Below are 139,327 nucleotides of genomic sequence, written 5' to 3'. Positions count from 1 at the left end.
GACACTGAAGGAACAAGTAGGGAGTCCCGTGGGGGGGGGGAACCAGGGGGCCATGGAGGACTGTACTCAGATCCCTATAAGGCCCTGATCCCCTGCTGCCCCCCCTTTCTCAGGCAGGTATCTATACCGTGCCCCTGCTCAACACATCCATGGACGACGGGAAATCTATGCTCACGCCTTCCAACCCATCGCTGAGTCGTAACCTGGCGGCCCACCAGACATATTCTGCTGTGACAGGTAAGGGCTGCCCATTCAGGGACGTCTAGGCACCCAACATGAGCACACCTGTGGGTGCTCCAGGCCCCATAACAGCTCCGAAGGAGAAGTGGGGCAGAGTGTTCCCTGTGCATATTTGCAGCAAGTCGGTCACACAAGGGCCTGTGGGTTGTGGAGAGGTCTTTGTCAAAGCCTTAGCCCGAATGTCAGGAGGCATAGCTGTCAACCTTCCCTTTTTTTGCGGGAAATTCCCTTATTCCAGCGCCGTTTCCTGTTGCTATCCCGGATTGTTAGATATCCCGTAGACTGTCCCCGGGACAGGTGAGGCTGCTTATTTTCAAATCTGAAAGTTGACAGCTATGTCAGGAGGAGAGCAATGGGCTTTCCCCGAGTGGTCAGGGGGTCATTTGGAGAGGTGAAATGTGGGTGGCACATCAGTTAAGTACAGGTAAGGGTAAAGGGACCCCTGACCATTATGTTCAGTCGTAGCCGACTCTGGGGTTGCAGCACTCATCTTGCTTTATTGGCCGAGGGAGCCGGCGTACAGCTTCCGGGTCATGTGGCCAGCATGACTAAGCCGCTTCTGGCGAACCAGAGCAGCGCACGGAAACGCCGTTTACCTTCCCGCCGGAGCGGTACCTATTTATCCACTTGCACTTTGACATGCTTTCGAACTGCTAGGTTGGCAGGAGCAGGGACCGAGCAACGGGAGCTCACCCCGTCGCGGGGATTCGAACCGCCGACCTTCTGATCGGCAAGTCCTGGGCTCTGGGGTTTAACCCACAGCACCAGTGGGTATTGGCTGGTGCTTCGGGAGGCAGGCAAAGACACACCAAGGTTCAATGCAGTTTGTAGATTCTTGAGCACCTAGGCTGCTAAAGGTGTTTCCTGGCATGTCTGTTGATTCTGGTTTCCTCTGTCCCTGTCTCTCCCCCCTCTCTTAGGGCGCGAAGTGGTTGGCTCCACCCTTCCAGGCTACCCTCCCCACATCCCAACAGGTGGGCAGGGAAGCTATAGCTCATCTGCAATTGCTGGCATGGTGGCAGGTAAGGAGCTCCCTGGGAAAAGCTTCAGGGGAGGAGGAGGCGGAAGGGATGGGACTCAAGGCAGTGAGGATGCCATGGCTGGCTATGCCCCTCCCACGTACTGTGCCCGCAGTCTCAGGCTTTGCCACCTCCCCAGATTGCAGGGAAAGAATAATAATAATAATAAAAATTTTTATTTATATCCCGCCCTCCCCAGCTGAAGCCGGGCTCAGGGCGGCTAACAACACTAAAACAGTGCAACATTATAAAAACATTATAAAAATTAATTAAAATCAAAATTGATGGCAACCATAAACTAAAGTTTTGTAAAGATTGCCAAAGGAGGGAGTCAGGCTGCGCCCTGACCAAAGGCCTGGTGGAACAGCTCTGTCTTGCAGGCCTTGCGGAAAGATGTCAAGTCCTGCAGGGCCCTTGTCTCTTGCGACAGAGCGTTCCACCAGGTTGGAGCCGCAGCCGAAAAAGCCCTGGCTCTAGTTGAGGCCAGCCTAACCTCTCTGTGGCCTGGGACCTTCAAGATGTTTTTATTTGAAGACCGTAAGTTCCTCCGCGGGGCATACCAGGAGAGGCGGTCCCGTAGGTACGAGGGTCCTAGGCCATATAGGGCTTTAAAGGTCAAAACCAGCCCCTTAAACCTGACCTTGTACTCCACCGGGAGCCAGTGCAGCTGGTATAGCACCGGGTGAATGTGATCTCGCAGCGAAGACCCCGTAAGGAGTCTCGCCGCGGCATTCTGCACCCGCTGGAGTTTCTGGGTCAGTCTCAAGGGCAGCCCCACGTAGAGCGAGTTACAATAATGTAACATGTGGTGGGTCTCCTAGCCTTGTTCTGCCCCCCTCTTTACCCATTCAACACAACCCTGTCACTTAAAAATGGACGTGGCATTTTTAGAGAATAGAGAAAATGCCTCCTTCCGGGTGTCTTTCCATCCCCACTGAGACGCATCATACAGTCCCCAAACACCTGGAGTTGCGCAGCACAGCATCTCTCCTTCCAGAGCAGCCAGGAAGCGCCCACCCCACCCCACCCCGCAACCCACAAGCCTGAGGCCAGCCAGCCCCATCTGCCCCCTTAAAGGGCCAGCTTCTGTTGCTCCTCCTTCCCCCAGTTGGCATTAGGCCTCGTCTGCCCACTGGGACCACCCCTCGCACGGCCCCGCCTCCCTCCCTCGTTTCTTTGGGTTATTTCAAGCTCATTTTCCTACTCTGCTTTCATTATAAGAAATCATGTTGCAAAGCACAATGTTAGACTCACTCCAATAAAAGTCTTGAGAATGCACAGAAGCATTAAAAACCAGAAGACTTAAAAAGAGCAGTCGCTCATTAAAACACTTTCCAGAATGAAAACGTTTTCAAACGCTGTCTGAAAACAAGAAGCAGGGGAACTGGGCTTCCCGAAGGAGAAAATTCGGCCGCAGCTGTGGCGCCACCACCAAGATGGCCTTGTACCTGGCAGCCCCTTTGCAAAAGGCCTCTGAGGCCAACTTGATGCAGACCCTGCAAGTGTCCCTATTTTCCAGGGACGTCCCTGATTTAGAGAAGCCATCCCGGTTTCTGATTTGATCATGGAATGTCCCACTTTTCCTTATGATGTCTTTATTTTCATTTTCATTGGGGAAATGTTGGAGGGTATGGAGTTATCGACCCCATAGCCATCTGAAGGCAATCCTGTATAGTGGTACCTCGGGTTACAGATGCTCCAGGTTACAGACGCTTCAGGTTACAGACTCCGCTAATCCAGAAATAGTGCCTCAGGTTAAGAACTTTGCTTCAGGATGAGAACAGAAATCGTGTTCTGGCGGCGCAGCGGCAGCAGGAGGCCCCATTAGCTAAAGTGGTGCTTCAGGTTAAGAACAGTTTCAGGTTAAGAATGGATCTCCACAACGAATTAAGTTCTTAACCTGAGGTACCACTGTATAGGGAAGGTTTTTTTTTTTTAAATGTTTAATGTTTTATATATGTTGGAAGCTGCCCAGAGTGGCTGGGGCAACCCTGTAAGATGTGTGGGGTATAAACAGTAAAAAATTCATTATGAAATGGGACTTCCTTATTTTCATCGGAGAAATGTTGGAGGGTATGCTTGACGGCTGGAGCAAGTTCAATGGGGCAAAAGTTCCTCCACGAAACCTGATCCTAGCCATTAACGTGTTTTTAAAAAATGAGCTCTGAAACGATTTGGCTCCTCCTCCAACTGGCAAGTCGGATAGGTGTAAGAGGATCTGACTTCCTGTGGCCATTTTTCAGCCTCTAAGGCAGGGGTCAGCAAACTTTTTCAGCAGGGGGCTGGTCTACTGTCCCTCAGACCTTGGGGGGGGGCTGGACTATATTGGGGGGGGGGGTTGAACAAATTCCTATGCTCCACAAAAAAACCAGATGCATTTTTTTTTAAAAAAAGCACACGTTATACTCATGTCAAAACACCAGGCAGGCCCCACAAATAACCCAGAGATGCATTTTAAATAAAAGGACACATTCTACTAATGTAAAAACACACTGATTCCCGGACCATCTGTGGGCCGGATTGAGAAGGCAATTGGGCCGGATCCGGCCCCCGGGCCTTAGTTTGCCTACCCATGCTCTAAGGGCAAATCCTGTGCATGTGGGCTCTGAAGTAAACGCAAATCTGTGCAGGGGTGCTTGCTCCCTAGTAAGCATGTTTTGGTTGCCAGCCTAAGCTGCGCCTGAACTTTGCAAGCCTCGAATTCTGCTGTCAGGAGGAAGGCCTTGCCCGCTGAGGCGGGAGAAGCTGGCAAGCTGGTGCCGCCGTTCCCTTTGGCTTGGCGGACGTGCTGAGCTGGTGTGTCCCTGGGTTACCTTGGAGATGTGGTTAATGCAGCGTTGAGAATACAGAATCTTCTCCCTTACGCGCTCCCTCCCCTCAAGCGTGAAATGAGATTGGTCAGGAGAAGAAAGGAGAGATTGGGGGCTGTTTTTACACCACTTGTAATGAGAGCACTCAATCAAATGCCCCTTGAAATCTTCTTCCCCTCCCTCGCAGTCAGGCTCCAGCCCCACCCCCCTCACCAACACCAGCATCCAAATGGTTGGAGAACCTGCTCTAACTGACACCCCCCTGCAAACACACACACACACACACACACCTGAAGACAACCTAAAGACAAATACAAAGACACCTCTATCTGCTAAATCAGGGGTAGGCAACCTAAGGCCCGGGGGCCAGATGCGGCCCAATCGCCTTCTCAATCCGGCCCGCGGACTGTCCGGGAATCAGCGTGTTTTTACATGAGAAGAATGTGTCCTTTGATTTAAAATGCATCTCTGGGTTATTTGTGGGGTCTGCCTGGTGTTTCACATGAGTAGAACTGTGCTTTTATTTAAAATGCATCTCTGGGTTATTTGTGGGGCATAGGAATTCGTTCGTCACCCCCCCCCCAATATATATAATCCACCCCCCCCAAGGTCTGAAGGACAGTGGACCGGCCCCCTGCTGGAAATGTTTGCTGACCCCTGCCTTAGAGGCTGCAAAATGACCACTGGAAGTCAGATCCTCTTATACCTATCTAACTTTCCAGTTGGAGGAGGGGCCAAATCGTTTCTGAGCTCATTTTTTAAACACGTTAATGGCTAGGGCTAGGATCAGGTTTCGTGGAGGAAAACTTTTGCCCTATTGAACTTGCTCCAGCCGTCAAGCATACCCTCCAACATTTCTCCGATGAAAATAAGGACATCCCATTCCATAATGATAATTTTACTGTTTATACCCCACACATCTTACTGGGTTGCCCCAGCCACTCTGGGCAGCTTCCAAAATATATAAAACATTAAACATTTTTTTAAAAAAAACCCTTCCCTGTACAGTAGTACTTCACGTTAAGAACTTGATTCGTTCTGGAGATCAGTTCTTAACCTGAAACTGTTCTTAACCTGAGGTACCACTTTAGCTAATGGGGCCGCGCGATTTCTGTTCTCATCCTGAAGCAAAGTTCTTAACCTGAGGGTTAGTGGAGTCTGTAACCTGAAGCATATGTAACCCGTGGTACCACTGTATTATTTTTTTCAAAATATAGTCTGGCCCCCCACAAGGTCTGAGGGACAGTGGACTGGCCCCCTGCTGAAAAAGTTTGCTGACCCCTGGACTAAACCCTACATGGGATTGATTCGAGGTTAATCATACAAACCTACCTTGTAGGGTCATTGTTAAGGACCACCAAGATTAGTGTACGTGACATATTTGGAGTACTTGGAGGAAGTGCTAGAAAAAGAATTATGCGTGGAATTAAACATTGCACTGATACAATCAATCTGTGCAGACGTTTCCGCCTGCCAGATGGAACAATCTCCCCCCCCCCATGCCCCCCCTCCACTCTTCTGGGACTCCAGAGAAGATTTGAGGGAGGTGTGTGGGGAGAAGAAGGGGGAAGCACCATTTTGGAAAACGGGAGTCCTGTTGCTGGCTTCTGTAGTACACTGGGTTAAGGCCACATCACACTTCAGAGTGGTGAAAAAGCAGACCCTCCATGTGTCCCTATTTTCCAGGGACGGCCCCGATTTAGAGAAGCCATCCCAGTTTCTGATTTGATCCCGGAATGTCCCGCTTTTCCTTAGGACATCCCTATTTTCACCCGAGAAATGTTGGAGGGTATGGAGTTACCCAACTCTTGAGCCAGCTGAAGGCAGCCCTGTATACTGAAGTGTTTTTTTTAAAAGAACGTTTAATGCTTTATTATGTTTTTATATACGCTAGAAGCCACCCAGAGTGGCTGGGGCAGCCCAGTCAGATGGGTGGGGTATAAATAGTAAATTATTAAAGTGATATAATAGTGTTTTAAGGTTTGGATGTGGCCAAAAATAGCATCTGGACTTCCGTGGATTATTACTTACCGTATTTTTCGTCCCATAGGATGCTCCGTCCCATAGGACGCACCTAGTTTTTTGGGGGGGAAATAAAGGAAATTTCCCCCCCTTTATTTCCCCCCAAAAAGCAGGTCGGAGAAACCGAACCAGGTCGAGGAACAGCGGGATGGTGGCGCTGCGCCTCCCTGCTGTTCCCCGAGCTTGTGGGGCTGGCCGATGTCTGCCCAGCGCGAGGGGCGCTCTGCTTCAGGGCGCCCCGCCCGCCGGGCAGCAGGCTGCTATCCGCAGCGTGGGGAGCCCTGCGGGGAACTCCTGCAGGGCTCCCCACGCTGCGGATGTGTTCCCGAAGCGCCGGGTGCCCTGAAAGCAGAGCGCCCGACGCTCCGAGAAGCAGGCTGCTATCCGCAGCCTAGACATCCCTGCGGGACCTCCCACAGGGCTGCCTAGGCTGTGGATGTGTTCCCGAAGCGCCGGGCGCTCTGCTTTCAGGGCGCCCGACGCTCCGGGAAGCAGGCTGCTATCCGCAGCCTAGACATCCCTGCGGGACCTCCCACAGGGCTGCCTAGGCTGCAGATGTCTTCCTGAAGCCTGGAGAGCGAGAGGGGTCGGTGCGCACCGACCCCTCTCGCTCTCCAAGCTTCAGCGAAAGCCTTCATTCGCCCCATAGGACGCACCCAGATTTCCCCTTCATTTTTGGAGGGGAAAAAGTGCGTCCTATAGGGCGAAAAATACGGTATCTGTCAGGAGGAGCCCCCGCCCCCCTTGGTGGAAGATTGGGAGTGAGAATATAAACTGCTAATAATGCTTGACTAAATGGGGCTGTGGTTTCCTTATGAGAACACTGATGTGGGTCACCGTTTTCTTTCCATTTACAGGTGTATAGATAGACCTCTGCATATCTAGAGAGAGCCCCAGCTGTTCAGATGCTGCTGCCTTCCTGTGGGGTGGCCCCCCTGTTTCACCTCCAAACTGAGAGGGACCCATTACAAAATGTTGCAGCATAGAGCGCGTAGAAAGGGGGGGTCAATCCATTTTGGGGTTTCACCTAGGAATGCATCCTCAGGGAAGGGGGATTTCAGGAGCAGAGAAGAGATTAATGACACTCCCCGCCCTTGTCTCTCACCCCACTTTCTCCTGCTGGAGGGCTGCCCTACCCTAGCTTGCGCATTTCAGGGCAGGGTAGTTCTGAAGAATGCACCCTTTGAGCCTCTGCCTGGCTTCAGGTCTCCCTTGCTCAGCCACTGCTCAACTGTCACCAGCAGCCTGTCAGCTCAGAGGTTCTTGCCAAGGCCATTGTAAAAAACCTTTTCATGAACAGGCTTCGGTATTTCTGCACATATGAGGAGTCCCCCGAGTTTGCAGAAGCTCCTCCCTTAAATTTGGGTGCCCCCATTTCACTTCCATGTTGAGAAGCACTAGAGCCCGAGTCGCCTCTGTGGGAATGTTCAGGAAGGCAAGAGAGGATATATTGTTTATTAATATCCTTCCTAACTTGCACTAGCAAGTTCCTTTATGTAGCAGAATTACCTTCCCCCTTTTTACATGCACAGCATATAACTGGTTGCAGGCTCGTGTGAGCTTCTCTATATTAGATTCCTGGTAAGTTCCCGTACATCCCTCTTAAAAGAATAAACACACCACAACCTTGAGCAAAGTATATATAAAAGTTTACTCACATCATCAGTTCACAGCTGGATCCCTGGAGGCAGACTTAGTTACAAATATGTACATGTGGATCTACCCCAAATGGGGGTTAATCCCAGTGACTGCAGACTGGCAGTCACTGCAGTTCACACGACGAAAGGAAGGTGGAAAAGAGGAAGTGAAAAAGAGAGAGGTGTTCTGCGTACCTTGCCCTTTTGTTACCCGGGCAGGTAAGGTCACGCCCAAAAGGAAGGATGCTCCAGCCAGGAGGAAACAGGAAGTTTTCGACTGGCTGGACCAAACATTCCCCCGCATGTCCACTCTAGGAAAACAAGGAATGTTGTACTTGATTGCTATTTGTGTATCACATCCCACATACTCTTAGAAGGCAACAGGAGGGAGATGGCAATGATGATGGCGACAACCAGGTTTGGCATCTTGATTTTTGTGGTGCTCGATGAAAACAAATTTGTAGCCTTAACACCACATCAACCCTGCATTTAGCTGTTGTGGAGATGTCCCCACTTGCAGCCCCACCAGCGAGCCTCTCCCAGCTGCCTCTGACGCGTGTTCCCTTCTCTTTGTCTCCAGCAGGGAGTGATTATTCTGGCGGCGCCTACAGCCATGGCCCTTACACCAGCTATGGAGAGCCCTGGCGATTCCCCAACTCTGGACTGCTGGGTGAGTCTTCTCCTCTGGGGCTGCAAGGGGAGGTGGTTGAGTGTGGGTGGGGGGCGGAACTGTTGCTTTCTCAGCTTGACCTGGCAGTTTGTGTGTCAGGTCTCCTGGGATTGAGGGCCAAAGCTGAGGGCTTAGGCAGGTGAGGACTGTTTCTGGTGCTCTCCGACACAGAAAGGAGGCGCATCAGTCCTTGCAACTAGCCACCAGCAAGGAGCCTGACTGGGCTGACCTGACCCGCTACGAATGCTGGAAAGTAGAACTGTTCACTTGTTGCACTTCTCATGAGATTCCTGCATTGAAGGGGGTTGGACTAGATGACCCTTGTTTCCCGCTTACAAATTGAAGATTGCTCTTTGCAAGCTCCCAGCTCCAACATGACCTTCTCTTGGCAGAGTTGTGAATGCAGTCACTGCCTGCGGCTTCCAGCAAAATATTAAAATACAGTAATTCATGAAATATTAAAAGCTTCCTTAAACAGGCTGCCTTCAGATATCTTCTAAAAGTCAGATAGTTGTTTATTTCCTTGACATCTGGTGGGAGGGTGTTCCACGGGGAGGGCGCCACCACAGAGAAGGCCTTCTGCCTGGTTCCCTGTAACTTCACTTCTCGCAGGGAGGGAACCGCCAAAGGCATAGCTGTCAACGTTTCCCTTTTTTAAAGGGAAATTCCCTTATTCCAAATAGGATTCCTCGCAAGAAAAGGGAAAAGTTGGCAGCTATGGCCAAAGGCCCTCAGAGCTGGTCCTCAGCGTCCGGGCAGAACGATGGGGTTGGAGACGCTCCTTCAGGTATTCAGGACCGAGGCCGTTTAGGGCTTTAAAGGTCAGCACCAACACTTTGACTTGTGCTTGGAAAATGTACTGGGAACCAATGTAGGTCTTTCAGAACCGGTTTTATATGGTCTCAGTGGCCACTCCCAGTCACCAGTCTAGCTGCCGCATTCTGGATTAGACGAGGTGCTTTCTGCAGTGGAAAGCAGGTACAATCTGATGGACCCTTGTGACAAAGGCTAAGAACAGTGATTATCTGATGAAAGAATTTGAATGGGATCCCCAAATTTTTTGGGGGTGGTGGTCGTGGGTAGTTAGAGAAAATAAACTGTCTGTTACAGGACTCCATATCCCTTATAGGTGCACTTCCTTCCAAGCCCATTTCCTTGCCACAAATGACCACACAGAGAGGTCTGACTGAGACTCTCCTTTTCCCAGAGGCCCACAGCTCTGCCCAAATATTTTGAAACCCAAAGTGACCAAAGCTCCGCCTCCGCTTCTGCAGCCAGCCACACACCTTGCACAGATGCGAAATGCCAGATAACTTTCTGCTTCTCTTGCGGGAAGGAAGCCATTTGACCAAAGTCCTGCACAGGAAGGAAGTAGCCTGGCCCTGTCTCAGAATAGGGGGCAGGGAAGTCAATGATCCCCCGGGCTGTTTTGATGGCATCTTAACATGAACCCTGCTGAGGTCTGCAAAGGCTGTGGGTATGAGATGATTAATGTGTGTTGAGCTGGAGTGAATGGTTAACCCGGGCAGGTTATTTGCTAATAGCCTCTCTCACACTCTCTGCCTCTCTCTCTCTTTCTTTCCAGGTTCCCCCTATTACTACAGCTCATCTTCACGGGGCCCTTTACCTCCCAACACCACCTATGACCACCTGTAGATGATGCAGTCCCTCTGGGAGCCAGGCCAGCTCTCCTGGGCCACTCTGTTTATAGCCCAGTGGCAACAAAGAGGGATGTGAACTGGTTCAATCTACAGAGTGCCCCAGTGGGCAATGGAATCCACACAAGCAGTTGCAGCAATTGCAAGCATGCGAGGCCACCCTGTTACCCATGAAGCTGGGAAGGATGGAGGAGCAGGTGGCATTAATGTGCTTGCGTCCCCGGACTCCAAAAGTGAGGACAGTCTAAACACCTTGAAATCGAGGAACTCAAACCAATGAAATCAAGTGATGCTTTATGAAGTCACTTTGCTACTGTTCTCTCTTGCACTAAGGCGGGTGAAGGTGCTTGTGCAAACTGTGGGTCTTTGAAAGGACTGGACACTTGGAGAGGGGCAGAGGGAGTAGTTGGGAGAAGAGCAGGCTTGGGGCTTGAACGCCTGGGCTGCTTCTCTCCTCACCCTAGGGGATCCTGGCTGCAGTTTAAGTTGCTTGCTTGTGCAGATCGCACTGTCCCTTATTTCTGGCTGTTCCTGTTCCATTCTTGCCATGTTTGAACAGCAGGAAAAGGAAGGCACAAATGCAGCCTCACAGATAAGGACCCCAAGTGCAACGGAGGCGGCTGATTCAGTTACGGAGGGGGCGAAGACAGATGGGCTGAGCGTCTTTCGGTCAGGAGGAGTGGGGCACAACAAACAGCTGGTGGGAAATTTCCCAGTGGAGGATTCTCAGCTTGCAACTCCAAGTTAAATCTCACAATTCCTTTCCTGGTGGGCTCTTTCCCCTTCATCCTCTTTTACTGGCTTGCTCTAATGCAGGGGCCAGATCCGGCCAGCAAACTGCTCTTGCCAACATTTGCAGACCTGATCTCATTTCAGGGTTGGCAGGGTACCTGCAAAGTTGCCAAGGCAAGATGTTGAGGGCCTTGTCCTTTTTGAGCGGTTGAGCTCTTCCTTTGCCTAGGGGAAACTGAAGCAGAGCTGCTGGAACATGGTAGGTGTCGAGTTGCGCTGTGTGTCCACGTCTATATGCCTTTGTTTCATGCTGTATAGACAGTACTTTACACAAGCTGCATCCCTGGGAAATGGGCGTGGGTTTTCGCCCTGCCTCCATCAGCACAGAACAGTCTCCTCCCCTGCATCCCTTTGAATAAAAGCAGTTTGTATTAATGACACGAAACCCTTGGCTCTGTAGGGATGTGTATAGATGCTAGGAGGGGAGATATTTATTAGATATTATCTTTCTTTCCTTATGTCGAGGAAGCAGCGTGCCATACCTTTGCCCCTTAAAAGGGAAGCTTTAATAGGCTAGTTTTAGCCTTTTAGTTTAAGTAATCCAGAATGCTTTAAGGCAGACTGGATTCTTCTGGTGTTTCCCCCTTTTCTCCCCTTAAAACAATAATCGCACAAACAGTCTTGTAAAAGTTTAAAAAAGAGTAACATTTACTCACTCAGAATACTTGTTGAAGAGTAACAGATACAGCAGTTTTGTTCAGGCAGGCTTAAAATGATAATCCAGTTACAAAGACATACTTTAGTTTAAAATTAGTCACGTTGCTGGAATGGAGGTGAGAGCAAAGAGCAAGCACAGAGCCAGGTGAGATGTTAAATATGCATAGACCCTCCCCCTGACCAGGCACCTGGGCGTGTCTCTCAGAGCCCTCTCTAGGAAATTTACAGGGCTTCAGCTCCTATCCAGTGCCTATCTAGCAAACATGCATTGTTGGTTTGACTGCACTGCAAATATCCCACGCACGCATTCTCAGGCAAAACAACATACATGCTCTTTTATGAAACCACCCAGAGTCCCACCTTGACTCAAAGGTTCTGGAAACTGTCTCTTGGTAGACGCTTGGTCAGGATATCAGCAGTCATCTCTTTGATGTGGCAATAAGCCAACTACACGTCTGTCTTGAATTGCCTTGTGTACATAGTGATACTTCATCCCAATGTGCTTTGTCCTTGTGTGGAATTTCTTACTCTGGGACAGCTGTAGGCAACTCTGTTTGCCCCACTTACTTCCTATGGCCTTCTTCCCAGGAGGTAGGTCAGTAAGGATTCAAGTGTTGTTTTGATGCAATGCATCCATATCTCCTACTGTGCAGCCTCCCTCCATAGAATGACTTCTGCCGCTGGCATCTCCTCTATCTCTTCCCACGTGGAAGGTCCCCTGAGGTAACACCGACCCTACAAAGTAGGGTTCTGGATGAGCGTATGACCTGTAGTCCTGGACCTGTGGTCCCATCAGCTTCCTCCTCCTCCAGGGCAGGCTTGTCTCCACTGAGCTGCTCCCCTTCGTCTCTGGTGCTGCTGCCAGGAGTCTGGTCCTCTGCATCTTCTTCTTGTGCATCACTTACAGAGGGAGCCATGACACTAGAAGGCAGATCTGGACATTGAAGTTTGTGATGAGAAGTATACAGTGGTATCTCGGGTTAAGAACTTAATTCATTCCGGAGGTCCGTTCTTAACCTGAAACTGTTCTTAACCTGAGGTACCACTTTAGCTAATGGGGCCTCCCGCTGCTGCCGTGCCACCGCCGCACGATTTCTGTTCTCATCCTGAAGCAAAGTTCTTAACCCGAGGTACTATTTCTGGGTTAGTGTAGTCTGTAACACGAAGCGTCTGTAATCCGAAGCGTCTGTAACCCAAGGTATCACTGTATAAGGTCTTTGGCTTCTTCTGAATTCTCAGAAAAGTCCTTGTCTCAGCTTTGTTGTGCTCAGATGGGAGACAGATTAAAGGGTAAAGCGACCCCTGACCGTTAGGTCCAGTCGTGGACGACTCTGGAGTTGCGGCGCTCATCTTGCTCTATAGGCTAAGGGAGCCGGCGTTTGTCCACAGACAGCTTCCAGGTCATGTGGCCAGCATGACTAAGCTGCTTCTGGCGAACCAGAGCAGCGCACGGAAACACCGTTTACCTTCCCACAAGAGCGGTACCTATTTATCTACTTGCACTTTGACGTGCTTTCAAACTGCTAGGTTGGCAGGAACTGGGACCGAGCAACGGGAGCTCACCCCGTTGCGGGGATTCGAACTGCTGACCTTCTGATCAGCAAGTCCTAGGCTCTGTGATTTAACCCACAGCGCCACCCGCGTTCCTGGGAGACAGATTACCAAAGCTCAAAAGGTGTGCATTTAGCTCCCTTTGTTAGCAGCAGTCTGCTCTGAAGATACAGCACAGTTGCTGCTGCGCCTCCCCACATGCGTTGGGGTAGAGATGCATCTTTGTAACACGCACCCTGCCATCTCCATGATGGATCTGAACTTTCTTTCAGCTACCGAGTTCTGTTGTGGGTTCTGGAAGCTGTCTCTTGGTAGACGCTTGGTCAGGATATCACAGCAGTCATCTCTTTGGTGTGGCAATATGCCAACCAGGAAACTTGCAGGACTCTTGAGCTTTAGCTGTCCTGTCCTGTGTCTATTTAGCAACCATGCATGGCTGGTTTTGGCTGCATTTTAAGTATCCAACAGGCTCGTGGTCCTCAGCCTTCATTTTGGGGAGATGGAGGGAAAAAACCCTTCTCTTTCCATCTGTCGGCCAAAGAAGATGGGGACCAGCTGAGGGAAGAAGAATCATACTTTGTGGTCCCAGGTTCAAGTGGCAGTTGAAAGAATCCCAGCAAGTAGCATCTCCCTGATGGAGTAGACATGGATCAGCTTCAACAGATCAATGTACGGCAGGGACTGGCCAGGCCACAACCTCCACTCTCTAGTAGGTTTAGCTCTCTTGCACTCTGGATGTTGCTGAACTACAGCTCCCATCATTCCTGACCATCAGCCATGTTTGCAGAGGCTCATGGGAGTTGTAGTTCAGCAACTTATGGAGGGCCCAAAGTTCCCTATACCTGCTCTAGGATCCTGGGGTGGCATGGACATAGCCTCTATATCAAATAAAAAAGTACTTAACTGAGATTCTGCCCCCCATAACATAAATCCTGGCTGTGCCCATGTGGGGTGGTGATAATGCAAAAGGTGTTCTGGTAAAAACTCCCAAAACTTCAAAGTATCTGCACTTCTTCTTTTTTAATGAAAAAAGCATGGTGGTTTTTTTAAGCCAATGCTTTGTAAAACAAACTTGCAACTTCTAAAGATTCAGCTTTTTAAAGAAGCCAAAAGTGCTTTCAAAGGAAGTGAGTAAATAAACTTGTTTGAAGACATTTAGCAACCCCACTCTTGATCACACAATCAAGGGCCCATCTAGTCCAACCTCCTGCAATGCAGGAATTTCAGTGGGGTCTCCCATCCAATTTGAAACCAGACCAGACCCTGCTTAGCTGTAGCAAATATGCTAGCGGTTTTATTATGGTTGGTCATATCAGGTTTCTGCTGGGAACTGGAAGGATATCATCCCTTGGACCTAAGAATTTAGATGTCAGTGAGAGAGCTGGAGTCTGTGAATTCTAGATGAGAAGGTGCTATCCAAGCCACCCAGGTTTAGCTTGACCTTGTACACTCAGGTGAAGCCTCAGTGATAGATCGCATGTAGGCGGTCCCAGGTGGCATTTCCATTCCAGGTAAGGCTCTGGAGAGCCACTGCAGACAGAACTGAGCTCGGTGAGCTGGCGATCTGACCTGGTTTCAAGCCGTTTGGAACCGCTGTTTTAATGCGCTTTGGAAGCCTCCGAGTCAACAGCTGCCAAGGGAATCGGCTTCCCTGCGGGAAACGCGACTGGGGCAGGAGGAGATGCCGGGTCGCCTGCGCCACTGGAACAAGGAAGAGTCAGCGGCTGGCGGCCGCTGGGCCAAATCCGGCCCTTTGTGGGCTAGAAACAGGCACCCTCCGCCAGGCACCCAAACTGCAGGCAGGAGAGAGGTTGAGATCGTGGCTTCCGTGAGGCTGTCCATAGAACCGGGCCGGGGGGGGGCTTGCGGAAGGTACCGCGACCCGGGAGCCTGGGCTGGGGGCGACCCCTCTCTTAGCCTTGCCGGGCGGCCCCCGGGGAAAAGAGCTCGGCGGGAGCTGGGCGCGAAGGCGACGCCCCGTCGGCCGAGAGCGGAAGAAGCCCCCGCTTCTTGGAGAGGAACAATCGGAAATAAAACTTCATGGAGCAGAAAATCAAAGGCAGATTATACAGATGTGGCAATTTGAAGGATCATTGCCTCCGTCCTCCTTGCAACGGCGGCAGCTGGAATTGCCGCGCCGCCCGCCGAGGGCAGGGGGAGGAGGCGAAGGCAGCGGAGCCTGCCGGGCCAGGACTGTCCCCCGACGGCACCGGAGACCGCGTCCTGCGCTGGGCTTCCCGGGGCGCGTCCGGGCAGCAGCTGCGCCCTGGGCGCACGGGCGCTCCCAGGGGCGGCGGCAGAGGCTCGACGGCGCCGCTGCCCTCGCCCTGTGCCCGGCGCGCCTGAGAAAAGCCCCTCGAGGAGGGCGGCCGCGGCTGCCTAGAAGGCGCTCCCTCCGCGGGGGTACTCTGCACAGGCTCAGAGACCCCCTTCTGCTCTCCTGACTTGCTTTATGTAGCCAATGGCTACCGAAGCGCCTGTCTTCTGTGGGGAACCCTTGAAGGAAACAGCGGAGCTTCCCTTCTTAAAGTTATAAGCAGCAGTCTGCGTTTCCGGGTTTTGTGGCTGTTGGGGGGGGGTCTGACTCCAGCCTGCTATTCTTTTGCTGTCTTTTTCCTGCCCTCGGGGGCCTGAAAGGTTCCTCGCTCCGGTCAAAGGAATGGCCAGTTCCGCCTTTGTGAACCCTACAGCCCTTGCCAGGGGAACCAATCAGTGCTGCTGCTACTTCGGATTCCCCGAGTAACCAATCCGAGGCAGCGATCGGGGGTCCCTAAGCAGAGTCAGAATAACTCTTAGTGCCCCTCCAGTCGCTCCCTCTCCCGCTGAGCCACTCCTCCTAACAGTCACCTCTGTGAGATGCCCCTTGCCCACCCACTCATAGCAGACTTTGATAGAACAGGGAGGGGGCGCCACTCCTGCCCCCCATTGCAATGGTGATCCTGGAGCCAGCTAGCCAGCCACTTTGCCACTGGAGGACGTACCTGTGCCCGCCCCCAACAGCAGCTGCTCTAAGCCCCTCTGTGCCACACACAGTGGTGTAGCGTGGGTTGTCACCACCCGGGGCAAGGCAAGTGATTTGCGCCCCCTAACCCGTGGATTTGCGCCCCCAACCCATGGATTTGCCCTAACCCCAGTTGTTGCGCCCGGTGCGGCCGGCCCCCCCTGCACCCCCCACGCTACGCCACTGGCCACACACAAGGGGTACAAGCACCAGGCCTCTTCCCCAAAGCTGGGGGGGGGGGAGAAGGGGTATGGGGAAAGGGTCACCACCGCTCTCAACTATTTGAGGTTGCTCCTAGGTTCAGGGCCTTCCATTCTGGTAGGCAGTGCAGGCTGCAAAACAAAAGGCTCATTTGGCAGCTTGCATTGCATTGCATCCTCTTGTGACACGGATGGCGCTGTGGGTTAAACCACAGAGCCTAGGACTTGCCACGACGGGGTGAGCTCCCATTGCTTGGTCTCTACTCCTGCCAACCTAGCAGTTCGAAAGCACCAAGTGCAAGTAGATAAATAGGTACCACTCTGGCGGGAAGGTAAACAGTGTTTCTGTGCGCTGCTCTGGTTTGCCAGAAGCGGCTTAGTCATGCTGGCCACACGACCCGAAAGCTGTAGGCCGGCTCCCTCGGCCAATAAAGCGAGATGAGTGCCGCAACCCCAGAGTCGTCTGCGACTGGACCTAATGATCAGGGGTCCCTTTTTGATTGCATCCTCTTGCAGCCAGCTAGTGGACCTATTTTGGACATTCCAGAGGTTTCTGATTCCAATTGTGGGGAAGGGCCCTCTGGGGTCCTCGGAGACCTGCTGTAACCAACCAGCTACACACCTGGAGGATAAAGATTGCTGCACTTTGGAGTGATCTTGACTCTGCACTTGTCGCAGCTGCAGTTGAAGTACCCAGTGCAGCCATTGCGGGTGTTTCGTGGGACCAGTTTCACCTTATGCAATCAGCTGATATGGGCAAGGTGCTGGTGGCAATGTGACCGTGTGCACCCTCACCCCTCCTGGTTCTAGCAGAGAGGGGCTGGCTGGTTGGCTCCAGAGCGTGGCTAACCCTTCACTAGTCCCTGCTGCACAGAAATCGGCCGTAGTGTGACTGTGCCTAATGAAACCGGTTCTGGACCGTTGGATGGGAGCAACTATCGACTAGCTGCAAACACCCAGTTTTAGGCAAAGGTGCGGTGGAGGGGGGCAGGGGGGGCAGCTGCAAACATTCATGGAGGACACCAATTATTTAAATCCATTCCAATCTGAGTCCGGATCTGGCCACGGAACCAAGTCAGCCTTGGTTCTGCAGAGAGTGGGACGAGAGGAGAGCAACCTTGCTCCGATCCTATCTTCAGGGCAGATGCCAGAGAGGAGCACTGGGATAGTGCCTTTTGGCCCCCTGGCAGCTCTGCTATGGGGGGCTAATCACAGTTCTACAGTGGTACCTCGGGTTAAGAACTTAATTCATTCTGGAGGTCTGTTCTTAACCTGAAACTGTTCTTAACCTGAAGCACCACTTTAGCTAATAGGGCCTCCTGCTACTGCCGCGCCGCTGGAGCACGATTTCTGATCTCATCCTGAAGCAAATTTCTTAACCTGAGGTACTATTTCTGGGTTAGCGGAGTCTGTAACCTGAAGCATATGTAACCTGAAGCGTATGTAACCCGAGGTATCACTGTATTTGGTATCTACATGAAGACACTGGGATCAGTTACAGTGGAATCTTAATCCATTCAGGGAGTCCATTTGATTCCCAAAATGGTTCGGGAACCAAAGTGCAACTTCCTGCAGCCAATCGGAAGCTGTGGAAGCTGCGCCGGACGTTCAGCTTCCAAAGAACGTTCGAAAACTGGAACAATCACTTCCGGTTTTTGATCGTTTGGGAGCCGGAACGTTCAGCTCCCAAGGCGTTCGGGAGCCGAGGTTCCACTATATTAGGAGTTTTGGGGTGAGAGGCCTTCAATTCTCCCCAGGCACCCTCTCCCTCTGGGGCAAAAGGGTCCTGGGAGCCGCTCCACCTCCCCACCAGCCCTCAACATCCAGTCTTGAGTCCCTGCATATCTCTGTTTATTGCACAAAGGTCACAGCTGCCCAGTGGCAGCGATTCAGGAATGAGGGATGGGGATTAAGGCAGCAGAAGGCTGAGCCCCCGAAAGCGGAGCCCAGCAGCAGCAGGCAGGACACTTCCCTGAGTCTCTGCGTTGAAGGCGGGTGGTGTGGGCGATGCCCTGGAGACTGTGCCCGCAACAGCCTCTGCCCATCTGTTTCTTGAGACGTTGCGCCACCTGGAGTCCAAATTCTGCAAGCGCCCATTCAGAGGGCAGCGCTCCTCCTTTCGTACCGTGTGTCCACTTTGGGCTTCGAAGGCCGACACCCAAAGGGATGGGTGAGGGAAAGACAGAAGGGCCTCCCTTCTCCAGTGAGGGCGGCGGTGGCGGCGGCAGCACTGGAGGGCAGGGACCCTCACAGCAAGTGCTTATTGCGCCTGGGGATGATTTTGCGTACTGTCCGGCGCTCAGAAATGTTCCGCTTCACCTTGACCCCCGCAGGCAGCCCGTCCACATTCAGGGAGGGGCTGGAGTGGGACTTCTGCAGGGACGAGCAGGCCTCCTCGGCCGGCAACTCGCCCGCCTCCCCCAGCCGGACCTCCCACTGGTCAAGGTCCTCCGTGTCTTCGCCGGCCAGCTTCACCTCCAGCAGCTTCACGTAGGTCTCGTAGCGGCGCTTCTGCACAAAGGGACAAAAGAAGGCAGGGCGTCATGTGGGGGCTGGGGAGGGGAACGCCGCCTCTGGCCGGCAACACCTGAGGGAGTCAACTAGGGCGGGCACCCCTCACACACAGGACCAGGGAGAAGGTTCATCCTGTTAACGGAGTATTTCTCCCCAGCTTCTCTTTGTCACCTAGGATTAAGGATGCAAAAGATGTCCATAGTTAATGTTTCTGTAGTCTGAAATCACGTACATTGGTACCTCAGGTTAAGAACTTAATTCGTTCTGCAGGTCCTGAAACTGTTCTTAACCTGAAGCACCACTTTAGCTAATGGGGCCTTCTGCTGCTGCCATGCCGCCACACAATTTTTGTTCTCATCCTGAAGCAAAGTTCTTAACCTGAGGTACTATTTCTGGGCTCTTAACCACTACACCACACTGGCTCCCCCCAAATCTATAATAATAATAATAGTAATAGTAATAATAATAATAATAATAATAATAATAATAATAATAATAATTTATTATTTATACCCCGCCCATCTGGCTGAGTTTCCCCAGCCACTCTGGGCGGCTTCCAATCCAGTGTTAAAAACAATACAGCATTAAATATTAAAAACCTCCCTAAACAGGGCTGCCTTCGGATGTCTTTTAAAGATGAGATAGCTACTTATTTCCTTCTGCTTAAAAGCCTCCAGCAAAGGAGAGTCCAACACTTTTCGAGGGAGTCCGTTCCACTGTCAAAACTGCTCTTACAGTCAGGGTACATAACTGCATGCAAAAGTGGGAGGTTACTGCAGATTTTTCTTTCTTTTAAAGGAGCAGCAGTGAGATTTATTGCAACAGATGGGTTGCACTCACTGGGGAAGGTTGCAAAAGACCGCAGGACTGTGAGGAGACATTTGGATAAGGAAAAGACTCAGAGCCGGCTGCGTGAGAGCAAAGCAGCCAGCAAAGACCTCGACAACATGCAAACTCTTCATTTGTAAAAACCTTGCCCTGGAGAAGTTATGTACAGTGGTACCTCAGGTTAAGTACTTAATTCGTTCTGGAGGTCTGTTCTTAACCTGAAACTGTTCTTAACCTGAAGCACCACTTTAGCTAATGGGGCCTCCTGCTGCCGCCGCACCGCCAGAGCCCGATTTCTGTTCTTATCCTGAAGCAAAGTTCTTAACCTGAAGCACTATTTCTGGGTTAGTGGAGTATGTAACCTGAAGCATATGTAACCCAAGGTACCACTGTATATTTTTACAAGTTCCGTATTTTTCGCTCTATAAGACGCACCAGACCATAAGACGCACCTAGTTTTTGGAAGAGGAAAACAAGAAAAAAAATATTCTGAATCCCAGAAGCCAGGACAGCAAGCGGGATCGCTGCACAGTGATCCCGCTTGCTGTCCTGGCTTATGGGATAGCCGCGTGCAGCCTCTCCTGGGCAGGAGAAGCCTTCATCTCCCTGCCCGGGAGAGGCTGTGCGTGGCTAAGGCTCCCCCAAGAGCCGCGCTCCTTTTAAAGAGCACGCAGAGCACACACACTCTGAACAGCTCTTTAAAGGGAGTGCTGAGCAGAGCCTCCCACCTGCATTCGCTCCCTAAGACGCACACACATTTCCCCTTACTTTTTAGGAGGGGGAAAGTGCGTCTTATAGAGCGAAAAATACGGGAGGTGTTCTGACCATTCAAAGTGGGGAGGAGTACAGTGGGAGCATCCTCTGCAGGTTCCCCTCCCGCCCCCTGCAAAAGACAGGGGGTCCTTGCCCACCTCGTAGAGCAAATATTCCTTCTTGAGCTGATACTCTTCCAGGTCCCGGCCCCGGCCCCGCTTGCTGGGCAGGTTCCGCTGGTGCTCCAAGAGCTCGTCTGACACCTGGTCCATCCAGGATTCGTGGGAAAAGTGCTGGTCCTCCTGCAGCAAGAGGAACAGGTTGTTGCTTAGCCTTACCTGCCCAGGATGTGGCAGGAGGTTGCAGCTGGGGAGCGAGTCACAGAAGGGTTTGGGGCAGCCCATGGGCTGCGCTCTGATGCCCACCCCAAATTCCCCCATCCTGCCATTTCTGTGCACCAGCCGCAAAGCAGCCTGTTGAGGGAGCCCCAGGGCACATACCAGGGAGTTCTTGGAAGGTGCTGTCGGCAGAACTGGCCGGATGAACTTTCTCTGGGAGCCCACAGCTGCTGGGAAGGGTGGCGAGGAGAACATGGCAGCCACCAGGTTTATCCGGGAAACCCAGGAACTCATTTCCGCTGCGGTCCTAGGGAAACAGGAGAGGGCAGGGAGAGTTATATGAATGCATGTTTCTCTTTTTTTCCCTTTTAATTTTAATCTTTGTTATATTGCAAAGTAAACAAATCAAAACAAAACCATACATAAAGAATAATATCCAATAACACAGAAAGGAAGAAAAAGTAAAGAAGAAAAAATGCAAAGAAAGGTAGACAGTAAAAGAATAAAGAAAAGTATATTTCAATATAATAAACAATATTTTACAAAATAATAATAATAGACTTCCATCACTCTCACAATTCTTTTCACCTTTCATATTTTATCTGTATTTCAGTATTATTTTCATCTTAATATACAGATGTGTGTATATGTATATTTTACCTTTTCCATTCACAAGGTCATTCTAGACACAGCCAATTTTTTGCATTTGAACCTTGTCTTTCTAAATAGTCATTCAAGCAATTCCATTCCTTCTTGACTGAATTCATTGGCTTTAGTCTTATCCGTAAATTTGGCCAGTTCCAAATATTCACATAATTTACATAACCATTCCTCTTTGGTCAGTACCTGGTTACCCTTCCAGTTACTTAGCCAACAGAATTCTCGCCGCTGATGTCGCGTACAGAAAATATAAGTTTTTTTCTTTTGGAATATCACTGTTCATTATTCCCAAAAGATAAGTTTCTGGTCTTTTACTATGTGAAGTTCTTAGTAACTTTTTTATTTCTTCATGGATCATGTCCCAGAACTTTCTAAACTCTGGACATGTCCACCACATATGGTAAGGTCAAGGTAAAGGTACCCCTGACTGTTAGGTCCAGTCGTGAACGACTCTGGGGTTGCTGCACTCATCTCATTTTACAGGCCGAGGGAGCCGGCGTACAGCTTCCGGGTCATGTGGCCAGCATGACTAAGCCACTTCTGGCGAACCAGAGCAGCTCATGGAAACGCCGTTTACCTTCCTGCCGGAGTGGTATCTATTTATCTACTTGCACTTTGACGTGCTTTGGAACTGCTAGGTTGGCGGGAGCAGGGACCGAGCAACGGGAGCTCACCCCGTCGCGGGGATTCGAACTGCCGACCTTCTGATCGGCAAGCCCTAGGCTCTGTGGTTTAGACATCAGCGCCACCCGCATCCCAATACCACATATGGTAGAAGGTTCCAAGTGAATGCATGTTTCTAATCTAGCAAGCTTTCCTGCTCCCAAGAGCCCCATCGGCCCTTGCTTGGTGGTGGCAGCAGCCTGAGGAAAATGCAGAAGGAAGACAGTCGACAGGAGGTATCCGAGCAGGAGTCTGCACGCAGCAGGCATGACTTACTCCAGGCAGCCCTCAAACCAGCAGGCAAGAGTTACACACACATCACCAAGTTTAGCTATGTTTCAAATTGCAATCCAGAAACAGAATTGTGGTTGTCAAATAATAAAATCCTTTACAGTGGTTGGATGCGGGTGGCGCTGTGGTCTAAACCACAGAGCCTAGGGCTTGCCGATCAGAAGGTCAGCAGTTTGAATCCCTGCAATGGGGTGAGCTCCTTGCTCCTGCCAACCTAGCAGTTTGAAAGCATGTCAAAGTGCAAGTAGATAAATAGGTACCACTCCAGTGGGAAGGTAAACAGTGTTTCTGTGCGCTGCTCTGTTTCGCCAGAAGTGGCTTAGTCATGCTGGCCACATGACCCAGAAGCTGTACACCGGCTCCCTCAGCCAATAAAGCGAGATGAGCGCCACAACCCCAGAGTCGTCCGCAACTGGATTTAACGGTCAGGGGTCCCTTTACCTTTATACAGTGGTACCTCTGGTTACGAACTTAATTCGTTCCGGAGGTCCGTTCTTAACCTGTAACTGTTCTTAACCTGAGGTATCACTTTAGCTAATGGGGCCTCCTGCTGCCGCCGCGCCACCGGCGTGCGCGATTTCTGTTCTTTTCCTGGGACAAACTTCTTAATCCGAGGTATTACTTCTGGGTTAGCGGAGTCTGTAACCCAAAGTGTTTGTAACCCGAGTTGTATGTAACCCGAGGTACCACTGTATACAGCCGTATCCCAAGAGCCATTACATCCCAGCAGGCAGAGCTGGGCTTCAGCCTAGCAGGATTGGGTCCCATACCTCTCCTCCTCCTGCTAGAATTTGTTTACTGTCAGGTCTCTTCACCCAGTTAAACGGGAACAGCAGAAAACACGACTCCCCAGGACTGCCGACGAAGACTATAGTCAGCATTTTAATGGACAACGTTAAGTGACAGGGACAGATTTTGAGGCATGCCAGAGACCAAAGCCTGTTTCTCCGTTTTGAATACACCCTTAAAAAACTAAAACTATTTGTTCTACGCTTGCTGATTAAGAATGTTGCTGCTGTGTCACTAATACCGCAAGAACTGAAGTGACCCCGTCTTTCCGAAAGGGATTTGCTGCTTCCTGCCCAAAGGGATTTACTGCTCAGAGGGAGCCAAGAGGAGATCCTGAGCTGAGGAGGTAGCCTTGGCTCCCCGCAACAGAGGTCTGCAAATACTCACGGGGCTTGGAAGAGGAAGATGCGCCAGTCGGCCGTCTGCAGCCGGAAGACGTGGGGCCGCTTGGTGTACTTGCTTGCCTTCTCGGCCAGGGCGTGGTGAACCCCGATGGGCTCCTCTGAGGCAGAGGCGTCTGGCCGGCTCTCATCCTGCGAGAACAGCAGGAGCAAGCTGAATCGGGGGTGCGGGGGCAGAGCAGAGATTTTGCCTGCAGCACAAACCCCAGATAGATGAGCTGAGAGGCGTCTAAGGCCAGCCAGGCTAGGCGGGCAGGAGGCCAGACCCAGCATAACATGCACAGAGCCACATGCAGGGTCCTGGGTGGAACTGAGCTGGCAGTCAGGGCAGAGGGTCCCACTCAGCCAGCCTGGGAAGAAGCCCCTGGTTAAAGAGACACACAATGGTCCCTCTAGCTCAGGACGCCCTAACCCAGATGAGCAGAGGCTCTCCAGGGTCTCAGGTGAAGAAGAAGAAGAGTTTGGATTTGATATCCCGCCTTTCACTCCCTTTAAGGAGTCTCAAAGCGGCTAACATTCTCCTTTCCCTTCCTCCCCCACAACAAACACTCTGTGAGGTGAGTGGGGCTGAGAGACTTCAGAGAAGTGTGACTAGCCCAAGGTCACCCAGCAGCTGCATGTGGAGGAGCGGGGAAGCGGACCCGGTTCCCCAGATTACGAGACTACCGCTCTTAACCACTACACCACACTGGCTCTCATGGTGGAGGTGGAGGGCATTCCCAGCCCAGCCGTACAGAACTGAACGTGGGACTTTCTGCATGCAAAGCAGGTCTCTCTACCTGCAACTGTGAGACCCCAGGGGTCAGCAGAGAGGGTGGGTGGAAAGTAAAGGAGACAGAAGAGAGAGAAGGGCCAAGCACTGCATAGCCAGCTGGGGAGGCAGCGCAGAATTGCTCTGCTGGGGTGCAGCACAGCCCTGGTCTCTCACAGGGAGGGTGGCCTAGGAGCGCAAGTCCTTTGGTTTCCACAGTGGTCTGGCCTGCTCCTGGTTACCTTGGAGAAGTAGAGGACCATCCCTTTCAGCACCGTATGAAACATCTTCCAGCCTCTCTTGCCCCAGGGCGCTGCAAAAGAGTGAGATGGGGAGCGGTCAAGTTGGGTCTGCCACCTGCACCTTGGTGCTCTAGGGCTGTCCAGGAGGGGCTGGTGGACCCCGTGGCTGCTTAGGTCCCCTGTAAGGTTGCTTAGGACCCCTGTGGCACAGGAGTGTCCCAACCACTGCCCACTCCCACCTGGCTTGCCCACAGGCCTGGCATGCATGTGAGACGGCTGATATCTCTCGCAGGCCCAGGTCCCTGTGGGCTGCCGCTCGCCGTGCCCCCTGGCCCAGCACTCACTCTTCTTGCCATCGGCCTCCGCGTGGACCTTGCGCGCCAGTAGGCCCTGCCGGTAGGTTTTCGCCTCGGGGTCGTGCGACAGAGTCAGGAAAGGGTTGGCTTTCTTCTGGCCGGATGCTGAGGGCGAGACAAGCGCGGCGCTGAGCGACTTCTCCTCCTCATCATCATCCCTGCAGCAGAAAGAGGAGAAAGAAGCTTCGTGAGGGTCTGTCTGAAAAGGCCCTTCGGGGGGACAGAGGACAGGGTGAGCAACAGCTCCTGAATCAGCCACTGCAGTAAACTCCTCCTTTTCTGAAAGCTGACATGACATGCTAAGGGTGACCCCCCCAAGGCATTGGGCTGCCCTCCCCTCCCACAAACAGAAGCTGATCCAACTGGAAGCTGAATCTGATGTCAACACTGATGTCGCTTACGGGAGCAGAGGGGAAAGGCATCTGTCATCTGTGGAGGAGGATGACTTAAACACATTGCAGAGTTCCCAAAAACAGACCAGAGGCAATTGTATCTCATCCAGCAGAGCTTTACTGCTACTGAAGGCAAATGAGCATAATGGCCACAAATCCAATACATTCAGGATTGGCACAGTCCGTAAAAAATCCAGTTGCAGCAGACTTAACTCAAACTTCCAGTAACTTATAAACCTTAACACTATAGCATACAGAACAGAACAGAACACCACACCAGAACAAAGAGATAGAAAGAGAAAGTAAGCTCTGGCTCCTTCTGGCCTTACTATTATGGTCAGCATGGCCTTGACAGAAAGGTAACAAAACCAGTTTAAACCAGCTGTTCTCAGCTTCTCAGAAGGAATAACCCAAACAAGAGCCTTCTTCCTGTTCCTTTCACATGGAAAGAAACCTTCCAGAACCCTACTGATTTAAGTAGAACAGGAAAGATCTCTACACATCAGATCAATACTTTCTGTACTAAGGAATGCAAACTGACAAGGCCACAGCGCCACCTGCATCCCAGTAGGGAACCTACTGTGAATTGAATGTAAGTAAACTTCTTATCATTACTTTTAAAAGAAGACCGTTGTGTCTTTATTCTTTTTAAGAGGGATAAAAGGGGAATTCACCAGGATCAAACCCAATCTGGACAAGCCAGACAGGACTGCTTAACTCAAGAGATTCAAATGCATCTACCAACTAGCTTCCCGTTATATACTGGGGAACGTACTCTGCAACTGACTCACTAGCGTGAGTGAGGAAGGATAATATTTAACCAATATATCCTCTCCTTCTATCCACAACATTCCCACAATTCTATGGTCCCCGTGGTGGGAGAGACCGCAAAGGCAGACCAGGGCAGCTGCCACCAGCCTTAGCCTCTGTCACCTGAAGTCCTGGCTGTGAGACACCTTTGGGAGCAGACTGGCTGAAGATTATTTCTCGGTTGGTTTGTGGCCCCTCACTTCTCTCTCTCTCTCTGCCCCCAGGGCATTTGGGGCTGGAGGGCTCCATGCAGGAGCAGCCATGGACCTCTCTTCTGCCCACTCAGAAATTCTGACACCCACCCACCCCCCAACGTTGTTGACACCACCTTTACTTACGCAGCCCATTCTAGTTTCTCTTGGCGGATGGAATGATATAGCTCCTAGAGATAGATAGATAGATAGATAGATAGAGAGAGAGAGAGAGAGAGAGAGCACCATCAGTCTATGATTCCCTCTTCACATCCAGGCTCCACCCTGCTGCATGTCCCCCCAGGACCTGCTGCATCCCCAAGGAGGCAAAGGAGAAGCCAGCTGGAACGGGCCTGGGCCTTAGGCGCCTCCTCTGGCAGAGCAAGTCTGTCAGGATTTCCCCTTCCCCTCCCAAACCAAGCACCTGATCCCTTGGGGACAGAAGCTCAGACAAAGCAAGATGCCAGAGGTACTCAGAGTCAGGCTTTCGGCTGAACGAGATGGAACGCTTTAAAAGACATTTTCATGTCTTAAAAAGGTCTGGCCCATCGTCCAGGAGAACGTGAACCCAGGTACATCTCCCCTTCTGTATCCCAAGTTCCCAACACAGAGATAATTTGTACGGGGGAATTTCCAAGAGGACGGCTGCCCGTCGTCCCCCTGGCTGGCACCTAAAATGGCAGAAGGCTGCCCACCTCTGTACGAAGAAGGCTGCCTGCCACAGGGTGTGGCGGTTGCTCGAGAGTAACCAGGCAGGACTCCGACCTGTCTTTTCCAGGCTTTATTCTTGGTGCAAACTATTTACAGTGAAGAGTGTCGTAAGTTCATGTCTGGCTCAATCGCTAGCAGAATCCGGGAGCGGTCGGTTTTTGTACCTCCCCCAGTATAAAAGTCGCGTCACCCCCAGCCTTTTCCGCCCCTCCCTGCGCCGAAGACTACTGCGCAGAATGGGCAGGGGCATACTTCCCGCCTCTCCGGCTTGCTCAGGCTCAGTGTTGAGGCTCTCCCTAGCATCCTCTGGCCCCTGCACCTCCTCTCCACTGGAGGTGGGGCTTTCCTCCTCACTGGAGAAGGAACTGCTGCTCAAGATTTTCGGAGGCTCCCTATAACACAACTGCCCTTCCATCTCTCGCCTCTGAGCTGATGGCAGTTCCCTGACACTGCCCAACCAAGCTAAGCCCCCAGTCTCTCCACCCCCCCACCCCCCGAGGACGAGGGGAAATGGCTCCCTCTCCTTTGTACCTTCAGCTGTTCTTTTGGGAAGTTCGTGCCACCATCGTTCAGCCCGTCGAGATTGGTGAGGAAAGCCTGGCAGGTCATGCTCCGCCCGATATTCTGCGTGCCACAAGCAGGGAAGGGAGGAAAGGTGCACATCAGGCCAAAGGTAACGTAACTTCCAGATTGTGCTTCCCCCAAAGCCCCCCTCTCGTTTCCCTTCCCTACACGCACAGTTAGACCCAAGGTGGGAGGCAAGCCCTCTTTCCATTAGGCCCCCTGCATACAAAAGCCACCCCCCATCCCCCATGGCCTTACCTGCCCATGCAGGTCAGTGTTGAGGAGCATGATGGCACAGGTGAGGGTGTGAACAGCATCTGCAGAGGGAGGGAGGAGACCGAGCGGAAGGTCAGGGGAGGCCCACAGGCTCAAAGGACCCAGGCCCCCTGCTCCCAGAATGCCAGCAAACCCCCGTACTCAGAAAAGGGGCTCAGGACCAGCTGAAGCGGCAAGGCAAAGGAGCGCTGGGCTGGAGTCCAAGGAATGAAAATAAATCTTCCTGCCTGCAGTTCCTGCTCTTAATAGAAGCGCAATGTCCCAGGCTGGATTGGAGGTACAGCAGAACCTCTTTCGGGCCCGGGTATTTTCCATCCCCTGTTAAAGTCAGCAGCCAGCAGACCCAGGTTCTGAGACCCCCCCAAAGACATGCAAACTGGGCAGGCCCAACTGTGCAAGATGACAAAAGCACATTGGGAAATGATTTATAATGAGTTGAATTATTATTATTATTATTATTATTATTATTATTTTAAACTTTTGTGGAAAAAACCAGAAGCTTTTTTATTAGGAATTCTAGGTCCAGAAATACCAAAGGAGCAGAAAAGACTGTTTATGTATGCTACAACAGCTGCACAAAAGTTATTAGCCCAAAGATGGAAGGAATATAAAGTACCTACAAAGGAAGAATGGCTGACAAAGATGATGGACTATGCCAAAGTGGCAAAAACGAAAGGGAAGATCAGAGATCAAGAGGATAATAAATTCAATAAAGAATGGGGGAAATTTATAAGTTACTTACAAGAGCACTGTAAACAATTAAAAACATTGGCAGGATTCTAAAAAAACCACTTGCAGTGTAATGAGAACTGTGGTGAGAATTGAGCATTAAGAAAATGTGGAGAACATTATATGATCCAGTTGGAAAATAACAACTATGGAAACCACTTAGGGGTGGAGGAAAGTTCAGGAATTCAGAGAATCCTATTATGACTTATTTGTGACAATATTTCTCTCCATAAGACGCACCTGACCATAAGACACACCTAGTTTTTAGAGGGGGAATGCAAGAAAAAAAGTATTCTTTAAAGGGAGCGCTGAGGAGAGCCTGTATGCATCCCAGGCTCTGCTCAGCGCTCCCTTTCGCGAGCCGCGAGGAGCGTGTGTGCGACGCTTGCAGGCTTTTCCCCGAGGAGGGAGAAGGGCAGCCCGTCACGGCATTCGCTCCATAAGACGCACACACATTTCCTCTTACTTTTTAGGAGGGAAAAGGTATGTCTTATAGAGCGAAAAATACGGTAATCATTAAAGCTAAAGGTGAATAAAATTTATTTTAAAGCCACAAAACCTTCCAAGTGGAAAGGATCCCGCACAGTTCAGGATACACATGGGCCACCTGGGACCGTTTGCACACTGACGCCCAAACTGCAAGAGAGGAGGGACAAGGGATCCCTCCCTCCTTCATTTAAGCCCTGTCTGGGGCTGCAGGTGAAGAGCTGACCTTGCTGGCTGCCTTACCTGCGCTGAAGTAGACATCGGGATTGCAGCTGTGATAGCGCTCGGAGAAATGCCGCAGGATCCGCTCCCGCTCCTGAGTCTCCCCGGTGAGCACAAACGCCTTCAGGAAGGACCTGCAAAGAGGAGGGAGAGAAGCGCGTGAGGAGAGGCAGCCCTGAGGCAACTGCCCTCCTCCGCCGGCTCCCAGTGCCAACTATATCACTCCATGAAGCTGGAAGGAATTTGGGACCTCCCAACAGCTTCTGCATCCTTCCCAAGGGTGGAGCTCAGCACACACAGGTGGCAATGGTCCAAGGACAGTAGGGGAGATAGGATTACGCCTCACTTGCCCAATTCCTTGGCAGAATCCTGCTCTCTCTCCCCTCCCCTCCCTCAAATTATCAAGAACCCCTGCTGGGTGAATCCTGTTTCTGTCCACCTGAAGGTAAAGGTAAAGGTAAAGGGACCCCTGACCGTTAGGTCCAGTCGTGGCCGACTCTGGGGTTCCGGCGCTCATCTTGCTTTATTGGCCAAGGGAGCCAGCGTACAGCTTCCGGGTCATGTGGCCAGCATGACTAAGCCGCTTCTGGCAAACCAGAGAATTGCACGGAAATCACCGTTTACCTTCCCGCCGGAGTGGTACCTATTTATCTACTTGCACTTTGACGTGCTTTCGAACTGCTAGGTTGGCAGGAGCAGGGACCGAGCAAAGGGAGCTCACCCCGTCACAGGGATTCGAACCGCCGACCTTCTGATTGGCAAGTCCTAGGCTCTGTGGTTTAACCCACAGTGCCACTTGCGTCCCTTTCTGCCCTCCTAGAATAGCCAAAACAGGAATTCCACCCCCCAACCACAAAGCTTCCTCTCTGCTTCACTTAGATGCTATATTTTAAAAATTACTGCTCTCTCTTTTCCCCCACTAATACAATACAATGTAAATTTCTGGTTGTAACCTGAAATGGGGCCCTTTTGAGGCTGATCCAAAGTGTGTAGAAACCTAGGGCAACCCCCTGGCTCTCCCGCTGGGCTGCTCCCTGGGAGGCCAAGACCTCCTCCTACTCTGGTTTAGCGTACTTCCCAGGGTGGGGGACACGGCCACCAGCCTTCCCATTCAAGAGCAAGGTGGAAAAACACACACGACCCCACAATAAGGAGCATCACCTCAGGGCTTGGTCCAGGGTCTGTCCGCTGAACTGGAAGAAAGAGAGGTAAGCGTCTCTCACCAGCCGGCTGAAATCGTTGCTGCGGACAAAGACACAGGAGAAGCTCAGGACCCCCCAAATGAATCGGGGAGCAGCCTTATGGGGAACTCACACACCACCACTACCACTCTGGTTTCTCCAGCATCAGCTGCTGCCCCCCCAGCCTGTAGAGGGACTCCCAATCCCATGCATGGGCTCTTCAGCCCAGCCCTCGTATTCCTCCCACAAGGTTGACCAGGTGCAAAAAGGGGGCAGCCTCCAGGAACAGTTGGGCAAGAAGGGGTTACAACAGGTAGCAGGTACAGTGGTACCTCGGGTTAAGAACTTAATTCTTCTGGAGGTCCGTTCATAACCTGAAACTGTTCTTAACCCGAGGTACCACTTCAGCTAATGGGGCCTCCTGCTGCCGCCACCGCGCAATTTCTGCTCTCATCCTGAAGCAAAGTTCTTAACCCGAGGTACTACAGCTGGGCAGGAAGGCAATCCAAGTCATACGCTTCAGGTTACAGACTCCGCTAACCCAGAAATAGTGCTTCAGGTTAAGAACTTTGCTTCAGGATGAGAACAGAAATCGCGTGGCCCCATTAGCCAAAATGATGGCCCCATTAGCTAAAGTGGTGCTTCAGGTTAAGAACAGTTTCAGGTTAAGAATGGACCTCTGGAACGAATTAAGTACGTAACCAGAGGTACCACTGTATTTCTGGGTTAGCGGAGTCTGTAACCTGAAGTGTCTGTAACCTGAAGCATCTGTAACCCGAGGTACCACTGTATCTGCCCTTCTGCTACCCCAGGCACCAGGGAGCTGCTGGCCATCATTTGCCCATGCAAATCCACTCCAGTGTCAGGATGACTTTACAGCCCAGAGAGGGTGCCATCAGGAAGGCCTGGCTTGTTTAAAGTTCCTGCCCTCTGGCTCATTGCAAGAGCATAAGAACATACTGAGAAGAGATTGCTGGATCAGGCCAAGGAGGATAAGGCCCAGCATCCTGTTCTCACTGTGGCCAACCAGATTCCCGTGAGAAGTTCACAAGCAGGACTCAAACACAAGCACAACTCTCCCCTCCTGTGGTTCCCAGCAGGAGGCATTCAGAAGCATTTTTTGGTCCAGATGTGGAGGCAGAGCCTAGCTAGCAGCCCTCAATATCCCTCTCCTCCTCTGTGAATTTGCCCGGTGCTCGTTTAACACCATCCAAGTTGCTGGCCCAAGCCTGCCTCCTGTGGGAGTGAGTTCCACAGGTTAACCACGTGCCTCAAGAGGCTGCAGCCGTGTCTAGCTAGGAGAGCAAAAGTGTAGTGATCAGGTGGGATTGCTATGAGGAATTATAACAAATATAGGGTAAGCCATCTGTGTCAGCAATGAAAGCATTGCGTTCACTGGGTTTAAACTATTTTGATATGATTCTTGATCAATCCACACCTCTGCATCCCTGTTCCATTCCTCTTTCTTCACAAGTCAGGTACCCACTTAGACAGGCAGGTGTCCTGGGTCATCAAAGACAGTGGGCAGTTTCTTTGATGTAGCTTTTCTGATATGTTAATCTTAGGATGTTAATCTTAGGGCCAGGAAACAGGTTTCACATAAAGGTGATAATGAACGCTGTCCTCCTGGCCATCCTTCTTATCATGTGTACTGATTGTTTATTACCTCCGGGGTTGCTGAATGCGCTCCTTTGTAGTTTTCATTCATTTACCCAAAAGTATGCATGCCTAACTAGTGTTTGTAGTTTAACTTTGTCCCCACGTGAACGGGTCCCACTACCGAGAAGGCCCTCTGCCTGGTTCCCTGTAACTTGGCTTCTCGTAGCGAGGGAACTGCCAGAAGAAATCTGATTGGTTCTTATAAACACTCTGTAAAAGTTCTTTTGTCAATAAAACGACCTGGGCCGAGGGGTGGAGGGACAGAGATTATTATACGCACCCTTCCCAGAGTCTTGCTGGTTCAAGCCTCTGGGTGTACTTTTATTAATCAGAGTTCAATCCTTCCTTTCCTTTGTGAACACCTCACAAAAGAAAAAGGGAACTGAGCTGAAATCAGCCAGCTGGGCAGGAAGGCGATCTGAGTCACACCACTCCAACCGGGAGAGAAGCCCCTGCCTCTGTTCCTGATCCAAGACCCCCTTACTTCTTCCGGAGGAAAGAGGCCACCTGCGACCTCTTGAAGCCATCCAGGTGATAGAGCCGTGTTGCCAGCCTCGTCGCGGCAGCCTGGTCCGCAGGGGGGGCGCTGCCGTTGGCGTGGAGGATGCCGTTGGGCTCTGCCTGCTCCTTGGCGGGTGGCGTCTTCTCCCCTGAATCGGTGCCCTCCCCAGAGGGTGGCTCTTCAGGGCGGCTGCAAGAAAGGAAAGCGATTATAATAACACAACAAGATGGAAGAAGTGAAATATTGAGATCACACATGGGTGAAGGGGAGTGGGGAGTATATGGGAACCTGGCAGCAGTCACAAAATTAAAAGACGCCTGCTTCTTGGGAGAAGAGCAATGACAAACCTAGACAGCATCTTAAAAAGCAGAGACATCACCTTGCCAACAAAGGTCCGTATAGTTAAAGCTATGGTTTTCCCAGTAGTGATGTATGGAAGTGAGAGCTGGACCATAAAGAAGGCTGATTGCCGAAGAATTGATGCTTTTGAATTCTGGTGCTGGAGGAGACTCTTGAGTGTCCCATGGACTGCAAGAAGATCAAACCTCTCCATTCTGAAGGAAATCAGCCCTGAGTGCTCACTGGAAGGACAAATCCTGAAGCTGAGGCTCCAATACTTTGGCCACCTCATGAGAAGAGAAGACTCCCTGGAAAAGACCCTGATGTTGGGAAAGATGGAGGGCCCAAGGAGAAGGGGACGGCAGAGGACGAGATGGTTGGATAGTGTTCTCGAAACTACCAGCATGAGTTTGACCAAACTGCAGGAGGCAGTGGAAGACAGGAGGGCCTGGCGTGCTCTGGTCCAGGGGGTCACGAAGAGTCGGACACAACTAAACGACTAAACAACAACAACAATATCATTTATAATATAATTTGTTAATTGCATTGTATTTACATATAGCAAAGGGAAGCCTAGAGCAATTAGATGTATTTTAATTTAGGTAATCTATGTAATAGGCTTATATTAGAAAATGAATATGGATTTTGAATTTGATGTTTTTTATTTTTTTGGTTTTGAAATAAAAATATAAAAGAGGGGGGGAAAGAAAGGAAAGCGAGAGGCCAGTTGCAAAGCAGGGAGCTTTCGGTGGGGAGGGGTAGCAGCCGCATCCCATGGAAAAACACTGAAGCTGCTGCCCTCATCTCTGAGTAGTGGCCAATTCGCATGGGTGATGCCACTGGGCCTTTCAGGCTGGGACTGTCAGCAATCCATCTATACATCATTTTCGTAACGTTTTCTTTTAATGCACTGCATTAATGCACTGTATAGGAGCTAAGGAGTGTTGGAAATGTAAAGAAAAGGAAGGTAGTTTCTATCACATGTGGTGGACTTGTAAGGAGTTAAAAGCTTACTAGGAAATGATATGTAATAATAAATAAATAAATAAATGTTTATTTATATGCCGCCCTTCCCGGTTCAGAAAACCGGGCTCAGGGTAGCTTACAACAAATTTAATACACTTAATTGATGCAAAAAAAACAAAACACAACAACATAAAATACAGTATAAAAATTGAATAAATTCAGAATTCAAAAATCAATTTAGGGGGGAAATACATTTTATACATTAAAGAAAATGTATAAAAATACTTTGGTTAAAAAACCAGAAGCGTTTTTACTGGGGAATAGTAGGGGAAGAAATACCAAAGGAAGATAAAAAAACTGTTTATGTATGCAATAGCTGCAGCAAGAATTCTTTTAGCTCAAAAATGGAAGCAACAAGAAGTCCCAATGAAAGAAGAGTGGCAGATGAAGATGGTGGACTTTGCGGAATCAGCGAAGCTGACGGGAAAAAATCCGAAACCAGTGTGATCAAGCATTCCAAAATGATTGGAGTAAATTTATACAATATTTGAAGGAGCACTGTAAGCAATTAACAACACTAGCAGGGTTGTAAAAAGACTGGTAATGATAATTGTTCTTTCCCTGTTGAGATTTATTTAAAAAATGTGATATTTTGAAGGAAATTGGAAAGTGTATAAATGCTTTGAGATAAAGGTGAACTTTGAAAACCGTGAGGCAGGAGGGAGGGAGGGAAGTCGCAGGCTCTTAAGAGCTAAAGAAGTAAACTGGATAAAGATGATGTGTCTAAATATTACAAAATGGAAAATTCAATAAAAATTAATGATAATAAGAAGAGACTGCCAGCAATCCATAGCCAGGTGCCCCCAGCCTTGAAAGTGGTCTGGTCTGAACTGACAGGAAGTCTGGAGGGAATGAGGTCCCTGGAACTAAAGGGAGGTGGAGCCAGGGAGGCATAAAAGAGACTCTGAAAGACCCCTGGACAGATACTGATAGTCAAAGTAAGCAATACTGAACAAGATTTAAACCTTTAGGAAGACACAAGAGCTACCCACCCTGGAAGAATGGCAGATGAAGGTGATGGACTATATGGGATTGGCAGAAATGACTGGCAGAATCCGAGACCAGGGAGAAGAGTCGGTGGAAGAGGATTGGAAGAAATTTAAAGACTATCTACAGAAATACTGTAAAATTAATGAATGTTAGAATGGTGTTGGATAGAAATTAAGTGGTTTCCAGCTGTAATGCTTTAAGAATATGGAAAAAGGGTATAAATAGGTAAAAACATAATTAAAATGATGTTGGATTGGAAATAAGTGGTATTAGCAACAAAGTTAATAAGAATATGCAAAAATGAATTGACAATGGATGAAAATACTGAGTTATAAAATGTTAAGTTATAGAGATAAGATAAATGAAAGAGGGTAAGGATTTGCTGATTTGATTATTTAAATGGGAATACAAGAAGGGGAGGTGTGAGGAAGTCAAAGAAACAAGCAAATGAGTTGCAAGTTATGAAAAAGAATTGTTTTTAATTTTTCTTATTTTTTCTGTGTGTTTATTCTTATTTTTTAGTTTCTTTTATTATGTGTTTTTGTATATTTGTTTTTGTAAAATCTTAATAAATATTTCTTTAAAAAAAAAAAAAAGATTTAAACCTTTAAAGCCCTATACAGCCTAGGACCCTCGTACCTACAGGACTGCCTCTTCTGGTACGCCCCATGGAGGAACTTACGATCTTCAAACAAAAACATCTTGGCGGTCCCGGGCCACAGGGAGGTTAGGCTGGCCTCAACCAGAGCCAGGGCTTTTTCAGCTGTGGCTCCAATCTGATGGACCGCTCTGTCCCAAGAGACTAGGGCCCTGCGGGACCTGACATCTTTCCGCAGGGCCTGCAAGATGGAGCTGTTCCACCACAGGCACAGCCTGACTCCCTCCTTTGGCAATCTTCACAGAACTCTAGCCCAATGGTTGCCATCAATTTGATTTGAATTAATTTTATAATTAAATGATTTTAGAATGTTGTATTATTTTATTGTTGTTAGCCGCCCTGAGCCCGGCTTCGGCTGGGGAGGGCAGGATATAAATAAAATATTATTATTATTATTATTATTATTATTATTATTATTATTATTATTATTACTATTACTATTACTATTACTATTATAAGATGGACTTGGTAAAAGGCAACATAAGAAGAGCCTGTTGGATCGGGTCAACGCTAGTCCAGCATCCTCTTCTCACAGCGGCCGATCAAATGCCCATTATGCGAAACCTGCAAGGTTGTGCAGAGCACAAGAGTCCTCTCCCCTCCTGTGGTTTCCAGCAACTGGTATTCAGAAGCGTGACTGATTCCATAACCATCCTGGCTGGCAGCCGACAATAGCCCTCTCTCCCATGAATTTGCCTAGTCCTCTTTTAAAGCCATCCAATTTGGTGGCCATCACTGCCCCCAGTGGCGGCGAGTTCCACAGTTTAACTACGTGCTGCGGGAAGAAGTACGATGGATGCCCCAATCCATCTGAAAAGGACAGCCGCTGGCGCATCAGCCCCTTGCAAGTCGGGCTGCTGCTGGGGCAGGACCCCTGCCGCCTCCCCCTCCCGCTCCCCGGTGGCAGCCCAGAGTTCCCCTGCAGTTGGCAGCCTAATAATAATAATAATTTATTTATACCCCGCCCATCTGGCTGGGTTTCCCCAGCCACTCTGGGCGGCTTCCAACAGAACACTAAAATACAATAACCTATTAAACATTAAAAGCTTCCCTAAACAGGGCTGCCTTCAGATGTCTTCTAAAAGTTTGGTAGTTATTTTTCTCTTTGACATCTGGTGGGAGGGCGTTCCGCAGGGCAGGTGCCACTACCGAGAAGGCCCTCTGCCTGATTCCCTGTAACTTGGCCTCTCGTAGCGAGGGAACCGCCAGAAGGCCCTCGGCGCTGGACCTCAGTGTCCGGGCAGAACGATGGAGGTGGATACTGCCTGGCAGTATCACACTATCTCTGTGGGTCTGTGAGGGGGCCAGCGGTGGGCTGCCCCTCTGCCCTTCTCCCTCTAGGATGCACAGAGCATCCGAGGGACGCATATCCTTGCAACGCTTCTGTTCAGATGGGTGTTGCAACATGGTGCCCTTCCCTGCCCTACATGGCTTTAGAGCCTTTCCTTTGCCCAGAGAACTGGAGCAGCCCTGAAGGAAAGAGATCCTGAGAGCCACAAGCCATAATAATAATAATAATAATAATAATAATAATAATAATAATAATAAATTTATTTATACCCCGCCCTCCCCAGCCAAGATCGGGCTCAAGGCGGCGAACACCCGATATAAAAACAAATTGATTGAAATACAACTTAAAAACAGAATTAAAATACAACATTAAAACATTAAAACATAGCCTCATTTCAATGGAAACTCAAATCAAAAACTTTTTGGGGAAATGAAAACGTCACGTCTTCATAAGGGTGGCGGATCCGGCAGAAGGTGGAAAGGAGGAAGCAGCAGGCGAACAGAGGACAGCTGAGGCTCCTCAAAGCTGTTAGTGAGGCCGTTGCTGCCTCTGCAAAGGAGAAACCTCCCCACAAATGGAGGCTGCTGCTGGGTTGCATCTACCCAAGCCCAGCCTCTAACCACACCAGGAGGATGTTGTGGGCGTCTAGCAGATGAACCGAGGTGAAAGGCCCCCGGAGACACCCAAGGGAACAAACTTACTGTACAGCCAGTGCTTCTTCTTCCTCCTCGTCCTCCTCCTCTTCCAAGGTTTCATCTCCATCCACGACGGGCACCATCTCGAGACCCTCTGCTGAGCTCTCCAGCTTCCCTTCCACACCACCGAGGGAGGCCAAGTGCAAATCTGCCGCAGCAACTTCCTCCTGCAGGCAGGAAGTCCTTCTGGGCTCCTCCACCCATGCGCACGAAGGCAGTGGGTGGCCACGGGATGGGGCTTGTGGCTTGCGCTCCTCCTGCCACCGACTCTGCTCTGCAGCAGGCGCCGAGAGGGCCCGGAAGCTGGAAGAAGCCCAGCTGATCTCTGCAGGAGACAGAGGTTCTGGGGCAGGGTGGCTCTCCAAAGGCTCTTGCAGCAGAGCGGTCACCAGGGAGGTGCTGCAGACGGAAAACAGCAGGCCTTCCTGGGCTGGCAAGTCAACACCTGGGCGGGAAGGGAGGGAGGAATGGATGGGACATGCATGACTAAGCCGCTTCTGGCAAACCAGAGCAGCGCACAGAAACGCCGTTTACCTTCCCGCCGGAGCGGTACCTATTTATCTACTTGCACTTTGACGTGCTTTCAAACTGCTAGGTTGGCAGGAACAGGGACCGAGCAACAGGAGCTCACCCCGTCGTGGGGATTCGAACTGCCAACCTTCTGATCGGCAAGCCCTAGGCTCTGTGGTTTAACCCACAGCGCCACCCGCGTCCCTCACTGGACCCCAATACATTTGTTTAAAAAATGGCTATATAAGGTATCTAACTGTTGGAGATGCAACAGGGATAATGCTTCTCTAAAACATATGTTCTTTCATTGTCCTATATTGAAAGATTTTTGGCAGAAGGTAACAAACGATCAACAGAACAGTACGGAACAACCTTACATTTACAGAGCAAAATATCCTCTTGAATATTTACAAAAGGACAATACGAATAGACTCTCCGTGCCCTTACCACAGCAAAAAGACTGATACTGATGAATTGGAAAAATAAAAATGCGGCTCCCTTCTACAATTGGATTGAAGATTTATACAAACTTGCAACATAAGAACAACTTGCATATAAATGCAGACTTGCCATGGACAAATTCAATGATACTGTATCTGGAATCCATTTTTAAAAGGTAAAGGGACCCCCTACCATTAGGTCCAGTCGTGACCGACTCTGGGGTTGTGGTGCTCATCTCGCTTTATTGGCCGAGGGAGCCGGCGTACAGCTTCTGGGTCATGTGGCCAGCATGACTAAGCCGCTTCTGGCGAACCAGAGCAGCGCACGGAAATGCCGTTTACCTTCCCACTTGAGTGGTACCTATTTATCTACTTGCACTTTGACGTGCTTTGGAACTGCTAGGTTGGCAGGAGCAGGGATTGAGCAACGGGATTCGAATCGCCGACCTTCTGATCGGCAAGTCCTAGGCTCTGTGGTTTAACCACAGTGCCATTCTTACTAATACTGTAATAGGTTAAGATCTGGTGAAGTACAATGACAACCTTGTAAAGTATACAGTTTGGGGTCCCCCCCTATTTTCCCTTCTTTATTCTGTTTCTCTTTTGCTCTCTTTTATGTCTCACAATGTTTAGTGCACATATAATTGCGTACTTTTTGAACTTTCAATAAAGATGTTTAAAATCTTTTTAAAATGTAAAAAAGGGGGGGGGGGAAGTGTGGGTTCAGGAGAGTGACCCTGCACATGAGTGCAAGGACATTTCCACAGTGAAGAAGCTAAAGAGAGCCTTATCATTTTTTCCAGCGGGAGTGAATTTGCATGTGTGTGCGTGTTCTCTTAAGCCAAAGGCTTTTTGGATCACAGAATCTCTCTTCACCCAATCACTGGGGCTGAACAAGCAGGCCAGAGGGCTCCACTTCATTTAATTAATTTTCATATGTTCCATAATTTCATAATTTTCATATGTTCCATAACACTTTTCACCAAAAGTCCATATCAGTATGACCTGCCTTTAAAATCTTCAAGACCAATTAAAACCAACAGAAACCATAAATAAAGAACGAGCAGCCTGAGATTACCTGATCTCAAAGGTTATTGGGAAGATAAAGGGCAGCTGAGAAGTGAGCCAGCAGGCCTCTTAGGTGTGGGGGTGGGGTGGCAGTCACAAAGGAAAAGTCCAGCTTTCTGGGAATAGCTGAACCTTTGGTGCTCTGGGCAAACCGGAGATTAGCAGGGGAGACTGTGAGTGTAGTAACCTGATGCTCTTAAAAGATGGTCTGCAGCCCATGGCCTCGGTCCTGTATACCTGAAGGAGCGTCTCCACCCCCATCATTCAGCCCGGACACTGAGGTCCAGCACTGAGGGCCTTCTGGCGGTTCCCTCGCTGCAAGAATTGAGGTTACAGGGAACCAGACAGAGGGCCTTCTCGGTAGTGGCACCAGCCCTGTGGAACGCCCTCCCAGCAGATGTCAAGGTAATAAACAATTATTTTACTTTTAAAAGACACCTGTTTAGGGAGTTTTTAATGTGACGCCTTATTGTTTTTGATATTTGGTTGGAAGAAGAAGAGGAGTTTGGATTTGATATCCCGCTTTATCACTACCCGAAGGAGTCTCAAAGCGGCTAACATTCTCCTTTCCCTTCCTCCCCCACAACAAACACTCTGTGAGGTGAGTGGGGCTGAGAGACTTCAAAGAAGTGTGACTAGCCCAAGGTCACCCAGCAGCTGCATGTGGAGGAGTGGGGAATCGAACCCGGTTCACCAGATTACGAGTCTACTGCTCTTAACCACTACACCACACTGGCTCTTGAAACTGGAAGCTGCCCAGAGTGGCTGGGAAAACCCAGTCAGATGGGCGGGGTATAAATAATAAATATATTATTATTATTATTATTATTATTATTATTATTATTATTATTAGGACTCACCTGGGGGAGTTACCTGGTCGAAATCACTGCTGGAGGGTGTGTGGTCCAGCTGGTCCAGGAAGAAGCCTTGGACCTGGAAGACAAAGCCAGAGGTCAGAGAAGGGCAGGGCAGCCCAGGCCTTGGAGAGCAGCTCTGGGCCCCTCACCCCACCCTGGGAAGACCCTGCCTGCCTTTGGAGCCTCCTGCCAGTCCAGTGAATGGGCAATGTTTGCTAAGCACCTGCGGGGGGAGAGAATGGCAGCCTGTGAGCCGCTGGACCAGGGAGGGAGGGGAGCAAATGATGGTGGGGGCTTCCGAGGGGGCCTTGCATCCCATCCTGAAGCACGTCTGCTTGTAGGGAAGGCGCATCAGCTGGCTGACCTTTCGAAGGCCAGACTGAGCTCTGGCCTACGGCCACCTTTCCCTGCAGCCTGGCCCAGGGAAGCAGCAGCCACACCAGGCCGGATGCTCAGGACTCACCTCCTTTGACGCGTCCGACAAGGGAGCAAAGCAACGAGGCAGCTCCCTCTCCTCCTCTTCCACCGGGCAAGCACTTTCCAGCTCCCCTTCCGTGATCACCAGGGGAGACAAGGAGCGGTAATGAGGCACGTAGCTTGGGTAAGGGCCTGGGGATGGGTTACCACCAGGATCTGGCTCAGGCGCAGGCTTGGAGTCCGTGGATGCAAGGCTCATTGCCACACCTGTCTGGCACGGCAGGCTGTGGGCACAATCCGTAGAGGTCAGACCGCAGGTGGGGGTTCCTTCCCCATCTTCCTTGAAGGCCTTTTCTTCCATACAGCCCAAGAGAGATGGTCCTTCGGAGCTGGTGGTTCTTGGACTTGCGCAAAAGAGCGGGTTGTCGTAAAATAAGCATTCCACCTCCTCCTCTTCCTCCTCCAGTGAGCCTTCATCCTCCTCCTCTTCCTGCCTCTCTGAGTCCTCCTCCGGCTCCTCCCCACTATCGCTCTCCAGGAGCAAAGGCTCATGGGAGGTGGCCGAGTCCTGCGAGGGGGGCATCCCCAGAACCTTCTCAAGGCTAGGGGAGGAACTCCTCAGTGGCTCCTTCTGCCGGTCAATTGCCCCTTGCAGGTCCAGGAAGCATAGCTCAGCTTGAAGGATGCTGGCCGAGAAGAGAGCTTTGGTGGCATCATTGCTGTAGTCATCCAGGCTCTTCGGATTTTCCGGCGGCTGCTGAGATGCTTCCCTCCCAGGCTGCGCAATCTCCAGGCGCTCTGAAGCAGGGCAAGTTCCAGGGTGGAATTCCGCAGCACGGCTCTGAGCCAGCGGCGGGGAAGGTTTCTCAGAGGCCGTTTCACCTCTGCTCCAGCCAACGCCCTCCAAGCTACCCTGGAGGAGGTCTATGTCTTCCAGGCCCAAGAATGGAAGGGGAGTCATGGTTTCAGTCCGGGGGGTTTCTGAAGGTGTCAGCAGGCCACCCGCCCCTCCTAAGCTGTCTCCAGTTTCGCAGGTCACGTCTCTTATTCCTAAATCAGTCAGAAAGTCTATTAGGTCCGGAGGACTGGAGGATCCAGAAGGCTCCATTCTGGCGTTCACCATGAAAACCTCCAAAAAGGTCCAGTTAGGCTAAGCCCTCATCTTGTTTGTAAAGGGTTGAGCAGCATGGGCCTCCTGTGGGCGGGATCCATGCCTCTCCTGCTGTCGCTGGAAAAGAGAAAGCAAATGTTGACGTTATCACGAAACAGAAGTCGGGGAGGGAGAAGCTGCTGCAAACAGAACCTGGCCAAAAGGCCACCTGGAAAGGGCCCTGCAGGTGTCAACAGGTTTAAATTGGGGGTGCTTAAATTGTCCATCATTTCACTTTCAACATTATCAGCGGTGTCTCCCCACAGGTTCATGGTGGGAAAGGACACTCTTCTAGTATCAATGGACCACAATTCATCGTGCTAGAAAGCATCGTTTCAGCTGATGGAAGCCAATCGCAGCATCCAAGGAGCCCAAATCTTCTCCCACCAATCCATTGGCATGAATTGCAGCCCCACCACCACAACAGCCCTAATAATCTTGGGCTACAGGAGGAGGAACTGGTTGGTGGCAGTGGGCTGGGAGACAGAGACTCACCAACTCAGGGGCTCCCATCAGGACAGATCAGAGATGAGGCAGCGGCAGGTGCCGACTGACCAAACGAGCAGCCTAGCCCAAAGGAATGTCTTTGCTGCCGAAAAGAAACTAGGTTTCTCTTCAGTATTTTAAGAATTTATATACCATATCTCTGCCCCAAATTAGGTTGCTAATGGGGACTAGCTATACGGATCACATCCCAGCAGTTCCTAAAGCACAGCACCGAGTGCAGATCCATTTCTGGGCACAATTCAGAGAGCTGGCGGATAACTAGGGGGTCCTGGACGGCTAATCACTCTGGTCCGTGGAGGGCCACCTTTCATCCCAGCAGCCATCCTCAAGGCCAAACCTCCCTGACGCACAACCTTAAGTGAGTGTGGAGCAGGGAGGGGGCTCACTATCGAAGACCCTCCTCAGGAAGGCTTGCCAGGCATCAACTATGACATTTCAGTGCCAGGCAAGCACCTGTTTGTTCGCCCTGAGATTCCAGCAGGCAATGATAGCCAGCCTTGACTATTATGTAACCCATTCTTCTGAACTTTACGAGTTTGCTTTAATTTGGTCGTTTTTGGTTTTCGGGTGTTTGGCACACAGGAGCTGCCTTTGTTTGCCTTCTGACTTGTAAGAGAGCCTTACTGGCGATTTCCAAATAAACAACCCCCTTTTCCCGCAAGCTGGCGCCCTCCCCGGTGTTTCGGACCACAACTCCCATCGCCCCCCGCCCCATGATGCTCTTCTGGCCGCTTGTGCTCCAAAACACCTGGCGAGGCCCAGCTGGGTGACCCTGCCCGGCCAGCCTCCTTGGTCTTTAAGAAGGGCGGCGTCTCCTCCGATTGCGGAAGGGAGCACGTGGGAAAGGGGCCAGGGGCGCCGGGAAGGGAGGCGGGCAGGCGGGCATTCCCACCCAGGCGGGGAATTGGCACAACTCGACCCGCGGCGCAGCTGGCCTTCCCACTAGGGAAAACCAGGCAGGTAGGCTGGCGCTTGGGAACCGGCTGCCCGAGGGGTGCGGGGGACCCCGTTTCCAAGCGGCTCGGTTGCGGAAGCGGCTCTTGGAAAAGAAACCGGGCTCCGAGTCCTCACCTCGGGCCTCCCAGGGCAGGAATAGTCTACCTGCGAGGAGCCTCCGCCCTCCAGCTGCCTCCACCCGGGCCGCGCTCGGGGGCGCCGCGGAGGCGGCAGCTGCTCCCCGGGCAAAGTCCCCCTCCGTCGGGGCCGCCAGCGCGCAGCGTCTCCTTCCCTCGGCCAAGGCCGCTCCCAGCCAAGCCAAGGGAGTCCGCCCGGCCCGCTTCCCTTCCGGGGCCGTCCGATCCGAGCGGCCCCTTCCCACCGGCCGGAGCCCCGCGCCCGGCCGCACTTACCCGACCGCGCGCCCGGCTCCGCTCCGCCTTTCCTGCTCGTCGGGCGGGACTGGCGACGGGAGCCCTCCCCGCCGCCGGGCCAGAGCCAGGGCCGCAGCCGCATTCCCCGCGCGCCCGGTCGCCTGGCCTTCCTGCCTCCGGGAGGCGGCGTCGGCCGAGCTTGGCTGGGGCCCGGTTGCTCTCACTCCGCGGAGGCTTCGCGGCCCGGACCCGAGGGCACCTTTGCGCAGGTTGGGGACGGGCCCTTTGCGCCAAGGAGCAAGCCTGGGGCAGGTGGCACAGCAGCAGCCCCCTCCACATCAGCAGGGCTCGAGGCAGCCTAGGAAGCCCCCGTCTGCCCTTTCCCGAGAGAGCAGTCAGGATGCAACCCTTTTGCCTGCTCCACTGGGGGATCCCATCTCCAGCCTCCAGTCTGGCCTTTTCCCCCTTGAGCGAAGTGGGGCAGGTTCTGGGCAGCTGTTTCAGCAAGGATCCCAGACAACAGCACAGGGTTTAGGGTGGTGTGGCCAGTCCGCCCCCCACAACAGGGTGCTAAACCGAGAGGGGCTAATAATAATAATAATAATAATAATAATAATAATAATAATAATAATCTCAATAATGTGAAGTTTCAGTTAGCATATTGAGAAGATCCATTAAAAAAGCAGCTGTACCAAAATGAATTATTTTGAAAACAAGAAATATTAGAGAGGTTTTGCCAAATTTTGTTCTCATTCAGATGTTTTCCAGGTGGGCCTGTGGAGAGGGGCAGGATGGGGATCACTCACCTCCATGTTCATTGCTCGCTGTCACAGAACTAGATCCAGCTGAATCCTTCGGGTTGCCTCCACTATGGGGTGCCCCAGAAGCACTTTGCACCCACTCGTGTCACTGCACAACACCAGGCCAGCCCTGGGCAGTGGGAGGGATGTAGAACTGACCCTGCAACATCCCTTGGGAGGAGCAGAACGACCTGTCCTTCGGATCTCAAGGACAGTGGTCCCCGCAGTGGGGCTCAGCCATCAGAGCTACTTTCCCACCCCGCACCCCCCAGCTCTAGGTAACGGATGGGGAAGTTTCAACACAGACTTACCCAACAGCTGCCTGTTGCCCAGGGCTTGTGTCCATTTCCTGAGCAAGAAAGATGGGGCAAACTTGCTGCTTCCTGTTTGCCTGCAAGTCTACACTCACCGTCAGCACCCGTCGCAGGAAGTAACTGTCAGACTGCTCTTTTGGGGGCTGAGGGGCCCCCCTCCTTGCAGGGACACAACAAAAAATCGTTGGCCCAAAGGATGTGCCTTTTCATCCTCTGCCAAGGTCACCCAGTGAGAAAAGGGCGTCCAGAGGGGAAGGCAAGCAACTGATTCATGGTTGCCCTCCCCTCTTTCCAATTGCACTGGGGAAAAACCGCCTCCAGGGTGCTCGCAGACCTCCCTGCACTGGAAAACAGCAGACTGAGTCACCCCAGAGAAGCAACATGGGTACCATGCAGTGGCCGGCCACCCTCCCACCAAAGTCCCTGCTGCAGGTGGTGCTGTGAGCCATCTGGGACTGTGGAAGTGGGGGGGTGGGCAGCAGAAACAAGCTTTGGCTTTAAGTTTTTGTTTGCAGTGGTCACAACCCATGTGAGCATCTGCACTAAGAAGCCGTAGAACAACGAAAAGAACATAGGAAGGCGCCTTTATACTGAACCAAACCACTGGTCCATCCAGCTCAGTGTTGCCTACACTAATTGGCAGCTGCTCTCCAGGGTTTCAGACCTAGCCCTCCCTGGAGATGCCACTGAACCTGAAACCTTTTGCCTGCAAGGCAGCTGCTCTGCCAGTGATCTATATGGCTGTTCCCCTATTAAAACGGTCAGCATCCCAATTGCCTTTGCAGAAAGGGAGGGTCCTTCTGGGCTGGCACTGGGTCTCCCGAGGCCCTCACGCAACCTGCTTAGCGTTAAGCCAAACCGCACCACACGCTCGGGGACAAAGTGCACAGATCACGTGACGGGCCGTGTTGCAGCTTTGTTTTTCTTCCCTGGCTAGCAGCCTTGGGACCCAGATTGGGTTGCATTGCGAGGGGAAAGGAGGCTTTGAACTCGAACGCAAACCGCATGGTTCTGATCGGGATCAGAGAGTCCTTGCAAGTGCCGTGTATCCCAGGATTCATCCATCAATGGCAGCGCAGGCCTGACAGAGTGATTGCACCTTTTGCTTAAACTCGCCTGTTCTTCATTTTGGGAAGTATCCAAGTTTGACAGTCACAGCAAGGAAAGTTTGGCAGGGGAGACAGCGAGTGTAGTAATCTGATGCTCTTAAAAGATGGTCTGCAGCCAACAGCAAGACTTGCCCCCCCCCCCAAAAAAAACTGAGCTGGTTCCCTGCCAACTCCCCTTTACTCACCTCCCGTTTTGCCAGCCGAGTTCCTCCGTCCAGGTCTTAGATGGTCCAGATGGGTCAGATAGGGCAAAATTCATGGCAGAGTTGGTGCCTATAGTCTCCCTTGAATGTTTCCGCTCCAGACGGTTTGTCTTTCCACAAGACTCTCCTGTCCCCTTGGTCACGCTCGGTCATTTGATCCTGTTTCGCCTCTTTTGAATGAGCTTCGTAGTATCTTCCCTCTCGCAGAGAATCTTCATGCCTACGAAAGAACAGGACAGGACAGGGAAGGATGTTGGCGATTTCTCATCCATGGCAGGATCCTGGCATCGCTCTTGCCACAAGTCTGCAGCTGCTGCGGTCTCCGGAGGAAGCCGCAGCTGGGAAGGCGCAACAGAAGAAGCACAGTCCATGGTGACCTCTCTTCCCACCTTCGAGAAAGAGGCACTGAGCAGAGAAGCTGAGTGGCTGCTGCTGCTGCCAGGGGGCCTTTGCCAGGTGGTGAGTGGCACGGCTGAGCTGAGCCCCCACAAGCTCTCCCCGCTTGCCAGTGCTGTGGGCAAAGATTAATAATGAACAAAGGGTCTTTCTCACTGTCAGTGGAGCCAGCAGGGGAGGAAGAGGGATGGAGGCCAGAGCCCCCCCCCCTCTTAAGCAGGCTCAAGCTCCCCCCCTCCCCCAAATGAGGCAAGAATGAGGTCTGAGCCTGGGAGGAGGAAAAGCAGAGGACACCAGGGCAATAAGAATCAGGAATGCAATTTTATCTTGCTGGCTTCTAATGCTGAGCTTTTTGCGATAATGCTTTTTAATTTTTGTTAATCTCTTTCTACTTTGGATAATTTCTGTATTTTACTCCACTTCTGTTTTAATTATGTACCTCACCCTGGGATTTTTAAAAAAAGGAAAAGTAATAAATATCAATGACTTCCCTTCTCTTTCCATGGTTCATTTTGCGCAACGTAAATCCCTGCATATTTTACTGGGGTCAGCAAACTTTTTAAGCAGTGGGCCGATTCACTGTCCCTCAGACCATGTGGGGGGCTGGACTATATTGGGGGGGAATGAATGAATGAATTCCTATGCCCCACAAGTAACCCAGAGATACATTTTAAATAAAAGGACACACTGTAAAAACACTGATTCCCAGACTGCCCTGATTTAGAAGGCAATTGGGCCAGATCCAGCCTCCAGGCCTTAGTTTGCCTACCTATGAACTAAACCATTCAGTACTTCATTATTACATCCATCAAAACTTCTTTATACTGTTGAATTTATTTCATTGCTGCCAGCGTTTTCAAGTGTACACGATTCCCCCCCCCCAATATATTCAATAAACATTTTCCAGTCTTCTTTAAACGTATATGCTTCTTGTTCTCTTATTCTATATGTTGATAGATACAGTCATACCTCGGGTTAGTTTCTTCAGGTTGAGCGTTTTCAGGTTGCGTTCCATGTTGACACGGAAGTAACGGAACCGGTTACTTCCGGGTTTCGCCGCATGCACAGACACTCAAAATGATCAGAGATCTACAACCTCTCCTGGACAATGACAGTTCTCTTTCTCAAGCTCTGGGAGGAAGACCTTTCATTGCCTACAGACAGCCACCCAATCTTAAACAACTCCTAACCCACAATAATACTACAACCAGACGTAACACGGACACTGGCACCAGAGCCTGCAATAAACCCAGATGCCAACTTTGCTGCCACATACACCCGGACAACACCATTACTGGCCCCAACAACATCACACATACCATCTCGGGACTATTTAATTGCTCATCGTCTAACATTGTATATGCCATCAAATGCCAACAGTGTCCCTCAGCTCTCTATATTGGACAAACAGGCCAAACCTTACGCCAAAGAATAAACGGACATAAATCGGACATCAAGAATCACAAGACAGAGAAACCAGTAGGAGAACACTTCAATCTCCCAGGACATTCTATACAAGATCTCAAAGTAGCTGTATTACTACAAAGGAATTTCAGAAATAGACTAGAAAGAGAAGCTGCTGAATTGCAACTCATTACCAAACTTAAAACCATGGAGAGACCTGGTCTGAACAAAGACATTGGATTCTTATCTCATTATACATGACAAAGCCATTTTTCACCTTCTCACCCCTTGCTTTTTCCTGTAAGACCTATTGCAGTCGTTAAGAGTCGTCAACAGGCTCATCACAGCTATCTGCCAATCACCCATTCCCACCACCCTTCGGAGTAATACCCCTCCCCACCTTCTCACTATATAGAAGGATCTGGCAACTTCTGTTTCAGTGTATCTGAAGAAGTGTGCATGCACACGAAAGCTCATACCAAGAACTAACTTAGTTGGTCTTTAAGGTGCTACTGGAAGGAAAATTTTTTTTTTTTGTTTTGACTCAAAATGATGTCACGCGCGTGCGCAGAAACGGCTAATCGTGACACGCACAGACACGGGTTGCGTTCTGCTCAGGATGCAAATGAGGCTCCAGAACGGATCCCATTCGCATCCAGAGGTACCACTGTACATGTTTTAAGCCGATCAGTGAATCTTCCAAGGGCTCCGGGGCAGAGTACCTGTTGTGCATGTTCAGCCCCCAGATGGGGCTGGGACAGACCCTGGAGAGGTGCTGCCAGTACTGAACTCGATGGGCCAGTGGTCCAACTCAATGTGAGTCAGTGTCCTATGTTCCTGTCTTAAGAGTGAAGTATATACTCCAAAGCCACCAGTTTTGGGAAGTGCAGAACACCCTCTGGCATTTGGGTGCCATTGCCAGCACATTGGTGGGCTGTGGGGGCTCTTTCCAGGGATGTTTTGGGTTTGTGTGCTGTTGCTTTTACTCCTGTTTTTGATTATTATTATTATTTTTCTCTTCCTTTCCTGGGCTGTGTAAGCCTAGAACTTGGTGGCTGTCCCCCTAAAATCTGGGACTGTCCCTGGAAAATAGGGAGGGTCTGCAAGGAGAGACCCCAACCCCTAGACGGGGGGCTTTGACTTCTAGGCAGCAGCCAACAGTGACCCTTCTGCTTAGTCCGTCATACAAGGCCGCTGCTTCTCACAGAGGAAATGAATAAAAGTGTGGGAAGCTGTTGAAAGAGAAGTACAGTGGTACCTCGGGTTAAGTACTTAATTCGTTCCGGAGGTCCGTTCTTAACCTGAAACTGTTCTTAACCTGAAGCACCACTTTAACTAATGGGGCCTCCCGCTGCCGCCGGAGCACGATTTCTGTTCTCATCCTGAAGCAAAGTTCTTAACCCGAGGTAATATTTCTGGGTTAACGGAGTCTGTAACCTGAAGCGTATGTAACCCGAGGTACCACTGTATTACAGCTAACAGTGGGGGGCAAGGGGATGTTTTCAAAGGGTCTCAAGTGTTGCTGCCCCATCAGGGCAAGGAAGGCTGACCAGGCTCATTTGAACCGTCCACTCAGGTAAACAGGAAGAGGACCCAGACTCCCTTGCCCTTAAGGAGGGTTTTGCTCAGGGAGCCGGCTTTAGGCAACGGGGGGGGGGTCCTCACTCCCCCTTCCTTTGAATCAGAAAGCCCCCTCCCCCTTTCTTTTTTTTTAATAAATTTTTTATTGGTTTTTCAACACATATTAAAAGACAAAACAACACAATACATAAACAAACAAACATATAAACACGTATAATTTCTTGATCTTTCTTTCCTTAAACCTTCTTTCAGCGACTTCCCCATACCTCCCCTTTTTGCATCCCTGTTTTAAATCATTCCAGCAACCCCTAATTTCAATTTCTTATAGCACTTTCTTTAAATCTTTAAATCTTTTTTCTCATACCCAATTGTTTGTCACTGCAATTCTATTTTGCATTACCCAAGACATTTTAACATTCATTAATTCCCCCTCCCCCTTTCTTTACCAGGGACCCAAGCAAGGACCACCCCCACCACCCCACTTCTCCTCCTTACCCATTATTTCATGGTGAGACACGTCAGAGTCCCAGTGCCGTGTTGGGAACATCCAGGGGGAGTTCGGGTCCCAGCAGGGTCAGGTGTGCTGTGAGGAAGCACACCCCCCCCCCCAGGACTGCTGAAGATGGAGCGAGAAGGAATGCAGAAAGCTGTCGCGGAGGGAAGGAGGAGCATGTCAGGCGGCAGGACAGGTTTGACGGCAGTGGATTCCCCAGGCGCAAGAGGAGGCTTCGCTCTTGGCCAGGGCTCTGGAGCCAAAGGCTGGGAGGGCAGGAACAGGTTGCAGCAGAAAGGTTGCCGAGATCCAGGAGAATGGAAAATAGGGTTGCTGTGTTTTCTGGATGAGGAGGGCCTTAGGAAGCCAAGGGGCTGGTAGGACCGAGGTGAAACTGTGCTGCTCCCTTGTTATTTTTGCTGTTGGGTGTTGATGTAATCGTGTAACTGTGTTGGAATGTTGTTCTATTTCTTCTTGTGTTGTTTTATTCCATTATAATGACATTGTTTTCTGCATTGCTTGATTTTGAAATGCACTTTTGGGGTTGTAAGCCGCTTTGAGCATGATGTGTGTAGTAAAGTGGCATACAAGTAAAATTATGAATGAATGGTTAGCCATGCTTCCATTTCTCTGAGCGACACAACACACACAAGAACATTAAAGAACCATCACCAAGCATCACAGATGGATTGTATCCATAATCCACGATAATCAATTTAATGTTGTTTTAAAAGGTCACAAAAGAAGGAAATCAAAGATGTGCATGTGTCATCAACAGGTAAAACGTCATAGCTGCCTGTTTTCAGGTGCCCCAGGAAATATATTTCAGACTCCTGCTGTTGTTGTGAGGTGGGGGCTTCAACTTCCTTGCAGTGTTTCTCTCTTACAGTTGTCCTGCAGTGTGTGTGTGTGTGTGTGTGTGTGTGACCCCCACCCCCCAGCAACTTGTAGATAAATAATACCAGATTCCTTCATTTATATTATTTATTTAATTATTAATAAAATTTGTACAGCACCCTTCATATTGTATTTTTTCCTCTATAAGACTCACTTTTTCCCTCCTAAAAAGTAAGGGGAAATGTGTGTGCGTCTTATGGAGCGAATGCAGGCTGCGCAGCTATCCCAGAAGCCAGAACAGCAAGAGGGATTGCTGCTTTCGCTGCGCAGCGATCCCTCTTGCTGTTCTGGCTTCTGAGATTCAGAATATTTTTTTCCCTTGTTTTCCTCCTCCAAAAACTAGGTGTGTCTTGTGGTCTGGTGCGCCTTATAGAGTGAAAAATACGGTATATATAAACATGTTAAACATAATAAAAACGAGAGCAAAATTTCCAGAGAGGCAGCATCTTTTGGCATCTTAAAAAGACATGCAGAATCTGCTTAGGGCTGTGTCCACAGGTGATCTGTGTGCCCAAACGCTGCTCAGTGGCACAGTTGGGGGTGGGGGTGGGGTCACAAGCCCAGCAGAAGGCCCACCCTTTCATTTTACCTGAGTTCTTCACGTTCTGCTAATTTCTTTTGAAACAAATATTATGTTCAAGCCCTGACGCCCCAGATCTTTTCTCCTTATGAGTCCAGTGGAGGGGAATTTGAAGGCAGAAAATTTGAAGACCCGCACTGACCTCACTGGAGATCTCAGCCATGCCACAGAAACCATGGCTGTGTGGCGCAGTGTGGCTTCAGAAGGGAATGTGCGTGTTCAGGGGGGCAGGATTAGTGCTGGAGACAATCAGCTGGGGGAAGCGGGGCTATTCACACACAGCCTGAGGCTTCGTCCCAGGGGCATCTACTTGGATAATAAGTGCTGGATCTTGTGAGGCAACTTGTTTGCCCTTAATGACCTGCCTGGAGTGGACCCCATGATGGCTGAGAGGGATGTCCGGTGGGCCTCTCCACCCTCGGCCACCTTTACAGCTGCTCCATCCGAAAGCTTCCACTTTTGATGCGTGTGGGAGGGCTAGGATGGCTGAGAGAGGAGGAAAAAAAGAGAGCAGTGGTTTGGGTATCCTCCCAGGTGCCTCAGGAGCCCTCGGTGCGGCTGTGCCAGGCACTTGGGCAGGTCTGGGGGCGGGGGGGCGGGTGCCCCTCAAGGCTCAGCAGGGTTGGAAATAAAAGTCCACCACATGAGAAGGCCCCGGGAGCTGCGTGAGGCCCAGAGGTTCGTTGGCTCTGGAAGAGGTGCACAGGAACCAGCCGGGATGGGCAGCCGACTCAAACCGCCAGGCCCCGTCTTTGTTAGAGGAGAAGAACGTGAAGCGGCTGGACTCCTTCCTGCCACCTTTGGGCAGATCTGTGATGTTGACGGTCTGAGGAGAAGGAGATAAAAGGAAGCGATCTGGTGAGGGAGGGAGGCAGGCAGAGGGAGAAGGAGGCTGACCCCTGTCTGCTTTGGGCTAGCATCCCTCTGACTAGTGAGGGGCAAGAGAGAGTTCCTAAGGAAGACCGATCTTTAGAACATAAGAAGAGCCTGCTGGATCAGGCCCATGTCCCTCATGGCCCAGGATCCTGCTTTCGCACAGGCCAACCAGATGGCCCAATTGAAAGCCTGCAAGCAGGATTCGTGCGCAAGAGCCCTCTCCCATCCCGTGGTTTCCAGCAACTAGTAATTCAGGAGCATTTTTGCCTCCAACTGTGGAGGCAGAGCAGGCCTATCATGGCTAGTAGCCCTTAATAATAATAATAATAATAATAATAATAATAATAATAATAATTTATTATTTATACCCCGCTCGTCTGGCTGAGTTTCCCCAGCCACTCTGGGCGGCTTCCAATCAAGTGTTAAAAACAATACAGCATTAAATATTAAAAACTTCCCTAAACAGGGCTGCCTTCAGATGTCTTTTAAAGAGAAGATAGCTACTTATTTCCTTCACATCTGAAGGGCGTTCAACAGGGCGGGCGCCACTACCGAGAAGGTCCTCTGCCTGGTTCACTGTAACCTCACTTCTCACAATGAGGGAACTGCCAGAAGGCCCTCAGCGCTGGATCTCAGTGTCCGGGCTGAACGATGGGGGTGGAGATGCTCCTTCAGGTATACTGGACTGAGGCCATTTAGGGCTTTGAAGGTCAACACCAACACTTTGAATTGTGCTCGGAAACGTACTGGAAACCAATGCAGATCTCTCAGGACCGGTGTTATGTGGTCCCAGCGGCCACTCCCAGTCACCAGTCTAGCTGCCGCAATGGCCCTCTCCTCCATGTAAAGTAGGCATCCCCAAACTCCGCCCTCCAGGTGTCTTGGGACTACAATTCCCATCATCCCTGACCACTGGTCCTGTTAGCTAGGGATGATGGGAGTTGTAGTCCCAAAACATCTGGAGGGCCGAATTTGGGAATGCCTGATGTAAAGGCATGGACTTGTCAGGTAGCGGCTACCCAGACTCTTTCCAAGGCCAGTCTGCCGCTGAAGGGTAGAGTCCTTCCTGCTCCTGCCACCCATCCCTGGCTCTCTGCTCTTAAGCTGGCATGTAGCAGGAGGAGGATTTATGGTGAGGCTTCCTGCCCCCTCTGCGAGCACATCCTACGGGGATGCCAAACTGCCTCTCCTCACCTCAAGCTGCAACGCAGGCCAGGCACCAGAGGAGCAGGCCAGGCATCTCTTCCCATCCTGAATGCTCAAGATGATGGAGAACTTCTCGTGGTCAAAGGCCCGGTTGTGAATCCAGTAGATCTTCTCTAGGGATGGGAAAGAGTAGGTGAGAGAGTCTGTTGGTGTCCTGCGGGGAATCCCAGTAGAGAGGCTGGAGGTGTGAGGGCATTCCCAGGGGTCATACTGATGGGTGATGTCAGGGTTAGGGGCTCAGTAGCAGAGGAGGGACACGGGTGGCGCTGTGGGTTAAACCACAAAGCCTAGGACTGGCCAATCAGAAGGTCAGCGGTTCGAATCCCCGCGACGGGGTGAGCTCCCGTTGCTCGGTCCCTGCTCCTGCCAACTTAGCAATTCGAAAGCACGTCAAAGTGCAAGTAGATCAATAGGTACCACTCCGGCGGGAAGGTAAACGGCATTTCCATGCGCTGCTCTGGTTTGCCAGAAGCGGCTTAGTCCTGCTGGCCACATGACCCGGAAGCTGTACGCCGGCTCCCTCGGCCAATAAAGCAAGATGAGCGCCGCAACCCCAGAGTCGTCCGCGACTGGACCTAATGGTCAGGGGTCCCTTTACCTTTATGCAGCCAGAGGATGAGGGCGTGTTCTACCCTTGCCTCTTTTGCTGACCTGGAGGGAGGTGGGGGGGACGACCTTCAAGCTCAGGATGTTGGTGGCCTTGCATACACAACCTGCCTCTAGCTTAGAGGGCCACAACCAGGGAAAAGAAGGGTGTCCAGCTTCCTTTCCTGGCGACTGATGCCAAGACACGGGAGCCCATAAGAGAAATCCAGAGCTGATGATCGAGGTAGAAGTTGGAGCGGCAGAAGCGGTAAAGAGGCAGAAGAAGAGTGTGAGAATGAGCAGGAGAAAGTCTGCAGGAGAGGGAAGCAATGGTGGAGGCAGGAGCACACAGTGGTGCACACATGGGCGCGCACACACACAAACATGTTCAGTGCCGGGCAGGCAATTGAGGGCAGCACCAACGCAGAAGGAAAAGAACAGGCTGTGCTGATGGAAGGAGAAATTTGCATGCCTCCCTTTGAGATATCATAGAATATAAAGGGACCCCACTGATTCAAGCCCTTGCAATGCAGGAATCACAGTTATGTTCCAGGCTCCCCAAGTGGTCCAACCCCAGGTCCTATCTGTCCGGTGGGAAGGGGTGCATTGGTTGTGTCCACAATATGGGTCATATCCATCCCATGAGGAATAGTTCTTCTCCCACCAGCCTGTAAGCTTCAGGAAAGCAAAAGTCTGCAGACTCACCTTCCAGGGCAGAATCGGGCCCTTGCAGGTATCCAGCTACCAGCTCATTGTTCTGGAGGTAGAGGGACTTCTGGTTGACATCCCAGATTCTGAAAACAAACAAGGCTGCCTTTACAAGAAAAATCTTTCCCTTTTCTCTCACCTGCCACAAAACTGTTAGTATAATCCTCAGCATTATCCAGATCTTTAGGTGTGCATGCATGCACAGAGGACCGAGCTGCCTCAGAATTGACCAATCAGCATGGACACCTCATTGCCCATACCTGGCTCTACAGGCACAGCGTGCCATTTACAAAACCTGCCAAGACTGGCAATGCCAAAGATCCTGGCCAGGGCGATGCTTGTCCCTTTCTAGGCAGAGTGGCAGCGGTTCATCACCCCCAGCAACTCCTCTCCCCTTTAACTCATCAGGCTTGCCTCCCCAACCCCTTGTGCAGCACCCACTCTGCCATGGAAACCACCTGAACACAACTGGGCCCAGGGCACTTACCTGGACCTGAAGACGGCTGCCTGGGCAAAGACCTTCTTCTCCCCATCTGGACAGAGAACAGAAAGGAGGAAGAGGAGGATGTGACTCCCAGGGTATTTGTGAGACTCCATTCTAAATCAGGCATTACCTGGTAGCTCTGCTTGACCAGTGAGGCTGATCCCTTTTTATAGATCCCTTGAAACCACTGGGTGGGAATGTACATGATTGCTAGACACTGTAATTAATTCTGTGGTCAGGTATCAGGATTTCCAGCAGCTCTTTTGCATGTTGCAATTCATGTCGCAACTTTGGACGCTGAAACTAAAGTTCCCTAAAATGACAGCTGAAGCTCCTTCCTCTTGCTACGTGCAAAGGGAAGGAAAGAGTAACACATAAACAGAGTGACAAGAAACCCTGACGCATTTTTAAATTATGCCCATAGCAGGGAATAGAGATACTCCAAATGCTTCACTCTTCAAAAGAAAGCAAAGACTCAATTCCTCAATAAGAGCTGCAGCCAGCAACCCCATCTGAGCAGAGCATTATCTCAAATCTCAAAGCAACAGCTGGTCTCTCTTTGTTTAAAATAGGCTCACCAGCGGTCCCAGTTTCTGCACTCGGCTACCCAACCACCCTGTTCCGGCATTTCCGCTTACAGAATGAACCAATTCACCACAAGGCGAGCGTGAGAAGCTGTTGGTCTTGCTCCCTTGACTTGGTGTCTTGCAAATGACCAAAGTTAAAAAAGAGGCAACGCTTGAGTACACTTGAGTACACACGCTATACTGTACCAGCAAAGTTGGAGGGTTCTTGCGTCTGCTGGTCACACATGGTTTCAATCCTGGTGCCTGGGTGGCCTTGTGGGCCTCACCCCAGCTATTTATGGAGCACTTTTAGGAGGCGTGGCCAGGCTTGGGATGGTGTCGACAGAAAAGTGTAATCATGAAATATGCAAGAGATAATTGCATCTTGAAGGGACACGGGTGGCGCTGTGGGTTAAACCACAGAGCCTAGGGCTTGCCAATCAGAAGGTTGGCGGTTCGAATCCCCGCAACGGGGTGAGCTCCTGTTGTTCGGTCCCTGCTCCTGCCAACCTAGCAGTTCAAAAGCACGTCAAAGTACAAGTAGATCAATAGGTACTGCTCTGGTGGGAAGGTAAACAGCGTTTCTGTGCGCTGCTCTGGTTTGCCAGAAGCAGCTTAGTCATGCTGGCCACATGACCCGGAAGCTGTACGCCGGCTCCCTTGGCCAATAAAGCAAGATGAGCGCTGCAACCCCAGAGTCGGTCACGACTGGACCTAATGGTCAGGGGTCCCCTTTACCTTTACTTAATTGCATCTCGAGACAAAGCTCTCTGGAGTCATTCCCCAAACCTTGAGTGGTCTTTTGCAGTGTTAGGAACGGCTGCTCAATTATGGATCTTCTCAATTTTGCACCCCTTCAGCTCCGCAACCTTTATGGGGGGAATTGCCCAGATCACCTAAATCCAGCAGTGGAGGAGTTGCCTGCTGTTCATGGTAGAGTTTGATGAGGCTGTTTTAGGGAGAAAGGGGGTATTCTGTCTCTGCTCTGAACTGCTCTGCTATTTTTATCTGTGTCTCCTTCCATGCTTGCAAGAAATCTTCCTTCAGCATCTCCCAGTGTGATGGTTGTTCCTTGCTCTGTGTATGGTTGTAGGGGTGCTAGTGAGAGCTGAGTGTTTTTGGGACATAATAAGATATTATAGAGACCAATAAGATATTATAGACAAATGCCTAAAGGGCTGTCACACGAAAGATGGAGCAAACCTGTTCTGGAGGGTGGGACTCGAACCAATGGATTCAAGTTACAAGAAAGGAAATTCCAACTAAGAATTAGGAAGAACTTTCTGACAGTAAGAGCTATCAGTGGAACGTTTGTGGACTTTCCTTCCTGCAGAGGTTGGTCATTTGTTATGGATTTGTTTGTAGCAGAGGTTGGTCATTTGTTATGGATGCTTTAGTTGAGATTCCTGCATTGCACAATTCTGATTCTGAACTTGGGGTCCTTGGGAGGAACCAGCAGCTTCATATGGGCTTGTTTACAGCATCATGCTCTGTTGGCACTTTTTGTGTACATCCATCTGTGACTGGCTGTGTGTGGTGGGCAGTGTGCATTGACTGGGTGACTAAGGACACAGTGTGCATCACTGAGTCCCCTCTGCCAGGCTTGGACTCTCTGGCAGTACTAGACCACTTCCAAAATACAGCTATTTTTTAAGCTTTCTGTAGTTTGATATATAAACGACTGAAGCAAAGTATGTTTACCCAGGACAGCTTGTCTCATGTGAAGAGGAAGCTGCTATTCTGAGAAAAAAGGAACTTCAGATTGGCTTACGTTGAAAGGGTACATGATGCTTACTCATACACCAGAATCGTGTAGGAAATGGTCTCCTATGGACACAAGCTGAGGTATGAGGAAATGAGATCATTTCCAATAAGACTTGTCCGTATTTAGGAACGCATGGCTGCAAGATGTTGTGCAACGCATGTCCAGCCCCCATAAAAAAATTATGCACGCCTGTGGTCACTTTTGCTGTGTGTCACCAGCTGAACACGATCCAGCCGTGGTTATGCTAATCGTGTTAACAGAAACGGAGGCTTTTAGATAACAGGAAGCAACTGGTCCTACTCAATTCCACATTGCTCTGGCCGCATCTGGAGCACACCTTCTGAGTGCCACGTTTCAAGAGCCTGCTGGGCCCACTGCAGCATGTAATAATAATAATAATAACAATAATAATAATAATTTTTATTTATACCCCGCCCTCCCCAGCCAAGGCCGGGCTCAGGGCGGCTAACAGGCAATAATACAATAGTGTAGAGGAGGGCAGCCAGGATAGTGAGGGGGGGGGGTGGCTAGAAAACCAGGCGGAATGGTTGGAAGGAGCCAGCTTCGCCTTAATCTGGAGAATCAAAGAATTGTAGAGCTGGAACGCATTCCAAGGGCTACCTGGCTCAACCTCCTGCAATGCAGGAAAAACTGCCGGAGAAGCCGATTCAACGGAAGGCACCCCAGCGGTCTTCAAATGCCGGAATATATGCGTGCCTGGTGGGGAATGTGTGTTCCCCGCCCCCACTCCCCCCCAAAAAAATTTAAATATTCTGGGATTCAATGTTATTTTTTCTGCTAGTAAATGATCAGTAAACTCCAAAGCAGCTGCTGGCATCTGCCTCGCACTGGGCGGCTGCGCCTCTCGCTCAGTCCTGCCCAGGCGGAAGGGCAGCAGGAGGAAATGCCGGACCGGATGAATAGCTGTCAACTTTCCCCATTTTTTAAGGGAAATTCCCTGATTCCGAATAGGATTCCTCGCAAGAAAAGGGAAAAGTTGACAGCTATGACCAGATGGCCGTTTAGTTCTCCCATCCTAGAAGCCTCAGTCCTTCTCCTCCTCCCTGCAGGGGTTAAAAGGGCCCCGAGGAGGCTCCTCCCCAGCCTTGGGGTTGGGCTCGATGACCACGCGGGAACCCTTCCTCCTTGCGGCCTCTTCCGCTCGGGCTTCCGGGAAGGGCAAGCCTCCCCAGGCTTTCTGCGCACGCGCAGCCTCCTCCGTCGGGCCAAGTCACCTGACCGGCGCTGTTTCCCCCTCAGCGCATGCGCAGCACACGGCGCTGTTTCCACTTCCGGCGGGTGGCGGCGGTGGGGAGGGAAGCCTCGGCGCATGCGCGGCAGTTGACAGCGTCGGCCAGCGTCGGCCATGGCAGGCGGGTGTCGCTCGGGGGATCCCGCGGCCTTCTCGGCCCGGCCGCCGGGGTGGCGGCTCGTGGCGTCGGCGGCGCTGCTGGTGCTGCTGGCGGCGGGCCGCGGGGCGCAGGCGCTCTACTTCCACATCGGGGAGACGGAGAAGCGCTGCTTCATCGAGGAGATCCCTGACGAGACCATGGTTATCGGTGCGCATGCGCGAGGAGGGGAGAGAGGGGCGGGGGCGGGGGAGAGCGCGGGGGGTGCGCGCGCACCGGCTCACCTGTCCCCTGTCCCCTGTTGACGGTGGCGCGCCTGTTCCTCCCCTCCGCTCCGCAGGGAACTACCGGACGCAGCTGTGGGACAAACAGTCCGAGGCCTTCCTGCCCTCCACGCCGGGCCTGGGCATGTTCGTGGAGGTCAAGGATCCCTATGGGAAGGTGAGCAGGTGGAGGAGGGGGGGGGAGCGGGAGCTGCTGCTTCTTCTTGGCCTGACAGCAGCAGCCAAGGGGGCGCTGAGCAAGGAGACCCTGCCCGCCACCCTCTCCTCCCTAGGGCCTTTCAATAGTTTGGGGGGCGGGGTGTATGTGTGCAGGGAGGCAACATGCCTGTTGCTTCCTCACCTCTGCATCAGGGGTGAGGGAGAGGATTTAAAGCCCCCGAAAGAACCAGGCGACTCCTTGGTGGGGGTGAAGATGGTCTGGGGTCGTCACCCCTGGCAAAAGTTCCAATCAGATATCATAAAAGGTAAAGGGACCCCCCTGACCGTTAGGCCCAGTCACAGATGACTCTGGGGTTGCGGCGCTCATCTTGCTTTATTGGCCGAGGAAGCCGGCGTACAGCTTCCGGGTCATGTGGCCAGCATGACTAAGCCTCTTCTGGCGAACCAGAGCAGCACGCGGAAACGCCGTTTACCTTCCCGCCGGAGCGGTGCCTATTTATCTACTTGCACTTTGACGTGCTTTCAAACTGCTAAGTTGGCAGGAGCAAGGACCGAGCAACAGGAGCTCACCCCGTCGCGGGGATTCGAACCACCGACCTTCTGATTGCCCTAGACTCTGTTAGCAGAAATGGAAGCAGCAGGTGAGATACACCCACACCCCTTCCTGCCTGACTTTGCTGCTGCTTGATGGTTTCAGATGGTCCTCTCCAGGCAGTACGGCTCTGAAGGCCGCTTCACCTTCACTTCACACACCCCAGGAGAGCACCAGATCTGCCTCCACTCCAACTCCACCCGCATGGCCCTTTTTGCAGGCGGGAAACTGGTAAGCAGGCTTCTCTGTGCCCTTTCCCTCTGTCCACCTTGCTCCAGCCGAGATGGTGGGGGCTGCTCTTCCAGTGCTCTGCCCTCACGAACTGGACCCCACCTCACCCTGGTTATTGCTTGTGTAAGGCAAGAGAGAAGCTGGTGTAGAAGGCCAGAGCTCTTTCTACATTTGCTGAGCAACTGATTGGAAGGGAGGAGGAAAAAGCCCTGATGAGACAGGGGTGGGGAGTGGGTTGAACTGCAGTGGTGGCTCTTGAATTGGTTTGTGTGTTGTGTTCAGCGGGTGCACTTGGATATCCAAGTCGGGGAGCACGCCAACAATTACCCAGAGATCGCAGCCAAGGACAAACTGACGGAACTGCAGCTAAGAGCCAGGCAGCTCTTGGACCAGGTGGAGCAGATCCAGAAGGAGCAGAACTACCAAAGAGTAAGTAACGGATTTCTTTCTTTCTTTTTTTTACCATAATGCCATTCAGGAGGAGGAGCGGGATCTTGAATGGCATTATAGGGGAGGAATCTACCCTGTCCATGGTTTGTGAGGAACTTGTCAGACCTCAATGTTTGAATGGTTCCTACGCGGGTGGCGCTGTGGGTTAAACCACAGAGTCTAGGACTTGCTGATCAGAAGGTCGGCAGTTCGAATCCCCACGATGGGGTGAGCTCCCGTTGCTCGGTCCCTGCTCCTGCCAACCTAGCAGTTCGAAAGCACAAAGTGCAAGTAGATAAATAGGTACCGCTCCGGCGGGAAGGTAAATGCCATTTCCGTGCACTGCTCTGGTTTGCCAGAAGCGGCTTAGTCATGCTGGCCACATGACCCAGAAGCTATACGTCGGCTCCCTCGGCCAGTAAAGCGAGATGAGCGCCGCAACCCCAGAGTTGGCCACGACTGGACCTAATGGTCAGGGGTCCCTTTACCTTTACCTAATCACTAACACCGTACTTAAGGAGCATCATCTTGAAAGGGTTTGCTGATCTGAAAGTTCAGAGAAGCACTTGCCAAATCCTAGGAACTTCTTTGGGAGGGGGGCATTCAAGCTGCTTTGGTGCAGGCCGACTGGAATTAGGGTGGCATTTGTTGTGGGTTTACAGGTGGTATACCTGCAATAGAACAAGATTGGCAGGAGTTGTTCAGAGGGGGGTAGTATTGGAAAGGTCCTGCAAGGTCCATCTGCAAGAGGGACCCACCTGCGTAGATGGAGAAGTTGGGTTGTATGGGTCTAGTGTGGGGAAGGGGAGAGGGAAGTACCTTCTCTGACTCTCACCACCATGTTCACTTTCCAGTACCGAGAGGAGAGATTCCGCATGACCAGCGAGAGCACCAACCAGCGGGTGCTGTGGTGGTCCATTGCCCAGACCATCATCCTCATCCTCACTGGCATTTGGCAGATGAGGCACCTCAAGAGCTTCTTTGAGGCTAAAAAATTGGTGTAGCCCTTCTGACAGCACAGGCACCGTTGTTTTTCCGGTTCCACTGAGCACTTCTTGACCCTCCTGGATTTGGCACAACTGAAAGGACAGATGGAAGCACAGCATGTGAAACATCTTTGGACCAGCATTTGCATACTTCCTCTTCCCTGACGAAGGGGGTGCCCTGCCCACAGAAGTCTCTCACGTGCCACCCCGTTCTTTGCTTTGCTGTGTTGCAGCAGCTGGAAAAGCCTCTGTGGGCAGTGCCCTTGTGCAGATCCAAAGGAAGAGAAAATTGCTTTCTAAGAGACTGAGTAGGCTCTTTTTTTAAAAAGTGCTTTCCTGTTTCTGGATCCCGATTGGTGGGAGTGACTTCTGGGTTGTTCTGTTCTGGTGGTTCCATGTTGTTCTTTGCTCTTAACACATGAGGTTTGTGGTGGCAGCCCTTGTAGTGGAGAACAGCCTGGAAGAGGAAATGGGAGGGGTGGAATAACATTTATACTAAAGCTGGGTTTTTTTCTTGCTGGGGGTGGGGTGGGGGTGGCCTGATACCTAGTGGAACTTGGGGCAGGGGCTACTTAGGACAACAGCAATGGTTGCCTACAGGGTTCTGGCAGCATCTCTTCTTGTAACCCTCCCCAGTTTCCAGCAGAGGAGCTAGATAACCACTGTGAACAAGAGGTTAGCAAAACTTTAGGCTCCAGGTGTTTTTCAAGTGCTAGCACAGATGGGATCTCTAGACTTCTGCAAATGAGCCTAGCTTAAGGATACCCAAAGGTAGCATCTTTTAATTGCACAGAGAGGAGTTTTCACTTGGATGAGTTGGGTGTTTTTGTTTTTTTATACGGCCCTGCTATGCCTCTAATGTGGATGGCAGGAAGCTTGCTAGGAGACAGCATTAAGTGAGTTGCCGTTTATGTACCATGGAGCTCCTTAACAGCCTTTCTTGAGTTTGGAAAGAGAGGCCTCTACCTATGCAAAAGTATGCCTGATGATTTGTGGGTGACAGCAGAGCCGGAGCATGGAATGGTGGAGAATTTGAAATGCAGTTATCTCCCCCTCCTCTTCCCTGTGTTTTATTTCCTGCCCACTACGGTAAATTCTTAATAATGTTCCTTGTTACAGTTCTGGAGTGAAATAAAATTTCCTGCGAAAGGCTTTCTCCTCCTTGTGTTATTGATTTGGGGTTTGGGTGGGGGTACGGGGACAAGGGGTCTGAGCTCAAGAGGAAAATATAATTGGCTCTGGGACTAGGCTCCTCCTGCAAGCTTCTTCTTCGGAAAGGAACCCCCCACAACCAGCAGCTTCAAAGTTTTTTTTTGTGTGGGGAAGGAGTAAGGTGGGCCAGGCTCTCTAGAGAAGGCTCTGATGCTTTCAGGTTCCTCTGGGCCATTAAGGCAGTGCCTGGCATGAAGAAGAAGAGTTTGCATTTGATATCCCGCTTTATCACTACCCAAAGGAGTCTCAAAGCGGCTAACATTCTCCTTTCCCTTCCTCCCCCACAACAAACACTCTGTGAGGTGAGTGGGGCTGAGAGACTTCAGAGAAGTGTGAGTGGCCCAAGGTCACCCAGCAGCTGCATGTGGAGGAGCGGAGACACGAACCCGCTTCACCAGGTTAGGAGTCTACCGCTCTTAACCACTACACCACACTGGCTCTCACTGGCATGCGAAGGATCATAGAGCATGATGACAGATTGCTTAAATGCAGGTGAGAAAGGCCCAGTTTCCCATTCCCAGTGGCCAAGCAGATGCAACAGACTTCAGCCAACCTATTTCTGGGGTGATGGGATCGGTTCCTTGGTAGCTGCTCTAAACCCAAATAGGGTTGGCGAGTCGAACCAGATTTGGGCTTGTTGTTGTTGTTTAGTTGTTTAGTCGTGTCCACCTCTTCGTGACCCCCTGGACCAGAGCACGCCAGGCACTCCTGTCTTCCACTGCCTCCCGCAGTTCGGTCAAACTCATGTTCGTAGCTTCGAGAACACTGTCAACCATCTCGTCCTCTGTCGTCCCCTTCTCCTTGTGCCCTCCATCTTTCCCAACATCAGGGTCTTTTCCAGGGAGTCTTCTCTTCTCATGAGGTGGCCAAAGTCTTGGATCCTCAGCTTCAGGATCTGTCCTTCCAGTGAGCACTCAGGGATGATTTCCCTAAGAATAGATAGGTTTGATCTTCTTGCAGTCCATGGGACTCTCAAGAGTCTCCTCCAGCACCATAATTCAAAAGGATTTGGGCTAATAAAGACCAATTTCGGCTTGATTGCCCTGCACCTCTCTGCCCCTTCACTCCCGGGACCCAGAGGAGGCTGCTCGCTTGGCCAACAGTCCCCCCGTCTAGGCTATGGAGCAGGTCGCCAGTACTGAAAGGCCTCCCGGCAAGGAGTTCCGCCGGTGCGCGCTAAGCCAGGGAGCCAGCCAGTCGCGTTTGGCTCCGAGACTCCACGCTGCAATACCAGCAAGCTCCGCTCGAGCTGCCAAGGCCTGCAGGGGGCGCCGTTGGGGCCGCGTCTCGCTGCTCGGTTTGGCCGGCTAGAGCGGCGGCTTCCGGCTGGGGAAAGCGGAAGCGGCGTCCGCGCGGAGAGGGGCAGCATGGAGGGAGAAGCGGGCAGCTTCGCGCACCTCGGGCTGGACGCGCGGCTCCTGCAGGTAACGCGGGCGAGGTGGGGAAGGGGGCAGCTGCTGCGGCCTCCGCCGCCTCCGGGCCTGACCTGGTGTCTCTCGTTCTCTCTGCCCGGCAGGCGACGGCGGAGCTGGGCTGGGCGAAGCCGACGCTGATCCAGGAGAAGGCCATCCCGCTGGCCCTGGAGGGCAAAGACCTGCTGGCGCGGGCCAAGACGGGCTCCGGCAAGACGGGCGCCTACGCCCTGCCCCTCCTCCAGCACCTGCTCCGGGGGAAAGCGGTGAGCGCCCCGGGGCCCCGACCCTCGCCCTCCCTCATCATCATCATCATCACTTATACCCCGCCCATCTGGCCGGGTCTCCCCAGCCACTCTGGGCGGCTTCCAACAAAAGATTAAAAATACATTGAAACATAAGTCACGAAAAACTTCCCTAAACAGGACTGCCTTCAGATGTCTTCTAAACGTTAGATCAGGCACAGCAAACTTGGCCCTCCAGATGTTTTGGGACTACAACTCCCATCATCTCTAGCTAACAGTACCAGTGGTCAGGGATGATGGGAATTGTAGAGGAAGAAGAAGAAGAAAAAGAAGAGTTTGGATTTGATATCCCGCTTTACCACTACCCGAAGGAGTCTCAAAGCGGCTCACATTCTCCTTTCCCTTCCTCCCCCACAACAAACACTCTGTGAGGTGAGTGGGGCTGAGAGACTTCAGAGAAGTGTGACTGGCCAAGGTCACCCAGCAGCTGCATGTGGAGGAGCGGAGACGCAAACCCGGTTCACCAGATTACGAGACTCTTAACCAATTCACCACACTGGCTCTTTTGTAGTCCCAAAACATCTGGAGGGCCGAGTTTGGGGGTGCCTGTGTTAGATAGTTGTTTATTTCTTTGACATCTGATGGGAGGGTGTTCCACAGGGCGGGCGCCACTACCGAGAAGGCCCTCTGCCTGGTTCCCTGCAACTTCACTTCTCGCAGTGAAGGAACCACCAGACGGCCCTCGGCACTAGACCTCAGTGTCCGGGTTGAACGTTGGGGGTGGAGATGGTCCTTCCGGAAGAACTGGAACGTGGAGCTGTAGAGTTGGAAGGGACCCCACCCCCCAGGCCATCTAGCCCAGGCCCCCACAGTGTCGGGGTCGCACCTAAAGACCCCCTTTTGTGATGGCCTGGAGAGGGCGGGACTCTTCTGACTGGGTCTTTTCTTGCCTCCTAGTCAGCGCTGGTGGTGGAGCAGGCCGTTCGGGGACTCATCCTGGTCCCCACCAAGGAGCTGGGCCAGCAGGTGCTGCAGATGCTCCGGCAGCTGACCTCCTACTGCTCCCGAGACCTGCACCTCGTTGACATCTCTGGCCAGGCAGACTTGGCGGCTCAGAGGTGAGTGGTGGGCAGAGGGGCAAGACGGCTGCCTCTTGGGCTGGCCATGTTAATGAAGTCCCCAACCCCAAAATGCTTTCTGATTCCTGGCCCAACTGCACTGGCTGCCAATTTGCTTCCCTGCCCAATTCGAAATGCTCATCTTGACGTATAAAGCTGTAAGCAGCTCACAACCTTAATACCTCAAGGACTGCTCTCCCCATATGAACTGACCCAGACCCACGATCATCATCTGAGGCCCTTCTTTGTGTGTCTCCTCCATGAGAGGTCTGGAGGGGGGCAATACAGTTATGCAGTGACTGCCTGTTTGAAAAGCTCTCCCCAGGGAGGCTCGCTTGACACCTACATTACATATATTTAGGCTCCAGGTGAAAACTTTTCTTTTCAACCAGGCCTTGGGCTGATTAAACATTCTATGGCCATTTAAATGTCTTTGTAGAGGGGGGAGATGTTTGTTTTTGCTTCATTATGTCCTTTGTATTCTCATTTTGTATTTTAATGTTATGAACCGCCCTGTGATCTTTGGATGAGGGATGGTATACAAATATAATAATAATAATAATAATAATAATAATAATAATAATAATGACAAATTTTTATTTATACCCCGCCCTTCCCAGTTCAAAAACCGGGCTCAGGGCAGCTCACAACAAATTTAAAACACTTAAAAACAATTATAAAAGCAGCATAAAATACAGTATAAAAACATGAATAACAATAAAAATAAAAAATCAGTTAGATAATCCCCAGGGCTAGCTGGCTGAATAAATAATAATAATTTCTGTAAATGGGTCCTTCCTCATTGGCAGGTTGTGATGGTGGCTCTTTCAAGGGGGCTTTGGAGATGGAAGACAGGCTGGCCTCTCTAAAGCATTCCAGAGCCTCCCTAGAGTCTCTTGTAGTCTCACATTTTGCCTGTGGCCTCTGGTTGCTTTCTTTTTTTTTTTTTTTAATAATTTTTATTAACTGGCCAATCACATCAAATTAAATCACATCACATAGATTCCAAATAACAAAGCCAAATTTTTAAATTTTGTTGGGGGAACCCATACTTCAAGATCCAAAGGGGGATTCAGATCATCTTCTTGTTACTGCGTTAATGTCCAAATCAGTCCCAATCAGTCCAAACAAAATTCATAATTCTATTCAGTCTTATCTTGGTGTTTTCACATCATATCTTGTTCATATAATTTCTATTTTTCCTTTACGATCTCTTCTGTTAGTCTCCTTAAGCTGATAAGCAAAATAATAATCCTGTGTGGATTTCCCGTTCCTCCACTAAGTCCAGATGGTTTCCATATATCTCCTTCGTAGATAACATCGCTCTTTCCATCATAAATTTGGCATTTTTCGCTCTTGAGTCCCACCGAGACGTATGTAAACAACTCTATTTCTCTCTTTCTCCTCCCAGACCCAAGAGCTCCAACAATGCCTCCCAAAATGGTGACGGCATTTTTAACTGCGTCATTCCAAAACTCTTAGCTTTCCAGCTTCGTCTTGAAACATTGCTTTGGTTCGAAGGTTTATCTCCACACAGCCTTAAATCCACAGCTTAAGTCCTTAGTTCCTGACTCATTTGGGGAGGGGATTCTTGTTAAATCACATAATGAAGGGCAGGTTGTTGTTTTTTCCCCTCCCCCCTCAAGTCATACCGTATCTTGACGTATCTTCTCATATTTTATTCTTGTCTTGTTATCAGAGATCTCTTCTGTCAGCAGTCTTTACTCCCCTTTTTCCTTGAAGCATGTGCAATTTATCTCGTCCAAATTGTTTCTTTTGAAGATGCTTGCAACTAGCGGCGCGAATCAGGACGGCGTCCAGGAGTGCCGAAATCCCACAGGAGGGCTTTGTGCCTAGTGCCCCCACCCCCACAAATTCGGGGGTGGTATAGGGCACAGCAGGCAAGGGCCGTCCCCCCCACCATCCTGGGGGGGTCAAGGAGGCTAATTACCCCCATCATAGCCTCCAAATTACCTCGTGTGGGTCGGAGAGATGTTATTGTCAGCCATCTTCCGATGCGCCACCTAGTGGCCCCCTGGCCTCTGGTTGCTTTCTGAGTGGAAACAATGAATGGGGGTCCTCTTCTGCAGTTGACACTGCCCTCTTGGGGAGTTCCTCCATAGCCCAGTCAAGGGTGGCAGCCTCTTCCCATCAGCAACCTGTGGTTATGGTTGCATCGCAGACCCAAAGCTTTCATTCAAGGTCAGGCAAGTGTATGTGGTAGTTTCACAGAGACTGGGCCTTCCCATCTCTGACTGAGGCTTTTGCGTGTTGTGCATTCTCTTCCTTCAAGGCCCATCTTGATGGAGAAGCCAGATGTGGTGGTGGGGACGCCATCGCGGGTCCTGGCTCACTTGAGGGCTGGCAGCCTGAGCCTGCAGGATTCCTTGGAAATCCTGGTGTTGGATGAAGCTGACCTCCTTTTCTCCTTTGGCTTTGAGGAAGACTTGAAAAGTCTATTGTGGTGAGTTTATTCTGGCCCTGGGTTGTTGGCTTTGAAAGGCCTGGGGCCAGCCTGTGGTTCCGTGGGAGGGTGGAGGGGGCCTAGGAGGTCTCTGAGGTCTTACAAGCAGTACCTGCTCAGGTGTCCTGCTCCATCATTTGTTGAATGTTGGATGCTATGCCAAGGGGGGAAGTGGGGATAGTCCTGGAGCTAGAAAAATTGCTTTTTGTATCCAGCTAGAATCCATTAGGGTGGCGCTGTGGGTTAAACCACTGAGCCTAGGACTTGCCGATCAGAAGGTCGGCGGTTTGAATCCCCGCGATGGGGTGAGCTCCCGTTGCTCGCTCCCTGCTCCTGCCAACCTAGCAGTTCGAAAGCATGTCAAAGTGCAAGTAGATAAATAGGTACTACTCCGGCGGGAAGGTAAACGGCATTTCCGTGCGCTGCTCTGGTTCGCCAGAAGTGGCTTAGTCATGCTGGCCACATGACCTGGAAGCTGTACACCGGCCAATAAAGCAAGATGAGCGCCACAACCCCAGAGTTGGCCACGACTGGACCTAATGGTCAGGGGTCCCTTTACCTTTACCTAGAATCCATTTTGAAGCTTGTTGGATCCATTTTATTTGGTTTTGTGGCATATTTTATTTGGGAAATTGTGTAGTATAAGCGGAAATCCTGAGTTGAAATCAGCTTTCAGGCTGGAAAAACTTGGTGCCATCACACTAGGAAAAGAAGCTCAGCATATTTATAGTGAAGCTTATGGAAGCAGAGGGATAGGTTGGGGCTGTTGTGCCTGCAATGCCCTGGAGGCATCTGATTCGCTGCCTTTGGGTGCTGAGTGCTGGGCAAGGGGGGCTTTTGGTGCGACCTTACAAATGATGGGCTCTTGTTTCCTCTCCAGCCACTTGCCCAAGATCTACCAGACTTTCCTCATGTCAGCTACCTTCAATGCGGATGTCGAGGCCCTGAAGGAGCTGGTGCTCCACAACCCTGTAAGTTTGTGGGAAATTGGTTGGAGGTTGTAGGGATTGGTTTTGGATTCAAAGGAGGCAAGGTGGCAGAGTTTTGAGAAATTAAAAGATGAACTGCAAGACTGGCTTCATTATTATCAAATAAGAGAGGCCTATAATTTGGATAAAAAAATTGGCTTCCAGGTGGAAAAATCAAAATTGGAAACAGAATTGTTAGACCCCAAAACTAAGATACTTTCAAGAATGTATAACTTGCTGTTAAAATGGAATACGCAGGATGAAACGGTTAAACCTGCTATGATCAAATGGGCACAAGATATTGGTCACAACATTATGTTTGCTGACTGGGAACAGTTGTGGACCACCGGTATGAAATTCACGGCATGTAATGCCTTAAGAGAGAATATTATGAAAATGATTTACAGGTGGTACATGACACCAGTCAAGCTTTCAAAAATATATCATTTGCCCGATAATAAATGTTGGAAATGTAAAGAAAATGAAGGTATATTCTTTCACCTTTGGTGGACGTGCCCAAAGATTAAGGCTTTCTGGGAGATGATCTATAATGAAATGAAAAAGGTATTTAAATATACCTTCCTGAAGAAACCAGAGGCCTTTCTCCTGGGCATAGTCAGCCAATTGGTGCCAAAGAAGGATAGAACTTTTTTTATGTATGCAGCAACAGCAGCAAGAATACTTATTGCAAAGTATTGGAAGACACAAGAGTTACCCACCCTGGAAGAGTGGCAGATGAAGGTGATGGATTATATGGAATTGGCGGAAATGACTGGCAGAATGCGAGACCTGGGAGAAGAGTTGGTGGAAGAAGACTGGAAGAAATTTAAAGACTACCTTCAGAAACACTGTAAAATTAATGAATGTTAAAATGATGTTGGACTGAAAATAAGTGGCATTAGCAACAAAGTTAATAAGAATATGCAAAAATGAATTGATAAATGGATGAAAATATAGAGTTATAATATGTTAAGATATAGAGTTAAGATAAACGAAAGAGGATAAGGATTTGCTGATTTGATTATTTAAATGGGAATACAAAAAAGGGAGGTGTGAGGAGGCCAAGGAAACAAGCTAATGAGTTTAAAGTTACTAAAAACGGATTTGTTTTTTAATTCTTTTTTATCTATTTGTTTTTTGTATTTTGTATTTTGTATTTTTATTCCTCTTTTTTTTCTTTTATGTATTTTTCTACGTCTTCTTTTTTGTATCTTTTTCTTTCTATATGACTTTTTTCTATTTTGTAAACTTATGTTTTTGTAAAATCTCAATAAATATCTTTAAAAAAAAAACAACAAAGGAGGCAAGGTGAAGGGCAGGGATTTCCTTGTCCCATTGCTCTGGGGTTGTGGTGATGGTGGAAATGCTCTTCACAGATAGTAATGGTCCCGTGTCTGTCTGCCTCTTGCAACCTGCGGGCGTTGAGTTGGTTCTGGTGGTCTCCTAGCAATCCGTGGCACAGAAAGGGAGCAATTAAGAGTCATCTGTGCAGCAAGCCTCCCTCCCTGAGTCCATCCACATGGCCTTGCCAAGCTCTGCCCTGCAAGAGGAAACAGCAGCACCAGGGCCCATTGAGGCAGCCTTCACTTGCAGCTGCATTTAGCTGCAGGGACACTGGCTGGAACATTAGAGACCCCCACCAGGAAAGGGATTTACATATGCCTTAAAAAAATTAAATTGATTTTTCCATGTATACTTTTTCTAACAATATATCTTGAACAATTTTTCATATTTCGACCCTCCTCCCCTGGACTTCCCCCATACTCCCATTTTATTTTATTTCCATATTGTTCACCTTGCATATTGTTTCCCCAAAATTTTCTCAATACATATACAGTGGTACCTCAGGTTACAGACGCTTCAGGTTACATACGCTTCAAGTTACAGACTCCGCTAACCCAGAAATAGTGCTTCAGGTTAAGAACTTTGCTTCAGGATGAGAACAGAAATCGTGCTCCGGCGGCACGGCAGCAGCAGGAGGCCCCATTAGCTAAAGTGGTGCTTCAGGTTAAGAACAGTTTCAGGTTCAGTACAGACCTTTGTAGCGAATTAAGTTCTTAACCCGAGGTACCACTGTAGTCTTATTTTTTGTTGTGTACAGTTGTGATTGTTTACTAAAACCCTGCCAATGAGTCCATTTCTTTATGTTGCGTCTTCATATATATTGTAAATGGTTCCCATTCTCTTTTAAAGTCTTTGTTGTCCTTTTCAGGTAGTTTCTCTGTTAGTTTTGCCTGTTCTGCATATTCCATAAGTTTCCCTTGCCATTGTTTTTTCGTTGGTATTTCTTCTGGTATTTTTGGTATTTTTTCTTCTCATATGCCTTGGCCCCGCTGCAGTCACGACTGTAATAGCTTAAGCTGCCTCAACAACGTTGGTTGGTAGGCAGCATATAAATACTCCAAAATAAAACGAAGCCTCTTTTCACCTCCTGCACAGGTGACCCTGAAGCTACAGGAATCGCAGCTGCCAGACAGCTCCAAGCTGAGCCAGTTCCAGATCCGGTGCGAGACGGAGGATGACAAGTTCCTGCTGCTGTATGCACTGCTGAAGCTTTCGCTGGTGAAGGGCAAAGTCATCCTCTTTGTCAGCACCATCGACCGCTGCTACCGCCTCAAGCTCTTCCTGGAGCAGTTCAGCATCCCAGCCTGTGTCCTGAACTCGGAGCTGCCTGTTCAGTCCAGGTGAGCCTTGCTAGGTAGGTGTGGGGGCAGTGGTGGAGGCAGCAGCTGCCATCCTGGGAGATGGAGAAAAGGAGCTGCAGGTATGGTGCTTTGGCCTTGAAGGGGGCACGTAGAGGGAAAGGAACAAACTGGCGGGCCGTGGCATCCATGCCTGGCCACGATGCAGCCCCAGGCACTGCCTGCCATATCCAGAGGTGAATTCCCCTGGCGAAATCACAGTTTCCATCAATTGATCTGTTCTAGGTGCCACATCATCAGCCAGTTCAATCGGGGCTTCTGTGATTACATCATCGCCACCGACGAACAGGACCTGGGAGAGAAAGAGGGACCAACGAGAGGGAAGAGGAAGAGGAAGGGCAACAGAGCAGGAAAGTAGGTTTGGCTTAAGAGCCACAAATAACGTTCTGTTTGACAACGGATGGTGTGAAATAGGAGACTGGGGGGCTAGGTGCCATCGGTGTGCAGCTGACCCTCAGGTCTACTTCTTCACAATCAGGAAATGCCATGTGGGTGAAGAAACCAGAGGCCTTTCTTCTGGGCATAGCTGACCAATCGGTGTTAAAGAAGGATAGAACTTTTCTTTATGTATGCCACAACAGCAGCAAGAATACTTATTGCAAAATATTGGAAGACACAAGATCTACCCACTTTGGAAAAATGGCAGATGAAGGTGATGGACTATATGGAATTGGCGGAAATGACCAGCAGGATCCGAGATCAGGGGGAAGAGTTAGTGGAAGAAGATTGGAAGAAATTTAAAGATTATTTACAGAGATATTGTAAAATTAATGAACTTTAGAATAATGTTGGATTAAAATTAAGAGGTTTCTAGCTGTAATGGGTTAAAAGAATATGAAAAAAAATGGGTTTATAAAAGTAAAATTTCAAGATCACAATAATTTAAGAATAAAGATTTGGGTAGAATAAAGAGGGAAACAAATTGCTGAGCTAATAAATTGAACTGGAATACAAAAGAGAGAGGTATGAGGAGGTCCAAGAAACAAGTAAATGAAAAATAATGTGATGGAGAAACTTTTTTTTTCTTTTTCTTTTTGTTTTTATTTTTTGTAATGTAAAAATCTTAATAAAAATCTTATAAAAAAAAAAAAGGAAATGCCATGTGGGCCCTGGATCAGGGCCTGGAATAAATGGTGGGGTAGATCATAGAGTCGTAGAGTTGGAAGGGATGCCAAGGATCGTCTAGTTTAACTCCCTGCTGTGCAGGAATCCTGCCCACACCAGCCCCTGGTTGGGCTTGAACCTCCAACCTTCTGGTTAACAGACAGATCCACTGTCCCACTGCGCCACAAGGAAATAAGCTGAATTTGAATCATGGCGGGTAACTGGTTCCATCTGTGGTGGCAGAGGTGGCCTATTTATGTTCCAGCCGGCCTACCCTTCAGCCGATCTGATTTGGGTGGCATAGAATTCTCTCCTCAGCTCAGACTACTTTTTCTATCCAGTGAGTGATCCAAGGACTTCTACTCAGCTGGCCAGTCAGAAGTGAATTTTAAAAACCTCCTAGGTAAAGGTAAAGGGACCCCTGACCATTAGGTCCAGTCGTGACCGGCTCTGGGGTTGCAGCGCTCATCTCCCTTTACTGGCCGAGGGAGCCGGCGTACAGCTTCCGGGTCATGTGGCCAGCATGACTAAGCCGCTTCTGGCGAACCAGAGCAGCACACGGAAACGCCATTTACCTTCCCACCGGAGTGGTACCTATTTATCTACTTGCACTTTGACGTGCTTTCGAACTGCTAGGTTGGCAGGAGCAGGGACCGAGCAACGGGAGCTCACCCCGTGGTGGGGATTCAAACCGCCGACCTTCTGATCGGCAAGTCCTAGGCTCTATGGTTTAACCCACAGCGCCACCCGCGTCCCTTACAAACCACCTAGCATAGCATAAATAGCAGCCTCATACAACTTAAGCAGCTGGCAGCTGCCAGCCACCAACTGGAGACTTGTGTTTTTTTCCACATGACCCTGCCTAAGCAGTAAACTCTAAAATCTTTGTGGAAGGAGAATAAAATTATGAAGGAATTAAATAAAATTGAAATGCACATGAGGAAAGGCTGAGCCAGGTTGTTTTTGCAAGAGAACCATGAGAGAAGTGCGGAATGACATGTACGCAAGAGCAACTGCTATGACTGTTGAGGACAAAGGAAGGAGGGAAAGATAAGGAAGTTTTTATGCCTCGTGATTCAGTCGGTAGAGGCAAGTAGAAGGAAGTACTGCCATACGTGGACATAGCTGCCTTTTCCCTTGCGACTTGTGCTTTTTTCATATTTGGTGTGCCACCCCCTCAACTACTTGCTGGCGGAGGTTGTACTGAACCCCCCCGCCCCTTGCAACGCCTAAATGAACATCCTGCTTGACTGACAATTGGAGTTTGGATTTTATTGGCCGTTTGAGCTGAACCCACAGGGTATTCGGTATTGAAACACAACTCTTCCCTAACACCTTGCGTATAAAACAACCCCCCTCTGAGTAAATGCAACATTAAAGGTGATTTCTCCCAAGAAGCTGGCGTTTGTTTTGCATGGTAACTTGAGTTCATAAAGTATGCTTTTAAGTGTTGATTTTTATTGACTTTGGTTGTGAAATTTGTTTTTAAATGCTTTTGTTGAGAATTTAATGCATTTTTAATGCTCTTTGATAAGCAGCTTAGAGGTTTTAGTTGTAGTTAAGCAGTATATGGGCTGCAAGTGGTGCTGTGGGTTAAACCACAGAGCCTAGGACTTGCCGATCAGAAGGTCGGCGGTTCGAATCCCTGTGACGGGATGAGCTCCCGTTGCTCGGTCCCTGCTCCTGCCAACCTAGCAGTTCGAAAGCACGTCAAAGTGCAAGTAGATAAATAGGTACCACTCCAGCGGGAAGGTAAACGGCATTTCCGTGCGCTGCTCTGGTTCGCCAGAAGCGGCTTAGTCATGCTAGCCACATGACCCGGAAGCTGTACGCCGGCTCCCTCGGCCTGCAGAGCGAGATGAGCACAGCAACCCCAGAGTCAGCCATGACTGGACCTCATGGTCAGGGGTCCCTTTACCTTTACTAAGTGGTATCTAAGCGGGTTAAGTAGGGCAGCAGGATGCATCCAAGTGGCTTGGTTAGCAGAGTCCCAGTTGCTTCTGATTGGCCTCTTCCTTGTCCTGCTGCCTAGGAGAGGGAGAGAGTCGCCCCCTTGCCCTCAGTATTCTCTTCTGCTGCTTCCCTTGCAGGGGCAAAGACCAGGAATACGGAGTATCGCGTGGGATCGACTTCCAGAACGTCTCTGCTGTCCTGAACTTTGACTTCCCTCCCTCAGTGGAGTCCTACATTCACCGAGCAGGCAGGTGAGCAGCAGGTGGCCTTGCATGTACAGAACCGCCGATTCCACATTCCCGGGATGAGGCATCCAAGCTACGCTTGGTTTTCTAAGAACAGGGACTTATCAAAGGTCACCTGATGCCTCTGTGTCATCTGGGACTTTTTATTTTTTATTTTTTGCAAGCTGCCTGGCACAGAACCCAGCCTTCTCTGAATTTCCTCTTGAGTCGGTTATCAAAGACCCATTTCTCTGATTTGCTGGTCATTTTAATGAAGGTGATTCAGGGGGAAGGGGCCAACAGTGTTTGGGTCCTGCCTCCCTTTTCACGGAGCGTGCCTTCCCCCCGCGCAGCCCTGGTGCCTCTCCTGAGCCCCTTCTTGCCTTCCAGCTGTGGCACCCCCTCTTCCCTGACCTCCTGACCTACCTGACCTCCCTTGCAGGACTGCCCGTGCGGACAACCCGGGCACTGCCCTGACCTTCGTGCTGCCCTCCGAGAAGGCTGTGCTGGCAGAGATTGAGGCGGCTCTCACAGGAGGAGGTGGGTTTGCTCGCGAGGCAGGGAGGTGCTGCCCTCGGGAGGTCTTCCAAGCGGGCAGAGGGAACACCTCCCCCCGGGGGCGAAGGGGCAGTGAGGTCAGCACGGGGCACTGGCTTGGCTCTGGGCGCAGAATTGCCCAATTCGAGAGTTGCTCCGTGCAGTGGCTGCTTGACTTTCCATTGCTCCAACCGGTCTCAATCCTCTCCCAACCAGGCAGCGATGACACTCCCTTGCGGCCCTACCTGTTCCGGATGGAGGAGATTGAGGGTCTCCGGTACCGTTGTCGGGTGAGTGGGCACGGCCTGGCTGCTGTGGGAGGCGGCTGTGGCCGCACCACCTCCTCTTGCCCTCTCCCTGCACGGGGGCAAAGGGGGGCGGGGCGCTGGAGGCACCTGTTACAGGTGGTGCTTCAGAGCCATCCTTGGCAGGGCAGACTGCAAGTTGGGGGCGAGGTTGGCATGGGTCCGATGCTTTTCCAGCTGCACTGGCTCCCGGTGGAGTACAGGGTCAGGTTTAAGGTGCTGGCTTTGACCTTTAAAGCCCTTCGCGGCCTAGGACCCTCGTACCTACGGGACCACCTCTCCTGGTATGCCCTACGGAGGACCTTAAAGTCCATAAATAGCAACACCCTAGAGGTCTCAGGCCCTAAGGAAGTTAGATTAGCCTCAACCAGAGCCAGGGCCTTTTCAACACTGGCTCCGGCCTGGTGGAACGCTCTGTCTCATGAGACCAGGGCCCTGCAGGATCTGATTTCTTTCCGCAGGGCCTGTAAGACAGAGTTGTTCTGCCTGGCCTTTGGCTTGGAATTAATTTGATTCCCTCCCCCTCTTTCTTTTTTCCTTTCTCCTCCTGTGAAGAGGCTGCATTTTAATGTTTTATTGTTTTAATGTTGTATTTTAATCTTGTTTTTTTAAGTTGTATTTTAATCAACTTGTTTTTATTATTGGTTGTTAGCCGCCCTGAGCCCGGTCTTGGCTGGGGAGGGTGGGGTATAAATAAATTTTATTATTACTAAAAGGCAGCTGTTTCAGGCAGATCTCAGGTTCTCAGTGTTGAGGACAAGCCTGCTTCAGGGAGCCCCCTGATATACCCTTCCCTGAGTGGTTTTGACAGACGCTAGAGAGGGAAAATCTCAGAGGCGGCAGGAACATTTGGCGAGGAATTGTAAAGCACAGGATCCAGTTCTCTGGATGCCACAGCGTGATTTGGAGGCGTTGCCTCCTCCCGCTATTTCTTGTTTTCTCCCGACTCAGCTGCTGCTTTTGGTAATCATGGGGACGGAGTAAATCCTGTGCCCGCCTCCCCATTGCTTTTAAACCACCCACCCACCTCAGTTGGGTCCTTTGCTCTTTGCTCTCAGGACGCCATGCGGTCCGTCACCAAGCAGGCCATCAAGGAAGCTCGCCTCCGGGAGATCAAGGAGGAACTGCTCAACTCTGAGAAGCTGAAGGTATTCACCTGCGCAGCACCTGGGCGTGGGGAGGGCAGTGGGACCCGAGAGAGTGGGAGGGGGCCGGCAGGGAGGGGCGGCTGCTGAGGAGCTGCCGCTGACCTCCATTTCTCTCCTGCCAGACGTACTTTGAGGACAATCCTCGGGACCTGGACCTCCTGCGCCACGACAAGCCTCTTCACCCAGCCATTGTCAAGCCCCACTTGCGGAACGTACCAGCGTACCTGGGTAGGAGGGGGCGGCATTTGTGGCCTCAGCAGGGGGGCTCAATGCTGCGTCTTCACCGTGTCTGAGGGGATGGCGAACAGCAGCAGGCCCTGTAGATGAGCTCTGGGGCGGGACTTGGGCTTCCCTCCTCCGAGGGGGAAAGAGAGGGAGCCCTGCATCTTCTGCAGAGTCCTTACCTTGGAGTCCACACGCCACTGTCCATGCAAATCTCCAAGGCTTATTAAGCTGTGCGAGGGCAAGCTCTTGCTTCTCAGCTGTGGTGCGGAAGAAAAAGTGCAGCAAAGGGGGCCGGGTATCGTGGGGGGGGGGGAGAGCTAGTGCAAAAGCATCGCAGGCCTCTCGAGAATGGGCCGCAAGAGAGGGCTCTTCCGCCTCCTGTTTGGGCCAGTAACCACCAGCGGCTGCTCCTCTTCTCTCCCCAGTGCCTCCCACCCTCCGGGCTGTGGCGCAGCCCCTGGGCAGCAAGCGCAGGCGACGGAAGCCGCTGCCACCCAAAACCAGGGTATGTCTTGCTCCTCTGCTGCTGACCCCAAATTGGAGGGGGAGCAGGGACTGGCCTGCCGTTCCTCACACCCTGGCAGGGCCCAGGGAAGGTTTCTTCGCAAAACTTTACGGAACCGGGCACGGCTCCCTGTTTTCCAGCCTCTGCTTGGGAAGTTTGTGGAGCTGCTGTCGATCATGCTGGGTCCTGTAAAGAAGGCTTGACAATTGGGGGGGGACTGGGGGGGCGGCTTGACAGCTGGGGGACCTTCTGTGCTCCTCCAGAGGCCCAATTTCACCCCCTCCTCTGTGTTTGTTCCTTCACCCCCTTCCTCCTTGGGGTGCAAAGGCAAAAATCTCACCTTTGCTGTTTCCCGGTATCTCCACTCTTGGCTACGTAGGGTGTGGGTTGAGTCTGGGACCTGCCATGGGGGGCCTTGGGCAGTTCTTCTGCCCCTTTCTGTGGTGCTTCATGGGGGGAGTCCAAGTGCTGAGGACAAATGGTGCGGCCTGTGGGTGGTTGGGGTTTGCAGACCCAATCCCCAAGCGAAAAGCTCAGGAGTCTTTGCCAGAGGCCCTTTGGATCTGTGATTGTGGCAGCAGAACGAGGGACCCAGCACCCCAGTGGTCAGGCAACCCCCCTCCTACTGTGAGATCCACTTCTACACTGTCTCTCCCTCCCCCAATAGGGCCAGCGGAATCCCCTGCGGAGCTTCAGATGCACGAAGCAGAGGTCGGGAGCCAAGCACCGGTCAGCCAAGCACCGGACGGCCGCTGGAACGTCTGGATCCTGACCGCCACTTATAGCTGAACTGTCTCGGGGAGGAGGCTGGCGCTGGGCCCCTGTTTTGGGGCCAGGATATTTGATGTAAATAAAGGACAGCTGTTTGTGCTCGGCCACCATCTTGTCGGGTTCGGAGGCCTTCCTCAGAAGAACATTAAAGAGCCATTGCAGTGCCTTAAGGCCAGGAGCAACTTCTCGTGCATTCTCAAGTCTCTGTGGGGTTTTTTGTTTGTCTTTGAGCTGCCTCCTCTGTCCTGGCAACACTGCCTGGGGAGTAGCTCGGGGCCCCTTGCGCCTGCCTCTCTGGGCCGGGTGGTGGGCGAGTGCAGGGTCCCCCTTCCCATTGGCTTCCTTGTGTGGGTGAAGGTGCTGTGTCTTGGAAGCCGGGTTCCTCCCGTGGAGTTTCCTGGCAGCAGCCGCTGCCTGGAAGAAGTCCTGAAACTCTGTAAACATCCTTTACCTTCAATCACACCCCCTGCTTTTGGATGCGCCAAATGCCCCGTCTGCAATTCCTTCTCACCTGGTTTCTGTAAACCGAGTTGTTCTCTTGTATCGCACTCCTTTGCCCTCGCCAGCTGGGCCCCACCCCAGCCCTTTGCTCCCCGGGTCTGAGGTGAAGGCAGAGCAAGGCTCTTCCAGGGTGATAGCAGGTCTGCTCACAGAACGGGCCCCCGCCTCCGTGGTGCGTCTTGTGGGCCTTGTTCTGCTTGTGGCTACCTGTGCCAGCAGCTGCCAATAATGGCAACTAGTGGACTATTGCCCAGGCTCCCTTGGCCTTATCAGGCGTCAAGGCCAGGCCAGGCTTGTAAACCTTGAGGAGGAAGGAAGATAAGCAGCTCAAGGTGGAGGCAGCAGACAGAGCCTGCGGACCCTCCTGGGCAAGGCCTCTTAGACCATAAGCAACAAACACGCAACTCCCTGTCCTGTTCCTCAACCCCCCACCCCCGGCTTTCCTTGCCTTCAACTGCACTGCTTCCTCCTCGGATGTTTCCCCAAGAAGCTTACGTGGCTTTGCACTTGCAAGGGTCAAAGCCAGGCGTGGTGTGACTTGGCAATTCGGTGTCTTTGCCTTGAGTGGGTCGCCAGGTTGAGCGGGCTACCAGGCCTGCTTTTTTCACAGGGAGGGAGGGAGACAGGCACCTTCCTTGCTGCCATGTGGCAAAACGAATTAGCCCCATCTGGGGGTGTTCCCCATCTGGGCTGCAACAGCAGTTTGGTTCCAAAAACGGCCCCCCCAGCCCTGCCTTCTTCACCCCTCAGCTGGGTACACCATTTCCTGTTAAAGCTCAGCTGTTCCTGAGAATATCACACCCCCCCCCCAAACCCTGAAGGGTTGTATTGATTTTCACAGTGTATTGTGGGGCGGCGACCCCAGAAGGGGGAAATAGCACCTTCTGCATTTGCTTTAAATACAGTGGTACTTCTGGATACGAGCGGGACTCACAACTGTCCATGGAGGCACAGGTGAGTTCTGTGTCCAGAGCAGCTGTTTACCAGCTCCATCTGGTACGCAGGCTGAGACCCTCCCTGCCCGCAGACTGTCTCGCCAGAGTGGTGCATGCTCTGGTTATCTCTCGCTTGGACTACTGCAATGCACTCTACATGGGGCTACCTTTGAAGGTGACCCGGAAACTACAACTAATCCAGAATGCAGCAGCTAGACTGGTGACTGGGAGTGGCTGCCGAGACCATATAACACCGGTCTTGAAAGACCTACACTGGCTCCCAGAAAGTTTCCGAGCACAATTCAAAGTGTTGGTGCTGACCTTTAAAGCCCTAAATGGCCTCTGTCCAGTATACTGAAGGAGCGTCTCCACCTCCATTGTTCTGCACAGACACTGAGATCCAGCGCCGAGGGCCTTCTGGCGGTTCCCTCATTGCGAGAAGCCAAGTTACAGGGAACCAGGCAGAGGGCCTTCTCGGTAGTGGCACCCGCCCTGTGGAACACCCACCAGATGTCAAAGAGAAAAATAACTACCAAACTTTTAGAAGACATCTGAAGGCAGCCCTGTTTAGGGAAGCTTTCAATGTTTAATACGTTTCTGTATTTTAGTCTTTTGTTGGAAGCCGCCCAGAGTGGCTGGGGAAACCCAGCCAGATGGATGGAGTATAAATAATAAATTATTATTATTATTATTATTATTATTATTATTATTATTATTATCTGTTCTGGAGCCCTGTTCGCATCCTGTGCCTGCGCAGGTTGCAATTAACTGCTTTTGCGCATGCGCGTGACGTCATTTAGACTGTCTGCACGAGCGGCGAAACCCGCAAGTAACGTGTTCCGTTACTTCTGGGTTGCTGCAGAGCGCAACCCAAGGTATGACTAGTGAAATGCTTGAGGCAGGGGATCCTGGAGGGAGAATTGAGCAAATGCTGGGTGGTGGGGCAGGGTCTGCCAGGTGCTCCATCTTACCTGAAGAGGACCATCAGTCTTTGGAGGGGCCGTGGCGGGGAGTTTTGGGCAGCCAAGATACTGTGGGCTGTGTTAGGCAGCTTATAGCTCGCCTGTTTCAATGCCAGTACAGTGGTACCTCGGGTTACAGACGCTTCAGGTTACAGACTCCGCTAACCCAGAAATAGTGCTTCGGGTTAAGAACTTTGCTTCAGGATGAGAACAGAAATCGTGCTCCAGAGGCACGGCGGCAGCAGGAGGCCCCATTAGCTAAAGTGGTGCTTCAGGTTAAGAACAGTTTCAGGTTAAAAACAGACCTCCAGAACAAATTAAGTTCTTAACCCGAATCTGGTGCAACTGCATTTGGGATACTGTGTGAAGTTTTGGTCCCCTCGCTTTAATAAGGATATTGTGGAGCTGGAGGAGGATCCAAAATGGCCAACCCAAATGATCAAAGGGATGGAGCGACTCGCCTGCAAGGAAAGGTTGCAGCATTTCGGACATTTTAGTTTAGCGAAATGGTAAAGAGGCAGCATAATGTACATTTGTAAAATAATGCACAGCATGGATAAAATGGAGAGAGAAGTTTATCACCTCTCACAATGCTGGAACTATTCCGCTTGAGATGCTGTATTGCCACATGATAATCCAGCCGCTTCTTCACTTCTGTGTATACAGTAAACAGCCTCTCTCTGTAGTTTGTCTCAAGCATTATAGCAACATTGTTCTGCTTGGTATCAGAGATAGTGACGACCCTCAACTCTCCACTGCTCTTTCTTCTCCAATAGCTGTGGTGTGGTCAGCTATCATCACATTTTTCACAGATGTTGCTTATGGTATAGTAGCCTCATTGAGCTTGTCAGCAAAAGCTGCTACATCTGCACCGTACTTCTTTATTATATAGATGAGAATTCCCACCATAACACTTCCAGCTATTGTTTCATGGTTAACTACGTAAAGTTCCTTAGCATGTAGAGCAGAAGCCTAGTCCCATATATATAGGGGCCTGTGACTCCTGTTTTAGGGTATAAGGAAAATTTCTTCAGGGAAGATTCCATGGCAGACTTTTCTTCCTGTCTCTGGAAGAGGTGGCACAGGAGCGAAGTGTTGCTGACTTGTGTGAAGTGGTCTTCATATTTGCACTGCCCCCAGGGGCAGAGCGGGCGCCAAGCTCTTCAGGCCACCAGCCGGGGCCAGGGCACGCATGGCCAAATGAGACAACATCGCTGCTGCTGCTTCTGCTGCCGCTGCCACCGCCCTCTCCGTCCCTGTGACCCTCCCGGCGAAGAGAACTCAAGATGGCAGCCTCCGTGGAGGAGGTCTCGCCAACGCCCTACACAGTTGAAATGTGGAACTTGCCCCTACAGGAGGCAATGATGGCCACCAACTTGGATGGCTTTAAAAGAAGGTTGGACAAATTCATGGAGAAGGAGAGGGCCATCCATGGCTGCTGGCCTTGATGGCTCGGCTCTGCTTCCACAGTTGGAGGCAGCCATACTTCTGGATCCCAGTTGCTGAAAGCCACAGGATGGGAGGGTTCTGGTGTGCCAGTTCAGCCACTGCGAGGACAGGATGATGGACTAAATGGGCCATGGCCCCGATCCAGCAGGCTTTTCTTACGTCCTTGTGACTGAAGAGCGTACAACAGGTAGGTCTCCCCGAAGCAAGTCCGAAGAACCTCAGCTCCACTTTCAGGTTAATGATAGCAGGGGTTTTACAGCCTTGGTGCAGCCTGATTGGCTCCCCAGATGTCAGACCAGGTCTGCTAATAACTGGGCGTCGGGTGGACTTGTGACAGGCACCTTGGCAGAGCAAGTCCTGGGCACTCCCTCCTTTCTGAAGCTTCTGTTTGGGACTGAGGACAAGCTGCCAGGATGCTGAGCGCCATCCTGCTTGCCTTGGTGCTTTCCAGGGCCGGGCTGGGCCTGGTGAGTGAGGTCCAGGGCCTGGTGGGGGTGGATGATGGAGGGAAGGGCAAGAGGGCTTCAGGAGGCAACAGCCTTCGAAGGGCCTCGGGCAACCGAGCTGTTTCTTAGGGGAGCAGGATGAGATGGAATTAAATGGGCAGCCCAAGTCCATCTCTGTCCTGTTTCAGCTGCCCACAGATAATGGGTCCTATATCTCTGGACTGCCAGGCAACAACAGACAGACGTTGTCCAACTTTGCTTTCCTAAGACGTTCACACTGGTTTACGAAGGCAGAAATCATACAGTTGGGAATGACCCCAAGGGTCATCTAGTCCAAATCCTTGCAGGGCAGGAATTGCAGCTAAAGTATCCCTGGCAGATGGCTATTCAATGTCTGCTTTAAAATCGCCAGTGGTGTCTGTCACCTTCCAAGGGAGCCTGTTGTGCTGTCAAACAGCTCTTACTGTCAGAAAGATTTAGCTGGAATCTCTTTTCTTGTCACTGGAATCCACTGGTTTGGGTCCTGCCGTCCAGAGCGGTGGAAAACCAGCTTCCACTATCAGTAACAAAATAGCATAGCAGATACATAGGAGACCATACAGCAAGCGATGTTGACAGCCTTGTGGAAGAGGTGCCTCTCCCACCTTGAGGAGTCTGAGTTCTTGCCAGTCTGATGAGATCCACCCTCCTGGACGGATCAGAATTCAGTTGTACTTTCACAGTTCCCCACAGTTCCAGTGCAGTTCTTGGCTCAAAAACAAGGCCTCCAAATATATTTTAATGTGTGCGTTTTGAGAGGAAACAGGGATTTTAGTGCGGATTCTCACAGCCAAGGGGAAACGTAGTGGAACAGAGAGGGCCGGTGAGACACAATTATCTAAGGATGCAAACATAATAGGAAGAATAGGGCAGAGGGTTTTCTAGAGGAGGTCTTGCACTGTGTCAAAGAGGACACAGACAAGCATCGGTCCGAATAATCGTTGTGTGTGGTAATGCTGGGTCCCAAGAGTAACTTTGTACTGGGGACATGTTATCCCCTTGGCAAAAATGCTCAGGGAGATATTCAGATGGAGAACGAAATCAAGGAAACATCCGAAAGAGGTAATGCTATAGTAATAGGCAACTTCAGTTATGCTTGTCTAGGCCAGGGGTAGACAAACTAAGGCCCGGGGGCCGGATGCGGCCAAATCGCCTTCTAAATCCAGCCCGCTGACGGTCCGGGAATCAGTGTGTTTTTACATAAGTAGAATGTGTATTTTTATTTAAAATGCATCTCTGGGTTATTTGTGGGGCCCGCCTGGTGTTTTTACATGAGTAGAATGTGTGATTTTATTTAAAATGCATTTCTGGGTTATTTGTGGGGCATAGGAATTTGTTCATTTTTTTCTTTTTCAAAATATAGTCCGGCCCACCACATGGTCTGAGGGACGGTGGACCGGCCCCCGGCTGAAAAAGGTTGCTGACCCCTGGTCTAGGTTGTTGGGTACACATCACACGTAGAGGTAGCATTTCTAGATGCCCTCAATGTCTGTGCCCTAGGAACAGTTGCACAAAGCAGGGTGCCCGGGACTTAATCTTAAGTGGCACCAGAACATGGTGCAAGTATTCTTGAACCAACTGGGAACAGCGACCATAGTGCTTTCTGATTCAGTGTATGTGCAAATAGACAATTGCAAAGAAAATCCAGCGGTCACATTTGAAACTTCTCAAAACGGAGAGGACTGCGACAAAAAGGAAGTTGCAAGGGTCAAGTCAAGAGGGTCAATTCTCTCCAAATATTTTGGGGGGGGGTTGTTTAAAACTACAGTATTAGATAGAATGTATGCACTGCAGATCAAACGAGGTACTGCCAGGGTGTCAATGTGGTCAAATAAGCTGTTAGAGAGGCAAGAAGATTTCCATTAGAAAATGGAAGTCTTGTTCAAATGAGACCAAAAAGGAACACGAAAATGCAGAGAAAAGTAAGCAGACAGTAAGGAATGCAAAAAAGAAGAAGAAAAGTATTCGAGGAGCAAATTGCTAAAAACAGAGAGACCACAAGCAATGAAAGCTCTCAGGTACAGTGGTACCTCGGGTTACATACGCTTCACGTTACATACGCTTCAGGTTACAGACTCCGCTAACCCAGAAATAGTGCTTCAGGTTAAGAACTTTGCTTCAGGATGAGAACAGAAATTGTGCTCTGGCGGCGCAGCAGCAGCAGGAGGCCCCATTAGCTAAAGTGGTGCTTCAGGTTAAGAACAGACCTCCGGAACGAATTAAGTACTTAACCCGAGGTACTGCCAACCTAGCAGTTTGAAAGCACGTCAAAGTGCAAGTAGATAAATAGGTACTGCTCCAGCGGGAAGGTAAATGGCGTTTCTGTGCACTGCTCTGGTTCGCCAGAAGCGGCTTAGTCATGCTGGCCACGACCCGGAAGCTGTACGCCGGCTCCCTCGGCCAGTAAAGCGAGATGAGCGCCGCAACCCCAGAGCCGGCCACGACTGGACCTAATGGTCAGGGGTCCCTTTACCTTTACCTTTTTACCACTGTATATTGCTAGCAGCCAGCCAGTTAGGGAGGCAGTGGAGTGTCTTTGGGTGATGAGGGGGTGAAATTTGTGCCAAAGGAGAATAAGGTGACTGCAGAGAAGCAGAATGAATTCTCTGCTTCTGTCTTCACAATAGAAGAGACTTTGACAGGAAGGAAGTTTGAGGAATTGAAGCACAATAGTGGTGACAAAAAAGTCTAGACCTAATTGACAAAATAAATACTAAGAAATGATCGGTTCTGTATGACATCTCTCCCTCTCCCTCCCCCTCCTATGGGACCAAGGCGGCTGCCCTCACACCAATCCATCAGGCAAAATACTGTTCCTTCTACGGAGTGTGCGGCAAGAACCCCGAAATCGGTTCCAGTCTTCTCCCAGCAGTTGTCCCTTGCATCTCCAACACGCCGGCCCGGAAACTCAATGGCTCCCACCTCAACCTCCTCCAGACCATCTGCCCGATGCTGTTCACGGGGGCCGATGACACCTTCGCCTGCTGCTCCGAGGCCCAGCTGCGAGACCTGCAGACCAGCCTGTCCATGTCCCAGGCGATTCTGTCTCGCTGCCCATCCTGTTCGGAGAACTTTGCCAGCATCTACTGCCAGAGCACTTGCAGCCCGGACCAGAGCCTCTTCACCAACATCACCCGCTATTTCAACCGCACCATCGAGGGGGAGGAGAAGCAAGGGGTACTGGAGTACCAGTGCTACTACAGCCAGCGCTTTGCTCAGGAGTCCTTCGACTCTTGCAAAGGGGTGAGGATGCCGGCGACGGGCGGCTACGCCATCAGCACCATGTGTGGCAAATATGGGGCCACCTTGTGCAACAGCCAGAGGTGGCTGGATTTCCAGGGGGACATAAGCAACGGGGTGGCCCCTTTGGCCATCTCCTTCCAGCTGGTGCCCGAAGGCTCTGCCCCAATTCAGGGTGGCATCGTGCCCTTCAACGGAACGGCCTGGAAGTGCAGCGAGGCAGTGGGCAATGGGACCAAGGAGAGGTGTTCCTGCCAGGACTGTTCCCAGGCATGTCCTGCAGCCCTGGACCCTCACCCTGCCCAGAAGCCCTTCCAAGTGGGGGGAATGGGTGGGGTCCTGTTCCTGTGCATCTTCCTCTTCTGCCTCCTCATGGTGCTGTTTGTGGCCTTCCTAATCCAGCGAGGGTGCTCCTGCTCGTGTCGGAAACAGAAGGACAAAGGTCCCAAGAAAGCCATGCCCAAACCAACCTGTTCTCAGAATGTGAGCCAGGCCACACATGACTTCCTGGCCAGGATATTCAGCTGCTGGGGCACACTGGTGGCCTCTTACCCCATCCAGGTGATCACCATCTCGGTGGCGGTGGTGATAGGGCTCTCCAGCGGGCTGGTCTTTATCCAGCTGACCACAGACCCTGTGGAGCTGTGGTCCAAACCCGACAGTCAGGCCCGGAAGGAGAAGACCTTCTATGACGAGAACTTTGGGCCCTTCTTCAGGACTAACCAGGTCATCATGACCGCCAAGGACCGTCCCAACTACACCTACGACTCCCTCATCCTGGGCAATAAGAATTTCAGCGGCATCCTCTCCATGGAGGTTCTACTGGACCTGCTGGACCTGCAGCAGAGGCTGCAAGCCATCGAGGTCTGGTCTGCGGAGTATGGCAGGTACATCTCTCTGAAGGATATCTGCTATGCCCCCCTGAACCCTGAGAATTCTACCCTCTCTGACTGCTGCGTCAACAGCCTGTTGCAGTATTTTCAGAACAACGTGACCCGCCTCAATATGACGGCCAACCAGACGATGAGGGGCAAGAATGGCACTGTGGACTGGCGAGACCACTTCCTCTATTGCGTCAAGTAAGCCCTGGCCCCCATGGGACCCCCTTTTTTAATATACACTTTAGTGGGACAGCGGCCTTTGTTTTGATCAGGCTGAGCTGGAGCAGGGGGTGTGCATCTGGCTGAGTCCTATGTTTGGAGTCAGGAACAAATTACCGTATTTTTCACTCTATAACACGCACCAGACCATAACACGCACATAGTTTTCAGAGGAGGAAAACAAGAAAATAAATATTCTAAACAAAACAGTGGATATATGATTTTTGTGGCTCATGCTGTGGCCACAGACATGTGATCTGACGGTGAGTTTGGGGTAGCCCAATGCAAAAATCCTGAGGATCCATGTGGATCCATGCTTTGTAACCACATTTTTGCACCACTGCGGCCCCAGGCAACAGTGGGTGCGTGATTTTTTTGGTGCAAGCTGTAGCCATGGACATGCTATGTGATCTGATGGTGAATTTGGGGTGACCCAGTGCAAAAATCCTGAGGATCCATGTGGATCCGTGCTTTGTAACCACATTTTTGCACCACTGCGGCCCCAGGCAACAGTGGGTGCATGATTTTTTTGGTGCAAGCTGTAGCCATGGACATGCTATGTGATCTGATGGTGAATTTGGGGTGACCCAGTGCAAAAATCCTGAGGATCCATGTGGATCCGTGCTTTGTAACCACGTTTTAAGTGGGTAGGGAAGGAAAAGCACTCAAGGGACAAGGAGCATGCGTGGGGTGTGTGGAGAAAGGATGCTGCTAATAATGCAGAAGAGGGGTGTAAGGGGAGAAGGCTCCTCCTTTGCTCCTTTAAAGAAAGCAGGTTCTGCTTCTCTCCCACCTCCCCGGCTTAGCGAGCTGAAAAACTTTGCTGCTATTTAGCGAGCAGAGTGGGGAGAAGAGAGGGACAGAGAGCCTGCTTGCTTTAAAGGAGCCAACTGGACAGAGTGTAAGCGGCTCCTCTCCTCTCCTGCTTTGCTCCTTTAAAGCAAGCAGGCTTTCTGTCCCTCTCTCCTCCCCACTCAGCGGCTCTTCTCCCGCTTTGCTGTTTCAAAGCGAGCCACGGAGGAGGGAAGGAAGGGGAACCATGGATCCTCTGCTCACGATTGCAGCAGATCCCCCCCGCCATCCGTAGGCATTCACTCCATAACACGCACAGACATTTCCCCTTACTTTCTAGGAGGAAAAAAGTGAGTGTTATGGAGCAAAAAATACGGTACCTCCTGCGCCATCTTGGCACAGCCCTCGAGGCGGGAGGTGAGGCTGGGCCTTCCCGGGAGCCTGGTTTTGTTGGCAGCGCCCGGGGTGGCCTTCAGAGTGGAGGGTTGGCAACCTCCTGCTGGCTCCGAGTCTCTGCTCATGCAGTCCAGCAACAGCAGATGCCTTCCTCCCCCAAGTGCCATTGCCCCTTTGCCTGTGGCTCAGGCTTAGAGCCCCAGATCGGCAAGCAGAAGGTCCTCTGTTCGTCCCCAGCTTCATCTCTAGGTAGGGTTGAGAAAGGCCTGGGAACCTGGAGAGCCGCTGCAAACTGAGGTTGACTGGGGGGGGGACGTTTTGGCTCTGTGGCCCCCACCCCTCCATGCCAACGTGGACAGGTGGTGAGACCAATCAGAACACAGCATGAAAATAGGGATGTCCTTGATGCAAATCAATAAAAATTATTTCAAAAAAAGAAAAGAAAATAGGGATGTCCTATTCCATAATAATGAAATTCTCTTTTATACCCCACCCATCTGACTGGGTAGCCCCAGCCACTCTGGGCGGCTTCCAACACATATAAAAACATAAAGGTAAAGGGACCCCTGACCATTAGGTCCAGTCGTGGCCGACTCTGGGGTTGCGGCGCTCATCTCGCTTTATTGGCCGAGGGAGCCAGTGTACAGCTTCCGGGTCATGTGACCAGCATAACAAAGCCGCTTCTGGCAAACCAGAGCAGCGCATGGAAACGCCATTTACCTTCCCGCCGGAGCGGTACCTATTTATCTACTTGCATTTTGATGTGCTTTCGAACTGCTAGGTTGGCAGGAGCAGGGACCAAGCAACGAGAACTCACCCCGTCGTGGGGATTCGAACCACCGACCTTCTGATTGGCAAGTCCTAGGCTCTGTGGTTTAACCCACAGCACTACCCGCGGCCCCTTTAGAAACATATGTGAACATTAAAAAACTTCCTTATACAAGCTGTCTTCAGATGTCTTCTGAAGGTTGTACAGTGGAACCTCAGTTTTCGAATGTAATCCATTCCGGAAGACTGTTCGGCTTCCGAAACATTCAAAAACTGGGAGTAATTGGCGGTCGGCAAAATCCATTGAGAAAAAAGAAAAACACGCAGCGGAAGCCGTTCGGCTTCCAAGGCATGTTCAAAAACGGAAGCAATTACTTCTGGGTTTTTGGCGTCCAAAACGTTTGGCTTCTGAGACGCTTGAAAACTGAGGTTCCACTCTATAGTTATCTCCTTGGCTCAGGGGTGGCATAACTCCATAACCTCCAGCACTTCTCCGATCGAAATAGGGACGTCCTAAGGAAAAGCGGGACATTCCAGGATCAAATGAGGAACTGGGGTGATGGCTTCTGTAAATCCGGGACTGGCCCTGGGAACTAGGGTCTGGTGCAAAGCACCTTGCAAAGCACGAGGGTGGATTTGGAGCTCTCTTCCTACAGAGACTCGGGGTGGCGCTATGGGTTAAACCACAGAGCCTGGGACTTGCCGATCAGAAGGTCAGCGGTCTGAATCCCTGCGACGGGGTGAGGTCCCTGCTTCTGCCAACCTAGCAGTTCGAAAGCACGTCAAAGTGCAAGTAGATAAACAGGTACCGCTCTGGTGGGAAAGTAAACAGCGTTTACATGCGCTGCTCTGGTTCACCAGAAGCGGCTTAGTCATGCTGGCCACATGACCCGGAAGCTGTACGCTGGCTGCCTTGGCCAATAAAGAGAGATGAGCGTCGCAACCCCAGAGTCGTCCAAGACTGGACCAAATGGTCAGGGATACCTTTACCTTTAAGGAAAAGCGGGACATTCTGGGATCAAGTGAGGAACTGGGATGATGGCTTCTGTAAATCCGGGACTGGCCCTGGGAAACAGAGTCTGCCGCAAAGCACCTTGCAAGCCCCATGCCTCCATCCCAGCCAGTGACCCTTCTTTTTTCAGACAGTGGCTGCTCAAGTGAGTTCCCTGTGTGTGCAGCTGATTCAGCAGGATTTGGCTCTCCTGTCCTTCAGCACTTTAGGGCTCCTAGTTGTGCCCTGCCCGCTGCTTCTCTTCCCGCCCCACCTGCAATTTCAGGTGTGGGGCAAGTGACTGCGGTTTGGGGGCCATAGCTGAACCCCTGGTTGCGGAATTTTGGCTTGTGGGCAGGAGGTTCACCACGCCTGAAGCAGACAGTGCAGAGCTTGATGGGCCGGTTCTGGCAAAGGCAGCGTCTTCTGCTGTCCCTGGTGAACGAGGCGGCTCTTTTCCTCTGAAATCAGGAGGGCTTCCCGGAGGGTCCTTAATGCCGATTTCTCACTGGGTGCTCAATTCCTTTGCCTTCGCAGCTCACCTCTCTCTTTCCAAGACATCACTTCACTGGAGCTGAGCTGCATGGCAGATTACGGAGCACCTGTCTTCCCTTTCCTGGCCGTCGGGGGGTATCCAGGTAAGAGGCATGCCCACCCCCTTGGAGGAAAGATTGGGTCTTTTGTGTCATGCAGTTATAAGTGGTATTAAGACATTTTTTTAAGGCCAGGGCGGTGTGTGTGTGTGTGTGCACATGCACATGTGCTATGTTGGTACTGTGGCAACCACCACAGCTTACGTTTTTTTAAAAAAATGCTTTTATTAACTTTTTGTTACAAGACATAAACACACACACTAAGATGTAAGGACAATTAAGAAACAAAATAAAAAGAAAACACAAAACAAATGACAAACACATAAAGCCATAAATCCGTATAGTCTTGCACACAGAATTATGTTACCCTATTTTATATTTCCCATTCTTATTCTTTTCTAGTATTACTTCCTTCCTCCTCCTAGCAGGTCTATTTTCCTGTTTGTTAATCTCTTTCTTTCTCATTTCATCATTCCTACCCTTCTCCATCTACTGTACTTAGTTATAGACCATATTGTGGTTTGCAAAAATTACTCAGTGCAAGTCCAAGTTTTGATTTGAGGACACTGGGGGTTTTTTTAGGTAATCTCTATACACTCCCCCCACTTTTTGGAACCTTTGGTTAGACTGCCCCCTAATTGTATCCGTCAGTTTTGCCATGTCAAAATATTCAAATAGTCTGTCCTTCTACTCTTTTTTTGTTGGTACTATTTCACTTTTCCAATGTTTAGCTATTACTATTCTTGCTGCCATTGTTGCGTATAAGAATATGCTCTTATTTTCATTTGGGGTATCTGAATCTAATATGCCCAATAGGAAAGCTTCTGGTTTCTTTATAAAAAGTTTGTTTAAATATTTTTTTTTCAACTCTTCACATACACCAAGTTCCACATTTCAACTTTGCAGGGCATCAAGGACTTCCTTTTATCTATTCCGTAACTTCTAGCGTTCAGCTGCATTGGACATCCGCAAGTTCTATCACTACGGCTTATGTCCCCCCCCCCCCGCTTCCCCCCCATTGCTCCTTTCTAAAAAAGAAAGAAAAAAGAAAGAAAATAGCTTGTTCATATTTTTTTCCTGATTTTTCTTTTCCCCTTCCTTTCTTTTTTAGAAATGAGTGGTGGTGGTGGTGGGGAAAACACAAATCAAAATGAAAATAAAAGAAATTACATTTCCGCACATTTGTATCCAGATGTGCATAATCTTTATCCATCACCTAATATATTCTGTATAAACTCGTTCCAAGTACTGGAATAATAATAATAATAATAATAATAATAATAATAATAATAATAATAACAACAACAATAATAATATATCATTATTATTTATACCCCCCCCATCTGGCTGGGTTTCCCCAGCCACTCTGGGCGGCTTCCAACAAAACACTAAAATACAATAACCTATTAAACATTAAAAGCTTCCCTAAACAGGGCTGCCTTCAGATGTCTTCTAAAAGTCTGGTAGTTGTTTTTCTCTTTGACATCTGGTGGGATGGCGGGTGCCACTACCAAGAAGGCCCTCCATCATTATACTTATCCAGAGAGGAAATTCCTGAGGGCCTCAAGATGCCCCACCTAGTCAGGCCCAGCAGTGGCACCTGAGGGGCCTGGTGAAACCACCACACCTGTGGTTTGAGGGAGAGGGTGGGGGGCTGTGTTCGAGGAAACTGGGGCTCTCGGGGGGGGCTTGCTGCCTTGTGGATGTGCCACCCCCAACCTGCCTCTCAGTGACCTCCTTCTTCTCTGCCTGACAGAGGAGGAGTACTCGGAAGGCCAGGCCCTCATCCTGACCTTCTCCTTGAACAACCTCCCTCCCAGTGACCCTCGATTTGACTTTGCCATGTTGTGGGAGAAGCAGTTCCTGGAGATCGTGCAGGAATTCCAGCGGGAACATGAAGACAGCTACACAGTCGCCTACATGGCAGAGGTGGGTGTTGCTACTGCCCCACCAGGGTCCCTACTGAGGACCCTCATTCCTCCCATTTGCCATTGGGGGCTGGGGCTACTGGCAGGGGTGACTTCACACCACTGCGGTCAGCGGTGCCCAACATCTGCCGGCCAGAACCAGCCCATTCCACTGACCAGTGGACCCCAGGTGTCCAGCCAGCCCTAAAGTGACCTGCTAGGCTGATTAAAAGGCAAAGGGACCCCTGACCATTAGGTCCAGTCGTGGCCGACTCTGGGGTTGCAGCACTCATCTCGCTTTATTGGCCAAGGGAGCCAGCGTACAGCTTCCGGGTCATGTGGCCAGCATGACTAAGCCGCTTCTTGTGAACCAGAGCAGCGCACGGAAACGCCATTTACCTTCCCGCCGGAGCGGTACCTATTTATCTACTTGCACTTTTTGTGCTTTCGAACTGCTAGGTTGGCAGGAGCAGGGACCAAGCAACGGGAGCTCACCCTGTCACAGGGATTCGAACCGCCGGCCTTCTGATCGGCAAGCCCTAGGTTCTGTGGTTTAACCCACAGCAGCACCCGTGTCCCAAGCTAGGCTGATTGGAGAGGGTTATATTCCATCCCCACTCCCCTCCTGTGCTGTGTCTACTTTATTCTTATTTTTTTTGGCCTCGCTGCCCAAATCAGTCAGGTCGGTGTTGGAGGAGAGGAGAAAAATTTGCCAGGAGAGCCTGATGTTCATCATTTTTAAACTTTGGGATCTTTCGAGTAGTACAGTGGTACCTCGGGTTACAGACGCTTCAGGTTACGGACGCTTCAGGTTACAGACTCCGCTAACCCGAAAGTAGTACCTCGGGTTAAGAACTTTACCTCAGGATGAGAACAGAAATCGCACGGCGGCGGCAGGAGGCCCCATTAGCTAAAGTGTTGTCTCAGGTTAAGAACGGTTTCAGGTTAAGAACGGACCTCCAGAAAGAATTAAGTTCTTAACCCCAGGTACCACTGTATGTCCCTCTCATCCCTGTGTTGCCTGAGAGCTTGAGCTGAGCGGGCACAGAATCAGGGACATCTCTCGGCTGGTGCAAGGAATGTGGAGGGCCAGCCTGAGTTATGCGCTTTGAGCATCTTATGTGCCTGAGAAACCAATGCTGAGCTGGCCTTTCGCATTGGTTGTCCTTCCCCGGCTGCTTTTCCATGCTCAAGGTGCAGTATTCGAAACTCCCATTGTTTTGCGGCAGGGGATTTCATGAGCGCTAGCTCTCAGTGCTGCGCCTGAGATTTCGGATTAAAACTGCAGAGTGGAAGGAAAGGAGGACTTTTTTCTGCCACCCCACTTCCAGCTGCTCTCTGAAGACTGGAGAAGGGACCCTCTTAAGAATATTATGGAGGGCGTACAACGTACAAAGTAAATATATAAATACATTTTAAGATAATGCATTAACAGTTACGGAACAGAGCACGACTGAACCAAAAAGTCATGCGTAATATCATTAGGGCAAACATCTCATGGTAATAAACACTGAAACAATAAAATGCAAACATCCAAATAAAATGCAAACATCCAAATAGCAGCAAAAGCAGTATCTGCCCCACACCTGCCAGGAAGGGAGTGGGGAAGGCAGGTGGAAAGTCTTCCCCTTGATGGTTCAGGCAGACTCTCCCCTATAGACTCTTAAGGCCCTCTTATTCCCCCCCCCCATACCTGCAGCGTTCGCTGGAGGATGAGATCAACCGCACCACCTGGGAGGACCTCCCCATCTTTGCTGTCAGCTACGTGGTGATCTTTGTGTACATTGCACTGGCGTTGGGCGAGTACTCCAGCTGGAAGCGCATCCTGGTATGAAGGGGCTGCCCCACGGCAAGGCGGGTGGAGGTGGCCAGACCCAAGAGGAGGAGGAGAAGCAGGGGGGCAGAGGAGCTCCAGTCCCTCCTGCAGCATCAAGGCTTCCAATACTTAAGGAGCAGCTGCTTTCCGAGTGCTTCAGGAGTTTGGTGCCACCACGGAGAGAGCCCTGCTCTTCTCCTGGACCCAGCACAACATCCGGAAGAGGCTTCATGCCTCTCTGGGTGTAGAAGCAGGTGCAAGGACTGGGCTTGCCTCTGTGCGTCCTCGCTGCTGAGGAGCACCCTCTCATCACCACGCCTTGCCTCATCTTTTCAGGTGGACTCCAAGGTGACGCTGGGCTTCGGAGGAATCCTGGTGGTCCTGGGGGCTGTGCTGTCGTCCCTGGGCTTCTACTCCTACATAGGGCTGCCCTCCTCCCTCATCATCATCGAGGTCGTTCCCTTCCTGGTGCTGGCGGTCGGTGCGGACAACATCTTCATCTTCGTGCTGGAGTACCAGGTGCGAGAAATGCTGGGAGGGGTGCCATTGGCTCCCAAGGCTTGGCATGTCCAGAACAAAGGTGTTTTTGCTGCTTGAGCGGGAGGAGCAATGGAGGCTAAAGAGGCACAAGCAGAGGCAGCCATGGCCTTGCTCTTGTTAGGCAGCAGCCCCAGGCAACGGGGGCAAGCAGCGGCACGCAGCATGCTGCTTGGGGGGTCCAGATCTACCACTCTTCCCAACTGTCCCCTGCTGCCCAAGGCAACTGCCTCACCCAGCCTCATGGGTAATAAATTTATAATAATAAAATAAATTTTATTTCTATCCCGCCCTCCCCAGCCAAAGCCGGGCTCAGGGCAGCTAACAACAATAAAATAATACAACATTCTAAAATCATTTCATTATAAAATTAATTCAAATCAAATCAATAGCAACCATTGGGCTAGAGTTCTACCAACTCTAGGTTGGTAGAGGATTACCAAAGGAGGGGGTCAGGCTGTGCCTTGGCCAAAGGCCTGGTGGAACAGCTCCGTCTTGCAGGCCCTGCGGAAAGATGTCAAATCCTGCAGGGCCCTAGTCTCTTGTGACAGAACATTCCACCAGATCGGGGCCACAGCCGAAAAAGCCCTGGCTTTGGTTGAGGCCAGCCTAACCTCCCTGTGGCCCGGGACCTTCAAGATGTTTTTGTTTGAAGACCATAAGTTCCTCCGTGGGACATACCAGGAGAGGCGGTCCCGTAGGTACGAGGGTCCTAGGCCGTATAGGGCTTTAAAGGTCAAAACCAGCACCTTAAACCTGATCCTTACTCCACCGGGAGCCAGTGCAGCTGGTATAGCACCGGGTGAATGTGATCTCGCAGCGAGGACCCCGTAAGGAGTCTCACCGCGGCATTCTGCACCCGCTGGAGTTTCTGGGTAGGCTGGCCCTGTCCGGAACAGAGCAGCTCTCCTACTTCAGGACTGCTGGGCCTTGGGGAAGGAGAAGGGGGTCTGAGAGAGCCCAGATTGGAGGGACACCTTTGCATACAGCTGAGGCCAGACCACCCCTCTTTGAGAAACCCAGAAGACACCTCGACTTCTCCGCCTTGCTGCTCTGTGGGTGCGGACCCTCCCTTTCTCAGACCCCCCTCCCTCTGCCTCCCATTGCAGCGGTGTGAGCCACAGCCTGGGGAGTCGACGGAGCAACACATCGGACGGGTTTTGGGTGACGTGGCCCCCAGCATGCTCCTTTGCAGCCTCTCTGAAGTCATCTGCTTCTTCCTGGGTGAGCAAAGCCACTCCTTCTCCGAGGATGGAGTCGGGTACAAAACCCTGGTGGCCAAATGCCGCCAGGTTTGGGCTGAGAAGGGTGGCAGGACTCTCGGGGCTCACCTAGACTTCTGCTATTCCTGCCACTTCTCTCCGGAAAAAGCCCATCTTTGCCTCTGAATCGCAGAGCAAACGTCAACCAGGTTTTCGGCGGATGGATGTTTGTACCCATTCAGTGCTAAAGAGCAGGTTTTCCTGGGGAAAGGGCGGGGCTGATAGAAAACTGCATAGAATGTGGAAATGTGACGACCCCTCAGTTAAAGGTAAAGGGACCCCTGACCATTAGGTCTAGTCGTGACCGACTCTGGGGTTGCGGCGCTCATCTCGCTTTATTGGCCGAGGAAGCCGGCGTACAGCTTCCGGGTCATGTGGCCAGCATGGCAAAGCCGCTTCTGGCGAACCAGAGCAGCGCATGGAAGCGCCGTTTACCTTCCCACTGGAGTGGTACCTATTTATCTACTTGCACTTTGACATGTTTTTGAACTGCTAGGTTGGCAGGAGCAGGGACCGAGCAACGGGAGCTCACCCCGTTGCGAGGATTCGTTTTTTTTAAAATAAATTTTTTATTGGTTTTTCCACACATAATACAAAACAATACAACACAATACATAGACATACAAACATATAAACACGTATACTTTCTTAACCTTTCTTTTCTTGAACCTTCTTTCAGCGACTTCCCCATACCTCCCCTTTCTGCATCCCTGTTATCAATCTTTTCAGCATCCCCTAATTTCAATATAACACTTTCTTTAGATCTTATTTTTCATATCCAATTGTTAATCGCTGCAATTCTATTTTACATTACCCAAAACATTTTAGCATTCATTAATTTTACAACAGTTCTTAAGATAGATTTTAAACTTCTTCCAATCTTCTTCCACCGTCTCTTTCCCTTGGTCTCGGATTCTGCCGGTCATCTCCGCCAGTCCCATGTAGTCTATTACCTTGGTCTGCCATTCTTCCAGTGTGGGTAGTTCTTGTGTCTCCGTTGCGAGGATTCGAACCGCCGACCTTCTGATCAGCAAGTCCTAGGCTCTGTGGTTTAACCCTGATCCCTCAGTTAGGCTTTGGGAAATGCCCGACTAATCTGATTTTGCAAAGGTTCAAGCCTGGGAGTCTCTAGAATGCAGAGCTGCTTTGGGGCCCTGTGACTGGCGGCAGCTGTCTAGCTGCGTGGACAGAGACCGCAACTCAGGTTGTGATGGTGGCAGGGGCTGCTGAATGGGCCAGAGGCTTCCTTGTAGGGCTGCCTTCATCCCAGCCTTGCGACAAGGCCTTTTTCCTGGGGGTGAGCGAGCGCTAGAGCAGGCAAAGCTGCAGGAGGACTGGGGTCCTGATAAGCCAGGAGAGCCCCGATGTGGTCTCAGCCCTGAGAGATGAAAAGAAGAAAACAAGGGAATGGCAGTAGCCCAAAGCTAAAAGCTGATGCTGACTCGCCCTGTGGCCAGAGAGCCCAGGAGGTCCACCCTGTGCCTTTTTTTCATGGACATCCAATGGAGCTGAATGCTGGAAGATTCAGAAGAGGTAAAAGCTAGGACTTTCATGCAGCGCATAGCCAAACAGTGGGTTTCCCTCTCAAAGATGGCAGTGATGGCTCCCAACCTGGATGGAGGTAAAAGAGGCTGGAGGAGGAGAGGGCTGTTGATGGCAACTGGCCAGGATGGCTTTGTTCTGCCACCACAGTCAGATGCAGCAATGCTTTTGAATCCCAGTTACTGGAAGCCACAATGCTTGGGCCCTTGTGCTTGGATCCTGCTTATGGGTTTCCCAATAGGGCAGCTCGTTGGCCACTGTGAGGACAGGATGGACCTCTCTGCCTTTGGCCTGATCCAGCAGCCAGGATCTGCTGCTGGACCTTACGCCTCCCTTCCTGCTTCTAGGTGGCCTGTCGGAGATGCCGGCTGTCCGGACCTTTGCCTTGAACGCTGCCCTGGCCGTCCTCTTTGACTTCTTGCTCCAGGTGTCCATGTTTGTGGCCTTGCTGTCTCTGGATGCCCGCAGGCAGAAGGTGGGTGGGGCCTTTCTTTAAAGTGCATTTTTGAGGTGGGGGGGTTTCCTTACTGACTGGGGTTTCAGGCTTCCACAACCACCCCTCCTCCTCCTCCCCAGCCCCACACTCCAATGGGGTCCTCAGCTGGTGCCCCTTTTGCCCACAGGCCTCTCGCTTTGACCTGTGTTGCTGCATCCAACTGGAGGAGAAGAACCCAGAGAAGAAGCAAAGAAGCCTCCTTCGCACCTTCATAGAACGCTTCTATGCTCCCTTCTTGCTCAACAGCTTTGTCCGGTTCATGGTGGTGAGTGCTGCTGGCTAGGTGGCAGAGGGTGGTTTTCTGGTGTGCGTGTGAATACAAGGCGGAGAGCAGGCAAGGTGGCAAGAGAGAGGCAGGAGAGAACACAGGGTGCGGGGAGAAGAATCCTTCTTTCTGAGCCTTCTTAACCAACTCCCCCTCGGTGGCTGTTAGTCTTGGAAGCCATATCTAATATAATAATGATAATTTATTATTTATACCCCGCCCATCTGACTGGGTCTCCCCAGCCACTCTGGGCGGCTTCCAACCAAATATCAGAAATAATACAGCGTCAGACATTAAAAACGTCCCTAAACAGGGCCGCCTTCAGGTGTCTTTTAAAAGTAAAATAGTTGTTTATTGCCTTGACATCTGCTGGGAGGGCGTTCCACAGGGCAGGTGCCACTACCGAGAAGGCCCTCTGCCTGGTTCCCTGTAACCTCACTTCTTGCAGGGAGGGAACCGCCAGAAGGCCCTCAGTGCTGGACCTCAGCGTCCGGGCAGAACGATGGGGGTGGAGACGCTCCTTCAGATATACTAGACCGAGGCCGTTTAGGGCTTTAAAGGTCTGCACCAACACTTTGAATTGTGCTCAGAAACGTACTGGGAGCCAATGCAGGTCTCTCAGGACCGGTGTTATATGGTCTCGGCAGCCACTCCCAGTCACCAGTCGAGCTGCCGCATTCTGGATTAATTGCAGTTTCCGGGTCACCTTCAAAGGTAGCCCCAGGTACAGCGCATTGCAGTAGTCCAAGCTACTGTAGTCCATATCTACCTCCTCCAGGATCAGAGGCGGGGTGTCAGGTGGGAGAGGGTGTGACTTGAAGGTCCAGGGGGCCCACCACTAAGCAGGCCCTGGTCAGAATGAGACACCACCTGCGGAGCCCACAGACCCACCCATGACGAGTGGAAAGAATGGGGGTGGGAATCCATCTAACACATAAAATAATGGCCTTCAGGTGAGACTTGTGTGCTTCCTGGGAGCCTTTAGTTGGTCCCTGGGCAAGGGAGGACTCGGATGCTGAACTAGACGCTTTGGCCTGATCCTGTTGCTTCACCTGCAGAGAACTCTCTTGTGTTCTTACTTTCAGATGCTGATCTTCATTTTCATGTTCTGCGCTGGAATCTTCCTGCTGTTGCATGTCGAAGTGGGGCTTAATCAGGAGCTGGCCATGCCCACAGTAAGAGCTGGCTGACTTGCTGGTCTTCTGGGCCAGCAGTGATGGTGGTCCCTCACGGGGCTTCTCCACAAGGAACTTCCTTCAGGGAACTCGAGGACTTGGCTGAGTCTGGGTGCTCTGCACCTTAACGAAGGGAGCTGCTTAATTCCACCTGGCTTCCTCCAGTAGCTCTGTTAATTAAATTATTTGCAGGATTTATAGCTCGCTCTTCATAGAATGTTTTCAGTCCCAGAGCAGGGGACAGAGTAATAAAAAGAAACAGAAAAACATGAATACAAAAAAAAAAAGAAAATATAAACAGGTCCAATGAACAACAGTTTTATCGTATGGCAAGCAAGCAAAATGACAGCAACATTAAAAATAGTATTTCCTGTTTAATGAAGTATAAATATTTCATATCTTTATACATCTGTCTTACTTTATGCTCCGTAGAGCGATTAACTTCCCTCCTTCCCTTCCGAAGGTTTTCTTATTCCAGTCTCAAATCCACACTTCCTTAGTAATATCTAAGCCATGTCATAAGATTTATTTCAGTCCTGCTAATGTCTTCACATTTCTACAGTTCTCACTTATACAGTCCATGAATTTACTCCATTCTTTTTGGCACTTTGTTTCCTCCTGATTGCGAATCCTGTGGGTCAGTTTTGCTAATTCCGCCTATTCGACCATCATTGTCTGCAATTCCTTCACAGTTGGTAATTCCTGTGTTTTCCATTTTTGGGCTATCAAGATTCTGGCAGCAGTCGTAGCATACATGAATAATCTTCGATCTACTTTCTTAATATCTTCCCCCATCAAGTCTAGCAAAAAAGCTTCAGGCCTTTTTGGGAAAGTATATTTAAGCATCTTTTTTAATTCATTATAGATCAGTTCCCAATTTTTTCCCCTTCATTTTATCACATGTCCTAGGTGGTTCTTGATATGTACTGAAGTTCTCACCCTGGGCCAGCAGGGGGATATCTACAGAGATAGTTATGCAAATGAAGGATTGAAAGTGACGTTCAGTGATTGGATAGTTTGTATGCAAATGAAGGATCGAAAGTGACCTTCAGTGATTGGATAGTTTTAGAAAGTTGCTACAGTTACATTGTTCTGGAGCTCTAGATAAGCAGGCTGACTGAGCTCTTCAGTTCAGTTCTGTTCTGGCCTCTGAATAAAGAAGAGCTGTTTGAAGAATCGCTGTGTCGTCTGATATGTTCGCCCACAACTTAACAGTTCTTATGTTCTCATGCTCTGCTCTCCCCAGGACTCCTACATGCTGCAGTACTTCCAGTACCTGAACACGTACTTCATGGTGGGGGCCCCAACTTACTTTGTCACCACGCCGGGCTACAACTTCTCCACGGTGGAAGGGATGAACGGGGTCTGCTCCAGCTCAGGCTGCGATGACAACTCCCTGACGCAGAAGATCCAGTCCGCCGTGCAGTTCCCAAATGTGTAAGTCGCTCGGAAGAGCTGTTCTGCTCCTGTAAAAAGGGGGTGGGTGGGTGGGTGTACAAAAGCGCCCCCCCTCCCCAGTTTTGCCCTCAAACACACCAGAATATTATTGCATGCTCATTCCTCCACATACCTGCCAGGAAACATAAGAAAAAATAGAGAGAGGGAGGGTTCCTGGAGGGTTCGTCTTAGAGGGGCAGAGAAAAAGATGCTTTGACTGGGGAGGGCATGGTGGCAAAAGAGCAGTTGCAGAAGCTCTTTTGCCCTGACCCTTCCCGGGGGAGAAGGAGCAGCAGACCCCCAGGCAGATGCTAGAAAGCAGCCTGGAGTTTGCTTCATACCAGGGAACCAGGCACAGGGCCTTCTCGGTAGTGGCGCCCGCCCTGTGGAACACCCTCCCATCAGATGTCAAAGAGATAAACAACTACCTGACATTTAGAAAACATCTGCCCTCTTCAGGGAAGTTTTTAATGTGTGACATTTTGATGTATTTTTAATCTTTGTTGGAAGCTGCCCAGAGCGGATGGGGAAACCCAGCCAGATGGGCGGGGTATAAATAATAAATTATTATTATTATTATTATTATTATTATTATTATTATTATTATTATCATCATCATCATCATCATCATCAAGATCTCAGAGGAGAACAGACCAATTCATGGAGGAGAGGGCTATTGATGGCTACTAGCCACAACATCTATGTTCTGCCTCCATAATCAGAGGCAGGGTACAAATATTATTATTATTATTATTATTATTATTATTATTATTATTATTATTTGTACAGGAAAGGTAGTGTGGTCTGGCCCTCCAGCCTCTAGAGGCACAGGAGATTCTTAGTGGTCTGTAGGGTTCCAGAGGGCAATAAGCTCAAAATCAAAGCAGCCCCCAACCAGCTGAGGACCAGACAAACATCCAGCAGCTTCTCCTGATATTTTGAGGTTCAGCATCGGGCCCAGGATCAGGTGCCTGGCACCCCAGGCCCTTCTCAGGCAAGATGAGCCCAGCTTCCTGCATCCGATCACTGCAAGATCAGCTCCATCCCTCCTCCTCCCACCTCACCAGTGGCACCTCAGGCTGGGATTGGCAAGCCAGTCCACGAGTGCTGCTGCGGCTTTTCATTTTGCACCTGCCTCCAAGGGCAGCCCCCACCCCGCAGACCACAGGTGGTGCTCCTGGAGGGGCCTAAGGCCTGGAAGATGGCCGAGGCAGCCCAGGAGGAGCAAGTGCCCTGTGCCTGCCTCCTGCTCTCTTGCCAGTCTCTTGGACTGTCTCACCAGAGTGGTGCATGCTCTAGTTATCTCCCGCTTGGACTACTGCAATGCGCTTTACGTGCGGCTACCTTTGAAGGTGACCCGGAGACTACAACTAATCCAGAATGCGGCAGCTAGACTGGTGACTGGGGGCGGTCGCTGAGACCACATAACACCGGTCTTGAAAGACCTACATTGGCTCCCAGTACGTTCCCGAGCACAATTCAAAGTGTTGGTGCTGACCTTTAAAGCCCTAAATGGCCTCGGTCCAGTATACCTGAAGGAGCGTCTACACCCCCATCGTTCCGCTCGGACACTGAGGTCCAGCGCCGAGGGTCTTCTGGCGGTTCCCTCATTGCGAGAAGCAAAGCTACAGGGAACCAGATAGAGGGCCTTCTTGGTAGTGGCGCCCGCCCTGTGGAACGCCCTCCCATCAGATGTCAAAGAGTTAAACAACTACCTGACATCTTAAGGCAGCCCTGTTCAGGGAAGTTTTTAATGTGTGACATTTTAGTGTATTTTTGGTCTCTGTGGAAGCCGCACAGAGTGGCTTGGGAAACCCAGCCAGATGGGCGGGGTACAAATAATAAATTATTATTATTTTTTTTTTTTTAAAATATTTTTATTCAAAAGTTTTTCCATGTAAACACGACATACATAGACATACAAAAACAAAACGAAACAAAAAACATGTACCATTTCGTATCCTAATTTCTTATACCTTCCTTCCCCGACTTCCTCATACCTCCCATTTCTGTATTCCAAATTCTTATCAATTGTTCAGCAAATCTTCCCTTATTTTAGTTAAAGTTTAGACTAATCTTCCTTATTCTCCTTGTCTTAACCATTACTAATAGTAACCATTTACTTTCTAATCCAACATCATTCTAACTTTCATTAACTTTATAATATTTCTTTAAATAGTCCTTGAATTTTTTCCACTCTTCTTGCGCTGTTTCTCTTCCCTGGTTTCGGATTCTGCTCGTCATTTCTGCCAAACCCATGTAGTCTATCACCTTCATCTGCCATTCTTCCAGTGTGGGTAGATCTTGCGTCTTCCAGTACTTCGCGATGAGTATTCTAGCTGCTGTTGTAGCATACATGAAAAAAGTTATATCTTTCTTTAACACCCCTTGGCCGACAATACCCAAGAGAAAGGCCTCTGGTTTCTTGGTGAAAGTATATTTAAATACCTTTTTAAGTTCATTATAGATCATTTCCCAGAATGCCTTAATCTTTGGGCACGTCCACCAAAGGTGAAAAAATGTACCTTCCTTTTCTTTACATTTCCAACATTTATTGTCAGGCAAATGGTAAATCTTTGCAAGCTTGACTGGGGTTATGTACCACCTATAGATCATTTTCATAATATTTTCTCTTAAGGCATTACATGCCGTAAATTTCATCCCAGTGGTCCACAACTTTTCCCAGTCAGCAAACAAAATATTATGACCAATGTCCTGAGCCCATTTAATCATAGCTGATTTAACCGTTTCATCTTCTGTATTCCATTTCAGCAGCAAGTTGTACATTTTTGACAAATTCTTAGTACTGGGTTCTAGCAATTCTGTCTCCAGTTTTGATTTTTCCACCTGGAAGCCAATTTTGCTATCCAATTTGAACGCTTCATTTATTTGGTGATAATGCAGCCAATCTCTCACCTTCCCTTTTAGTTTCTCAAAACTCTGCAATCTCATTTTGTCCCCCTCCTTTTCCAAAATTTCCCAATATCTTGGCCACTTGGACTCCATATTTAACTTTTTAACTGCCTTAGCCTCCATTGGCGACAGCCACCTTGGAGTTTTATTTTCCAGCAAATCTTTGTATCTGACCCAAACATTTAATAGTGCTTTTCTGACAATATGATTTTTAAAACTTTTATGTGCTTTAACCTTGTCATACCACAAGTATGCATGCCACCCAAAAATGTTATTAAAACCTTCCAAATCCAAAATGTCTGTGTTTTCAAGAAGCAGCCATTCTTTCAGCCAGCAGAAAGCTGCCGCTTCATAGTAAAGTTTAAAGTCTGGCAGGGCAAACCCTCCTCTTTCCTTTGAGTCCGTTAATATCTTAAATTTAATTCTGGGCTTTTTGCCCTGCCAGACAAATTTAGATATATCTTTCTGCCACTTCTTGAAACAATCCATTTTGTCCATTATTTGCAGTGCTTGAAACAAAAACAACATTCTTGGCAATACATTCATCTTTATGACTGCAATTCGACCTAACAAGGAAAGCTTTAAATTTGACCAAATCTCCAAGTCTTTTTTCACTTCTGTCCAAGTTTTTTCATAATTATCTTTAAATAAATTCACATTCTTAGCTGTCATGTTTATACCCAAATATTTCACTTTTTTAACCACAGTCAACCCTGTCTCATTCTGAAACCTTTCTTTTTCCACCTGTGTTAGATTTTTCTCCAATACCTTTGTTTTTGACTTATTCAATTTAAATCCTGCCAATTGACCAAACTCTTGGATTATTTCCAAAACTCTTTTCGTACTAGCTTCTGGCTCTTGCAATGTAAGTACTAGGTCATCTGCAAATGCTCTCAGTTTGTATTGTTTAGCTCCGACCTGGATCCCCTTAACCAACTGGTCCCTCCTGATCATATTAAGCAAAACCTCCAGGACCGATATAAAAAGTAATGGGGAGATAGGGCACCCCTGGCGTGTCCCTTTTTCAATCTTGAATTCTTCTGTGACCACATTATTTACAATTAGTTTAGCTTTCTGTTCAGAGTATATTGCACCTATACCATTCTCAAACCCTTGGCCTACCCCCATCCCCCGGAGGTTCTTCAACATAAAACTCCAAGAAATGTTGTCAAAGGCTTTCTCGGCGTCCACAAATATCAAAACTGCCTTAGTGTTTATGTTCACTTCCAACTTCTCCAAAATGTCAATTATATTCCTTACATTATCCGACAAGTGCCTTTTCGGGAGAAAGCCCGCTTGGTCCCCATGAATCTCCTCCATCAAAATTCTTTTCAGTCTCCTTGCTAAAACATCAGCAAAGATTTTGTAATCCACATTTAGTAACGAGATGGGTCGGTAGTTCTTAAGTTGAGTCTTTTCAGTCTCTGTCTTTGGTATAAGTGTAATATAGGCCTCTCTCCACGTATCGGGTGCCTTCCTCCCCTCCATGATCTCATTGCAGACTTCCTTCAAAGGTTGTATAAGCCCTGCCTTTAAGACTTTATAATATTTGGAAGTCAGTCCATCCGGTCCAGGTGATTTGCCCAACGTCATGTTTTGAATGGCATCTTCTATTTCCTGTGCTGATATTTCCTGATTCAAAATTGTCTTACTTTCCTGTGAAATCTCTTTCAGCCCATTTTTCTCGAGGAATTGTTGTATATCTGTTTGTTTTTGCGGCCCTTGTGTGTAGAGTTGTCTAAAGTAGTTCTGAAAACAATTCCTAATTTCCGCTGGGTTGCTTATGTTCTTTCCTTCCACTTCTAAATTTGTTACCGTGTTGAGTTTTTGTCTCTTCTTTATTTGCCAAGCCAATAGCTTGCCACATTTGTCAGCCGATTCAAAAGTCTTTTGTCTCATTTGCTTAATTTTCCACTCTAGTTCTTGATTCGTCAGTTCCATATATTGTGTTTGATAAAGTTTGATTTCTCTTAAGATCTCTTGTGATTTTGGCTTCGATCTTAGTTTCCTTTCCCCTTCTTTTATTTTTTCCAGAATTTTTTCCTTCCTCTCGTTTTGTTTCCTTTTCTTTAATGTATTTTGTTGTATCAAGAACCCTCTCATCACGGCTTTGCTTGCGTCCCATATTATTCTTTTTTCTACTTTAGTCCTTAGATTAATTTCAAAATAGTCTGTCAAGGTTTTTTGGGCCTTCTTACAAATCTCCTCATCTCTAAATAAGGTGTCATTCATTCTCCATCTGAAGGAGCCAGTTGTTGTTTGCCTCATCACCATCTTCACTGCATTGTGGTCGGAGAAGGTTTTTGGGCAGATTTCCACTCTCTTTATGTTTTGCGCCATACTGCTAGTTACCCAAATTTGGTCGATCCTTGTCCATGTCATTTTGGCTTCAGAAAAGAAGGTTCCCTCTCTTTCTAGTGGGTGTTTTGTTCTCCATATGTCAATCAAGTCCATATTGTCAGTCATTTCAAAAAAAGTCTTTGGTAGTCTTCCATCTTTTGTTACTACCTGTCTTTGTGCTTTGTCCATATTTGTTGAAACTACTCCATTCATGTCTCCCATCATGATTAGTTTACAATCCATGTGGTCCATCAAAATCTCATGCAACTTCTTAAAAAATTCAGCTTTCCCTTCATTTGGTGCATAAATTCCCACTATCAAATACTTCTCTCCTTGAAATTGAATTTCAATTGCCAAATATCTTCCTTGGTCATCTTTAAAGATTTGTTTCGGTTGGAGCTTCTCCTTTGCATAAATCACCACTCCTCTCTTTTTTACTCTGTCTGAAGATATAAATTCTTGTCCCAATTTCTTATTTACTAGTAACTTTCTATGAGCTCTTGTCACATGGGTCTCTTGTAAACAAATTAAGTCTAATTGATCTTTCTTCAAAGCATGAAATATATTTTTTCTCCTTCTAGGGATGTTCAAACCGTTACAATTCCAAGTTAGAAGTTGCAGAGCCATGATGGGGTTACTTGCTCTTTCCTCCTACAGCTCCCAATTTTTGTTCCTCGTTTGTCGGTGATTCCTTTTCCGTATCTAATGAAGGATGCCCTTGTCCTGGATAAGTCTCTTTCTGTAGGTCTTCTTCGTGTTCTCCCATAAACTTGTCTTTATCACTCACGGTCTTTATTCTTCTCTTCTTTCCCTTGTATTTAAAAGACAGGCCTTGGGGGAACTCCCACCTGAATGGTATGTAGTTCTTTCTCAGCAGTATCACCAGGTCCTTGTAATGTCCTCTTGCGTCCAAGATACTCTTAGGAATGTCTTTGAAGATCTCAATATAAAAGTCTTCGATTCGAAGGGTTGTTTGATAATGCAGGTTCAATATTTTATCTCGCTCCTCCTTTGATCTTAAAGTTATAAGACAATCTCTGGGTCGATTCTTCCTCTGCCTTGCTCCCAATCTGAAAGCACTTTCTATCTTAAATTCTTCTTTGCCCAGCTCCTGCTTCCAAAAGTCAGAAAATTCTTTTGTCAAATAGTCCACCAGGTTATCTTCTTCCTTTTCCGGCACAAGTCTGATCCTTAGATTTCTCTCCTTGCGTTGCATGTCCTGCATAGAAAGTGCCAGTTCATATTCATCTAGTTTCTTAAACACTGGTGGAAACTTTGCCTCCGCAGCAGTTGCAATTTCTTTGGCTTCCTCAGCTATTTTTCTTGTTGTAGATGATTCTTGCAATATTTGCCCAATTGCTTCTGTATTTGAATTCACTTTATTCCCAAGGTCAGTTATACTTTTTGTATTTGAGTCAATTTTCCCAGAGATTTCTTCAATTTTCTTATTTGTTTCAGCAACTTGTACTTTAGTTTCAGCAACTTGTGCTTTAGTTTCTGCACCTTGTTTTTTAAGTTCCTCCAGAGAGTCATTTATCTTCTCCAATACCTTGGCAAATGATTCTTCTGTAGACATTGTTTTCACTCTTGCCTTTGGAACAGCTGTAATTCCAGAGGCTCCTGATACTGAAGCCCTTCTCTGCATAAAAGAGTCAATTTTATATTGTTTGCCAGATCTCAAAGTTGTTTCCTGTAAATCCCCTTTCTCTTTACCATCTGCCATAACAAAGTCTTTTAGTCAAGGTCATTCCCAGACTCTTGAGCCGTCAAACAAAAGTTCTCATAGATTTCACTCGTTGCTGTAACAATTTGTAGATCCACCAGAGGGCGCAGAGTCAATTTTTACTTCTCCAAGTAAACCCACACTCTCCTAAAAGTAAACAAAACTTTCCTAATCCCTTCCAATTGTTATTTTCTCTTTCTATGGGGTCTAAAATCAATAGTGTCCTGTAAGTAGCTTTGCAGTGCAACAAAGTAAATATTTCAAGTTGAGAGTAACCCAAGTCAATTAAAGATACTTTTTAACCTTCTTATAGCAACAGTCTTTAGCCGGTTCCTTTCCTCCGAGCGTCCGATCCCAGGTATAAGAACAACGGTATTTGACTCAATTCTTTAAAATTGGCAGAAAAACACTTTAAAATCTTCTCCCCCCCCCCTTCTGCCCTTCGGGGAGGGAGTTCTTTGCTTTGGTGATGAATTTCTTAGCTCCCACAAATTTCCTCTCAAGCAGTTACAGCTGGAATGCCTTTCGCTTTGATCTTGCTACAGAACGGAAAGCAGACTTCCTTTTTAGTGCTTGTCCGTCTCGGTGCCCAATTTCTTTAATTTTGATATCCAATTATATTTTAGCGGTCAATCCTACTCACGGATAGTTGTTTTTTAGTCCAATTTCGCCGGAAGAAATCAGCGCTCTCCGCTAATGGCGACGCGGCTTCTCCTCGCAGGCTGGGTAAGAACGACTCTCAGCACCGCTTCTCACCCCCTCCGCTGATCCGCAGCCTTTAAAAAGGCTATTTCACAGCGTCGGGGGGGCGCAAAGGTGCCCGCCGAGTCTCCGGTTCACAGGCAACGCGCCTGTGATTTTTAAGGGTCCCCGCTCCGCCGTAGCTGACAGGACCCAAACCTACGAAGTAGACCTCTCCCGGAGCTCCGGGTGAGGTCCGCCATTAAGCGCTGGCGCTAACCGGAAGTCCCAATAAATTATTATTATTACCCTTCGAGCCTTGCGCTCTCTCTTTGGCCGTGGGCCTTGGCCTCCCTCCATGCCGCTGTCTCTCCCCCCAGGTCCTTCCTGGCCATCCCTGCCTCTTCCTGGGTGGACGACTTCATCGACTGGCTGAGCCCCTTTTCCAGCTGCTGCCGCATCGCCGACGGCCAGTTCTGCCCCTCCACCAACAGTAAGCAGAGAAACCCGCCAGAGATTCTTCAGCTGCGATTCTTGCATTGCAGCGGGTGGGGCTGGATGACCCTTGGGGAGCCCTTTCAACTCTACAGCTCTATCATTCTCTGAAAGTATAGGGGGGTGGGACATCCCCTGGGGGGGTTCCCTGCCCGAGGTTTGTTAAAGTTTGTGGGTGGTTAATCATTTGACCCACGGGGTCTGCTGCATCGGCACTGCAATAAATCTGATTTACGAGCTATCCGACACTTCAATGGCGCCCACACGCTTCCACTCGTGCGCTGCCTCTCTTCTCAGTTGTCGGATAGTAGCAGAGTTCACACCATAGCTGTCAAGCGTCCCTTATTTGGCGGGACAGTCCCTTATCCCAGCTCCATGTCCCGCTGCTGTCCCTTATTGATGATGTTCCTTAAATAAGCTACTGTATGTAATGGGGCCCTTTCTATGTCCAGCTGTCCTTTGTCAACAACAAATTGTTGCTGGTTTTTGTGTGTTGAATATATGCTATATGGTAATTTATGGACCTAATAGGTATCTAAAGCCATTTGCACGCAACAAAATATATATTTTATCAAAGTAATTGTTGATCCCTTATTTTGACTGCTGATCCCTTATTTTCAAATCTGTAAGTTGACAGCTATGGGTCACACGCAGCGTAAAATGGCTTGTCTGTGTCGACGTGGTGTCTTCAATAACTCAGCTCGACACCAGTGCTTCTAATCTAACACTCTTTATTTAGAAGCATAACAAAGAGAAAAGAAAACCTACAGAATCTAGCTGCATGTTCGCAGCGTTCTGTCTCTAACAAAAACGAAACTACCCTGCTCACATTCTCAGACAGACTGCTCTCTGCAGCCTCCAGAGAGCACAATTCAAAGGGAAATGCCCAGGTTCATGTGGGCAATGCACCCAGTGAATAAGGTTGCAGCTGGAAGGGAGCAAAGATTCCTGCCTGGACCTGGGGCTCTGCCTCTCCTCTGCCTCTCTCTCCCCCAGCTTCCCTGTCCTGCCTCAAGAAGTGCATGGCTCCGACGAGCGGGACCCTCCGGCCAAGTGTCGAGGAGTTCCACCGGTTCCTGCCCTGGTTCCTCCACGACATGCCCAACCTGAAATGCCCCAAGGCGTGAGTACTGCAAGCACCAGGGTGTGTGTGTATGTGTATGTGTATGTGTGCGGGTCAGGATTCGGGTCTGGGCGATTGTTCCTACAGCAAGGAATAACCCCCCCCCCAGAGAGGGTCTCCTTGCCTGGTTGTGCGTTGTAGAGGCACCCCTACTGGAACGGGGGGTCAGCTGGAGCTCCAGGGCTGAGGAGCAGCCGGATTGAGCCAGTGGAGCCCACGAGGCCAGGCCAGAGTAGACAGGCTGCGGGTGGACTTTGCAGGAAATGGTACACAAGGAGGTTGGAGATTGGTATGAAGCCCATGGTTTTTTCCTGGGGGCAGCTGGACCTCTGTGGGGTAAAAGGTAAAGGGACCCCTGACCATTAGGTCCAATCGTGGCCGACTCTGGGGTTGCGGCGCTCATCTCGCTTTATTGGCCGAGGGAGCCAGCGTACAGCTTCTGGGTCATGTGGCCAGCATGACTAAGCCGCTTCTGGCGAACCAGAGCAGCGCACGGAAACGCCATTTATCTTCCCGCCGGAGCGGTTCCTATTTATCTACTTGCTCTTTGATGAGCTTTTGAACTGCTAGGTTGGCAGGAGCGGGGACCGAGCAACGGGAGCTCACCCTGTCGCGGGCCGACCTTCTGATCGGCAAGTCCTAGGCTCTGTGGTTTAACCCACAATGCCGGGATGGGGGCGAGGAGTATGTATACCACCTTGAGCTCCTTGGGGGAAAGGAGGCGGGATAATAATCGCATTAAATAAATCAATAAAATAAAAAGGGTTCTGGGGCCATTTCCAGTTTGCACCTGCTGCATTGGGTCTGCCATGGGGAGTGCTTCTCTCTGAGACTCAACATGCACCCCTCCATCTTTTTCTCCAGGGGTCGTGGTGCCTATGACACATCTGTGCGTCTGGGGCCAGATGGGGAAGTCATAGGTGAGTGTTTCCCCCCCCCATCCCCAGAATAAAAAGAAGCCCCAGGTGCGAATTCTGCTGCCCTGCCAGGAGGGCACTGACTCTCTTGCTACGGCAACCAGGGTGGGTGGAGGGATATGCAGATGGGGAGGTGGGCTTCTGGCTTCATATACAGTCCAGAGCCATCTCCCCTGGTGCACCACTTCAGAGGTGGGAGGCTGCGGGAGGAGGGAGGCGGTTAATGCCCCTCTGAAGGGGTGCACCCCCTCTGGGTGGTTGGGCTACTGCAGCGCCTGTCTCCTGTCTCCACAGCATCCCGCTTCATGGCATACCACACGCCCCTCAAAAACTCGCAGGAGTACACAGCAGCCTTGAAGGTGGCCCGGGAGCTGGCGGCCAACATCACCGCTGCCATGCGGCAGGTGCCCGGCACGGACCCCGACTTCACGGTCTTCCCCTACACGTAAGATGCCGGGAGCGGCTGGGGAGGGACTGGAAAGGGCATCTTGTCCTTTTTTGGGGGGAAATTGTCCCTAGTTTCCCGGCTCTTCAGCCCTGGGGTCAGCGAGGCTCTAGGAGAGCGGCGAAGTGTGTCTCTGTGCCTCGCTGGTGTTCCCACGGCCGTTGTGGTTCTTCTGTAGGATCACCTACGTGTTTTACGAGCAGTTCCTGAGCATCGCCCTTGCGGGAGTTGTCAACCTGGCCGTCTGCTTGCTCCCCACCTTCCTGGTCTGCTGTGTCCTGCTAGGCATGGACCTGCGCTCAGGACTCATCAACCTGTTCACCATAATCATGATCCTGGTGGACACCCAAGGAGCCATGACCCTGTGGGGCATTTCCTTCAACGCCATCTCCCTCATCAACCTGGTGACGGTAAGCCAGCCCTTGTCATACAACAAAACCGAAACACCAAACCGGCTTGCAAATATAAAGGACAATTTGACTGAGTTCAGCAAATTAAAGTGCAACGTGCATAGCAAAGCCTGGAGATACTTAGAGACATACAGTGAACTAGTGGCACAACTCTGCCAATAATGTATATAGTAATAGTGTCATAGACAGCTGAAACAAGTACCGTATTTTTCGCTCTATAAGACGCACCAGACCACAAGACGCACCTAGTATTTGGAGGAGGAAAACAAGAAAAAAAATATTCTGAATCTCAGAAGCCAGAACAACAAGAGGGATCGCTGCACAGTGAAAGCAGCAATCCCTCTTCCTGTTCTGGCTTCTGTGATAGCTATGCAGCCTGCATTCACTCCATAAGACGCACACACATTTCCCCTTACTTTTTGGAGGGAAAAAGTGAGTCTTATAGAAAAAAAAAATACGGTAAATTGCTCTGGGGCACAGCTCTGGCTTTGTGGGGCGGGGGCGGCAGGAGAGGGCAGCCCTGAAACTCCCAACTTGGGGGTGTTTTCCAAGGGTCATCATGGAGTTCCTTCCAAGGTGTCTAGCCTCAAAACGGGATTCCGCCTTCTGGCTTTGGGAGTCTGCAAATTCTACACAAAATCCTCCCCACCCCACAGAACAAACATTTATCCTGAAAGACCTACATTGGCTCCCAGTACATTTCCGAGCACAATTCAAAGTGTTGGTGCTGGCCTTTTAAAGCCCTAAACGGCCTTGGCCCACCAGTGGCGGAGCTTCATGCTCTGGCACTGGGGTGGGGGGGGCAGCCACAATGGCACCCCACCAGGATCATGCTGCTGGCGGCAGTGTGCGCTCCCCCCGCACTCCTCTTCCTCCGCCAGTGCAGCCCAGTATACCTGAAGGAGCGTCTCCACCCCCATCGTTCTGCCCGGACACTGAGGTCCAGCTCCGAGGTCCTTCTAGCGGTTCCCTCCCTGCGAGAAGTGAGGTTACAGGGAACCAGGCAGAGGGCCTTCTCGGTAATGGCACCCACCCTGTGGAACGCCCCCCCCCCCATCAGATGCCAAGGAAATAAACAACTATCTGACTTTTAGAAGGCATCTGGAGAAACTTCCGGTTCCGGTCGCGGACGGCGAGGAAGCGCGGAAAGCCACGTAAAGGCTTTCTGAGTAATTCGGAGATTTTGGGGCGTCGCAAGGGCACTGCGCCCCCCAAAAAATAAAAGTCCAGGGGGGGAACCCCTGGAGGAAGGTTTCCCGGCAGCGTGGAGCGGCGTTTTTGCCTCTGTGGCTCACTCTCCCTGGTGAAGAGCGAGTTCAGGGCGGGGCCGCAAGCGCAACAGGGGAAAGTCCCGTCTCCGAGTTACGATGCCTCAGGCTTCCACCGAGAAAGGCGACGAACCTTCATAGGCTTAAAATGGACACCCCGTCGTGTTTGGACTTAAGACAATACTGAAGTTAAGGGTTACAGATGGGTGAGTCCTGGTTGGTACAGTCTTTTTATGTACGGATCCCACCCGGCGGAGAGCGAAAATGGCGCAGGTCTTAGAATCACAGGCAGCGAGTGAAGGGGAGTAATTACTACTGGCCGAGCTGTGTAAGCACGGAGCGAGGAGAGATATCTTTTCCAACAAGATTTAACGAACCTTTATTTATGGAACGTTATAAAACTGCGTGCCTCAGTTGAGCTTCTACGGTTTGAGATTCAGCGCGGACTTATTGGTGGATTTAGGTCTGGGACTATGTTTGGACTCTGATTTTTGAGACTTTGATTTGAGGTTATTGTTAAAGGTCTGGCGGTCTCTTTAACCGACCCCCAATAGAGACATATAACAGAATTGGGAATCAAGACAAGAAAAACTCTGAGGGGACAGAGATAAGAAGCAACCGCGGACACTCTTGCTAGGACGTCGATTATAAAAAGTCGGTAACCAACTTTTATTAAAGACATTGGAGACACACGAAGAAACTTCATAAGAACTTCATAACTTTAACTTTATAACTTTATAAGAGGGCGGTGCAAAAGACGCTGAAAGACAGATAATTGTCTAAAGCACTCTAATTACCCTCCCCCACTTTAGCCGACCAAAGTGGTTTATTGTTTAGTACTTGTTTAGTACTTATTGGTTGCTTCCCCCCCCAAGGTTTCCTCACCCCACCTCCATTTGCTTTTCATTGGTTATAGTTATACCTGACTCTTGACCCCTTCTGCCATCATTACCCCCTCTGTAACCTTACATACCTATTCTACCCTTAACCCACTTCCACCTCCCCCCCGCCTCTCATAATATTAAGAACTGACTCACCTCCTTAATACCCCAAAAAGGAATATTTACTGAGGTACTTGGTTAAGTCCTCAGGGGTCTACACTTACTGTGGTATTTGGTTAAGTTGTTAAGCGTTGGTAAACGTGGAGGGACAATTGGTAGAGGTCTGGGAAAATTATATAGAGACTCCCTAGTGGCACTAGAAGGAACGTTAACCTTTAAATTAATCGGAATATTTAATTGATATAATTATCAGAGATTGTAGGTCAGAATTGGCTTTTGTATCTGGAAGTGTACTGGAACTTTGTCCTTCTTTTGGTCCCTCCTTTGTGTAATTTAGTCCAAGGTCAACTATTGGTTAGCAGCGGAAGGCGATACGCACAACTCCCTGGAGAGAAGGGAAGAAGCGTTACAGACCGTAAACCCCGGGCTACATATCTCGGATTACATATCCGGTTTAACTGGTTTAACCAGCTGGGCTAGACGGAAAGGTCCCAAGACGTGGGAGCAAGGAGATTGTGAGCCCCTAAGGGGAGAGAACGCAACACTAGAAGAACATAACAGGGAATTAGGAAAAATGCAGGGGAAGAACGGGAAAAGGGGAGGAGGAGGAACACCAGGTGAAAGAAAAGCATCCAGACAGGAAGAAATCAAAGATTTAGATTACTTGTGGTTAAAAATTAAAGAGGAACTCAAACAGAACGAAAGTCATATAGAAAACAAATTAGAAGAAATGCAAGAGACGATAGATAAGAGAATAGAGGGAGCAATAGGGGAGCTCTCGAATAAAATCCAAGAACTAGCGCTTAAAACTAAGACAGTTGAGGAGACGAACAAAAAAATTCAAAAAGACCTGAGGGAACAGAAAAAGGAGACGGAAAAAGTGAGGGGAGAGATGAGAGAGTTGAATAAGGCACAGGAACAGATTTGGGACAATATCGCGATGACAGAAATGCGACAGAGACAACTACAATTAAAATTTAGAGGAATAGGAGAAGAAACGAGAGAGAACATTAAGGAGAGAATAATTAAGGAACTAGCAAGGTGGTTAGAGATGAATGAAGAGGAAGTCGCTTGTACGATTGAAAATGCCTTCAGGATTAAAATGAGAACATACCAGAACAGGGCTAGCAAACCCCTTGGGGACTGCCTAGTAGTGTTTAACTCAATAGGAATGAGAAATTTGATACTCAAAACGAGTTATCATAAAAAATTAATAATAGGCAGCAGACCAATTATTGTCCTTAAGGAAATTCCGGTCAGACTGTTGCGCAAAAGGGAGGGATATAGACAAATAACAGGCGCCCTGAGAAGAAACAATATACAGTTTAGATGGGAATTTCCCGAAGGGATTGCTTTTTTCTTCAAGGACAAGAGATTTAAACTGACAAGTATATCAGAAGTAGAAAAGTTCCTGAGAAGATACGAGAAAGAGCTTGGTAAGATGGAGGATAGAGTATCAAATAGAAAGGGTGACGGAGATGGAGGGACGCGGGGGGAGGAGAGGGAGGAGGGTAGAGAGGGGGGAGAAGAAGTAGAGGAGGAGGAGGGCGCAGAGGAAGAGGAGGGGACAGAAGAAGCGGAAAAAACAGGGAATTGATAGTTAGATATAAATCGGCGTCCAATTTTAACAATGTCTTTAACCTTTCTATCTTGGAATGTTAACGGTTTGAATGAAAAATCAAAAAGGAATAAAATAGAGAAAGTTTTGAGGAATAAAAAATGTGACGTGGTTTGCTGTCAAGAAACCCATGTAGCTAAAAAACACAAACATATATTGGTCAACAAAAAGTTGGGAATGGAGTTTATTAATTCGGATGTGAACAAAAAAAGAGGGTTGGTGATCTACACCAAAGAGAAATTGGATCCTAAAATAATCTGCAAAGATGAGGAGGGGAGGATTTTGGGGATTCAAATCACCCATCAAGGGGAAAAATTTAATGTTGTAACAATCTATGCCCCTAATACAAACCAAACGGTGTTCTTCAAAAAATTGGAACAAATATTATTAGAATTAGAAAACCATAAACTAATTTTATTGGGAGACTTAAATGGAGTCCCTGAACCCGAGATAGACAGAAGTGAGAAAATAAGGAAACGGAAGCAAGGGAAGCTCCCAAAAACCTTTAATGACCTCCAAGAAAATTTGGATCTGACTGACATTTGGAGGTTTAAAAATCCAACAGGAAGACAATTTACGCACTTTTCGGGGCCACACCAAAGCTGGGGAAGAATAGACCAGATTTGGATCTCCAGCGAGCTTACGATAAGATCAACGAAGTGCGAAATAGAGCCCAGAACGTTCTCAGACCATAACTCAATTCTCCTGGAAATAAAGTGTAAATCACTAGGACCATATAGATGGAGAATGAACGATTATTTAATGGATCAGGATGAGATCATCGATAAAGCAAAGAGCACCTTAAAAGAATATTTTGACCTGAACCTGAATAGGGAAACTAAAATCAATGTTGTCTGGGATGCAAGTAAAGCAGTACTCAGAGGCTTCCTGATCCAGCAGAACAAACATAGAAAGAATACAAGAGAGGCAAAGAAGGAAGAAATAATTAAACAGCTAAAAAACGTAGAAGGGAAGTTGACAAGGAACCCTGGGGATGAGAAGATCAAACAAACCTATAGATTTCTACAAATCCAACATGAAACATTGTTAAATGAAGAAATAGAATGGGGAATAAAAAAGATGAAACAAAAGTATTTTGAGTCGGCAAACAAAACGGGCAAGCTATTGGCATGGCAACTGAGAAAAAGGAAAAAACAAAGTGTGATTAACAAAATTAAATTGGAAGGCCAAATAATAGAAGACCCCAGTGAAATAAAAGCAAAGTTCCTCCAGTTTTATGAAGTCCTATACAAAGGGAAGGAAGATGAAGATATAAATGAGATAGGGAGGTACCTGGATAGGAATGGAGGGGTACAATTGACAGAGGAGGAAAAGGAATTTCTAAACGATCCAATATCGGTGGAAGAGGTCAGGTATGTAATCAGGAATATGAAATCCGGTAAGGCCCCAGGCCCAGACGGTCTTTCTTCAAAATATTATAAGACACTAGAGGAACAACTAGCCCCGATACTATGTAATGTAAGTAATAATATTCTGCAAGGTGGGGAGCCTCCGGATTCGTGGAGAGAGGCGCACATTACAGTAATACCTAAAGCAGACTCGGACAGACTTGACATAAAAAACTACAGGCCAATATCATTGCTTAATAATGATTATAAGATCTTCGCAGGGATAATGGCGAATAGACTAAAGAAATGTTTGAACAAAATAATAAACAAAGACCAAGCCGGATTCCTGCCCGGAAGGCAACTAAAGGATAATGTGAGACATGTAGTTAATATAATCGAATACTTAGAACTTAGGAATGATGTCCCGGCTGCGTTAATCTTCATAGACGCCGAAAAGGCTTTTGATAATGTTTCGTGGAACTTCCTATTAAAAGCGATGGAAAAGATAGGAATAAGAGGGCCATTCCTAGAGGGCATAAGAGCTATCTACACAGATCAAAGGGCAAAACTGATCATCAATAGCAATCTAACAGATTCGTTTACAATAACAAAAGGTACAAGACAGGGGTGTCCGTTATCCCCCCTGTTATTTATCATGGTCCTGGAGGTTATACTGAATAAAATAAGAGAGACGCCTGAAATAAGAGGGATCAAAATTGGCACAAAAGAATATAAACTAAAGGCATACGCCGACGATTTAATAATCTCAGTAGAAGACCCCTTAAAAGGAATAAATGAAGTTATTGAGTTAATGGAGGATTTTGGAAGACTATCCGGGTTCAAACTAAATAAAACTAAAACCAAGATGCTGGTAAAGAATGTAGATGAGAACTCAAAAAATAAGATCGAAGATGAAACAGGGATAAAGATAACAAAAAAGGTTAAATATTTGGGTATTTGGGTATCCCCAAAAAATATAAACCTAGTGGAGGACAATTATAATAGAATCTGGAGGGAGTGCAAAAAAGATCTAGACAGCTGGAATAGATTACAGCTTTCTTGGGAGGGGAGAATGGCTGCCATTAAAATGAATATTCTTCCAAGAATGATATTCCTATTTCAAAATATCCCGGTAGTCAGAGGTACATCAATGTTTAAGGACTGGCAGAAGACCCTGTCAAGATTTATTTGGCAGGGTAAAAGAGCCAGAATTAAATTTAAGCTGCTCACCGACAAAAGGAAAAGAGGGGGGTTTGCGGTACCGAATCTACAACTATACTATGAGGCTTCGTGCCTCTGCTGGATTAAAGAATGGGTAGTTCTGGATAACACCGACCTGCTTGACCTGGAGGGCTTCAATGCCAGATTTGGGTGGCACGCGTACCTATGGCATGATAAGGGAAGGGTCCATAGGGGTTTTTCAAACCATATAATAAGAGGGGCGCTGTTAGAAGTATGGAATAGATGCAAGAGGATAATAGAAAAAGACACCCCTTGGTGGCTGTCGCCCATAGATATTTTAGCCAATAAAAAATTAAATATGGAAGGCAAAAGATTGACGTACACAGACCTTCTGATAAGTTCCGATAAAGGTTGGAAATTGAGGCCCTATGAAGAGCTAAAAGATAAATTATCGGGGTGGCTACAATACCATCAAATAGGGGCCCTTTGGAATGAACATAAAAAAGTCGGAATGAGTAAGAATAAATCCAAGTATCAACTGGAAATATTAGATGGGAATACAAAACTCTTAACTAAAATGTATAACCAACTATTAGATTGGGACACCATGGATGAGGAGGTTAAAGAGGTTATGATTAAGTGGGCTATAGATTTGGGATATCCCCTAGAATACGAAAGATGGACAAAACTCTGGAACAAAGACATGAAATTTACAGCTTGTGTCGGACTCCGAGAGAACATAGAAAAGATGATGTACCGTTGGTACATCACCCCAACAAAGCTAGCAAAGATGTATAAAACCGGGGATAAGACCTGCTGGAAATGTAGGAAGAAAGAGGGAGACTTCCACCACATGTGGTGGACATGCGAGGAGGTGAAAAAGTTCTGGGGCGCTGTCTATGAGGAACTAAAAAAGATTTTAAAGTACACCTTCCCAAAAAAGCCTGAGGCATTCCTTCTAGGAATGGTGGGGGCTGAAATCAGGAAAGAAGACCAAACCCTGTTTCAGTATGCAACAGTATCCGCTAGGATACTGTTAGCAAAGAAGTGGAAAACACCTAACATCCCAACAATCAGAGAATGGCAAACCAAGTTAACTGAGTACACTGAACTAGCAATAATGACGCAGAAGATCAGGCAGCAGAAAAATACCAAATTTATTAATGAGTGGAACAAATTTTTTGTATATATGGAGACAACTTTAGGGAACATTAAATTCTCAGTAGGCATAATATAAAAACTGTGAGGTAGTGATAACGGGTATTATAGATACTGCTGAAGATATTGTTGAAATACAGCTCGCGCCGTGGTGGTGGGAAGTCAGAGAATGTTATAGACCTAAGTAATGATCCAGTACTTAGATGGTATGGATTTTGAACTTGGTTCTTTTTTCTTTTCTTCGTTTTGTTTTCTTTTCTGCTGCTTCTATGGATGAAATATTTTGTATGTGCTTTTTTTCTTTTTAACTATTGGAATAACAATAAAGTTTATTAAAAAAAAAAAAAAAAAAAAAAAAAGAAGGCATCTGAAGGCAGCCCTGTTTAGGGAAGTTTTTAATGTTTGATGTTTTATTGTGTTTTTAATCTTCTGTTGGGAACCGCCCAGAGTGGTTGAGAAGGCCCAGCTGGATGTGTAAATCATTAATAATAATAATAATAATAATAATAATAATAATAATAGTGCAATTTGATGTGAGGCACATGGAAGCACGTTCTTATTTGCACACATTATCCAGCTTGCACATGTACTTTGTCGAACACATCTGCTATTTGCTTTCTATCACAGTTTTTTTTTTAAGGAATTCCATTCACACCAACATACCCAAATTGGGAGTTCTGGATGGATGAGAGATAGTTGGGGCGACAGGTGTGTGGGGTGCAGAACAGGAAATGAAGATCATGGGGAGAGATGAGCGTCAGCAAAGTGAAGAAAGCAAATGCTCCTTATTGCATTTTCCCAAGAGAGTTGAAAATCTGATAGGCAGCATCTATGCTTTGGAACTCCCTGCCTAGTGACATTACACAGGCGCCCTCATTATATTGTTCCTGATACTTGCTGAAAACTTTATTTCAGCAAGCCTACCCAGAAATTTAATGTAGTTATCCATATTTGTTTAAAAATATTTTTCTGTTTCCTTTACACTTTATCTTATACACACATATTTTTTCAAACAGTTTTGTTAAATTTAGGTGTTTTATTGATAATTTTATCATGTACGCCACTGAGTTTTCTCAGTAGTCTATGAATCGTCCTAAATAAAGGGGGATTTTTAAGCACAACTAGCAAGGACCCCTCCCTTTGAGGCCAGCTCTATAAATATTAAGCAGCAAGGAACTTTGGTTTTCTTCCCCCAGAGCCCATAGGACACAGAACTCAACAACACATTCATGCAGTAGCCTTAGAACACAAAGAGGTAGACATAATACATTATGGCAAGTTGCAAAGATTTTAGTGAGAAAACAAGGAAGCCAGGGGGTTCTTATATGTAAGAATATTTGTTTGGGAATAAAGGAAAGGAACTTCATCACTTACATTTTACCTGATTGCACAGAACTTGGGGCAATGCAGCACTTTCAGGGAGAAAATGTTCTGAGAGAGTGTTGATTTAGATGGTTCTAAGGTGATTGGGAGAGAGAAGCATTGCGTAAATTTAAGGGGATCATTTGATGGCGATTGATTAGTTTTGAGACCAGTGGTAGGAGAAGCTCCATCACTGCTAAGCCTTTGAGGTAGCCAATCATAAATTTATTTAAAGGTTGATTCCACCTCCCTATTGATTCTGGACTTCCACCATAAAAAGACTATCCAATTCAGGCCAGTTGGCTATTAACTAAGAACATAAGAAGAGCTCTGCTGCTGGATTAGGCCAGAGGGGGCCCATCTAGTCCAGCATCCTGCTCTCACAGATGCCAGCCAGATGCCCATTATTGGATGATGCCCACGAGAAGGACCTGAGTGCCACAAGTCATTGCGAAGAAGGGGCTTACCTGCGAATGGGTGTTCTGAAATAAAGCTCCAAATAGCTGCCTGTCCAGAATTTCCTGAAGGGGGCGCCAAACCCTAGACACCTGAAAGGGAGCGCTGTTGGACTTCATCGAAACAGAGGTTTCTGTCCACCATAACAAAAACTATCAGGGAGCTGGGTTTATTTCCTAGCATTCAAGAGAAGCTTTGTGGCACTTCACCCTAGACAGCCTTGGTCCTGAGCTGCAAAGCTGTGTGCCTGTTCTGGCAGAGACACAGCAGCTTGAAGGGTAATGGTGGGAAAACCTGCTGCTGCTTCTCTTTCCCCTCTCCATTTTCCTGATTACAATTATTTCCTTTACCAATTAATCTACGAGCATTGTAACCACTGGACAAAACACAGCTGATGCCCAGGTTATTGTTCTTTAGTCGTTTAGTCGTGTCCGACTCAGGCACTCCTGTCTTCCACTGCCTCCCACAGTTCGGTCAATCTCATGCTGGTTTGAGAACACTGTCCCACCATCTCGTCCTCTGCCGTCCCCTTCTCCTTGTGCCCTCCATCTTTCCCAACATCAGGGTCTTTTCCAGGGAGTCTTCTCTTCTCATGAGGTGGCCAAAGTATTGGAGCCTCAGCTTCACAATCTGTCCTTCCAGTGAGCACTCAGGGTTGATTTCCTTCAGAATGGATAGGTTTGATCTTCTTGCAGTCCATGGGACTCTCAAGAGTCTCCTCCAGCACCAGAATTCAAAAGCATCAATTATTCGGCGATCAACCTTCTTTATGGTCCAGCTCTCGCTTCCATACCAGGTGCCCAGGTTAGGTTGGACCATATTTCTGCTTCAGTTGCAACAGAAGCAAGGTGCAATTTTTGGTTTTTTTTCCAATTTTTTTTTATTAGTTTTCCAAATTTATGACACATACGGTAAATCCACAAACATGAAAAGAAAACATTAAAAAACAAACAAACAAACATTTATCCTAACTGTCATAATTCCACTTTTGTTAACATTGTTGGGTGACTTCCTCAAATCCCCCTGGCTGAGTTTCCATATAAATCATTGTAGCAGTTTTCCAAAACTATTTTTACATAGAATTTACTTGGTTGATTAACATCTTTCTTTCTTTTCATTTTAACAACATAGTATTCTACAACATCACATATTTAAATCCTAGGCCTATCTGATACTCGCAAGTAATTCTGTTTAAGTTATCTTAACATAGTTAGCTAAATAGTCTTTAAATTTCTTCCATTCCTCTTGGTACTCCTCCTTCTTCTGGTCGTGGACTCTTCCGGTCAGGTCGGCCAGCTCCCAAAAGTCCATCATCTTCATCTGCCATTCCTCCACTGTTGGTACTTCTTGTAGTTTCCAATTTTTGGCCAACAAAATTCTAGCTGCAGTTGTGGCATACAAAAACAATCTGGCATCTTTCTTGGGCAATTCCAAACCTGTTATTCCAAGTAGAAAGGCTTCTGGTTTCTTAATAAATGAGTATTTCAACATTTTTTCCAATTCATGATAAATCTTTTCCCAGAAGCCTTTCACCTTGGGACAGGTCCACCACATATGTGCAAGGCGCAATTTTTGTGCCCGTTGCTGATCAGGTCGAAATTGCCACACATGGTACAAAAAAGCAACTGGGGCTTTTTGGCCCAGCAAATGCACCAGGTGGGCTTTGCAATAATAATAATAATAATAATAATAATAATAATAATAATAATAATAATAATGATTTAATAATAATAATAAAGCTGCTCATCCTTCTGACAAAGGCTCTGTTCCTCCCGGCAGGCTGTGGGCATTTCGGTGGAGTTTGTCTCCCACATCACTCGCTCCTTCGCTATCAGCACACAGCCCACCAAAGTGGAGAGAGCCAGAGAGGCCACAGTCAACATGGGGAGTGCGGTGAGTCGTGGGGAGAGGGGCACATGTGGGAGGTCTGTGGCTTCGTTTAGGATGCTGCTTGGGTGCATTGGGGCAGGGAAGAGAGACCAGGCTTTGGTCTTTCAAATGTCCATGGTGACATACCCCCCTCTTGCCTCTCCCCTTCCATTCTGCTCAAATCATTGCATCAGAATTGTGGTGTCCTGCGGTGCCCCCTAGGCTTGGTGCCCAGTGTGGTGTAACTGGTCACGGTGCCCTAAATCCGCCTCTGGAGAGGCCCTGCCCTCATGGGGCCTTTGGAGCTGGTTCGTAGAATCAGTGAATTGTAGAGTTGTAATTTGAATCCCCACGACGGGGTGAGCTCCCGTTGCTGGGTCCCTGCTCCTGCCAACCTAGCAGTTCGAAAGCACGTCAAAGTGCAAGTAAATAAATAGGTACCGCTCTGACGGGAAGGCAAACGGCGTTTCTGTTTGCTACTCTGGTTCGCCAGAAGCGACTGAGTCATGCTGGCCACATGACCCGGAAGCTGTACGCCAGCTCCCTCGGCCAGTAAAGCGAGATGAGCACCGCAACCCCAGAGTCATCCACGACTGGACCTAATGGTCAGGGGTCCCTTTACCTTTACCTAAGGGACCCCAAGTGTCATCTCCCTGTAATGCAGGTAAGGTAAAGGTAAAGGGACCCCTGACGATTTGGTCCAGTCATGCCATTTACCTTCCCGCCGGAGCGGTACCTATTTATCTACTTGCACTTTGATGTGCTTTCGAACTGCTAGGTTGGCAGGAGCAAGGACCAAGCAACGGGAGCTCACCGCGTCGTAGGGATTCAAACCGCTGACCTTTTGATTTGCAAGCCGTAGGCTCAGTGGTTTAGACCACAGCGCCACCTGCGTTGCAGGTATCACAGCTAAAAAATCCGATGGATGGCTGTCCAAACCTCTGCTCCCCCTCTCCAGAATCAGTTGTGCTCTTCTCACCCCCCCTGCCCCCCCAAATAAACACATTGCTTTTGGTCATCCAGAACCAGCTCCAAATTGGCATGGGAGCTCCTCAGCCTCTCCCTCCACTTTCCAACTTCCACTCTTGGGAGCTGTTTATGCCCATCTGGTGGGCAACCAACTGGGCGTTGGGCTGTGTTGGTGAGGCTGCCAAGGCCATAGCACTCCTCACCTGCCTGCAGAGGCAGTCCCCGCTGTGTGAGTCAGCTCTGCTCCTTCTCCCCCATTTGCAGATTTCTGGGTATAACCAGCCTGTGCTGTCTGCTTGCTCTCCCTCCAGGTGTTTGCCGGTGTGGCCATGACCAACCTCCCGGGCATCGTAGTCCTGGCCTTTGCCAAAGCCCAGCTGATCCAGATCTTCTTCTTCCGCCTCAACCTCATCATCACACTGCTGGGGATGCTCCACGGACTCGTCTTCCTGCCTGTGGCCCTCAGTTATTTCGGTGAGCCAGTTTGCCTTCCCAAGCCGGACCCCTACAAAGAGGGGCAATAGCTGAGGCAGCCTGTAAAACGGACCCCTGACCATTAGGTCCAGTCGTGGCCGACTCTGGGGTTGTGGCGCTCATCTCACTTTATTGGCCGAGGGAGCCAGCAGACAGCTTCCAGGTCATGTGGCCAGCATGACTAAGCCTCTTCTGGCAAACCAGAGCAGCGCACAGAAACACCGTTTACCTTCCCGCCGGAGTGGTACCTATTTATGTACTTGCACTTTGATGTGCTTTCGAACTGCTAGGTTGGCAGGAGCAGGGACCGAGCAACGGGAGCTCACCCCGTCGCGGGGATTCGAAGCGCTGACCTTCTGATCGGCAAGTCCTAGGCTCTGTGGTCTAACCCACAGCGCCACCTGCGTCCCTGTAATGAGGGGCAAAGAGGACAGGGGCACGGGGATGGAGGCACAGTTTAAGCTGCCTGCGACAGGAGGGGGAAGTGGTTGCCCACCATTGCTCGTGGGGTGGGAGAGGACTGCTCTTTCCTGAATGACTCTAAGGAAGTTGTTATGTACTGAGTTGAATAGGATCCAAACTGCAGCAGTCTGATTGGTCTTAGAACAATGCAGCAGTATGATTGGTTGGCAGGAGCCACCCAATCATGCTCCAGATAGAAGTGAATCCACAATCTGATTGGCTTACAGTAGAATTCCGGAATTAGCCAATCATGTGCAGCCCATTGTGTAAATAATGTATATAAAGCAGATACTTTGAGGGGACATTCATTCATTCCTCCTCACCACTATGAGCTGAATAAAGAGCATGAAATCACTTTGCGACTCTGAGTATATTTCAGAAGTGCTCTGCAGAGGTAGTTTGCTTGCTGCAGGGGGTTCCTCTCTCCATGAGACCTCGCTCTGGGTTCTCCTCCTGTCGAACGGGCCCATCTCTTCCTCTCTTCTCCAGCGTTTCGGAAAGATGCAAATCCAGCTGAGCTTTCATTCATTCGCTTTTTTCCCCATGTCACTTTCTCACACCCACACGAAAAGATGCTCAGAGTGGCTTGCAGCAAAGAAAACAATGCATTTCAAAACCAAACTGTGCAAAAAGAATTTCCTAATAGCACAGCAAAACACATGTAAGCTGTTTAATCCAGTTTTATCTTCAGTGCCGGCTTTAACTTGCTGATTTAGAATACACCCCACTTTTGAAGAGCTGGCAGCACTGCTCTGTACCAAGTCCCCACTCGCTCAGCACAGTGCCTGTCTGTCTGTACGTTTCCGAGCACAGTTCAAAGTGTTGGTGCTGACCTTTAAAGCCCTAAACGGTTTCGGCCCAGTATACCTGAAGGAGCGTCTCCACCCCCATTGTTCAGCCTGGACACTGAGGTTCAGCGCTGAGGGCCTTCTGGCGGTTCCCTCCCTGCGAGAAGCAAAGCTACAGGGAACCAGGCAGAGGGCCTTCTCGGTAGTGGCGCCCACCCTGTGGAACACCCTCCCACCAGATGTCAAAGAGATAAACAACTACCTGACATTTAGAAGACATCTGAAGGCGGCCCTGTTCAGGGAAGTTTTTAATGTGTGACATTTTAATGTATTTGTAATCTTTGTTGGAAGCTGCCCAGAGTGACTGGGGAAACCCAGCCAGATGGGCGGGGTACAAATTATTATTATTAAGCCCCCCCATGCCATGCAGGACAGAGTTAAACTATGGAACTTGCTCCTACAGGAGGCAGCAATGGTTGTCCAACTTGGTGATGGCCTCCCATTCAGATCGCTTTAAAAGACAAGTTCACAGAGGAGAGGGCTATGATGGCTCCTAGCCACGATGTTTCTGCTCTGCCTCCACGGTTGAAGGCAGCAATGCTTATGAATGCCAGTTGCTGGAAACTACAAGAGGGAAGAGGTCTCTTGCGCTCAAATCCTACTTGCTGGTCTTCCAAAAGAGGCATCTGGGGCGTTCACATAAGAGGCTGGACTAGATGGGCCATGATCCAGCAGACTCTTCTTATATTCTTATGAGCTCCCTTCTTCCCAGCAATCAGACTACAGCTATGAACAAATCATGGTGGTCAGCGCTTCTCTTCTGTGCATGCTCCTTGACCGAGACAGCAACTGTCCTCCAGAATGGCTGCTATTAAGTACAGTGGTATCTCGGGTTACATACGCTTCAGGTTACAGACTCCGCTAACCCAGAAATAGTGCCTCGGTTAAGAACTTTGCTTCAGGATGAGAACATAAATCGTGCTGCAGCGGCACGGTGGCAGCAGGAGGCCCCATTAGCTAAAGTGGTGCTTCAGGTTAAGAACAGTTTCAAGTTAAGTACGGACCTCCGGAACAAATTAAGTACTTAACCCGAGGTACCACTGTAGTGGGTTGACAAAGCAGACGACACAGAGATTTCTCCAAGTGGTTCTTTATAGTAAGCTGGAGCTGAACTGAACAGCCGGCTGTCAACATTATAACAACAACACCCCAGGGTTTCCCGCCTAAATTACCTGAAGTGGACCTGAGTGAAAACTATACAGTCATATAGTTGAAGTAGGGGTTGAAGTAGCTTTGGGATGAGTATTTTTGGGTTGTGCTCTGTGGCAAACCGGAAGTAACGGAGTGCATTACTTCTGGGTTTTGCTGCTCGCGCATGCGCAGATGCTCAAAATGATGTCATGTGCATGTGAGGAAGTGGTGAATCGCGACCCACGCAGACACAGGTTGTGTTCGCTTCAGGATGCGAACGGGGCTCCGGAACAGATCCCGTTCGCATCCAGAGGTACCACTGTATACACAATATGCCTGGTGGCCAGGGTAAGCTCTTCAAAACATAACACCTGCCATGTAGGTGTGGGTGCTTCATGTGAAGTTAGGGAGCCTGGTGGTTGACTCTACCTCTTTTTGTCCCCACACCACCCCACTAGGGGTGGGTGGGTGTTTTGGATCAGGTTAGCCATATTGATTTGCATGCTGTTAGTGGATTATTGTCATTGTCTTGTTGGGCTGTGTATGTGATAAAGGGAGGCCATACCATGGTGAAGGCGTCTTCTTCTGTTTGTCCCCGTGTCAGTTTCAGTTTATTGGTTAATTTTTCTAGTAGAGCTGTTTCCCATACTATTTGGTACCATTGGTCCATGCTTACTCCTGACAGCTCTCTCCAGTGTCTGGTTATGATGTTTCTGGCTGCTGAGAGTAGGTGGGTTATGAGTTCTTTGTGGTGTAAGTGGGCATTGTTGCTGTGCATGCTCCTTGACCGAGACAGCAACTGTCCTCCAGAATGGCTGCCATGTGGTGTGGGTGCTTCATGTGAGGTTAAGGAGTCTAGTGGTTGACTTTACCTCTTTCTCTCCCACCCCACTAGGGCCTGATAGCATCCACTTGAATGTGCAGCAGAAGACAAAAAGCAGCCTGGTCATCGCCAACAGCCTTGCTCTTGAAAGCAGCAACGGGATCCAGAACCAAGCCTTTAGTGGCTGCAGTGAAGCTCCAAAGGACAGGCCCAAGCAGGAGGGATCTGAAGGAGTGGGTGGCAGCTGCCCAGAAGGAGCGGGCATCTAGGCAGACACAGGACAGAGGCTCTGGGCAAGCAAGGATGCTGGCCGGTGCGGGGAGCAATGACAGCAGCCCCCGCAAGCGAGTGTCGTGTGTGTGCGTGATTGTGCGCACACCCAATAGTAATTATTCTCCAGCCTGCATCCCTGTGAGCAAGAGGGCAACAGTACAGTGTTATCTGTAAGAACCTGGTTCCTAACTGCAAGAATCTGCCTAATGTGGGTAGATTTGTAAACCAGAGTTCTGGCCTTGTCCCAGCCAACCAAGAAGAGCTGGAGGACCCCACAAACTGGTCGCCTGTGGTCCCCCACTTTCTGCAGCCACCAGCCTGGTGGAGGATGTGATTCCAGGTGTTTCTTCCTCCACAAGATGCTCCTCTGAAGAGGAAGGAGAACCAGGACATAAGACTGGGACAGATGTGCGATGGGGCCGCCTTGCCAATGCCTCTGCGCTTCTGGTGGTTGGGGCCTGTCTGAAAACCCCATGGACGTTCCCTTGAGTTCCGTGTGCGAAAGATGGGGTGGAAATGGAATAAAGATCAAAAGCAGCACAAACACATTTCTTTGTGTTCCTCGGCAATTCTCTGGTGGTTTGTCTCTTGGTCAAAGCTGCCCTTCCCTCTAACGATGGGGCTTCAGAGGTTGCACAGGGTTGCAGAGCTGTGGCTCTAGGCGGGAGGGGGAATAATAATGGCCCACCCCCAACACCCGTTTTTTACCCCCTCCTATTGAAGCCACTCTACCAAATAAAGGTAAAGGTAAAGGGACCCCTGACCAGAGCAGCGCACGGAAACGCCGTTTACCTTCCCGCCGGAGCGGAACCTATTTATCTACTTGCACTTTGACGTGCTTTCGAACTGCTAGGTTGGCAGGAGCAGGGACCGAGCAACGGGAGCTCACCCCGTCGCAGGGATTTGAACCGCCGACCTTCTGATCGGCAATCCTAGCTCTGTGGTTTAACCCACAGCGCCACCCACATCCCATAACCTACCAAATAGCTTTCACTTTAGTCGGCCTGCCTGGGGCAACAGTGAGCAAAGAGTGAGCCTGAGTCACAAGCTTCTGTGGACTGGTTGGTTTAGTCAGAAGCATCTGGTGCCATCAGAACTTGGCATAACCCCATATAAAACAGGGCAGGTATGGAGGAGGGAGGTAAATGGCTAACTGCTCCAAGGGCCAGTGGCGTAGCGTGGGTTGTCAGCACCCAGGGCAAGGCAAGTAATTTGCGCCCCCTAACCCGTGGATTTGCGCCCCCTAACCCGTGGATTTGCCCTAACCCCCAGATGTTGCGCCCGGTGCGGCCGGCCCCCCCTGCACCCCCCACGCTACGCCACTGCCAAGGGCAGCAAACAGGGCCTTCGCTAAGACGTCACCGTGCCTTCTTTCCTCCAGAACACAGGAGGAGACATAGAGACCCCTCTTCCCCTGTTTTACTCTCTCCTCCACAAAATAAAATAAAATATTATTTTGCTTTAGTGATTTCCCCTCCTTTCCGTATGGTGGATCCAGGGTGTGTATGAAAGTAATTCTATAGAAAGCAGCCATGGGCTAATCAGGGCCGCAGAACAACACCTGCTTGCCCAACTTCGGGTGTCATGGGTGATGCCGGGGTCGTTTTCATTTTCAATATGGCTGGGCTGGAAGGCAAGGCTGATCACTGGCTGGTTGACGGGGCTTGCAAAGAAACCATTTGGTGTCAACGTGCCTGGATGTCAAAAACGGGGCACTAGGCACCAAGCCCATGAGGAAGGGACAGACAGGGCCTTGCAGAGCCAGGCAGAGGCCCGGGCCAGGTAGATAATGTGCTCCCCCGTTTTTACCCTGGGGATAACTGAAGTCTTATAAATAAGTATGTAAATAATTTTCACAAAAGTTATGCTGACAAGTAGTTTTATTTCAAGGCTTGAACTATATCTGCATATAAAGACAAAATGGAAAATATAGATATACAATATAAAAATACATAGGGAAAAGGATTATTTGAAGTATTTACATTTAAATATGCTTTCCTAGCAATTGTGAATATGCTGACCGAGGCCCCCTTTGGAATCGGAGGCCCGGGCCAAGTGGCCCATATGCCCCCCCCCCCTGTCTGGGCCTGGGGACAGAAAATATGCTACCACCAGGCCGGCCCTCAGCAGCTGCCCCATCTTACATCTGAGGGTGGGGGGCATAAAGATGAATATGAAACTCATAACACTAAAACCCATGGACATCCAATGAAACTGAATGCTGGAAGAAGCAAAACAGGTTAAGAGAAAGTCCTTCATGCAGTGCAGTTAAACTATGGAACTCACTGCCACAGGAGGGAGTGATGGCCACCAACCTGGATGGCTTCCAAAGAGGACTGGACAAATTCAGGGAGGAGAGGGCCATCAATGGGTACTAGCTGCCACAGCTATGCTCTACTTTGACAGTCGGAGGCAGAAATAATGCTTCTGAATCTCAGTTGCAGAGAGTGCTCTTGTGTTCAGGTTCTGCTTATGAGATTCTCCACAGTGGGAACCAGAGGCTGGACTTTGGCCTGACCCAGAAGGCTCTTCTTATGTTCTTTACCCATACAAGAATTCCAATTGAGAAAATTACACGACCTTTCCCCTCTTGTTTTAACAACTGATAGCTCAGTCCGTAGAACACGGGACTCTTAATCTCAAGGTCATGGGTTCAAGCCCCAAGTTGGGCAAAACATTCCCGCATTGCAGGGGGTTGGACTAGATGACCCTCACATAGTCCCTTCCAACTATGTAATTCTGTGATTCCAAGTTTTATATTCTGCTGTTCGATTGGATTATCGTTTTTAAATTACAAAAAACCAGAAGAGCCCATTTTCTCTCTGGATATAGCCATCCTTGCCAGACAGCTCTCTGAGCAAAATATTTTTTCCTGCAACTTGCGGGTGAAATCGCATCAGCTCCGATCACCCCTGGAATAGTCACTGAGAGACTGGATGCCCGTTTTAAATCTAGATGAAGTCACTGGAACTCAGGGCTGGCAAGGGCCAGGAGGTGTCGCACTGCGACCGGAAGTTGCAAGGCAGCACGTGCTCGGCTTCTCTCTTTGGACTCGACCCATAACGTGCTGGCGCTCGAGCTCTCCCTCCCTTCCTCTCTATCGCTAGTCTCCGAGTACATCCGGGCACCTCCGCCCTCCCCTCTTCTCGCGAGGCTTGGCCCGTTCATCCTTCTTCCCGACGTCGCGTCCCAAGATGGCGGCCCCCTGGTGGAGGACGGCGGTGGCGGCTCGGCGGGGCCTCGAGGCGAGTCTGGGGGCGGCCAGGAAGTCGCTTGGGGGGGGGGGCTGGAAGGGGCTTCACGCGCTGCTGCGGAGGGTTCAGGTGCCCCCACTCGGCCAGGAAGCTCCCCGCGTGTGACGTTGAGGGGGGGGCGTCGCTGCCTCTCAGCCTACCTCGCAGGGTTGTTGTCATAGCTGTCAACTTACAGATTTGAAAATAAGGGACCAGCAGCCTCGAAAATAAGGGATCAGCAGCCAAAATAAGGGATTTTGAATGAATTTATTAATACGGTCACAGACCAGCGTCAACACACACAATATCACAGATCATAAAAAATATATATCAGAAATACAAAAGACAATATGAATATAACAAGGATTTAAATATAAAAATTAAAATTAATTATTAGCGTGCCCCCTGTAATTAACATTTAGGGGTTTAGTCACTATGGAATACCACTTGCTTCCTGCGATTGATTGCAGATGCACAGAATTTAGCTACCTTTAATGTAGTCTTGGGATTCTTGTCCTCTAGCAGTAGAGGATTTTGCTTAGCTTATACATAAAACCGGCACTGATGGAGCCATGCTGCTTTTGCTGCCACTGACTGTGTTTTGCAGGGGGTTGGACTAGATGATCCTTAGGGTCTACAACTCCCACCAAAGAAGAGCGGCAGGCAAAACTGATGAACGACGTCGAGATGGCAAAGCTTACAGGCAGAATTAGAAACCAGGAAGAGGACCTCTTTAATAAAGAATGGGGAAAGTTTATAATTTAGTTGAAAAGCTATTGTCAAGAGTTACATACATTGGAAGGATTGACAGAAAACTTGTGGTAAAAATTTGGGCTATGGATGGACAGATGATTTATAAAAATAGAGTTATGAAAGGGATGCAGAGGGGGAAATCACTACATTAAGATGCTGCATTGGTTGGAGGGGATGCTAAGCAGCACGTCGGGGTTGCCGTTGTCCTGGCGCAAGGAGTTCCATCGGCCCTTCCCCGCCTGAGAGAGAAGGACGGAGGGAGAGAGAATGTCGCCCACGCTGCCCACGAGTCCGGCATGAGGCGGTTGCGGCGCCGCTGAAGCGCTGCCCTTCTGCGTCCCTCCCCATCTCCTCCTTTTCCTCCTCCCTCAGGCCACCTCCTCAGCAGCCACTGCTGCTGCCGCCTCTGGCTTCCCCTGGCAGCGTGGCGGAAGTCTCGCAAGAGAGGGGCTGCCCGCCCACCCATCTCATGACGCGCCCCTGAGGGGGAAAGGGGAGAGACGGAGACGCAGCAGCTCGTGTGTGCACTCTCTCGACATGGAGGACCCCGAGCCGCTGCTTCCCTCCTGAGCCGGGCGAGCATGAAACCTGGGAAATTTAAGGGGCATCATCAATAAGGGACAGCAGCGGGACACGGCGCTGGGATAACGGAGTTTCCCGCCAAATAAGGGATGGTTGACAGCTATGGTTGTTGTTGTTGTTGTTGTGGGATTTATTGAAGGAAGTGGGGAGAGCCATGCACACTACCCTGAGCATCTTGGAGGGAAAAAGGCGGGATATAAACGTGACAAATTACATTTAAGGGGCCTTCACTTAAAAGCTTCCAGTGAAGCCTGGAACAGGCACGGTGAACCTTCAGCTGCTTTCAGCATCAGGAAGTTCTTCCTGAAGTTCAGTCTAAATCTCTTTACCTTCAGTTGCAGCCCTACCCAACTTCATGTGCGTCAGGGGCAGCTAGGGTGGTGGCCTGCAGATGTTGGACCACAACCCATCAGACCCAGCTAGGGATGGGGGAAAGTGTGGTCCAACAAAACCGCCACCTTGAACGTGACCTTTTGTTGTTGTTGTTTAGTCGTGTCCGCCTCTTCGTGACCCCATGGACCAGAGCACGCCAGGCACTCCTGTCTTCCACTGCCTCCCACAGTTTGGTCAGACTCATGTTTGTAGCTTCGAGAACACTGTCCAACCATCTCATCCTCTGTCGTCCCCTTCTCCTTGTGCCCTCCATCTTTCCCAACATCAGGGTCTTTTCCAGGGAGTCTTCTCTTCTCATAAGGTGGCCAAAGTATTGGAGTCTCAGCTTCACGATCTGTCCTTCCAGTGAGCACTCAGGGCTGATTTCCTTAAGAATGGATGGGTTTGATCTTCTTGCAGTCCATGGGACTCTCAAGAGTCTCCTCCAGCACCAGAATTCAAAAGCATCCATTCTTCGGCGATCAGCCTTCTTTATAGTCCAGCTCTCACTTCCATACATCACTACTGGGAAAACCATAGCTTTAACGATACGGACCTTTGTTGGCTAGGTGATGTCTCTGCTTTTTAAGATGCTGTCTAGACATAAAGGTGACCTTTATGTCTCCTAATTGTCTCTGTATGTTGCACATGCCCAATGCCTTCAACATTTCCTCATAGCACCTTCACCATCTTTGTTCTTCCTCTCCTGGGCATGTCCCACTTTGTCAACATCATCCTTAAACTGTGTGTGGCCCAGAACTGGCCACTCCAGGTGAAACCTGCCCAAAGGAGAGCAGAGCTTTGGAACCGTTTCTTCTCACAGTCTAGACGCTGTATGATTTCTGGTGGTACAACTTCGAATTGCATTAGCCTTTTTAGCTACTCCACAGTGCACTCCTGATTCCTGTTTAGTTTGTGTTCTACTAAGACCCCTAGTTCCTTTTCACACGTGCTCCTGCTAAGCCAGGTGTCACTCATCCTATTCTTCTCCTGTCAGGATAAATCTTGCGTCCTCCTGCCTTCAAAGGTATTCACTACCCCTCACAGTCTGGTGTCTTCTGCAGCTTTAATGAGCATCCTCCATCTAAGTCATAGAGGAATATGTTCAACTATGCCAGGCCCAGAATGGAACCCTAGGGCATCCAACTTGCCTGTTCTCTCCAGGAGCCACTCTTTGGTACAGTCCATCACCTAAAAATAGCCTGTATTGTCTAGCCCACATGCAAGCAGCTTCCAGTGCTTCTGGAAGATGAAGTTGTCAGCCAGGCATCAGGAATTTTAGATTCAGCAAAGCTTGCCTTCCGGTATATATCAGGATAGTTGAAATCTCTTCTTTGAAAATGTGCTCATCTGGCTGTGATAGGTCAGTCAGTAGAGCATGGGACTTTTAATCTCAGGGTCCTCGAACAGAAGCCCTACCTTGGATAAAAGATTCCTGCATAGAAGACAGATGGACTAGATGACCCTGAGGGTCCTATGATTCTAGATCTAGGAAGGCATCATTCAAGTCTTCTTTTTGACATGACAGTCTGCAGCATGCTCCCACAAAAATGTAGCTGTTATTTCCCTCTTTATAAAAAAATTTACCCAAGTGTTTAGGTTTGTAGATTTCTTCATTCGTGTATACATCCTTTTAATGATCTGTTCTTTATTTCTCAAACAATTCAAACCTTTCCACCATCTCTGTAGCCAGTCCCTTGATTCTAGTTTTCTTCTCTCTTTTTTGAGGACATAACCTTCTTGGAGGCTGAGTGCTGCCAAAATTGTTAGTTCTTGATAACTAAATGGCACCTCTTTGTTCAGAGGCAACAGCATCTCTGAGTAGTGGGAGCTAGAGACCTAGAAAGTGTGGTGTGTGCTTGTGTCCCCTGTACTACAGGGGAGCTCTTGAGCTAACCTAAAAATATGCATAGAAGTGCTTGGTTTGGTTCTCCATTGTGTCAGATGAATAGCTGATTGTCATTCTGTTCTCAGGCCTTTGTAGGGAGTCCTGGCAATACTTCTTGGCACCTCTGTGCAAGGCGGGATTTCCGGACCAGTGTTGCCTGCTGTAAGGTAAGAGCCTGAGAGATCCAAAAGATACTTGGGTGGCTGCTGTCCTGGGAGAGCTGTGGAGCACTCAGCCTTTTTGCAGGAAAGACTGGGTTTTTTTCCTTTTAGGGCCAGGGCTTCAAATGGGGTTCTCTGACTTTGCTTGCTGAAGAAAGCTAACCACATACCATGCTAAAAGGTGTTGGGAGCACCTTTCATTTTGTCTGCAGAGGGATTTTTCTGTATGAATTAGGTCCCCTCACATTTAGGCCAGGGGTGCGGGTGGCACTGTGGGTTAAACCACAGAGCCTAGGACTTGCTGATCACAAGGTCGGTAGTTCGAATCCACATAATGGGGTGAGCTCCCATTGCTCAGTTCCAGCTCCTGCCAACCTAGCAGTTCGAAAGCACGTCAAAGTGCAAGTAGATAAATAGGTACCGCTCTGGCGGGAAGGTAAACGGCGTTTCTGTGTGCTGCTCTGGTTTGCCAGAAGCGGCTTAGTCATGCTGGCCACATGACCCGGAAGCTGTACGCCGGCTCCCTCGGCCAGTAAAGCGAGATGAGCGCTGCAACCCCAGAGTCGGTCACGACTGGACCTAATGGTCAGGAGTCCCTTTACCTTTACATTTAGGCCTGTGAGGGGCCCTGAGCATGCCACAGCTGAGCTGGGTTCAAGGGAGCCTCTACCCCCCACCCCTGTCAGGACCTTTCAATAGAAAGGCTAGGTCAGGAAGGGGATCATAATCAGCACCACAGCATTCAAGCAGGGGTGGGGGGGTTGGGTCTTCTTTCCCCAAGAGTCTTCTTTCTCTTGTATAAATGTTCCTTGCACAGCAATCTGCATTAGAAAAAAACCACTCCCTCTGGTGCCAAATCCAGAGTCAAAGGTCCTTGTGGATGTATTGTAAATCACCCAGAGGGCTGTGAGGCTCTGCCCACCCCTGGCTTCCTGTGTATTGTGGCACTGCAGGCAAGGGCAAGATGCCTTCCATTATTATAAAGATGGCATAGGATTCTGCTGTGCGCACACATGCTGCTTGTGTGAGAGAGGTAAACACCTCCTGCAACACCTCTCTTGCAGAACCGAGCAGCTCGGGTTCGTGTTGGGAAAGGAGACAAGCCCGTAACCTACGAGGAAGCCCTTCCACCCCACTTCATTGCACACCGCAAGGGCTGGCTCTCCCAGCACACAAGTGAGTTGGGGGGCAGTGGGGGGGGGAGGGAATGGGCTGTTCTGACACTTGTATTTGGAAAAGGTTAAGATGTACAAGTGGTCTGCCGCCACTCCTTCCTGGAAGGTTTTGGGTTTGGGGCTGTTGTCATCAAACGGGGCCTAGGACACTATTGTTGGAGAAAGGAGGTGTGGGGTGGGGGGTCATCACTCTTGACATCTTCTGCACCACTTGTGTCTTGAAAAGAGAAACTCATTCAGTGTTCTTGTCTGCAATGGGTGGTTTTCTTGGTAGGTATAGATACTCCCTTGGGACTTGTTATGAGCTGCATACAAAGTTCTTCCAAACCTGGCCTCCTTGGAAGGGTATTCAGTCACTTTGATTTGATTTAATATTTGTAATTCTGCTTTTCCAGCAACAGATGCTGAGCTCAAAGCAGCTCACAACAACCACAAGAGCCTTAAATCACAAACATACATTGCAATCATGATCATATCGAACACAGCAGCATATAAATAAAGCAAAAAGACAACCACCAATTCATCAAAACAATTAATGCAATTCAATAAAGGCATAATAATTCCCCCTGGAATTGACCTAGGTTGTGAGCCATGTCCTCATTGGCTCGGCCATTTTGCAACCCAGTGAAGTTGTGAACCAAAGGGCTGGTTGAAACCACCAGCAATAGCTATGACCCTCCTGAATGCAGAGCACAGCGAGGATGGTGCTCCCTGATACAGAAAGTCAGTGTGGTATAGAGGTTAGAACATCAAATTAGGACCTGGGAGACCAGGGTTTGAATCCCCACTCGGCCATGAAGCCCACTGGGTGATGTTGGGCTAGTCACTCACACTCGCCTAACCTACCTCACAGTAAGGATGAAATGGGGAGGATGAGAACTATGTATACCACCTTGAGCTCCTTGGAGGAAAAAGTGGGATCGAAATACAATAATTAATGAATTAATGACCTACCCCCACTTCCCCTTGTGTTGTTGCCCACCCTGTAGGTAACCTGAGTGGCGAGGGAGGGGCAGCTGAACGCTCTGTGGAGGATGTCTTCATCCGCAAGTTAATCTACGGCACCTTCCATGGCTGCCTGGCCAGCGATATTGTGTTGAAGCGCCGTGCCAACACACTGATAATCTGCGCCATTTTCCTGCAGAAGCTGCGGCCTTCCAAGTTCTACTTCCTGATTGGCTACACAGAGACGTTGCTCTCCTTCCTGTACAAGTGCCCCGTCAAGATGGAAGTGCAGACGGTTCGTGAGAAGGTGGTCTACAAGTATATTTAGTTCTGGCCGTCCCTGCTGGGGAGAGCTTGTCTTTGAGCCAAGACCCAGCTGGTTCCTCCTGCTTCTTGAGCCAGGAGCAGGAGCCTTCCAGCCAGGGACTTCAGAGGGAGTCATGGGCACCTGGGAACTTCTGCTTGGTAGCCACCTTGTAAGGAAGACACTCAGTTTGCTTGTGTAGGCTCAGAGAATGACTGAGCCCTGGACTCTTGCTGTGAAAGGAGCTGGGGTTTGGGGCTTTTTTGTTGAAATCCAAACAAAGAATGTTTGTGCCCCTTATTCGTGGCTCTTTCCAGATCTGTTTTCCTGGACTCTCGACTTATATGCCAGGAGCATCCCAGAAGCTGTTGACGTCCATTGGGCTTAGCCCTGCTCCAGGCAGGGGATTGAAGTATCTTTGTGGCTATAGCAGCCTTGGTGCAGAAACTGCTCAAAGCATCCCCTCCTATATGGCAGCCTCTTTGCGGTGGTCCTGCAGGTTTCCGTTTGGTGCCAATTACAGAAGATTAGGGATGTGGGTGGCACTGTGGGTTAAACCACAGAGCCTAGGACTTGCTGATCAGAAGGTCAGCGGTTCGAATCCCTGTGACAGGGTGAGCTCCTGTTGCTCGGTCCCTGCTCCTGCCAACCTAGCAGTTCAAAAGCACGTCAAAGTGCAAGTAGATAAATAGGTACCGCTCCGGCGGGAAGGTAAACGGTGTTTCCGTGCGCTGCTCTGGTTCGCCAGAAGCGGCTTAGTCATGCTGGCCACGTGACCCGGAAGCTGTACGCCGGCTTCCTCAGCCAATAAAGCAAGATGAGCGCCGCAACCCCATAGTCGTTCACGACTGGACCTAATGGTCAGGGGTCGCTTTACCTTTACAGAATATCTGGTTCACACAGGCAGTGGGTGGCAGTGCATTCCTTCTGCAGGGGATAACTTTACTGTTCAGAGAACTGGGCCGCTTTTCTTTGGGAGAAGAAAAGGCTAAGGAGTAAACCTCACACAAATCTGAAGCGGAGTTCCTAAGACGGTTGGATGGCACCTTGTACGCCTCCTTCTGGCAACTCCTGCAGCCAAGCTGGTGCCAAATGTACTGCTCTGCTTTCTTTTGGACCACATCAGTGAGGCTGGGTGGGGGGGTGGTGGTCTTGTCATCTGGACAGCCCAGGACCTCCATACACACTGCTCAGGTTTGCACCCTGGAAAGGTTTGGGTTTTTTTGCTGCTGCTGCTGCTGCTGCTCTGATAGATGGGTTG

The 139,327-nt window shown here is 49.6% G+C and overlaps 7 protein-coding genes and 1 pseudogene across 22 annotated transcripts in view; 5 read left to right on the top strand and 3 right to left on the bottom strand.

Annotated features, from left to right (window-relative positions):
* The window catches only part of PAX8 (paired box 8), a 37,494-nt gene extending 26,268 nt beyond the window's left edge, over window positions 1–11,226 (top strand). For all 8 annotated transcript variants that reach the window (XM_083629574.1, XM_083629578.1, XM_083629576.1 and 5 more), the window contains exons 8-11: window positions 114–237; window positions 1,161–1,262; window positions 8,309–8,398; window positions 9,984–11,226. In XM_083629574.1, the coding sequence (XP_083485700.1) occupies window positions 114–237; window positions 1,161–1,262; window positions 8,309–8,398; window positions 9,984–10,054 (387 nt within the window). In that variant the 3' untranslated portion in view covers window positions 10,055–11,226. The remainder of the gene's footprint in view (window positions 1–113; window positions 238–1,160; window positions 1,263–8,308; window positions 8,399–9,983) is intronic.
* Window positions 11,227–18,091: 6,865 nt separating this feature from the next.
* Window positions 18,092–46,459, bottom strand: LOC310769706 (uncharacterized protein). 6 transcript variants are annotated; one of them, XM_083629323.1, is made up of 16 exons: window positions 44,631–46,459; window positions 40,904–42,085; window positions 40,444–40,516; window positions 37,572–38,010; window positions 32,549–32,755; window positions 30,386–30,466; window positions 29,246–29,358; window positions 27,770–27,828; window positions 27,479–27,571; window positions 26,384–26,427; window positions 24,832–25,001; window positions 24,488–24,558; window positions 23,481–23,626; window positions 20,853–20,997; window positions 20,511–20,654; window positions 18,092–18,768 (listed from the first exon to the last, which is right to left on the bottom strand). In XM_083629323.1, the coding sequence occupies exons 2-16, from the start codon at window positions 41,978–41,980 to the stop codon at window positions 18,505–18,507; spliced, it is 3,126 nt and encodes a 1,041-aa protein (XP_083485449.1). In that variant the 5' UTR covers window positions 41,981–42,085; window positions 44,631–46,459; the 3' UTR covers window positions 18,092–18,504. The 6 variants fall into 6 exon arrangements, with proteins under 6 accessions (XP_083485449.1, XP_083485446.1, XP_083485447.1 ...); XM_083629320.1 differs by having other exon boundaries at window positions 44,936–46,459; XM_083629321.1 differs by having other exon boundaries at window positions 46,233–46,459.
* A 5,064-nt stretch (window positions 46,460–51,523) lies between these two features.
* Window positions 51,524–59,159, bottom strand: LOC310769869 (interleukin-1 receptor antagonist protein-like; the record flags this gene model as incomplete). 3 transcript variants are annotated; one of them, XM_083629729.1, is made up of 5 exons in its annotated part: window positions 51,524–52,427; window positions 53,672–53,796; window positions 54,974–55,062; window positions 55,464–55,509; window positions 59,027–59,159. In XM_083629729.1, the coding sequence occupies 5 exons, from the start codon at window positions 59,157–59,159 to the stop codon at window positions 52,215–52,217; spliced, it is 606 nt and encodes a 201-aa protein (XP_083485855.1). In that variant the 3' UTR covers window positions 51,524–52,214. The 3 variants fall into 3 exon arrangements, with proteins under 3 accessions (XP_083485855.1, XP_083485857.1, XP_083485856.1); XM_083629731.1 differs by lacking the exon at window positions 59,027–59,159 and adding an exon at window positions 56,234–56,409; XM_083629730.1 differs by lacking the exon at window positions 59,027–59,159 and having other exon boundaries at window positions 55,464–56,225.
* TMED4 (transmembrane p24 trafficking protein 4) lies at window positions 59,158–62,973 on the top strand (the record flags this gene model as incomplete). The annotated part of the gene is made up of 5 exons (XM_083629704.1): window positions 59,158–59,350; window positions 59,481–59,581; window positions 60,281–60,406; window positions 60,689–60,835; window positions 61,690–62,973. The coding sequence occupies 5 exons, from the start codon at window positions 59,158–59,160 to the stop codon at window positions 61,837–61,839; spliced, it is 717 nt and encodes a 238-aa protein (XP_083485830.1). The 3' UTR covers window positions 61,840–62,973.
* A 1,380-nt stretch (window positions 62,974–64,353) lies between these two features.
* DDX56 (DEAD-box helicase 56) lies at window positions 64,354–78,914 on the top strand. The gene is made up of 14 exons (XM_083629473.1): window positions 64,354–64,457; window positions 64,550–64,711; window positions 65,648–65,808; window positions 68,102–68,272; window positions 69,153–69,243; window positions 71,680–71,924; window positions 72,168–72,296; window positions 75,137–75,250; window positions 75,666–75,763; window positions 75,977–76,050; window positions 77,124–77,213; window positions 77,336–77,441; window positions 77,864–77,943; window positions 78,611–78,914. The coding sequence occupies exons 1-14, from the start codon at window positions 64,401–64,403 to the stop codon at window positions 78,713–78,715; spliced, it is 1,683 nt and encodes a 560-aa protein (XP_083485599.1). The 5' UTR covers window positions 64,354–64,400; the 3' UTR covers window positions 78,716–78,914.
* A 536-nt stretch (window positions 78,915–79,450) lies between these two features.
* On the bottom strand, window positions 79,451–82,411 carry LOC310768088 (ATP synthase F(0) complex subunit B1, mitochondrial-like; annotated as a pseudogene). Its single transcript has 2 exons — window positions 81,702–82,411; window positions 79,451–79,516 (listed from the first exon to the last, which is right to left on the bottom strand). The product of its transcript is annotated as an ATP synthase F(0) complex subunit B1, mitochondrial-like (transcript).
* Window positions 82,412–82,903: 492 nt separating this feature from the next.
* NPC1L1 (NPC1 like intracellular cholesterol transporter 1) lies at window positions 82,904–129,199 on the top strand. Its single transcript, XM_083629263.1, has 19 exons — window positions 82,904–83,028; window positions 85,822–87,365; window positions 90,871–90,971; window positions 92,683–92,855; window positions 94,533–94,661; window positions 94,986–95,168; window positions 96,296–96,410; window positions 98,338–98,465; window positions 98,614–98,751; window positions 99,837–99,926; window positions 101,173–101,363; window positions 109,401–109,513; window positions 110,512–110,638; window positions 111,503–111,558; window positions 111,850–112,000; window positions 112,179–112,410; window positions 123,584–123,697; window positions 124,954–125,116; window positions 128,453–129,199. The coding sequence occupies exons 1-19, from the start codon at window positions 82,975–82,977 to the stop codon at window positions 128,647–128,649; spliced, it is 3,999 nt and encodes a 1,332-aa protein (XP_083485389.1). The 5' UTR covers window positions 82,904–82,974; the 3' UTR covers window positions 128,650–129,199.
* A 6,350-nt stretch (window positions 129,200–135,549) lies between these two features.
* MRPS24 (mitochondrial ribosomal protein S24) lies at window positions 135,550–138,366 on the top strand (the record flags this gene model as incomplete). The annotated part of the gene is made up of 3 exons (XM_083625800.1): window positions 135,550–135,648; window positions 136,707–136,818; window positions 137,807–138,366. Coding segments are annotated over 3 exons (495 nt in total), but the record flags the coding sequence as incomplete, so codon positions are not given.
* Window positions 138,367–139,327: the final 961 nt, after the last annotated feature.

This window comes from Podarcis filfolensis (genome assembly GCF_964270895.1).
Source record: "Podarcis filfolensis genome assembly, chromosome: 8".
NCBI classification, from domain to species: Eukaryota; Metazoa; Chordata; class Lepidosauria; order Squamata; family Lacertidae; genus Podarcis; species Podarcis filfolensis.
Note: the sequence above shows the minus strand (reverse complement) of the source record. Positions and strands in the feature narration are given on the sequence as shown.

Excerpts from the sequence above, each read along its gene's own strand:
- LOC310769706 (XM_083629323.1), bottom strand. The coding sequence starts at position 41,980 with ATGGTGAACGCCAGAATGGAGCCTTCTGGATCCTCCAGTCCTCCGGAC. Across the intron at positions 27,572-27,769 it reads ACACTGACCTGCATGGGCAG|AATATCGGGCGGAGCATGAC; the intron begins GTAAGGCCATGG and ends TGTGGCACGCAG. Across the intron at positions 25,002-26,383 it reads GAGAAACTAGAATGGGCTGC|GGATGATGATGAGGAGGAGA; the intron begins GTAAGTAAAGGT and ends TTTCTGCTGCAG.
- DDX56 (XM_083629473.1), top strand. The coding sequence starts at position 64,401 with ATGGAGGGAGAAGCGGGCAGCTTCGCGCACCTCGGGCTGGACGCGCGG. Across the intron at positions 69,244-71,679 it reads AGCTGGTGCTCCACAACCCT|GTGACCCTGAAGCTACAGGA; the intron begins GTAAGTTTGTGG and ends CCTCCTGCACAG. Across the intron at positions 72,297-75,136 it reads AAGGGCAACAGAGCAGGAAA|GGGCAAAGACCAGGAATACG; the intron begins GTAGGTTTGGCT and ends CTTCCCTTGCAG.
- NPC1L1 (XM_083629263.1), top strand. The coding sequence starts at position 82,975 with ATGCTGAGCGCCATCCTGCTTGCCTTGGTGCTTTCCAGGGCCGGGCTG. Across the intron at positions 94,662-94,985 it reads CCAGCTGGAAGCGCATCCTG|GTGGACTCCAAGGTGACGCT; the intron begins GTATGAAGGGGC and ends TCATCTTTTCAG. Across the intron at positions 99,927-101,172 it reads AGGAGCTGGCCATGCCCACA|GACTCCTACATGCTGCAGTA; the intron begins GTAAGAGCTGGC and ends TGCTCTCCCCAG.